This window comes from Centroberyx gerrardi, chromosome 1 (genome assembly GCF_048128805.1).
Source record: "Centroberyx gerrardi isolate f3 chromosome 1, fCenGer3.hap1.cur.20231027, whole genome shotgun sequence".
NCBI classification, from domain to species: Eukaryota; Metazoa; Chordata; class Actinopteri; order Beryciformes; family Berycidae; genus Centroberyx; species Centroberyx gerrardi.
The window spans coordinates 2,971,820-3,108,184 of NC_135997.1; the positions used below are offsets into that span (position 1 = coordinate 2,971,820).

General features: G+C 42.0%; 10 protein-coding genes across 15 annotated transcripts; 4 read left to right on the forward strand and 6 right to left on the reverse strand.

Moving 5' to 3' along the window:
- The first annotated feature begins 3,464 nt into the window (after window positions 1–3,464).
- On the forward strand, window positions 3,465–5,156 carry c1qtnf4 (C1q and TNF related 4). Its single transcript, XM_071921178.2, has 2 exons — window positions 3,465–3,824; window positions 4,335–5,156. The coding sequence occupies exons 1-2, from the start codon at window positions 3,465–3,467 to the stop codon at window positions 5,154–5,156; spliced, it is 1,182 nt and encodes a 393-aa protein (XP_071777279.2).
- A 4,044-nt stretch (window positions 5,157–9,200) lies between these two features.
- Window positions 9,201–16,798, reverse strand: ndufs3 (NADH:ubiquinone oxidoreductase core subunit S3). Its single transcript, XM_071921174.2, has 7 exons — window positions 16,720–16,798; window positions 16,306–16,368; window positions 15,925–16,022; window positions 14,533–14,682; window positions 11,995–12,120; window positions 10,212–10,331; window positions 9,201–9,519 (listed from the first exon to the last, which is right to left on the reverse strand). The coding sequence occupies exons 1-7, from the start codon at window positions 16,772–16,774 to the stop codon at window positions 9,349–9,351; spliced, it is 783 nt and encodes a 260-aa protein (XP_071777275.1). The 5' UTR covers window positions 16,775–16,798; the 3' UTR covers window positions 9,201–9,348.
- Window positions 16,799–17,533: 735 nt separating this feature from the next.
- On the reverse strand, window positions 17,534–23,617 carry ptpmt1 (protein tyrosine phosphatase mitochondrial 1). The gene is made up of 4 exons (XM_071921176.2): window positions 23,351–23,617; window positions 19,829–19,909; window positions 19,219–19,410; window positions 17,534–18,324 (listed from the first exon to the last, which is right to left on the reverse strand). The coding sequence occupies exons 1-4, from the start codon at window positions 23,495–23,497 to the stop codon at window positions 18,193–18,195; spliced, it is 552 nt and encodes a 183-aa protein (XP_071777277.1). The 5' UTR covers window positions 23,498–23,617; the 3' UTR covers window positions 17,534–18,192.
- A 1,786-nt stretch (window positions 23,618–25,403) lies between these two features.
- prc1b (protein regulator of cytokinesis 1b) lies at window positions 25,404–34,460 on the reverse strand. 4 transcript variants are annotated; one of them, XM_071921143.2, is made up of 15 exons: window positions 34,360–34,460; window positions 33,913–34,045; window positions 33,220–33,342; window positions 32,614–32,847; window positions 31,885–32,055; window positions 31,293–31,442; window positions 31,027–31,174; window positions 30,778–30,914; window positions 30,239–30,334; window positions 29,994–30,140; window positions 29,796–29,906; window positions 29,509–29,622; window positions 27,661–27,763; window positions 27,412–27,446; window positions 25,404–26,346 (listed from the first exon to the last, which is right to left on the reverse strand). In XM_071921143.2, the coding sequence occupies exons 1-15, from the start codon at window positions 34,368–34,370 to the stop codon at window positions 26,275–26,277; spliced, it is 1,785 nt and encodes a 594-aa protein (XP_071777244.2). In that variant the 5' UTR covers window positions 34,371–34,460; the 3' UTR covers window positions 25,404–26,274. The 4 variants fall into 4 exon arrangements, with proteins under 4 accessions (XP_071777244.2, XP_071777240.2, XP_071777245.2 ...); XM_071921139.2 differs by having other exon boundaries at window positions 27,584–27,763; XM_071921144.2 differs by lacking the exon at window positions 27,412–27,446.
- A 321-nt stretch (window positions 34,461–34,781) lies between these two features.
- Window positions 34,782–44,972, reverse strand: vps33b (VPS33B late endosome and lysosome associated). Of its 3 annotated transcripts, none has more exons than XM_071921134.2 (24): window positions 44,953–44,972; window positions 43,049–43,162; window positions 42,266–42,346; window positions 42,104–42,165; window positions 41,969–42,018; window positions 41,395–41,462; window positions 41,242–41,287; window positions 41,049–41,143; window positions 39,976–40,080; window positions 39,727–39,817; window positions 39,570–39,647; window positions 38,839–38,912; window positions 38,660–38,746; window positions 38,474–38,564; window positions 38,312–38,386; window positions 38,044–38,108; window positions 37,885–37,939; window positions 37,747–37,793; window positions 37,224–37,356; window positions 36,699–36,772; window positions 36,320–36,421; window positions 36,100–36,175; window positions 35,801–35,920; window positions 34,782–35,024 (listed from the first exon to the last, which is right to left on the reverse strand). In XM_071921134.2, exons 2-24 carry the CDS (start codon window positions 43,142–43,144, stop codon window positions 34,945–34,947), a joined length of 1,851 nt encoding a protein of 616 aa, XP_071777235.1. In that variant the 5' UTR covers window positions 43,145–43,162; window positions 44,953–44,972; the 3' UTR covers window positions 34,782–34,944. The 3 variants fall into 3 exon arrangements, with proteins under 3 accessions (XP_071777235.1, XP_071777233.1, XP_071777234.1); XM_071921132.2 differs by lacking the exon at window positions 44,953–44,972 and adding an exon at window positions 43,823–43,909 and having other exon boundaries at window positions 43,049–43,166; XM_071921133.2 differs by lacking the exon at window positions 44,953–44,972 and adding an exon at window positions 43,641–43,680 and having other exon boundaries at window positions 43,049–43,166.
- On the forward strand, window positions 43,876–46,240 carry hddc3 (HD domain containing 3). Its single transcript, XM_071921135.2, has 4 exons — window positions 43,876–44,107; window positions 44,820–44,875; window positions 44,988–45,228; window positions 46,027–46,240. The coding sequence occupies exons 1-4, from the start codon at window positions 43,996–43,998 to the stop codon at window positions 46,155–46,157; spliced, it is 540 nt and encodes a 179-aa protein (XP_071777236.1). The 5' UTR covers window positions 43,876–43,995; the 3' UTR covers window positions 46,158–46,240.
- Window positions 46,241–47,586: 1,346 nt separating this feature from the next.
- Window positions 47,587–55,076, forward strand: mfap1 (microfibril associated protein 1). Its single transcript, XM_071921128.2, has 8 exons — window positions 47,587–47,771; window positions 49,344–49,560; window positions 49,731–49,869; window positions 49,997–50,184; window positions 50,638–50,907; window positions 51,162–51,321; window positions 51,878–51,967; window positions 53,769–55,076. Exons 1-8 carry the CDS (start codon window positions 47,690–47,692, stop codon window positions 53,946–53,948), a joined length of 1,326 nt encoding a protein of 441 aa, XP_071777229.1. The 5' UTR covers window positions 47,587–47,689; the 3' UTR covers window positions 53,949–55,076.
- An 82-nt stretch (window positions 55,077–55,158) lies between these two features.
- Window positions 55,159–57,244, reverse strand: hypk (huntingtin interacting protein K). Its single transcript, XM_071921130.2, has 4 exons — window positions 57,043–57,244; window positions 56,682–56,737; window positions 55,845–55,896; window positions 55,159–55,424 (listed from the first exon to the last, which is right to left on the reverse strand). Exons 1-4 carry the CDS (start codon window positions 57,202–57,204, stop codon window positions 55,329–55,331), a joined length of 366 nt encoding a protein of 121 aa, XP_071777231.1. The 5' UTR covers window positions 57,205–57,244; the 3' UTR covers window positions 55,159–55,328.
- Window positions 57,245–64,847: 7,603 nt separating this feature from the next.
- serinc4 (serine incorporator 4) lies at window positions 64,848–83,741 on the forward strand. The gene is made up of 11 exons (XM_071921177.1): window positions 64,848–64,916; window positions 71,199–71,366; window positions 72,191–72,369; window positions 74,265–74,344; window positions 74,789–74,882; window positions 76,712–76,923; window positions 77,259–77,354; window positions 81,619–81,745; window positions 82,056–82,168; window positions 83,236–83,389; window positions 83,540–83,741. The coding sequence occupies exons 1-11, from the start codon at window positions 64,848–64,850 to the stop codon at window positions 83,739–83,741; spliced, it is 1,494 nt and encodes a 497-aa protein (XP_071777278.1).
- Window positions 83,742–85,960: 2,219 nt separating this feature from the next.
- adamtsl5 (ADAMTS like 5) lies at window positions 85,961–119,675 on the reverse strand. Its single transcript, XM_071921111.2, has 14 exons — window positions 119,567–119,675; window positions 118,573–119,504; window positions 110,159–110,234; window positions 104,540–104,712; window positions 103,718–103,778; window positions 103,050–103,155; window positions 102,150–102,277; window positions 99,584–99,707; window positions 96,655–96,741; window positions 95,876–96,039; window positions 94,445–94,643; window positions 91,323–91,451; window positions 88,982–89,053; window positions 85,961–88,611 (listed from the first exon to the last, which is right to left on the reverse strand). Exons 2-14 carry the CDS (start codon window positions 118,743–118,745, stop codon window positions 88,271–88,273), a joined length of 1,833 nt encoding a protein of 610 aa, XP_071777212.1. The 5' UTR covers window positions 118,746–119,504; window positions 119,567–119,675; the 3' UTR covers window positions 85,961–88,270.
- Between the last annotated feature and the right edge of the window lie 16,690 nt (window positions 119,676–136,365).

Below are 136,365 nucleotides of genomic sequence, written 5' to 3' on the forward strand. Positions count from 1 at the left end.
GACTAATATACTGTATATGCAACGTGAAGTTAAACAGACATTGTATTCAAATTTCTAGATTGGAATTTGACTAGCATAACTATCATCGGGTGGTGGTGGCATTAGGGTGACATAACCTGTTGTGTGACTAGATAGTTGCTGGTGCCCATTCCTGAACCAGAAGGCAATATCTTGTCAGGGAAAGTGAATGTGTAATATTCTGCCCTCCTTGAACAACTGTTGTCAACGGCCTTCAGCGAGGCTTAACTTGCACTTGCTGCTCAGCGGCCAACAGTAAAAGGCTGTGGTTGTACTGAGCCCTCAGGTATGAATGTGTGAATGTCTAGAGTTCTCAGCAAATATTCATTGGATATGTTAAAGTTAAGCAAAACAAAGTCATCATCCAGAAACACAATGAAACATCAGCTGCATTTGTATATATAACCATGCAATGAAAATGTCTTTTTGCCCTTTCTTTTAATCCAACAAGTAATTACCTGTCTCTGTCAAATGAATCTCTAATCTGATTATTCTCTTTCTCTATAATGGATTACTGTTAGTATTTTCTGTAATCAAATTACCACACACACACACACACACACACACACACACACACACACACACACAGTTGCATGGACAATAATCACATTTAATGGAGGAAGCATACATTTGTATACCATACCAATACACACAACACACACACAACATTTGCTTCAGCAAATGTGCAATAAATACACACAGCACACACACACAAACACGTAAACCTTCTATGTTCTGCTTTGTTCAAGTCATTCAAGCAGATTGCCCTCAGTAGAGGAGATATTAATGTGTCTTTTATTAGCAGAGACAAGCTCTCTCATTGTCTCATTGTCCTGCTCTAATGAAGCAACATGAAGCAGACACGCAGGTGGAGCTGTCGCCGCTCTCACTGCAGCCGCAACACAAAAGGATACAGCTTATCATGTATAGAGCTACCAGACCCAGAGGAGTACAGCATTACAGCATGCCGGCCCTGTTTTCTCTGCAGTTTATCAGCTTAGATCAGGGAAATATGTCCCATATGAAATATATGATATATGGAAATGTGATCCCGCTTCCATCCTGCTTCCCCTTCCCCTATTTTATAGATCATTTTTTATTGCTTTTCTGCTGACAGTACAGTTGACATAGACAGGAAAGGGGGACGAGAGAGAGGGATGACCTCTCTCTCAAAGCCTCACCTTTGCTAGTCTGAATAGAGGAAGTAATAATAGTTATTATGTACTCGTTGTAAGGGGTATGAATGGCTGCTTGTCATACCAAGCTCTATTCTAATGGGAGTCTCTGCACCACTGAACAAGTACTTGATGGATGTAATGTGTTGAATGGATAAATAGATAATACATTTCAGCTGATCTGCTGATATGAAATGTTTTGTCTATTTTTGATGGATTTGTCTTTATTGTGAGCTGCATCAAGACTATTCCCGTATAGCAATATATCACTGCTGTGGCTTTAAAGTATTGAATGTTGAATCTAAGTGTTCTACTTGGCTGTTACTACATCGACCACTTTCAGTGGATGCTAATTACAGCAGTAGTTAATTGTAATTAAGGTGCTGAGGCACAACCGATCATTGAGGTCTGATTGTGCTTACTTGTCCCTTCTCTGCAGAGAGAAATCCATTCTTCTGAAAAAGCAGAAATGGTGCAGTACCAATTGCAAATACTATAATTATTTTTCTGTGGAGCAGTACAGACTTTTTAGTATAGCCTTAAATTAAAAAAGCCACAAAATCGACAATGTACCAGTTAGGCTTGTTCATGTAATGGCAGCTTGCGCTAAGAAATAGTTGTTGTTTGTCTGTGTAATGGCAGCAGTTTGACTCAGTGATGTTGATAGACTGTAATCCTTGGAGAGTCTGGCACTGCAGGTTCAAACAGCAATGAAAGAATAGATAAAACAATCCTCTTCCATAATGAGCACCCATGGGATCTAATCACAGAGATGAGCAACTGAACAGAGCAGAAGAGAACAGAATAGAATAGAATAGAATAGAATAGAATAGAATAGAATAGAATTAGCCTATTCAAGCATCACAAGTACATCATAGCATGCATTTTCTGATTTGACTAATCAATCAGCTACTTGTTTTTTATTTTTGATTCCATGGTTTCACTGCATGTTTAGATGCATTATTTTTACTGATTGATAGGCTGTTTATTTTACTTTAGCTTTCTCACTTTTCAGTGCAATAGGTAGGATATAGTTTTAATTTAGACCTAGCTTGGAATGGCTTGCATGATTTATAGAAACAGGACGGACAAACCCCGTCTTTATTGGTCACATGCAACCATTTACATCACATACACACGCCGGCTGATCTTAGAAATTAGGTTGAAGCTGTGTGTGTGTGTGTGTGTGTGTGTGTGTGTGTGTGTGTGCTTTTGTCCTCATTTGCTCAGACTGGATGCCTTTCTCACATTCAGAAACTGGTCTACTTGTGGTTTCATCTTCAAACTCATGCGCATGAACTGGTTTAGAACCACATTCAAGATTTGAAGCCTTGTCTGAGACGTTCATGCCCACATTTCTCTCAGATGAGGCATTCCTGTGGTCCTGAGATGAGATGTTTGGCTTGACAAGTCGGAAGCCAAACCAGTTAGGAAACCCACACTCAGCAAAAAGGATTGGAGAAACTCTGTGGCGTAAAAATGTGGCGCTGTTTGACTGCGGAAATGATGATATGTTATGACTAGAGATGAGCTGTGAAGCATGAAATGATGTGAAGAAACAGTGATTCTTTATCCTGGAGATGGGGGAAAAAGATTAGACTTATTATAGAAATAGTCATTGTTGTAATGCATGAGCAACAGAATGAATCACAACAGTCCTCGGGCGACTACAGGAGCTTGGTGTTTATATTATGTTTCATCAAGATGGTGAGACCAACTACAGAATGAGACAGTCAGGTGGATTTATGTTCATGTTTTGGAGTCATTTAAATGTTTGTCACTGTATTGGCACATTAAAGGAAAAATCCAAGCGAAAACACTTGAACACTGTTAAAAAACAGTCGTTGGCAATGGACCTTGCTTTTCTCGACCCATTTTGTTGTTTGGTGTATTTTTCTTTCCCACTGATAACTGGCCAAATGTAGCCGACCTGACAAGATATTTCCAGCAGCTACAATGAAGTTCAATTGCAGAAAAATTTCAGCTACCTAAAGCATCAATGGTAAACGTCAGGTTTTGGTGTCAGTCCCTCAGAAGGGCTCAGAAGGGGTGCGAGGGCTTCTTTCTAGAGCCGCCATTTTGCACTGAAGTTTAACAATCATACAGGGAGGAATCCATCGTAGAAGAGGAGAGAGACCAATTTCTCAACCGACGGCAGCCTCAATAGATCAGAATGCAATGCAACAAATGAAAATGATGACAAGTGTGTGAGCTCCAAACCAACTTTACAGATAAATAATGATGTTTCCCATTTTCTGTCCCTCTACAGATATGATGCTGTTCCCAGTGAGTCTGCTGATCGGCCTGCTGTGCCTGAGCCATGCCGGAGGCGTGTGGGGTTTCGCCCGTCTGCTGGAAGACGTGGAGCTCCGCTCGGCTTTCTCGGTTGCACGCACCAACAGCATGGAGGGTGGGCCCAAGATGACGGTGACCTTTGACACGGTTTATGTCAACATCGGCAGTGATTTTGACCCCAAGACTGGCTTGTTCCGCTGTCGTATCCCCGGGGCCTATTACTTCTCCTTCACGGTGGGAAAGTTCCCGCACAAGGACCTGTCTGTCATGCTGATGAAGAACAGAAATGAGGTGCAGGCCATCGTGTACGAGGAAAACTCCGGAGAGGAGAGGAAGGTAGGTGGGGGAAGAGAAAAGGATCTGTGGAAGAAAGGTTGCTGTTTCCAGCCTGAAACAGATCTTGGACAGTTCAGTTTAAATAGCGAACACGTCTCTCCCCAATTTAACAATAAGAGTATCAAGACTCCTTGTGTCAAAGAGAAAAATTCTGGATCTTCACTGACAATGAACCAGAGACTGATTTGATTGAGGGATCTGTCTAAAATCATAGAAGTAATGTGTGAATTCTGTTTCAGGGTGGATTTTACAAAGGTCTTCTATTGCATTATTTAGCAAAGCACTCCAATTATCTTACACTGCAATATGGCTCTCGTCACTGAGGGTGTGTATGTGTTTGGGGGTGGGGAATGAAAGCAGAACAGAGGGGATTACATATTCCCACAATGCCTGAATAAAGAGCTGCGTGAGGTAGATGATCGGATTATGTGTTGGTTTCAGTGCTTGGATGTAAAACAGTCCTAGATATTACTCCGTAACCAGGGTAATAAAGTCAGTGTTAATCCTCAGGTGCAGAGCCAGAGTGCCATGCTGCAGCTGGAGTTCGGTGACACCGTCTGGCTTCGTCTCCATGGTGACCCTCGCTACGCGCTCTACAGCAACACGGGACACTACACCACCTTCAACGGGTACCTGGTCTACCCCGACACCTACGACTACCAGACGCACCACCACCAACACCCGGCCTATAACTCCCAGCAGCCCCAGCAGGAAAACCTCTCACCCTTAAATAGTAACCAGGCTATAGATCACACCCTGCCAGAGCAGACTGGAGCCAGGGACACGACAGAGGAGAAGGAGCTGGAGCAGAGGGAGGAGAACGAGGAGGAGGAGGACGACGACGACGACGAAGAGGACGAAGAGGACGACCAGCGCTCCGCCTTCTCGGTGGGCCGCACCCAGAGCATCGTGGGAGTGGACCAGGGTGGCATGCCCCAGCACCAGCCGGTCAGCTTCGACACAGCGTTTGTCAACATCGGAGAGGACTTCAACGTGACGGAGGGGGTGTTCACCTGCCGCGTTCCCGGGGCCTACTACTTCTCCTTCAACGTGGGCAAGCTGCCCCACAAGACGCTGTCGGTCAAACTGATGAAGAACCGGCTAGAAGTGCAGGCTATGATCTACGACGACAGCCAGGGGGAGAAGGCGCTGCAGAGTCAGAGCTTGATGCTTTCCCTGAAACCCGGAGACACCGTCTGGCTCTACTCCCACCAGAGAGATGGTTTTGGAGCCTACAGCAACCACGCCAAGTACATCACCTTCACTGGCTTCCTGGTTTACCCCGACCTCCCCGCCACCACCAGCCAATCACAGGCAGACAAGAAACCCTAGCTGCTGCGAGTGGGGTGGGGATCGAACATTATGGGAGAGGAGGTTAAAGCCAGGAACTCATACAAGACGGAATAGTCTGTGAATCCACAAGCTGGGTGGAGTTGGGGAGTTGTGAGCTGAACCGGTTTGATTTATATGAGTAGGTCCCAGTGTGGCAGCAGGTTTGGTGATGAATATTGCTTTGTGGTTGACTTTGACGTTTCCTCTTTGTATGAATTCCTTGGCGAGGTCACAGGGACTTTGGACCGGGTGCAGGGCTTTGGACCGCATGAATGAATGAACGTCTCCTCAACAGCCAGCTGAAGGCTACCCAGGATTTGACTTCATCACACTCAAATGTAGAACCTTGAATGACAGTAATGTGAATATTAATTGAGTAGTACACCACAAAATGAAAATTCAGTCAATATCTACTCACCCCCATATCAGTTCAAACTCCACTGAAGTTTGTATGATCACCAAACCCACAGCCAGTTAGTTGCTGTAGTTCCATCTCAGCCTTCTCCCAGACTATTGAAGTTAATGGGGCCATCTTTTAAAAGCTCCAAAAAACGCATGAAAAGTCAATAATATTTCTCCAAACAGCTTGTGCAGCTTAATCCAAATGTTTGAAGCTAAACAATTGCAGTGTGTGTCCAAAAGTTCAATATTTACCTCGTTATCTCCTATAATTTCCTCACTGACAACGCTCACAGCACTGGATTGGATTCTGCTGCAAGAGCTGTTTGCAGAAATTTTATGGACATTTTAATAGTTTTTTGGAGCTGTAAAAAGATGGCCCCATTAACTTCAATAGTTTAGGAGAACGCTGAAATGGAACTACAGGAGCCAACTCGCTGTGTGTCTGGTGCTCCTACAAACTTCAATGGAGTTTCTGCTGATGGGGGGGGGGGGGGCGAGTAGATAATGACGGAAATTTCCTTTTGAGGTGAACTATTCCTTTAAGTGCATTTCTCATCCTTTTCAGCAGTGCGGCGTTTCTGTGTGTGTACTTAGAAATCACCTTTCTTTATGTCTTTAAAGGCATGTGAAAGTGATATGGACAGTTTGTTTTGTGTCAAAATGAGTTTTTCTTTTCTTCACTGTGGAGTCTCTCGCCCCAGTACTTGGCCACAGCAGGAGCGGACAACAGGACGAAACTGACTCTGAGTTTTGGAAAACTGCAGACTCCATATCATCCTGCACCCACTGTTGACCACATGCCACCTCCAGGCCTGCGGGGATATGGACCATAATTTGATTTCTAATTCTAGCAGCGTTTAATTCATTTCTTCAGATGGCGACCACTGTGGAGAAAATTGAATTGCTTCTCCCAGGCCACTGTAATAAGCAGGTCTGTTTAATTTCACACTGCCGGGAGACAGATGATGCTGTTCAAATTGTAATGAACCTTGACTTTATGAAATCACCTTCTCTCTTTGAGAGACATCATTTGAAGTGATACTTTGATAGAACATTTGAATTTTTTTATTACACATAACTTGATATGGATTTGAGAAGTCAAGCTCTGACATTAGCTGCACCGACTGTCTAAAGCCATCAGTGTGTTGCAAGCAGGCAAACTTGTTGAAAAACTCGACACCGAACAAACACACACACAAAAAGATCTCAGTTGGATCATTGTATTTAGTTTATGAATTCAAAATGGAGTTAAGTGAGTGTCATCATTAAACTCTATGCACACAGTATAGGTGATGAGATAGTTCATGAAACCCATATGGGGACATGCATGCTAAAAAGTTCAAATGTTCCATTAAAATTAACTATAAGCTAGTGTAAAATGATATTGTAGCCTTGTCAATACATGATTCCATGCAAGCACTGCATTCAGACTCATTCACTATGCACTACTATGGCAACGCACAAAATTAAAATTAGGTTTCTCCTGGTATATTTAATCCTCCCTAAAATTACAATGAAATATCAAAAGCCACACAAAGGTAAAATCAGATCACATCAACTTAAACCAGAAACACGGTACAGCTGCAACGAGAAAAGGTGAATTTTTCCATGTCAGAGACGTCTCCCCCCTGACAGTGATCCCATTGGCACTGGGGAAATGCCCCGGCACCTTCTCCGAAAACTAATAAGAGGGAGCGAGCGTCTGGCATCACACGCTCGCCACGTCTCCCGGCCGCCGCAGTGTTACTAATGGACAATTTCCTGTCCTTTACGGCTGGAATGACTTCTAAGAAAGAGACAAAACTTTTGACAATGAAATGCAATTTTTTCACTTTATGAAAATATACTGTGAGAGTCTGCCACAGTTCATCTGCTAATATACTGTCTGTCACAGTATAATCCCCTGTGGTTTTTCCATTTCAGCCTCAGCAGCTGAATTGTGCGTATAGTGGTGGACTGGCACACGGCCATAAAGTGGACCCAGTGGATCTGTGATTGCTTTAGTTCCGCTGTAAGGTGGAACCGAACTGACCCAATTCACTAAATAGCGGTCAGTCGGTAGAGCTGATCACTATTTAAAAAATGGTGAAAAACCCGGACAGAGGAACTCATGATGTGTGGAGTGATTTGAGCGTAATTCATCTGACACTCGCAAGCACTTGTGTCATGCATGCATATCATCGAGAAAACAACAAAATAAAAAAGAACAGTTGCTTTCTCACATGATCGTTGAACAGCTTTACAGGCCCAGTCAATGCCTGTTGCTATTGTATTTCGATTGATAAGTGAATATCTGTACAGTAATTGATAATATGTTGGATGTTTCTGCTCTGTGCTTCTTTCTCTCTGATAATTCTGATGAAAGGATGATCATTGTATATTAGATACCACTTTGTCAGACAGACGTGGGTCAAAATGTGGCGTAAAGTTTCAGCTACTTCCCTGTAATCGATTGTATTGGCTTTGGCACAACGGAGTGTCAGATTGTATATTGTGTGAAACCAGGGATGATCTGTCCCAAAAGCACAAACCCAACTCAGATACATCCTGGTCGGCATGATCGAATGCCAAAAATAATAATAATAAGAATATCAAAAAACAATTTGACCCAGGTCTGTTTTTAGTAGTCTGGTTCATGTTGACTCTTTGAAATGTTTTGAGTATTTCTTACATGTAAAATGAATGCTTCAATGAAATGTTTGGCAAAATAAAAACAAAGAAATGCATGTGCATGTGTATTTTATTGCTATGAAAGCACATCCATATCAGGTTATGTCTATACAGAGGTACTCTTTGTCAGAACTGATGAAAAAAGAGATGAAAGCAACAACTCTCATGCGGCAATTTCCAGCAACATGTTTTCAATTTGGATTTCGTTCTTTGCTGCCAGCCATAGAGACACAGCACCACCTTCTGGACAAGTCTGGTATGGCAGATTTATACAGCAGCTGAGAAGGGGATACAGCAGCAGCATGTAAACATTTTTGGAAAACTACTTAAAGTCACAATGAAACAGCATTTCGATAGCATAATTTGACGCGTTTCCTCTTGAGACAGGATGTTGGCTCGGGACATTATGCAGGGAGGGGATCTTTTAATAGTGTAAACCAATGGGACATCCTTTAGGGAGAGAAAGGCAGTTTTATATGATGGGAAAAGTGGAGCGGTGGGATTGTTCAAAAACGTGATGATTTTATTGGCTGGAATTTTTGCCTACTGGTACATGATGAGGTAATCACTAAAGATAGAGTTTCTCAGGAAGTAGAACTAATGGGATTTGGACTATAAAAACAAAATAATTGTACACTTTTTTAGCATTTATTGTTAATTAAGTGTATGACACGCAAAATTAGCTACCAAGGTGAATAAGTCACCCTAACCCTAACGCTAACCTTTTAATTTCATTGTCACTTTAAATCATTCATTGTGGGTTGTTCATACAACCTGCTAAAAAAATAGCAAACATAAGAATCTCTATATTCTGATTTACTGTAATGGTTCTGCATAATTGTTCTAGTGAAAATTGTTGAAACGGATACTACATATATAAGCATAGATATTTAAACAAGTTGATAAATTCTGCAGTCCTGCTTCATGAACACGCCCCCGTGTTCGCCGACAAGAACCACAACACCACAGCCATCAGTTAAAGACCATTTTATTAGTATTTTTATTTACATAAATATTTCAGATGGGTTTGAAGAACTTTGAAGAAGGGCTAGGAGTCCCTGAATGCTACAGACAGACAGAGGACGGTGATGGGGTGTGTGTGTGTGTGTGTATCTGCAGGTCATTTGTTCTCGGGGGCCTTGTCGCCGGCCTCCAGTTTGGGCGCGGCGTCCTTGGGCTCTCGGTAGGCGGGGAAAACCTCCCAGGGGGTGCTGAGGTCAAACTTCCTGAACTCCTGCGTCAGCTCCACAGGCTCCGCCACCACGCGCTTCACCTCGTCGTCGTAACGCACCTGCCGAGGGAAAACACGCTTCGGTCAGCCGTGTGTTGGTTGTTGGGGATTCACATGTTGAACTTTAGATTAACTGGGCTCCTACACTCAGCTGCACATCTAATTCAAGGAGTTTTCAATGATGTTTAAGGTCTCAAAACTGTATTGTTTTGGGGTAAGACATTGGTCAAATGAGACACCATAGAGGCCTCTTTTTTTTTTTTACGCATTATCTATAAGTCAACAAGTCTCGGTGAAATGGTTTTAAAACTGCTGCTGTAGCAACACAAACCTCCATCACTTTTCCTCAGGATGTGAAGTGATGCTAGAATGGAGAGAGCTGTGGCATATTAATGAATTTCGGTGCTATATTTTAATTTTAAAAAAATCAAGTACTTTCAAGGCCATCCATTCATTTTTACAAAACTTTTAAAAGGCCTTATCTTATTTTTCTCAAACCCACAAACTTTCACGGATTTCCAAGGCCCGTGGGAACCCTGGATTGACTATAATCAGCTAAGAGAAAAACAAATAATGAACCACGGGATTCAGCTGAGTCCCAGATCTGAAGCATCTGGGCACAGCTCCCATCCTGTCTGTCTTGTTGACATACTGCCAATACTATTACACTTATCTGGTGGAGCAAAAAAAAAAAATGAGTCAGCAGCGTGGAGATTCCCTCACTGAAAGCACGTGGCGCTGGCAGGACTCACCTCCACGTATCCTGAGAGAGGGAAGTCCTTCCTGAAGGGGTGGCCCTCGAAGCCGTAGTCGGTCAGAATGCGCCTCAGGTCTGGGTGGTTGGCGAAGAACACACCGAACATGTCCCACACCTGTATGAAAACAAACACACTGTGTCATTGCGTAAATGTAAACACTAGAACACTTTGAATGAAAGACAAAACAGAAAGTAATTTGTCGTCTGGGTGACTGAGCATTTTGAATGCGGCAACGTGTCTTCACTCCACCCAACCTGGACTTTTCTCCTACTTGGCTCCCTGATCACAGAAAAACCTTCAAAGTAAAAAAAACCCTTTAAAAAACAGCTATCTCAATACAGCTATGCATTTCAGGGTGCATTTTGTTTGGCAGTAGATTCTTCTTCTTCCCGTGGATAACTGGCCAATCGCAGACAACATGATGTCATATTGATTTATTACCAGCAGCTACAATGGAGTTTGATATCAGAAAATGTTTCAGGATGTAAAACATCAGCGGTAAACGTCAGGTTTTGGTGTCAGTCCCTCAGAATCAAAGAGCGAGGGCTTCTTTCTAGAGCCGCCATTTTGCACCAAGAGACGTTCAACAATCATACAGGGAGAAATCCATCGTAGAAGAGGAGAGAGACCAATTTCTCCACCACAGGAGCAGGAGAGAGACGAGGCAGGTTGAGGGAAAGTGGGTTCACCGAAAAAGTAATTGTAACTTATAATAGGTTGTTGTAGTAATTACTAGGGCTGTCCCGAATACCATTTTTGGGGCTTCGAAGCTTCAGTGAGAATTACCTGCGAATATTCGAAGCTTCGACAGGGGGGGCAGCATAGGAAAGCCCTGTGTTCCACGGACTTTTCTGGCAAATATACATTGATGTTGACGGAGATCGGCCTTTTCCGGACGTGTTTGGACATGTGTTAAGGTGGAAAACTGACTTTTCCGGACATATTTGGACCATGTGTACAGGTGCACAGAGATTCCCGGTGAGTGTACAGTGATATCTGGTAATTTGCGACAGTATACAGGAGTGAGCTGACATTTAACGAGGCGTGTACAGTGACAGAAATCTCCGGTACACAAAGCGTTCTCGGGGAATTACGGAAGTGTGGCGGCCCGGATATCTCCCGGCACGTCGGCAGACATGTCCGGATACAGAGCGTTTCCGTACGCGGGTACAGAGATGTACAGGATGGAAACGTAACTTTTCGTCCAATGAATAAAAAAAACAAAACAACACAAAAAAACGCAACATTCGAATACTGATTTGGACGTCGATTACCATGGCAACAGTCGAAGCTTCAAAGCATTCGGGTCAGCCCTAGTAATTACAACACTTCATCAAATAATAACTCCTGGAACACACTGAACATCACAGATTAATGATATTAGTATTGCAGGGTGGATTTTTCCTTTAATCCTGCAGTAAGGTGGTAGCCGCTCTGCACGCCTCCTCTACCTGCAGCTCCTCTTGCTCTTGACAGGTTTAGAAAAAAAAAATATGCCTGGCTTATTTCTTTACCTCGCACCTTTCCGTTAGAAATAAACATTCCGGACACAGAGGAATACTTGTCACATCTGTTATTTAGGCGCTGTGTGCTTTGACCCAAGCTCTCCTTTCTCTTGATTGCTTATAATGTCTGTAATTGAGGAATTTAAGCTATTCTGCTGTTGCCTTTATTGCAAATTGCTCTGGAACAAAGTGTCAGGGAAAATGGCTAAAATGCAGCTCTTAAGGTAGGTATGTTTTGTGTGTTTGTAGTGAGCGTGCAGGCTGTGACTCACCTCCCTCTCGTACCAGTTGGCGGCCTTGTGGACGGTAACCGCGGAGTCCACTGGCGTTAGCTCATCTGTGTACGTCTTGACGCGGATACGAGAGTTATAGCGCAGGGACAGCAGGCTGTACACGATCTGGAAACCATGACACAAACAGTGGAAACATGTTATACCTGAAAATCATCACATGACACTCCAGGATGATTTCGTTGGAATACCACACTAACTGTGTAAGGCAAAGACGTCACCTACACGTTTTAATTCTAACCATAAAACATTTGGTTTTAGAGGAGAGTGTGTGACGCCTGTTCATCTACATGGACTTGGTTGGAGTGTGGCGATTATTGACCCATGTCTATCATGTGCAGAAATGCCTATTGCTCTTGTCAGTGAAGGTAGGAGCTGATGCATCGGACTAAATGCATAAAGATATGTTAACATGTTAAATGTTTTCTCAGTGTAATCTAGATTGACTGTATTGAGGGGAAATGTGAATCAAGTGAAAAATAATTCAGTGGAAATATGACAAAATACTTACAAAATTATACAAAATATAGGCTTAGTCTGTAACATTACTGGTCTCTTTGTCATATGCCCTCCTTGTTAAGTTTTTCTGTAAGCCAACACAGGTTGTTTATCACAGATTATCACTTTATTATTGATCAGGCTAAATCCTTGATAATGATTTATGAGGAGACATAACTAATACATCAGATACCATTATGAAGAAACAGCCTGTTTCCTCATACATCCCTGTCCCAAGATTTAATGGAATCTGTCTCCTAAATAGTGTTAACCGTTGTCACCTGTATTCAGATTCCCTGTGTGTATTAAAGTGTCAACAATCGCCTTTTCTTGTCACTTGTTCCATCCACACAACTGAAATGTCATGTTTTTAACTCTACCAATTCTTTAGCTAATGTTAGTAGTGGGCTGAACAGGCACAACAACACGTTTTTTTTGGCAAAGTACTTAACTTCAGTCAGCCAATGTTTGCCATCTGCACTGAGCAAAGCTGGTGCAAGCTACTGCTTTCAAAACAAAGCAAATGGTGATATGCAATTAATGAAGTGCTTTATTTCACATGTAAATATGTGCAGTGAGGAGGAATAAGGAGGAGTGAGTGGAAAGGGTAGAAGGAAGGGCCAGGCCTCATCTGTTCTGGTTGGTGACAGGAAATTGTCAATCATCCTTACTTTGTAGGTTGAGAGGAGATACAAGACCAGACCATTCAAATCTGTTCGCAAAAAAGGTGCTCAGTGGAGTCAACGGTGAAGGAATACTTGAATAAAGAAAGCCAAGGGACTCTTCGTTATATGGGCAGCCATATAAAAAAAGGTTGTTTTTTTTAACTTGTGCACAAAAAAGTGCTTGGCTTCCTTTATTCAAGCATCCCTGCTTTGTACCTGGACCCACATACACACCCACACAGGCCCAGGACTGAATCCTGCCGGAGCTTCATCTCCTTTGTCTTCTCTACTCTGCTTCCCTCTCTACTTTCCTTTAGCTAATTAAAGAACGAAAATGTGAAATGTGTTCGCTCCTTTAAAAAAACAAACAAAAAAAACCCCTGAATGTGCATTTTATATAACAATGCACACCGGCGTACTCTGAACTCAAAATGCGTACAGGTTGGCAGGTAAGATAAAACTCTTCATGACAAATTGCCTCCATATTGTTCTGCTCCATTCTGCGGCGAGTGTGTCTGAGATGAGAGTGTTTGTGGATTAGTGTTCCCACTTTAAAGCCATTCTGACGTGGTTGTGTATGTGTGAGAGTGTGTTTGCTTAAGCTTGGTTTATACTCTGCTCTGAGAGGGTTTCAGAAGTGTTATGAAGGTTGGACGGGGCTTCTGTTTGGGCGGGGTGGGGGTGGGGGTGCAGTTCGGGGCTGGGAGTTGGAGGGAGCTGCAAATTTCTGCCTATACCTTCTACTTAGAACAACTTCCAGGAGTTTCATATATGGTCTTATTTTCAATACATCACGGAACAGGGGCAATATGCCAGTATTTGCATTGCACTCATGTTAATTTTCTATCTGAGTGTTGGGCAGTTTCACACATCTGATTACTTTTTACACACACAGTTACAAACACATGCGAGTTAGGAGCAAACTGCAGAATTTTAAGTTCACTTTTGTTTTCACTGTCAGATTGAGTGCAAAGCTACAGGTCTGCTGGTGTTTCTCACACAGGCAGATAAGGAAGGCGTGTGTGTGTGTGTGCGGTGAGTTTACAGCGTTACAGAATGCTTTACATCAATTTCTATATACTGACCAACTTTTGATTTTGTGGTGGGCCATGACGATATTGTGGCGGCGTGCCACATATAATGACTAGTTAGTTCCTGTTTACTACCCCGCCCCCTTGTTTAACGGACCGCCCGCAGCACCTCCTACACATCGTAATGTTCTGAAAAACCCTGAAGGTTCAGGGCTTTCAGAAGTTTGTCTCCGGCGGTTCTCAGAAATCAGTTCTGACAAAGCACATCCAAGCCTTTACTCTGTGTGTGTGTGTGTGTGTGTGTGTGTGTGGGGTCCGGTCCCTACCTCAAAGCGGTTCTGCCGTGTGGGGATGTCGACAGCAGTGAGGTCAATCATGTTCCTGAACTGGCCGTTGGTGTGGTCCCTCAGGAAGGTCAGCACAGGGATCACACCGTCAGGATGGATCATCACCTCCAGCTCATTGTAGCAGGTCACCTACACACACACACACCAGGTATTTCAGGGTATAATTTAAAAATCTAAATACAGAAACAAAGCTGGTAAAACTCTCCTATTTCTGATCGGACATAACTAATGCAAGTTGTGAAACTGCAAAATGAGCAGAATAGGAAAAAGGACACCAGGAAATTAGCTGATTAAGTCTAGTTGTGTTTAGTAAAGCAGACAGGATGCATATTGTGCTACTAACCCTGTTATGGACTAATCTAAGAGTGGGCATGCAGCATTAAGACGCCTGTCATTAATTTTTCACCATGTCATTGCATGGTGAAAAATTAAGACCTCTAATAACTGGTTCGAAGACATTTTAATACTTTTTAGAGACCTGAAATGTAATAGCACAATGCCACACTAAGGCCCTATGTTTTCCGTTTTGCAGAAACTGTGGAAAGAATCACAAAATCTGGGTTCGGAAATGTAATTTTGACATGAGCGTGGAATATAACAAAACTGGGAGACTTTGAGGAAATTGTGATGACTTTCATGACAAGAAACAACAGAGAAAGGTGTGTGTCTTTGCAACGTGTCTGGAGAACAAAATGTGTTTGCCGGATGCCTGTACATGGCAGAAAATCCACATCATCAATGGTACAGGCCTACAAGTCAACAGTCCAAGGTATTAAAAATCTAAATTATCAGTTATATTCACACTAATGCAATCAACCATACTAACGAAAAAACAAGAAATATCTACTGCAGTTTGTTTATGGTTGATTTTAAATTCAGAAATACAAATGATTTTGGATATGGGCGTTAATACACAGTAAAACACATACAGAAGGCTTTCAAGCTAAAGCAACTAAATCCTAATATGACCTGAATGCAGCAGAAAACCAGCGGCCAGCAAAGTAAACAAGGAACACTAAATATCTAAACTAAATATCAAACGGCCTATGATAAATTAAACATCATTATAATTGCTGTGTGTGTATTGAACAGCAGTGCTCCTGGTGATCTGGAGGCATTAAAGCTCCACAGTGAAGTAAGTGACAACATTTTAAACACAATTTTCATGATGGCAAAAACTAGGCAAATAAGGCCCAGGTTGAAAATAACTGGAGTTATCCTTTAACCAGGTTTCTCAAGAGAGTTTCTCAATAATCAAGAGAGTATGAGCTTACCCAGGTTACTCTAACCCAGGTACTATTATGTTGTTTACGTGAGTCGATCCCAACACCAGTTCAGTGCCCTTCATTCCAGTACTGAATATGGACTGACCTGGACCTGCTGGATATATTTGGGCATCATCTCAGCCACATACTCCCCAAACGCTGCCAGCTGGTTGTGAGTAACAGCATCCTTGGGCCGGACTGTGGCTGCAGGGAGGAACAGAGAAACACCAATCTGTTATCATGGCCGCAATGTTTTCTGTCATCGCATCTGCAGTAGGGTCTTGGACATCTTGATCCCAAGCCAAATCATTGAGCCTCTAATTGCAGTTCACTCAGTTGTGTAGTAAAAGCGCTTAGTATATATTCTGTTACTACTCATTGAGACAGGACTGAAGGGTAGTCCAGCAATCCTGTATTAATGCTAGTTAGCTATCAACTGAAGGTGAAAACACCCATCCTTTATCCACAAGCATCTCTCTCTACTCACGTTTGGTTTCAGTGCTTTCCAGCCTCGCCTGCTGCTGGAGAAGACATGAACTCCGACTTGCAACTGGAAAACAAGAGGAGGGATTGACAGCATGTTACCTAATGAGAATCAACAGCAGTGCACATCATTTAACAGCCCAACATCCTCTCCGCACTTTCAAATGTCTGTTTATGTTGGCTAACTACATACACCTGTCACAAATTGGCAAAACAGCCACCGATGACAATCCTCCATGCCAATCAACTCTGCACAAGCTAACGTTAGCATTAGCTAGCTCGAAGGTCAACCGTGAGACATTTGACCGTTGTAAATGGCACAATAGGTTATTCAGTAATACACATATGCATGCCGTCCTTCTTAAATCACTACAGCAAACACTACGTTAATCCACAGATATATTTTAAGTCAGCTTACGGTTCAAACTCCTTCCAAGACCTCCGCGGACAAACCGCATCAACGACGCCGCCATGTTTGCTCTGTAATGGTTTTTCTTCGCGTCTTCCGACAAAAGTGACAAACAATCTTTAGCGCTCTTTCGCCACCTACTGTGTTGGAGGAGAAATCTGTTTTTCACTTTTACACAACACAAACGCTTGTCTGATTTGATAAAATAGAATATAATTTCCCTTTGAACACCTGGGAACCTGAAGTTAGGTGGATCCAGAAGTATAAAGCAAGCTACATGTTTGTTTTTGTTTGTTTACTTATTTGTTGTTAGTCATAGGGTTAAAACTCCAACTAATCTAATTATAATCACAATCAGAATCACTCCAGAGTTTCACTGTCCATTCATGACCCTTTTCAACAAAACAATGAATTTCCCTTTTGAGGCTGTTTTACTTGATTCATTATGCAGAGGCTGACAACTATTCAGTATTTCAGCAGGGACAAAAAGCAACAATTCCACAAAAATCAGAAAAAATAGACATGATAATACATTTTTTATAGTAGAAATATGCTTTTTCTTATCCCATAAATCATCTAACAACCCCCCAGGTTGAGAACCACTGCAGTGGAAGACTGAGAGAGCGTTTATGTATGTTAACAATGATTGTCTATTTTTTTTTTAGAGCATATATGTATGGTTCAATAACCAAATGCATGTCTTTCCTTCTACTGCAGGACTGCACTTTGTCACTATGTAACTTGTTATGTTTTTCTGCCTAAACATCATATTACCAAGACAAAATCCTCGTACATGACAATGAGATTCTGATTCTGATTTCACAAGATTTTTATTAAACATGGATTGTCAGTACTTGAAGTTATAACGAGGCATCATATGAAAGATGTAACATGTAAATAAAAAGTGTAAACTGTAAAGGCTGCACTGATAAAATATGCACTAACATGTGCTCTTCTTGTGCCGCTGCAATCCAAAGGCAATGAGATCAGGGGCAACAATCCTGTCAAGTGGAGTGTGTTTATTATTAAAGTCACAGGAAAATGGTACTCTGATGGCATCTTGCTTCTATTTGTTAAAAAAACATCTTTGATGCCATTATTGGTTTGAATTTTTATGCTTGCCTACTGGTACACCATGAAGTAACCACTAAAAATACACTGTTTTCCAGAAAGTAAAACTAATGGGATTTTGATATAAAATTCTGAGAAAAACAATGCTAAGTTTTTGGGCTTTATTCTTAAATATGTGTGTGTTATGATATTGAGATTTAGCTGACGAGGTGAAGAAGTCATTTTTCCATTTCATTGTGACTTTAACAAGCTCTTAGGCCAGTCTTCACAGCTCCTGCAGGAATATACCAAGCTCCAGTCCTTCCCTCTGGACCCTCAGCTGGACTCTCAGCTGGACCCTCAGCTGGACCCTCAGCTGGACCCTCAGCTGGACGCTCAGCTGGACGCTCAGCTGGACCCTCAGCTGGACCCTCAGCTGGACTCCTCTCCACAGACTTGCTGGTGGTATCTCCTCAGCATCTCCAGCTGAGCGGAGCGTACCAATATGTGCGGTCGAACGGACGCCAGCATCTGACAGGCTTCTTCTGGAGTCCAGCAGTGGAGCTGTCAATGGAAAAGCACAATGTCAAAATCACACGCAAACTACTGACTGACTGACTGACTGACTTAACAGACACACACAAACGCACACACACACACACACAGCTCCTCCCCCCCTCAGAATCTCTATCCACGGCTTGCCATGTTGACTCCCAACACAAACGCTCAGTTAGCGAGAGAAAGTGCCTATCAAAGCTATTTTATTAAATAATGCACTGTATTCACTGAGTACCAATTAAAACGGCCGTCATATGTTGTGTCATCGGTTGTAATATTGGTGTCAGGATGGAGGGGGGAAATTTCTGCTTTTGCCCGCTGATAAAGAGAGATGACACATACTACAACAGTCTATAAAGGTAACGTTATCTCTCTGGCCCGGTAATCAGGAACAACTTTTTCTCTTGAAGATGAAGGATTTTTGGATAGTTTCACCCATCCTGAAGTGAAACACTGAAATGCATCGGTACTTTTGTACGCCTTAAAGTAAGAATCCACAACTTTTTCATATAAATAAATGTCTGTTTTGTTACTCTCTATCACTGATCGATACCATACAAAACATGTGCTGTTCTCAACAGCTATCGGGGGGTTCCTATTTCCTGGGACCAGTCCTCTGCTGCACAGGAAGGAAAAACAGCGGTCTGTTTGGAATAAACAGGGTTGTGGTTGTATAGATCTCATGAAACGACAGATCAGGGGGTTTATCTACAGACTGAAGTGATGTCAGCCATGTTGGAGGCAGAGAGGAAGGCTCACATCCTCTGTTTTAAAAAGCTTTCATTTTCTTCTGAAGTCAGGTGAGATGCTTGCTGTATGGTCTGTGGTTCTAACTGCAAGCTGTTTGGGAGTCAATATGACGGTGTCAACACAGTGGATGGATGGATGATGTCGACTGACCCGTATGAGGTACGCAGCAGCCAGCGTGGCGCTGCGGGAACGCCCGGCCTTACAGTGCACGTACACACTGGACCCCTCCTCTCTGAGCCGCAGGGCGAACTCCACCCCTCTGTGGAGGTTCTCCAGGCTGGGAACCCCGGTCAGGTCCACCGTGCTCAGCCTCAGCTGCTCCACCCCTGCAGCCTGCCACTCCTGCGGCACAGCACAGCATATCGAATCAAACACACCTAAAATCACTCTGTCATGTACAACGTAATATTTAAAGGAAAAATCTACTCTCTAGCAGCTGGAAATATCTGGACATGATCATTTAGCAGCGGTGCTCCACAGCAAGGAAGTTACCACCAACACTAGAGAAAATGTTACATTAAAACTGCCAGTTGTAATTTAGTCTTACTGTCATCTAAAACTAAGATAAGTATAGTCCAAATGTTTTACAAGTAATGATTTTATTCAGATTAAAAAAATTTTTTAGCACTACAACCTCAACAAACAGTGACAGATAGGGGACAAAACTAGAATTAGCAATTGCAATGCTGCTGGATCACGTCTCTACACACAGCAGAAGTTGCCTGTCAGGAACATACTGCAACAAACATCATGAACTCACCTCAGATGAGTTGCAGAAATATTTGGTTTCATACTCTTCATTCATGGTTATAACCCCTCGCACATTTTCTGTGTCCACCAGCTGGATGGAAAACAAAGAATGACAACGACAGCTTAGTTCTCAGACCTTTTAAGTTGTTCAGCTCATATTGTAAGATATAGAGATGGGACAATATGCTTATTTCACAATACAATTTGATATGTGATATGGGGGTCACGATTCAATAAAACCACGATACGATGTAATAAATAAAAGTTCAGTCACAACAAAGTCTGACTGTGCAGAATTCTGTTTATTTCTGAGCCACAAATCTTTCTAGCGACGGCATTGGCTGCAGGGAATGTAAACAACAATTTTCAAATTTCATTACAAAGTGACAATAATATAATTTGGATGGAGAGCTTGTGAAACTGTGATGGTCAAGCGTCTCATTTGTGATTACTACAGCAGAATAACATGGAGCTAATATCACCATTCATTTTTCTGCTCCATGATACGTATTTTCACATTTTTCTATTCTATGGAAGTACCCAAAGATTTAACACGTGAACACTCCATCCAAATCCTATTGCCACAAGGACAACAAAACTGAAATGCATTTTCTATGTACATGCCCCAAATACAAAGCCAGTAGCACAAAATATTTCCAAATTTTGAAAAAGTTATTTCAGGCTTCATGACCCTACCATATGAAAATAAGCTTCCTTTTCTGTTGTGGGAAGAACAATGTGTAACTTTATATTACATAATTATTAAAAACTATTCCTATGTGGTTTAATATTATATAGTGTATACTGTATGTTCAAATAGTATGCAACATGGATGGTTTGTATATATTAACTATCTGTACAACTTATCTACAGGACAGTAGGACAGACTGGGTACTTAAACAACTTCTTGATAATTTTATGACAATCTTATGTCACTTTAGGTGTTTTACTCTTTTTGTTTCTATGTTTATTTTTGTATTTCTTTGTTTTGTTTTCCCTTAAATCTATTTACTGCAGCAGAGATGGGGACTCGAGTCACATGACTTGGACTCCAAGAGAAGACTTGAGACTTGACTTGACTTGGGTTCTGGTGACTTGGGACTCGACTTTGACTTCTACTTTGATGACTTGAAAACGTTTCTAAAGTCCCCACAGTATCTGAACAGCCTGTCAAAAGCCTCGGAAGGTGCTACGATGCAAGCCTGAAGGACAGAGACCAGGTGAAACAACTGCGCAAGGACATCAGCGCTGGCCTACAATCCATTGACAACACCCAACTACCTGGGAAGCTAAAGACCTGGTGCCTCCAATTTGGACTCCTACCCCGGGTGTTGTGGCCCCTTGCAGTCTATGAGGTCCCCATCTCGACAGTAGAGAAGCTGGAAAGAGGAGTCACAGCATTCATCAAAAAGTGGCTCGGACTTCCACGATGCCTCACCACCATAGGCCTCTACGGAGATGGTGTCCTCAAATTGCCCCTCACCAGTCTCACGGAGGAGTTCAAGTGCGCAAAAACGCGACTCCAGATGACACTGAACGAATCCCAAGACATAGTGGTGAGGAACAACGCACCAACCTTGGCTACTGGACGCAAATGGACACCAGCAACAGCAGTGGAGGAGGCAACATCAGCGCTCAGACATGCTGACATTGTGGGGATTGTTCAGCACGGAAGAGGAGGCCTTGGTCTAACAACTAACCGCCCAGCTTGGAGGAAGGCCACTGCACCAGCACGGAGGAAGATGGTGGTGGAGGAAGTACGCCGTCAGGAGGAGGCTGCAAGGTGGGCCAAGGCGGTCTCCCTTGGCAAACAGGCACAGTGGACACGGTGGGACAGTGTGGAGAGGAGGAGGTTCAGTTGGAGGGATGTGTGGGCCATGGAAGCACGAAGTTTGAGCTTTACCATCAGAGCTACTTACGACGTCCTTCCAACACCAACCAATTGCCATCAGTGGTTTGGCGATGATCCAGGCTGTACCCTTTGCTCCAGACCAGCCTCTCTCCGGCACATACTAACAGGGTGTAAGACCAGTCTCACCCAAGGGCGGTACACTTGGCGCCACAACCAAGTTCTAAAGAGCCTTGCGGCCACCCTGGAGGACAAGCGAACTTCCATCAACTCCCTACCACCTCCAGTATCCAACCCCCCATGGAGAACTGCCTTTGTCTGTGAAGGGGCTAAAGCAACCAGGAGCAGCTCCACACCATCGGAGAGTGGTCAGCTGTGCTTAGCACGTGACTGGAAACTGCTCGCGGATATTGGCAAACAACTGGTGTTTCCTCCAGAGATCACCACCACCACCTTAAGACCTGATCTGGTGCTCTGGTCCCCTTCCCTAAAGAAGGTCTATATAATCGAGCTCACCGTACCCTGGGAGGATTCCGTGGACGAGGCCTATGAGCGAAAACACCTGCGCTATGCTGGTGAAGTGATGTTCTGCTGAAGCACAACATCACGGCTGGAACACGGAAGTCCGCCCAGTGGAGGTTGGATGCAGAGGGTTTGTGGCAACATCTACCACCAAACTGCTGAGAGACCTGGGAATCAGGGGCCAGAGCCTGCGCACAGCCATCAAAACTGCATCAGAGGCAGCAGAGAGAAGCAGCCAGTGGCTCTGGATGAAGAGGAAGGACCCCTGCTGGGCCCACAAGTAGTAAACCAGGAGGTATGCGGTCAGCTTAGGCTTGACTCAGGGAACAGGACGACCCTGCCATGCATAGTCCCATGAGATGTCTGCCACTTAACAACAAGGTGACTCTCATGAATAATTGGGCATGGGACGCAGGCTCAGGACTGATCACCCTGCAGCCGGCCGCCTCTGGTGAGGGTGTATAGTGTGAAAGGCCGAAACTCCCTAGGATCCGGAGGAGCACTACTGATGATGCGTCCCAAAATTCAAACTACCCCCCCAGTCTTCTTATACAGGTCAACCAACCACCAATGAACTTTGTACGTGCTTGCACAAAGGATAACAACACCCTTTCCTGTGTTTTGGAATCTTTGACAAAAGATCTTGTGTTTGTGTAAATGACTTAGATTGAAAGTGATGAGATTTGTTGAGGCAGACGACTGAATTTAAATTCTGTTTTCTGAATTTGTATGGAATGATTTAATTTATTGAAGTTGAAACAAAGTTTTTATCCTATTAAAACCATATTGCATTGAAAAGTCCTAGATATTTAGTTTTCTTTAAGATATTAAATACCGGACTCTTGATTTGTTCTGACTTGACTTGCTGTTCTACATTTAGACTTGAGACTTGACTTGAGACTTGTGCCTCAAGACTTGAGACTGACTTGGGACCCGAGCAAAGTTGACTTGGTCACACCTCTGCTGTACTGTCTTTCATATATTTATATACACAGGAATGTAGCTACTCGTCATGCCAGTAAAGCAAGTTGAGAGAGAGAGAGTGAGAGAGAGAGAGAGAGAGAGAGAGAGAGAGAGAGAGAGAGAGAGAGAGAGAGATGCAGGCAGATAGATGTGTATATATGGTATTATGTAGGTAGTTGAGACTTGACCATATCTTACCTCATGTGTCATGGACCTGAAGGGCAGGGCTCCCAGGATCACAGTCTGGTCCACTCGGTTGAACCAGTGTCTCGAGGACACCTTCTCCATGACAACATTGTAAGCTAAAGTCGGGTAGAACAGCAGCCTTGCTAACGCTCCAGACATGACTGCGCTGTTTAAACAAACCTAGCACCAAAAAAACTCGACTATCCAAGTTAGTTAACGTTAGATGTTCATTACTTCACACTTGGTTGTAAAGCGTACGGACTGTCTGACCTCCTCATTTCAGCCCGTGACATGCCTCCAGCACAGCAGGGACGAGAGTACAACTTCCGGTCTGTCTCGACTAACCAGTGTCAAGATCGCAGCAATGAAGAAATACTTCCGGTATGCATTTTCAAAATAAAAGCCATCGTGATAATATTACGAAGTTTTCGCCGTTTATTCCCTAAAATGGCACTTATATTTATTTTTGAGCCACAAGTTACTATTATACAGGTTAGTCGCGATGGTTGCCATATAATAGATGTAATTTAATAGGTACTGGTGATTCATTTGGTTTTTACTAGTCACTTTTCTGCTCACTGTGGTTTTTTAACAATCAATTTAAGTCCACTGAAGTGTCCTCAGATCAATGGTGTTGATGTTAACAGTTTTGAGGTGCTTTTATTTAGAACTGATTGTATCAACCATAGACTGTAAAAAAAAAGAAGAGAGGTATCAACGCTTTGTTTGCTGCATTGTTATCTATTGCCCCCTAAACCGAATGGTAACCTTTTATCTGGGTTTTCTGATTTTATCTCCTCTATTGTTCTTAAACATAATAGAGTAATAATGGTGGGTGATTGCTTTCACTCTCTGGCCATATCTCTGAATTCCATGGAGGATTTTATATCTGATCATAAATGCATTCAGTTCTCCAGACAGCTGCCTCTCCACAGAAACGTACAATATGCTCTCATATATTTAATAAGGAATCAGCAGCAAACTTCTCCTCTATATTTAAAGATTTGAGTCAGAGCTTGTCCCAGTTTTCTCTCATTGACGACCTTGTTAATTGTTTCAATGCCTATCAACCCTTTGAAGACTGGATCTGTTTCTACTGTCAGCTCTACACCTTGGACACATGAGAATACCCGCAGTCTGAAGAGAGTTGGAAAAGCTCTGGACTAAAGTGAACCAGCCAAATGATCATTCAGGAGTGTAGATTTGAATGAGAATGACCGTTCTATCAATTTACATTCTATGGTTACTAATTTCATTTTTAAAATTTTTGTTAGTCACTTTTATGTTCTTCCTAGTAAAAAAAAACAGCAGTTTTTAAATTGCATCCTATGAAGCTATACATTACAGATTAAACTTTTCATTACTCACTATTTACTATAATAATAGTGGTAGTAATTAGTGCTAGTCTCTAATCCAGTTCTACTAGTTACTGTGCATTACTTACTAGTAACTATCACTTTTCCAACCTTGGCTTGTCACTAGTCTGCTGTTACTAGTTGCTATTCAATAGTAACTACTAGTATTTTGACAACTTTTAGTTTTTATACCAAATGAAGACATTAACATTTTTGTTATTAGAGGACATATTTTTTTAAATCCTTGATCAAATGATGGTAGGTTTTACTAGTCAAACTGAAAATGTTGACAGTATTAAATCAAATAAAAATAGTCATCACTAAAAAACATACTAGTCCCTAATAGGATTGTGTGCAAAGTAAAATTGTAACTGCGCCATCTTGAAAATACATATATTGAGTTTTTTTATTTCTGAAAATAATTCCTGTGAAAACACCTCCCACAAACAAGAATAATGTGTCTGTAATGTGGCTTCTGTGATTCTGTATACCCCTATAGAACAGTTTTATTATAAAAGTGACACTTTGCACTTTTACTTTGAAGGTGAAAACTTCCAACCGGAAGGAAAGTCTTGTCTGATCTTGGCTGAGTGATGACAGAGCTGCTGGAAGAACTACATGGAGCATTATGAGGAACTACACACACATAAAAAAAAACCCCGACAACATTGACTTTAGCGGATATCGGTCCGTGTTTAATGAGTCCGACAGACCGAGAGAAAGAGAAAGTGCATTTACATTCATTTTTGGACACCAAGCTTTGCTGAATCAGCCATGTTATTAAACGGAGTCCATATGATTCAATGACTTATAAATGCGTTCAAACTGTTATTTAACACCAATACATGACAAAATCATATTTTACAAACTGTCATATCAGCCCGTTTAAACAAATATAACAGCTTGGTCAAACAGTGGTGACGCTATGAAGAGAACAGATGATATAACAATATCTACACAAATACATACATGTATATAAAAATATTTGAGGAGAGTGTGGATGGAACATAGCGTGAGTGTGTGTAAAATTACACTATGCACTACAATAAAATTCCTAGAAAGTGCAAAACATTCATAATACATTTGGCCTGTGACCCTACATTGCATAAGTTCAGAAAGCTAACCTTTCTTTTGCTTTTCTTTACAATAGTGTGCAGCACAAGATGCAGACAATACTTGCATCTTTCACATACCTACTAATTTGCACCATTTGAGAGCCAAAATAGTGTTAGTTAACATATGATACAAACATATTTCCCCCCTTAAGGAAAGTGATACATCAGGCAATTTTCGCCTTTTTCTTTTTTCGCCAATGCAGACGGACAATATGTCCAGCAACTGGCAACGAGGAGCGACGAGATGTTCCCGTGTGAGTGGACTGTTGCCCAAAGTTGCCACAAAAGTTTCTGTTTATCACCGTCTTAACACTTGTTATTATAATATATTATAATATTATTACCTTCATTTACATATAAAAAGCAGAAAGCAGTAAAAGGTAGTGATCCATTTCAGAAGTGTTCAGAACCTGATTGGAAGGACTGTGATATCGAAGCCAATCCAGTCTTCATCAGAGAGGAAAGGTCAAAGGTTAGTGATGGTGGAGTTCAGGATGTTGGGCTGGACCTTGGTGTTAGAGGCCTTGGACAGGTCTCGCTGTGGAAAAGGAAAAAGACGGGCGTAAGTAAGATTCCTCCAACACAACAAGACAGGAGCTGATATTTATAAGCAATCTGTAACGCGCCATAAACAAATAGGCACTCGTTTTTTTCTTCTAATAAATAAAAAAAAATGACAGGTTGAAGTTGTTAGTGGTCATCAGTGAAAAAGAGGAAAGAAAACAAACAGCATCACACAGTCTGGCTAATGAGGTTTCTAACCCTGATTGATCTGTGAAACATTAGATTTTTACACAAATTAAAAAGGAAGAATCCACCCTCAGATTCTCTCTTCAACAGTATCATCAAACTGATGTTCAGTGCATTCCAGGAGATATTTTGTGATCAAGTGTTTAGTTTTGGTGAACCCACTTTCCCTCAACCTGCCTCGTCTACTTCTACTTCAGTTAGTGATTTCCTAGATTTCCCAGAATGCCTTTCAACGACACCCAGAGAACGGGTGTGAACTTGTTGCTTTCATTATGCGTAGGTGGAGAGAGCGATAGCGAAAACATAGTAACAACAAGAAAGTGGGTTTTTCCAGTCAAGAAAAAGCGCGTCACGCCCCTTACTAAAAACTCAACCTGTCTTGTGGCTGCATTGCTTTCTGGTCTCTCTCCTGCTCCTGTGGGTGGAGAAATTGGTCTCTCTCCTCTTCTACGATGGATTTCTCCCTGTATGATTGTTGAACGTCTCTTGGTGCAAAATGGCGGCTCTAGAAAGAAGCCCTCGCTCTTTGATTCTGAGGGACTGACACCAAAACCTGACGTTTACCGCTGATGTTTTACATCCTGAAACATTTTCTCATATCAAACTCCATTGTAGCTGCTGGAAATATCTGGAGGTGACATCACCTCGTCTACGATTGACCAGTTATCAGCAGGAATAAGAAAATACACCAAACAACAAAATGGGCCCAGAAATGCAAGGAACATCACCAATAGCTGTTTTTTTTAAACACTGTTTAAGTGTTTTAGGGTGGATTTTCCTTCAATTAATAGCATGCAATTTAGTTAAATGGCATTAGTCAGCATCACAGCAGGTGTTAGAAATCCAAACACACCTTGACTGAACAGATTCGGTGTTGATCAACTCCTTCTAAAACATAAATTTATATCATTAGCATTTTGTATAGCGACATCAAAAACCTCTACAATATACTCAACTGTGTGTTGCTGTGCATGAATAAGAAAATACAAAGAAAAAAAAAAAATAGAAACTAAAATAAAAATTACCACAAACTCTGAATATGTGCTGGCAACAGAGGTTATGCTGAAGTTACGCTGTGGACTAGCGGGGGTCAGCAACGCACCGCTCAGAGGGGCGGCCTTCACCTGGGCCTGGTTCTCCTTGTTGCAGCCCTGCAGCGCTGGGTGGGGCGGTTTACCGTGAGCCGGCGTCCGCGCTGCTGGAGCCTGGAAGACGCACAGCAGGAGAGACGCAGCGGAAATCAGACAACTGGGACCAATTCATCCTCTTCATAACATTTGCAGGGCTTAAAGCAAAAAAAAATTCTGAGCCTGAAATGTTCCTGACTGAAGGGGGGGGGGGGGGGGGGTAGTCAGCATCCCGCACCATTTATTTCTCTATAAAACAAGTCCAATAACAAGAACTAAAACAACTGACACATTTCTGTGCTGAATGAATGAATATTCAACATACAGCATTATTAATCTATAAACCTAGTGCAATAAGGAGAACTGTGGAGCCCCCCAGGGGTCACCTGGTACAAAAAAAAAAAAAAAATCAGTGGGCACGGTTTTCTTACTATTTACTCCTAAACCGTGCCCACAGATCAGTAAACCATGCGCACGGATTTGTAATATCTACTTTGGTAACATCAAAGAGGGACTTTTAGGCCTATATACAGTGAGCCATAGCCATTACACACAGCTTGGCATACATATAGTGAGCTGTAATAGCCATTAGGCACCTAGGCCTATATGTGAACCATAACCATTGATTGATCACACCAGTAGGTCTAATTTATGATCCAATGTGTGTTTTGGTGACAATATGAAACTTATTTATCCCTATAAATCACACTTGTGGAAAAAGTATGTTAATGTATACATCTATAAATTTTATATGCAACTCTGTGGGCCGCTGTGGTGTCGCTGTTTGACGTTATCAATGCACATATTACAAATCCGTGTGCACAGTCTACTAATCCACGGACATCGTTTAGGACTCTGTGCGCACTGATTACTAATTCGAGGGCACGGTTTACTAATCCATGCGCACGGTTTACTATTCCGTGCGCGGTTTACCAATCGGTGCCCCTATGGATTTCCACATCAATTATTTTTTTCTTACCAGATGACCCCTGGGGAGCTCCGTAGAGAACAGTCAAAGCAATGCCACATTTTTATGCTGAATGACGACTGTAAATCAGCTGTAAATTGTCAAAGACAGATCATGTTCCGGTCTGTCATTGCTGCTGGAGCGGAGTGGCAGCTGTAACTGTCGCTCCCGGCAATGTGGTCAGATATCGGAGTGCGCGCACAGCGGCGTTGTGTCTGGGATTTACCTCATGTCAAAAGAGCACTTTCTTTCTGCTGGTGCCGTACAGCATCTTTGAGCACACGGTGCAGAACAAACACCCGGTTCCCTTAATTTGATGCACCAAGTGTCAAACGATTTTCCGTCTACACCCGTTTATTCAATCCATGCCTATCGCTGTTTGTTTTTTACTCCTCTCTCAGTGACGCGTGTATCTTCACCAGCTTTCATAAACTGCGTTTCCATATTTCAGCTGTGCTACACCACGGAATCGGTGCTACATGGTGATAGAAAGTAGCTCGCTGTTATAATTGTAAAATATTGCTTTGCTTCATTAAACATGATTGGATAAAACGCATAAAAAACAAAAACACACAAGGAGTGAGTTTTTTTTTCTTTTTTTTCCCCGAGAATAGTTTCGAGAATAGTTTGTGAATCTAAAACGTCCATACGCTGGAAATCCGGCACATTGCCGGAGGTCTTTGAGCCCTGCATTTGAATGTTTGGTGGTCACTGGTCTGATTATAATGGAACTTGGAGGAATGATGCATCTTGTTAGATGCATACTGGCCGAAGGGGCGCCTGCATCATTTTTGGGGGACGACATGTTTACATTCAGTAGATGCAGAATGGCTAAAGGACTGAAAAGAAAACAAACCTTATTTGCTGAGAGTGGGGGGCGGGACACAGGTGAGCGACAGACAGCTCCACCATAGGCTGAGCGCATGGTGCTGTTAGAGTTGGCACTAGAGATGCTGGAGGTGGCGTTAAGCTGGTAAAAGATGGAGGGACAGATAGAGGGAGGATTAGTGCTAACACAGCCTGCATACACTCAGTCCAGATACTTAAGAAGAGACTGGCATTTAGGCAAAGAACTGATATTATTAGCATAAAAGTAAGCCATGCTTTGGGTTTATGCTACGACAGGAAACGTAATTGTACAACCTTTCTTGACTTATTGGGCGTAGTAGTGCCGAGGAATCTGCGTTTGGTGGGCGTCCGTACTGCTGTCCCATACAGCATGTCCTCCTCGGTCTGTTTGCTCTTCTTGAGATGCTGTTGGGATTTGTAAAAAGAGGCTGCATCACATTTCTCAGCAAATATACAGGCCCAGTTTGAATAAGAACAAGACAACTTGCTTACCCTCTCTAGTTTCTCCTTTTCCTTCTCTATGCGATGCAGCTCCCACTGTTCCTCCACGTACTGCAGAAACATCTGACCGTTCACTAGAAACTCCCGTCCCTGCTCACTTTCCCACGCATCTATCTGGGCTTTCAGTTTCTTTTCGAGCTAAAGAAAAAAAAAAACATACATGCAATTAATGTGTATTATAGGTTTTTAATGAATGAATGAAAATGAATAAATCATAGGTGACCATCACATCGTACCTTGGGCAGGCTTTTATGCAGGTCAGACCTCTGTTTCTCCTCTTTGAGAAGATTCCCTCCTCTGTTAGTGAATCTCGTTGGATCTGTAGCTTTTTTCTGGGAATGAGAAAGACGGGTGAGACAGATCAAGACCTTGGTTAAACACTTTTTCCTAACATGCACTAATTTAAGCAGATTAAATAAAAGACTGACATAACTCTTAATTAGCCTTTCCTGTTGTGACTCAATGAGCACACTGAGCGAACCAAATAAGACATCTTATTTTGTCTCTATTCTGTTAAGTTTTCATGGGCATGCCCAGTCTCATGTTTTTCCAGTTCATTCCATTTGCAATTTCCAGTATTTTTGATTACGCAAATTGAGAAGGGCTATATATGTTATACTCTGCCATCTCCTGTCTAATTTAATTGGCTCTAGTGCCACTGCAACTTCAGATGGATTGGGTAAGTTCAGGACAGTTTCTTGCATGGTCTCGCCTTGACTTTGTTAGAGATGGGTGTTAGGGAAAAGCTTCCTTTTCTCCTGGAAAGAGTGCTCACCTCCAGCTCCTGGAAGAGTCTCCAGCTGTCCTCCCATTGGTGAACCCCTTCAAAAAGCTCCTTGTGCTCTTCATAATGCTGCTTCAGACGCTGGATCTCAGCATCATGCAGACCCAACAGCTCCTCAGTAAAATCCTCTGAAATAATAAAATACAGCTGCCGTCTTAGTCTTTTTTTTTTTTTTTTAAATACATACACCAATATTATTCTGACTTAAGATGGCCAAAATCTCAAAAATATTGAACCTACCGCTAAAATATGGCACAAAAGCCTGCCGCTGGTTAGTGCTAAAGAAGCACTTTTCCCAAAACACAGCTATCTCGGAGCGGATGGCGTCGATAACGTTGCGGATGTTCAGCAGTTTGAGCTCCTCCAGATGCTGGACCTCTGCTTGTAACTGATGGAGGGAATATGAAGAGTAAACTGAGCTACAAACAGCAACCACAGTAATGACAGCCAGGAATAATAAATAGAACTAAATTGCCGTTATACAGGGCACTGGGGTTTTCACTTACCGCCTCCAGGTTCTTCTTCTTGGACGTGACCATGTGTTCAGAAAAGGCCTCTCTCTCCTCCTGGGGAACCTGCAGTCTGTCCCACAGCTGCTGGATCCTCTCTCGCTGACTCTCACACGTCGCCTCATTCTCTGCCTTGCGTTCCTCCAGCTGCAGCACCAACATGGCAGACAGTGGCACCAGTTAGCACATTACACTCATCATCATACACCGTGATTACACATCATGTCTGTCCAGGGGTTTTAATTTGATTTGTTAAGCCTTTGACCAAAGTGAAATGCAGTGGTTACAGCACTGTAATGTTCTAATATTTCACCCAGTGCACATATCAGGGTTCCCACACTTACTTGGACAAATTCAAGGACTCAAAATTGTCATGTTTTGGGTAAGACATGACAGTGGTCAGAAGACATCATAGAGGCTTATTTATTTACTTATTATCTTGTCTTTCAAGGTCTCATTTTATTTTTCTCAAATCCTCAAACTTCAAGGATTTTCCATGGCCCATAAGAACCCTGATATACATTTCCCAATTTCCTCACAGGGATCATTAGAGTTTAATTTAATCAAATATGTTGTAAAACCACTTTACCTGGCAGAGGAGCAGTTTGAGTGATGTAATATTGTCTCTGGAAAGGCAGAAAGACTCCTCGTCCTCACAGACGATGTCCTTCTCAAAGCTGGTCTCAGGGATCTGGTCCAGGTCTTCCATGCACAAGATGATCTGCCTTTTGACGTCCACAAACTCAGCGTACCGCCTCCCCTGCACAGATGGAGAGCAGCATACCATTCAGTATGTGAATCTACCTTTTCAGCATTTCCCATGAACAGACGCATTTGTGGCAACTGACCCAAATATCACCAAATATCCAAATATCAGACAGCTCTACCACAAATCTAATCCCTGGAATGATTTAATGTATCACTATTGTCGGATGAAAACCTCCAAAATGTCAACTTTTCAGGAATTAAGGAAATCAGCCTTGCTTTTAGACTGCCACCCATGCGTTTTTCAGTTTATCTAGTTGGTTTTAAAAGGTTTCATAAACCCAAGGGCTGCAGAATTTTCTCAGCCTATAAAGAAGCAAGTGGATCCCTCAATTGAGGTTTAAACATGCTCGCTGTCGGGTCTTCACCCAACAGCGACGATATTAAATGACATGGGGCTGAAGAAACAAGATGACCGTGTTGCACGTGCAGAGTTCTTTCCACTACTCTCCGTCTGCCACCACCACCTATAACCTGTAAACCTGGGGGAAACGTTGCTTTCCTACTCATCTAGTCAAAATAAACTACATGTTCTAATACACCCGGCTCCCACCTTCTCTGCGGTCTGGCTGGCGATGTGCTGGCGGAAGTTTTCCAGCTGTTCCAGGGAAGGGACAGAGTCTGGAGCGATGCCATACGGCATGGAGCACAAGATGTCACACAGGTCCTGGTCCTGCTCCACCAGCTCCTTCAGCCGCTGCATCCGCTGGGTCTTCTCCTTCACCAGAACCTCCACTCGTGTGCGGATGTCCTTCTCTTGCTGCAGCATGCTGATACTGTCCTCCTCCTGGATATACAGAAAGGAAACAACAAAAACAAGAAACTGTCAATTTTCAAGACGTGGTGTTTCTCAAGCCAGTTCCATCACACATTCATTAATGTCAGAGGCTGTTAGTCTTCAGCCAATAACTATAGTGATTGGGATTGTTTGTTAACAAACTTATTTCGTTATATATCAGGTTTTTTTTAATATATTTGTTTTTTGTGAACTCATATTGTGGATAATCAGAAAAAGTAGTATTTAAGATATAAGCTAATAAATTGAGCTATCAGCCGATCGTCAACAGTTTCTAGCAGTAAGTATGGGCAGTGTTAACAGAAACAGGTTATTCGTCAATGCGCATTATGTTAGCACTGAAACTGTTCCAGTAGTGGTTACCTCAAACGTGGGCAGCTGAAGTTCCAGGCAGAGTTTCTCCATTTCTTTCCGGCATGCCTGAATGCTGATTATTAGTCTCTTCTTCAGAGATTCCTCTTCTGCAATCATCATATCCAGTAAGCCCTGGTAGAGGTATAAATCAGATCAGTGTATTCAGAAGGATGATGCCACAGACAAAACAAAGAGAGGAATTGGAGAAAAAACAGAATAGCCTGTAAAACTGGGTTTCCTCACAGGTAGCTCACTTTTTTTTAGGACAATCTGAACTTAAAGATGTCATGCAAAACAATTTGCACCTCACTGCATGTGGCTTCTGAGTATTCTAATAATGTTTCCTCACATTAGGGCTTTGAATGAGTTCCAATAGCCTTAGTTTCACTCATAAGGGTTGTTGTGTTCTTGTAGAAAGTCCCTCCCCCATTCCTCCCTCTCCCTCTCTCTCTCTCTCTCTCTCACACACACACACCTGACTGTGTAAAACTCACTCCAATGGTAACCTATCCATATAGGCTGAAACTTTTTCAAAAGCCAGGGAAAAGTTATAACGTTACACAGATTATAATAAAAAGCCCTGATCCTGATAGAAGCGATGCAAACAACAAAAGAGCAGCACCAGCAGGTGCAGACGGCAGGCGTAACGTTACAGGTGTATGGAAGTGAAGCAGCAGGAGGATTTAACATATGATGCCTCACCTTAATGTGGTTCTTGACCACATTTGTCCTCTGTAGTCTCTGGTCCTCTGGGATACCAATCTCTTCCCATATGTCCTTCAGATGGCACAGAGCTTTATTCAAGCATGCCACAGACTCGGCTGCGAGCACCTCACTGCATGAACGGAGAGCAACGGGGCATTTTGAGCAAATAATTCATTCAAAAAGACGATTTGCAGGCACTATAAAGTAGCTAACAAAACACCGAAATACAAATGTAATGTTAATGTGTTAGTTAACGTTAAGTTCCCGTAAGTTAATGTTACCTAACGTTAACGTTAACCGCAACAACTTAACTTAGCCATAGTAACGTTAGTTGGCAAGGGAGTTTCATTAACGCTAGCTCCTGGCTAAGCGAACAGCTAACGTTAATTTTACACCGTTTAAAAATTCAAAGTCGCGAAAATGTATTATTAGTAAAAGCGTTACCTCTTTCTCATGGTTGAATTCCAGGCTTAGTTTTTGGTTAGTTTTGAACAAGCTAACATCCAGAGACACGGTGCGGAGTGTCACCTCTGCCTGCGCCGTCCAATCCGTTTGTACACAATTCAAAATACGCTTACAAGACCAGTCTGCTCTCTGATTGGCTAGTTCTTTGGGTGCGCGTACGTAGGGACACGACGCCTGCCGGTGGGAGTTTCAGCCGTGTGCCCAAACAGAAACCGCCCATCGCCAGAAGACTCATGAATAAAATCGAGCACGCCAGTATTATGTTGGTCGGGTGTGGCGCGGCGTTCTGTCACTCTAAGCGACAACGGTGCTATTGTTGGCAGGCTGGAGAATTCATATCATTCTGACATACATTAGTCATATTAAAACATAACATTTCCATGGAGGAAGAAAAAACAAAATGTGTTAAAAACATTTATTCATTTATACATCTTTTTACACTTCATTTGCTGTCATACATGGATAACTGAACATTTTCCATTTGGTAATGCAAGGGACGTTAAAAGTGACTGCAGGAATGTCTCGAATGTCTGTCCATCATGAGGCTGTAGGCTGTCCTGGAATTCATACATGGTTGTCCAGCAAAGCTTCTAGGAGTCTTGCACTGTTTGTAATCGCAGTTGTCACCACTATGAATTTGTAACCTAGAAAAAGAAAACAGAATAAAGTTTATTAAGACACATTTTTGCATTTATTTCTTAGCTTTCAGGTCATGTAGTCGAAGCAAACATTAGATCTAATGTATATTAAGTTATGGGCTATGTTTTCATTCCTAATCTCTCGTAAAAGCAATAATTTCTCCACACATCAGTTGCAAAAGCTGTAGATACAGTTTCTGACAACTAAACACGTTAAAAGGAGGATACTGGTGTCATTTAGAGTTATAGCCCATTTACTACTGTCTTAGTTTACATTTCCCCTAATCGTTTTATAATGCATGTCCTTTGTATGTACATTTTGTTTTTTTAAATGCACTTTTTTGTTGTTTTTAAAATACAAACTTTATGGTGTCAAAGCTGGGTTGAAATTAACTGTTATCCCGCCTAACAAAGACGCCCCAAATGAGAGGACATGGATGTTACAATAAAGTTTGTAAGGCAACATGTTTTTGAGGGATTATTTCCTGGCAGATACTTGTTTCTGATACTTGGTGTAGTCCTTTAAGGCTTCATGTTTACTGTGATGGATTCTCTCGCTCTGTGGAAGTTGTTTTTTATACTGGACAAGAATGAATGGCAGCAAATGGCTTCTTCTGAAGGGAGGAAAACGAGCGAGTGATGATATCTGCAACTATGCTGACTGTGTGCAGACACCACAGAGGAACCTGGACCTTTGGTACTGACTTAAAAAAACACTGTTAGTCTATTATCCTTTAATATCAAAAGTCCCCACCAACAATCTTAAGTCAGGTCACTTTTACCTCTCTCTCTGCCCAGGAAACGTAAAGCTGAAATCTCAGAGAAGGTGCAGCCGCCGAGGAACATGACCAGGATGACGCGCTGAGCGTCACTCTTTGCTCTTAAATCAGCTCCGTTGCTGCCTGATGAGACACAGAGAACCTTCAACACTCAGCAGTTCAAAACAGAGAGGTAACACAGAAACTACACATGGATGTGGTTTTGCACTCGCTGCACTGAAAAAAAACAGTGAATATTACCAGTAGTCTCAAATGCTTAAGGCCATTGTGTAACTTCATATTGAAGAGTCATAGTGTCTGACCTGTGACAGCAAATTCATGCCCATTGAGCAACCTGGTGACTTCTTCAAGCCCGGTCCAGCCGTCTCGCTCCAACACCTACAGATGACACACATCAAGAAGAACAAAAAGCTTTGTAATGGTACTAATCATCTTTCATTTTTACTTGTCTCCCTCCATTGTGAACAAGAGAATCAGACCCTATGTAATAAATGAATCTTGGGTTGATGCTGATTTGCCCACCTGTTCGATGAGTTTGCAGCTGAGAGGAACATAGGCCCCGCTGAAGATGTAAGCCATGTCCCGCGGGACACGCAGATCATATTCTTCATCTGACTTAGGCACCTTTACAGAAAATAATAAGACAATACAGTTACTGATGTTGTTCAGCATTTCCATCTAGATATGTCATGCCAGTTTTTTAAAACAATATTAGGTGCTCAGGGAATATACTGTATGCATTATTGGAATGTCATAGAGTAAATACACACATGCTCGCACATCCAATTTCAACACCATCTAGCGTTTCATCGGGGCCAATCCTGTCCGCACATCCTCACAGACACACAGACACACCACAGTCCTGTTTTAGAACAAAACAGTAATGTTATCAATCACTTACCAGGTTCAGTCTTCTGCTCAAGGCTCTGAAATTGCTCTTCTTTGCCAGGGAAGAAAAGGCATCAGTCAGCTTTCCTAGAAAAAAGCAGTAAGTGGGAGGATCAAGACAGTCATCTGCATTTCATAAATTGTCTTTCAAAGACAAGATATGGAGGAGAATTAAGGATCTAAGGCAAGATAAGGGCAAGGCAAACTTTATTTATACAGCACATTTCATACACAAGGCAATTTCTATGTGCTTCACATAAAACACGAAAAATACATAATTTGTCAGGTAAAATTACATTATCAATTCATAAAATGGCATTAGAAAGAAAGAAAAAAAGATAAAATAGGCAAGTAAGGATAATAATAAAACATAAATCAATAAAATAAATAATAATAAAAATAACACCTGTTACATCTACATACAGATGATTTAGCAAAAGGCCACAGAGAAAAGGAATGTTTTGAGCCTACTTTAAAAAGAGGTGACAGTGGGACATAAGAACATAAAAGTACATAAATCACATCAAGGCTATCTCACCTGCAGTTTTGTCGTTGACCAGTTTTCCCACTTTGCTCTCCATGACAGTCAGTGTTTCCCCCGGCTGCTGCTCCACCAGCAGGCCCAGCTGCCTCAGGTTGGCAAATGTGAGCAGGTGGTCCACTCCATAACTCTGACCAGGCCAAGCAGAGTCAAGGTTATGCATCAGACCAGTGGTTCACTAAGTGGGGTCCGGAGACCACCAGGGGTCCTTCAGGGGCCCCAAGGGGTCCACAGCAAAATGTGGACTAGTTTAATCTCCCTGTTATTTTACTCACTAGATATTATTACAATGAAAGAATGTATAAGGTATCACTGTTATCTAGGTTGTACTACTTCTACTAAGTCATATCTAACAACAAACGTCTTCTCATATATGGTTTCTCAGGAAAAATCGTATCAAAAGGGGACCTGTGGTTTCATGTCTATCTATTTGGGCATCCTTGACATGAAAAGGTTTGGGGACCCCTGCATTAGAAGCCACAATTTCAAAAACCAGAACCAGACGCATGTTAAGGCTCACCTGAAGATATTGTGCTTTTAATGATCGGTAATCTTTTGGCAGGAGTCCTGTGAGAAAATACAAACACATAGCTGTTATTATTACAGCGTGAGATCAATTTTGATTCTGTCTCTGGTATTAAATATCAAGACGACTCACCGTTTTCCGTGAGAGACAGGAGACAAAGGAGTCTGAGACTTTCTATCATGGAAACCTGCAGGAAATAAAACAGAATAACAGAACACAGCCAACACATCAGAGCAGAGTTTTCTATCATAGAGTTATTATCATCCACATTTCCATATTTGATTGACTTACCTGTCTGTTGATGTGCTCCTCTATGAAGGAAATGCATTCACGGATTTCAAACCCTTCAAGTAAGGCTGGCAGAGTAGGAGAAAACAAGATTAGTATCCCAAGCAATGTCATGTAATATACTACAAAGACTTTCAAAAGTTTAAGCTATCCAGTCTTTCCACTCGAGACTGAAATAGCACAGGCTCAAAATATCTGGCAAACACCATGACATAAATTAAGAAGACACACATTTCAGTAAAATCAGAACAGTGTAGTGAAGCAATCTTACAATGTTCAGTCTTCAGCAGCTCCTGGAAGTCCTGCTTTGTTTTCTTCTTCATCATCGATTCACTGGCACCAATATCTGAAAGAGAATCAGCAATTCAATGATACAAATATATGAAAAATCTGATTCACATCAATCTCACGTATATATCACTGTGACACTCACGTAAACTCAGGAGCCGATGTTCTTGTTTTAATCCCTTTAGTTCCTCTGACACAAATGTCTTCATCTGTTGAATGTCCATCCCACGACGTTTCTGTGGAATTAAAGAAAACAGTGTCAGTGAAGTCAGTCAGCTTAAGACTCTGATGAGCTCTGAGTGTTATTCATACTCTTCTCATGTTCACTCACATCATATGCAGTCTGGAGATTCCTGGCTTTCTGACTGAGAAAGCCAAAGACGTTGGAGAAATGCTCATTTCTGATTTCATTGAAGACCTAAGAGACATGTAGAAGTTAAAGACAGGCAGTTCACTTGAAATCAATGATGAAATAAAACAACAGATGCGTATTTCTAGCGTCTCTCCTACCTTATCTTGAGAGTTCAGCATCACTTTTATGCTTTTGTCAGAGGAGGTAACTTCAGGTCCAAACTCCACACATCCTACACAACAATGATGTGATGAGAATACACATCTACACAGAGGCGTGTACAAAATAGTCTGCACCCAAAATATCATTTTGCAAAAAGTCTAATTCTAGGGCTGCAACTAACGATTATTTTAATTCTTGATTAATCTAGCGACTGTTTTTTCGATTAATAATTTAGTCTATGACATCTAATCTAATGACAAATGCCCATCACAACTTACCAGAGCCCAAAGTGATTCTTAAAATTGCTTACTTAGTCTGACCAGCAGCCAAAAAAAACCAAAGTATTCATTTTATAATGATATGAAACTGAGAAAAGCAGCAAATCGTGGCATTTTTGAAGCTGTATCCAGTAAATGTTAGGCATTTCAACTTGATAATTGACTAAAATGATTAATCGATTAATTTTCTGTCGAATGACTAATCGATTTATCGACTAATCGTTTCAGCACTATCTAAATCTACAGAAAAACAATGCAGTCAGAGCGCTCTGACGTCCCACATGTCCACTGACACCTGAGGCCTTCCAGGTCAACGAAAAGATATATTTTGTCCCCCGACCCCATTGTTTCAGTTGAGAAGATATCTTGGTGGATGAAAACACACACACACACACACACACTGAACATAATAACTCTTTGCATTCACATGTTGCTATTACAACACCTACCACATTTGATCTTAAATATGTCATCCACTAGTCCTTCATAGACAACTTGCGAGCACAGAGGAGAAACAAAGTCCACATCTGCAACGATAATGATAAACTGTTAGGGAGAAAAAGTGCAAAACGGCATCTACCAATAGAAGAACACACGGCTTCATACCTCTATCAATAAGAAAAACATTTCCGATTTCAGCTTGTCGAGCTTTTTGTTCTCCCTCCTCTACCTGCTCCCTCCACGATTCATATGCCATCTGGTAGCAGCCACAAGGAAGAGAGAGACAGGATTAATAGAAGCTAAATCCATTATCGTGTACATCTTAAAAAAACAAATAAACAGTAGCTTTGTTGAAGTCGAGCTTATCAAAACTGTGGATGAGCAAATTACGTCCCATAGCATCTCTGATCCTACCTTGGAACATCGTCCGATCCCGTAGACCTTGGAGAACGGGCCGTACAGGGAGTGAAGGAGATGCAGCGCGCTGCCGGCCGTCCTCACCCAGCGCTGATCCCCTTCCTGGGAAAACACAAGTTATATGTGCTAGCTTTGAGTACAAGTAGACACTTAAAGGGGCCGTATTATAGGAATTTACATTTTCCTCTATTTATCTTCATACTAGTGCAGTGCTCGTTGGCGCCGCTGCTGCACAGAGCGCTGGCCGCTTGTTTATTCAAAGTTTAGTAATATTGAACGTGTCGTGTGTCCAAATTGCACCAAATCCGACACTGCACGTCCTTGGGTCCCCAGCAATACACCCGCCAAGTGTGAAGTAGATTGGACGAACGGTTCTCGAGATATGCGAAGGACACACACACACACTCACTCACTCACTCACTCACTCATTCACTCACAGACAGAGATTCCTCGCTTTATAGTTAGATGATATGATCAAAGATGTTTAGTGAAGAAATTGTTAAAATTTGATTTGGTTGAGTAGTTAAATTTAAAGTTATCATGTTTTCAAAAATCAATCCTTTCTGTTTGGGACTAACTCCAGTAAACGCACCACAGTCGGACTTGATCCTGATTGGCTCCCTCACTAAAGAATTAATGATATCCGTCCAATCAGGCCAGTTTGCACCTGGAAAGCCTCCACTCAGCAGGTTTTCCTCATTTGAATTAGAGGAGCTGCTGTTGTTGGCCAATCAGGATCCAGTATTTTGAGGAAATAAGTCTTCAAATTCATTCAATAAATCCCCTTTTAAATAAACTATTTGCAAAACATAATGAAGAATAGTATTCTTCCGCTGAGCCATAGTATATTTGAAAACAAAATCAGTAAAACTGAATAATACGGCACCTTTAAGAAAACAGTTCTTGTGTAATGGAGTGGATGATGTTGGTTTAATATCCCTGCCTTGTTAGAACTGATATTCTCTAGTCAGTGTGACAGGTGAACTGGATCGATTTATCCACCAAGGACAAATTTTACAGGCATCTGGCGCTGGGCAAGTGTTAGTTTCAGACCCTGTGTGCATCATTACCAGATAGTTGTCTCGAAAGAATTCTGGGAGCTCCAGACTGATGATGTCATCGTCCAGTGGAAGCAGATAGAAAGCCCATTCGTCAGTGGTCACATCTGTGGAAAGGGAAAAACAAGGTTAATGATTACCTTCACTAACACAGACGCCGCTCATCTATTCTAAAATGAAAGGTAAAAACACCAAGAATGCCTACCACCAAAGATTCCCTGCTCCTCCAGCACCGCCTCACACGCGTAGAACTGGATGTCAGAGAGAATGACAGAGCAGAGTCAGGAGTTAAAGCTCAGGAATTTGACACAAACCAAGGCAAAGTAAAGTGAGTAAAACCCTGCAAAGAAGCCGCCACCTTCTGAGGGGTAAATATGATCTTGTATCTTCTGAATTTTCCAGCTGCCTTGTCTGCGTTGGCAACATCTGTGGAAAGAGGGGACAGTATTTACAAGTATTCGCCTTTTTGCCTTTATTATTTAGTAGGCTGATAGTATTTAAAAGCATATTGGAACAACATAATAACTGCCTAACTATGTTGTGAAACTATTAATTTGACAACTCTGTGACAAGCTGAAGCTAATCAGCACTGTGATGAAAATAGGGACAATATGGACTAAATTAATATCACAATAATCGGGTCTATATAAGAAATTATTTTGACGTTAATATATATAATATCTGCTAACATATGCAAAATGACATGTTAAATAATCACACTGATGTTCATTGCACTGAACTGCATGGTAATATAAAGTATGACTAAACTGTATTTTTGTTTTGTTTATTTGTTTCAGATCTCATTTTGTGAGAGATTTGAATTAGTATTTGCTTTATATCATTAATTAACAACAGAATCGTGTATCACGATAACTCAATATCATTATGTCATATGATTCTATTGAAATTCTATTCTATTCTACTGTATTTACCACATATCCACTTCACAGTTTGGATTCTTGGACGGATCAGGAAGCACAGCCTATGATAGAGAAATGCCAAATTATCAGGCAGTCAATCAGGTGTGTCTATAATGTATCTATATATAAATGTATCTGGGTGCTTACTGGTCTGAAGTGCTGACTATAGGTTTATATTCCACTTTGTACAGTTTGTCGACCTCATGTTGCTGTAAGGAAAGGGGGAAAAACGTTGGAAAACAATATTTGAATTGTAACTTCACTTCACTTCTGGAGTCAGTTAGGAAAATAACAGCTAATGAAGTTTACCTTTAGTGTCGAGACGTTAGCAATACGATCCAGAGGACTCATCAAGTCCGCCTCGATGAACAGGTCCTTCCTCCCAGGCAGCTACGAGACAAAGAACATGACAGACACCCTCATGACATATAAGGTCTAAGACTGATATTAGTCTGCCAGTATATTGAGACGATATTTCATCAGTCTGGGTTTCAATGGAGAGTTTTAGTGTCCCATGATGGTCTAAATGCTGTTTGAGAAGCTGTTCCACCCTGATATGAATAAAATTTTGCCGTTTTCAGCATGAAAACAGAAAAAGGTTGAATATTGGCACAAAATATCAGCTATCGGCAGCTTCAGTACAAAAACAGCTATCAATATCGGCTTTCAAAATCACATATGGGTTGAACGCTAGCATCCTATCCTTCTATAAACCATTTCTGTTCCATTACTCTCAAATCTTAGAAAAGACAAAGACAACTGAGATAGAGAGAGATAAGCTCTAAAAGCAATGATAGTGTGATGCTCCTTTTTTCCTTTCTTTTTTACACTATTCATTTCATTTATTTTACTGTTATTGTCTCCCCTATACTCTTCTTCCTATAAATGTATATTTTGCAATCTGTAAATGTATATTTTCAAGTCATGTATAATGTGGGTTAGGGTTAGTTAGTTAGTGTTAATTGTGGGTAATTATTTTACAATTCTGGCATTAGACGAGTCATGTAAATTGATCTGTTTTCCATAATAAAAACACTTTAATGTCCCTGGACATGCAGCATCCAGGTGAGCCAGACATCAGCCGGCTCCTACCTGTTCCAGCAGGTAGATGAGCTGGTCTCTGGCCAGCCTCTTCAGCAAGGAGAAGTCTGGCAGCTCCGGGGAATCTCTCCTGGCACTGTGAGCCATGCTGGGTCAACACTCCCCCTCACTACATACACACAAAACACACTTAGACATCACTGCAGAAACAGAACATGTCACGACAGAGCCAACAATCAAGAGAAATACAGAGAAGGGACTCCAATCTGTGCTGTAGCTCAATGGTTCTCAACGTGGGGTCCAGGGACCACCAGGGGTCCTTGAGAGGGTTCCGGGGGGTCCCCAGGAAAATGATGAATTGTTAAACTTCAACATTATTTCATTTACAATAAATTAACACAATTAGATAATGTAGAAGAATGACTATTTTCATCATAGTTTCACTGTTATCTCTCCACCTACAATACATGAAATTCAGGACAAAATCATATCTAACAATAAAAAAATATTCTCAGATTTGGATCCAAGAGACAAAATCCCATCAAATGGGGGTCCTACTGTGGCCCAAATGTGGACTAAATTAGGGGTACGTTGAGAATCACTGCTGTAGCTAACATCAACTGTCATCACGGCTAACGCTAACCTAGCTTGTTGGCTAAAAACAGCTCCTTCACATGCATGTCCGTGACTACATCTAGCTTCAAAACGCTTGCATCAACAAGAAAATATATTCACAATGGTATTCAAGAAATGGTAGCGTTTAATCAAAACATCAACTGGCTAAACAACAACACAGGAAGGTGTGGTTTTAATATTTCCAGCTACCTGCTTCCGTAGCAAAATAAGCAGAATGGATCCCATCAGCCGAGATTGTTTCCCTCCGGACAGCATACGGAACGGACCACTAGGATTTTAGAGGAGCAAGTTGCAAGTTTAGAGCTAGAGTAGCCTACAAATCTGACGCTGTTTTTGTCACTTTTGGTATTTAACTTCCCGCAATGAATTCGGACGCGATTATATTATTGGAGACTGTTAATTTTGCCGCAGAAAAACATCGCAACCAACGACGTAAAGACCCCGAAGGAACTCCATACATTAATCACCCTATAGGTAACTCCAGGCTGCTGTTTGGTTTCTTATGGTGCCTTCAAGTGCTCTCCGTAAACTCTTTTAACTTACCGTACTTTTAATTATTTGAACCTCCCCTATTCACCATCTCTTATCCTACGTCTTAGGACTGAAGTAAGAAATGATATGGGGGGTAGAATATTATCAAAATAGTGTCATAAATAAATAAATATATACAAGTATAATCCACAAATCTGTGTACAGTGTGTAAATAGTAATTGCGATATATTGAATTTCGATATATCGTCCCATCCCTACTTTCCATCATCACCTCATAATAGTGGTATTTCCGACAGCACTTGAAGGCAGGGTTGGCTTTAATATTATTGTTTATCATTTATCTTTCAGTGGAATCATATTGTGATGATATGGTGATTTTGGGATACTGTGACACACGATTCTGCTGTTTAAATTCATGATAACAAGCACATTTTATTTAAAATTGTGTCAGTTTTGTTTGACATCCCACCTAACATTCAGTTCAGTGGGATGAATATTAATTTGGTTATTTAACATGTGATTTTGTGAGTAATATCGTGATATATATCGATTTCAAAATAAATACTTATGATGGATTTTCAACCATATTGCTCAGCCCTAACTTGAAGGCAGGGTTACGCTCTTGATGACTCATATACTCTTATGAGTAGATCTGATATTCACAGCTGTGTGTGTGTGTGTGTGTGTGTTTAAGGAGTAGCAAGAATCTTAAGCCATGAAGGCGGCATCACAGACATTGAGGTTTTGCAGGTGAGTTGTCAGTTGTGATTGTCAGTAATTTCTGTGTCTCCTGCAGTGTATTATCTGTTACTCTGTAGTTGAAGAACAATCCTCATCCTGTGTTTGTGTCCCATCACTGCAGGCGGCTCTGCTCCACGACACAGTGGAGGACACGGACACCAGCCCGGCAGAGCTGGAAGCAAAGTTTGGAGCGACTGTGGCGCGGATCGTCCAGGAAGTGACGGATGACAAGAGCCTGTCCAAGCAGGAGAGGAAGCGTCTGCAGGTGGAACACGCTCCGCACCGCAGCTTCCAGGCCAAGCTGGTCAAACTGGCTGACAAACTGTACAACCTGAGGGACCTGAACCGCTGCACGCCGTCCGGTAATCCTCTGTCACACCGACTCCAGCAACAGCTCTGTTTTAGTCCCTCCCCTCTACTGTGTTTTGGTGCTGATTTTATTTTTTCAGGATTTCAGTTTTTCAGATGCTCAACTCCCATTCATTTCCCATAAAGATTCCCATTTTTCTGCTTTTCCACCCTTTATTTCCAGCAGCCATTCATGAGTTGAACTGAGAATGCATGGTAAATTCCAATTCAATTCCTGCAGTGTGAATGTGAAAGTCTCCCAGCTGTAAGGAAACAGCATGTGAATTGAATTGGAATGACAGGAAACAGAATTGAATTCCATTAAAAAGAGAGTTTGTCTCGACTCGCTAAACATTATAAATCAAACAAAAGCCAGTTCAACAAATCAAACACATTCAATCATAATGTATGGATTACCATTACATGTTCTGCATCAAATACCAGCTGAAAGGTTCCTTTAACATTTTATGATATTCAGTAGTGATAATATATAACACACTATGTATAATCTCAGATATGTGGTAAGAAAAAACAAAAAAAACTTGGAATTTTACAGAATTTCATTGAATTGAATTCAACTTCCTTAAATTCCAAATCAATTCCAATTCTGTTTCCTGTAGGTTTTTTTTTTTCCAAATTCCAATTCCAATTCCTCAGTTGAATTGGAATTGATGAGTTCATTCATGAATTGATCTCAACCCTGATTTCCAGCTTGTTGTAGCACCTTGATCACATCCACAATTTTCTTATTTAGTGTCTCATGTTGCCTATGTTGTTAATGCTGTGTGTGTGTGTGTGTGTGTGTGCGTCAGGTTGGACAGCTGAGCGGGTGCAGGAGTATTTTGTGTGGGCGTCCCAGGTGGTGAAAGGCCTGCGGGGGACCAACCAGGCTCTGGAGGACAGACTGGAGGAGCTGTTCAAGCAGCGGGGCGTGGAGCTCTGAGACACTTTACAGAAACATACTGAACCAAGAGTTAGGAACAGACTTTTTTTTTCTTCTTTTTTTTTAACTCCAAATAAATTATATTTCTATTTATTCGTTGTTTGGTTTGAATTTATTTGAGGTTTATAATGATTTTCTTGTTTTACGTTATATTTCGGTGGTGTAGGTAGATCCTAAAGGCACACTGAAGCCGTCTAGTGTTTTACATCAGTTATATTACTGTAGAAGAGAATGTACTAAAGGATCTGATGCTGGTAAGCAGAGGTGGAGACTTGAGTCACATGACTTGGACTTGAGTCCGTTTTATTTGCTTGAGACTTGACTTGACTTGGGTTCTGCTGACTTGGGATTTGACTCTGACTTGTACTTTGATGACTTGAAAAGGTTTCTAAAGTCTTGACTTGAGATCTTGTGTTTGTGTAAATGACTTCGATTGAAAGTGATGAGATTTGTTCCAGCAGACGACTGAATTTAAATTCTGTTTTCTGAATTTGTATGGAATGATTGAATTTATTGAAGTTGAAACTGATTATAGAAATCAAACTCATGATGCTCTTACCAAGTTTTTATCCTATTAAAACCATATTGCATTGAAAAGTCCAAGATATTTAGTTTTCTTTAAGATATTAAATTGATACTGGACTCTTGATTTGTTCTGACTTGACTTGCTGTTCTACATGTAGACTTGAGACTTGACATTAATGACATGGACCTGACTTGGTAATCTACATACTTGAGACTTGTGCCTCAAGACTTGAGACTGACTTGGGACTCGACAAAAGTTGACTTGGTCACACCTCTGCTGGTGAGTTAGTTGTGATCTCTGTAGGAAGAAACACAAAGCTTAAATCACTCTTAAATGTACACTGATTCTTTATCTAAGTTAGAGATGCGGTTCTGAAAGGAATCAACAAATATAAATATATTTGCCAATATATAATCTGTAACCAAGGATGACCATTATCTTATGATGATTTAAATGTGCCTAACATGTTATGATAAACATTCTACAACGTTCTAATGGGATTAACATTAATGAATAAAGAGCAAATGGGTAATGTGGTCGGGCTCTAGATCATATCGTTAAACTGGGACAAATATAGCAGTAATATCATAGCAGGTAATTCCAAGCATGACCACTAGATGGCGGTCATGCATTGCTGAACTGCAGTGTAGAATGTAGCTAGAGCCTCCATTCTAATTATCATATTTACACTTTAACTACCGGTATGTTCATTTCTGAGATAATGTGTCTAATAATATATAACCAATTGATTTGCGTCATTGTTGTACAATGTAGGTTAGATATTAACTTTAAGTGAAGCTGTACATCACGTCACGCCAGCACAGTGGAACGTTACAGTACAGAAACTGCTTGGTGAGTTTCCTGTCGGAACAAATCCATTTCCTGTCCGCTCACTCCTCAGTGTTGATTGAATTTCCGTTGGAGTGAGAAGACGTCGAGCGCGTTTTGTTCACTAAATATTTCTTTAAATTAGCTGTGTTGATATAGCTCAGTTGACCGGGCAGCCATGTCTGGACGCGAAGCCCTCAACATGAAGCTCCCGCCGATCCAGTCCACGGCCGGAGCCGTGCCGATCAGGAATGAGAAAGGTGAGATGTAGCGTTTAGCTAGCAAGCGGCTAGCAGCATGCTAGTCAGCTAATGCTAATTACCACAGTCTAAACATCTCACAGACAAACATTAGCCAGGTTCCTATTAAAGCGGGGGTGTAGTGGAGGATAAACCCACCTAAACTCAGTTTACTCACATTTTCATTTAAGGAATAAGCTGACATAATAACGTTAAATATACAATATTTACATAGTAATGTTACAGTATTGACGTTAAACAGGCTTCCTACACAGGCGTGGAAAGTTTGAAATTGTATGGGAAAAGGATTTAGTAATTTATAGTTGCACAAAAAGGGCAAATTTTTAGGACAAATATGGAAAAAATATTGTACTGTCCTGATATCCACAAGACTACACATCGTTTGTGGTTATAGACCCAAGTAATTTCACATATCCTGATATTTGTCGATGTGAAGATTAATCTTCATCTCTATAGTGATGTGGCAGAGTTAGTCTGTGTACTATCTGTGGAAATCACACTGGACACCGAAATCTTCAAATCAGGAAATTTGGAAAAAGTCTGGAATTTTTAAATCCAAACTGTGTAGGAACCCTGGTTACATGGTGTCAAATGTAAGGTATATGAGGGTTGGGCAGTCTTTCATGGTGAAAAACATAACTTAATGTTTTTCAGAAAGGATAGTTGACTTGTTGTTTACAGTGGTTACTTGCCATCTAATGATCACTGACTGTCATCAAATCATAGTTTACCCTCCTTTTTATTTACAACTACATCAATGCAAAAGAGAAACGCTTTATTGCGAGTTTACTCATCTTTATGTCATTTGTTGAATAACAGATCTAGCTGCAGCAGCACAAATTAATACTGATATTTGTGGTCCCATACTGGCTTGATTCAATTTCAAATTGTAGATATTTTTTGTGATGAAGAACTAAATTTGTTTCCTATTTCATAAACTAAACTATAAATAAACTAAACTAACAAAAGCATACCTTTTCCTCTATATGGCAAAATCTCTGAAATACTGTGTATTATAATCTATGCTATGAAGTTCCCTGATATATAGAACATCTAGATTAGACTGTTGCATCAAAAAGAATAATTATCAATATTTACATGTAAAATGTGGCAGTTTTTTCTTACATATCTGTCAAATTAATACTAATAACTAAGAGTGTTACAGTCCATAATCCCTATGAGCTGCTCAGTGTCATCAAATGTCCGTGTTTCCCCCTCCTGCTGCTTAATTTACCTTACCAGATGACTGATGGGAATTTCTAAAATTTCATGGTAGATGAAGGCCAAGAAACCAATTCAGGGTTTTCACTGCTGATCAATCTAAGCTCACATGTGCTTGATTGTGTTTTACCACCTAAAGGAATTTGTGAATGTGAAATTGAATGAAGAATGGTTCAGTTGTTTCTTGCCGAAGGTTTCTCAAAGAAAACTTTGCTGCTCTGACTGTGGTGAGAGGTTCAGGATGATATTTTAACATTCAACAATGGGGATGTATCAACGGTTTCACTCTCACCCGTCAAGAACCTAATAAGTTTAACTAATTGCTTAATGGCTCGTCCTTGTGTTTCCCAGGTGAGATCTCCATGGAGAAAGTGAAGGTGAAGAGGTACGTGTCGGGGAAGCGTCCGGACTACGCTCCCATGGAGTCTTCAGACGAGGAAGAGGAAGACTTCCAGTTTGTGAAGAAGGGAAAGGACATGGAGCCAGAGATGGAGTTGGAGGAAGAGGAGATCTCCGACCCGCGTCTCAAACGTCTGCTCAACCGAGTCTCTGAGGACGTGGAGGAGAGGTATATATCTCTAATATACATCTCTTATACTGTATATCTCTAATCACAAATCAGTTTGTTTGATTTGGCCTAAGAGGTTTTGGGATGACAGGCTCTGATAAAACACTAACTTTTTGTTCCCAGTGGAAATGCTGATCTGATCTGACTGCTTCCCGTTTCTTCTTCCTCAGGCTTGCGAGGCACAGACAGATTGCAGAGCCTGAACTGGTGGTGGAGAGCAGTGAGGACTCAGACGAAGGAACCTGGCACCCAGAACGAGAGGAGAGCAGTGAGGAGGAGGAGGAGGAAGAGGAAGAAGTGGATGATGAGGTTTCTATTAATTCTGTTTATTTTTATAATGACCCAGACTTTTCAGGACTGGAATCAGTTCATTCGTTTGCTCTGAGTGTCCCGCCGAAAGTAAGTCTTTAAACGTGGACTTTCTTCCTCTGTGCAGGAAATTGAGAGGCGGCGGGCGATGATGCGCCAGAGAGCTCAGGAGCGAAAGAACGAGGACATGGAGATCATGGAGGTGGAGGAGGAAGGGAAGTCGGGGGAGGAGTCGGAGTCGGAGTCTGAATACGAGGAATACACAGACAGCGAGGATGAAGCAGAGCCGCGACTCAAACCAGTCTTCATTCGCAAGTAAGAACCGACGCCACCGAAATGGTTTCTAAAACAAGTGCAGTTTCAGTGCTTCAGTTTGATGTTTAGAATTTTAGTCTATTGATTTTTGTCACTGGGTATTGCAGCTTGCCACATTGTGGAGAAAAACCCATAATTTTCCATCTTACTGATTGATTCAGACCAAAATCTCCATTCAATTGCTTCACTATAAAGTTACTCACATCTTGTTTGCCTGGGTGCAGCTCTCCAGTCCTCATGGGCCAATAGACTCTCAAAAAAATCAACCTCAAAAGCACACAAAGCTTGTCTTTTTCTATATATCACTCTGTCATGAGACATCTATGTGTTTAATTTTCAGTTTATCTATGACCATAACAACTGTGACTATTTCTTTTCAATTTATTTTGCATTACTTTACACAGCGCCGCATGTAGACAGGCAAGTTAACCCTCTGTCCATTTTGCACCACAGGAAGGACAGAGTGACGGTGGCGGAGCGCGAGGCAGAGGAGCAGAAGCAGAGAGAGCTGGAGGCGGAGGTGAAGAAGCAGGCGGAGGAGCGCCGGCGCTACACCCTGAAGATAGTGGAGGAGGAGGCCAAGAAGGAGTTTGAGGAGAACCGCCGCACGCTGGCCGCTCTGGACGCCCTGGACACGGACGGAGAGAATGAGGAGGAGGAGTATGAAGCCTGGAAAGTCCGTGAGCTGAAACGCATCAAGAGGGACAGAGAGGCGCGAGAAGCGTGAGTACACATGGATTCCACCGATTCCCTAACATCAAACTTTATTTCTGGCTGAGATTGATGCTTTGAGAAAAGATTGTGATTGTTGTGTTGTATGTGCAGACAGTGTAGGGCCATTTCCTGTTAATTTTGTTCTGGGGGAGGACTTCATCAGTACTTTATGATGCAAGGCACTTTGCGTATTTAGTTAACTTCCAGTAATGACAATGGCAGTGTTGTTGCTGAAGACGGTGTGTTGTGGTGTTTGTTGGTAGCTTGGAGAAGGAGAAGGCGGAGATCGAGAGGTTCCACAACCTGACGGAGGAGGAGCGCCGGGCGGAGCTGCGCAACAACGGCAAGGTCATCACCAACAAAGCCTCCAAGGGCAAATACAAGTTCCTCCAGAAGTACTACCACAGAGGAGCTTTCTTCATGGTAAGTCACTTACAAAGGGGAATTCTTACTATGGCTGCTGTTCCACTTGACTCACAACATCTTTTTTTACAGGTATAATGACATTTAATCATGGGTAGAGACTGCAGACTGATTATGGGTAGAGATATGAAAACCTGCAGACTGATTATCTTGAGCACGAGGCCACAGCCGTGCTGATATACAGTACAACAGCACTCCCTCTCTTGTGATATTGCTTAAAAATCTTTCACACACAACATAGAGACATGCAAGAGGAGTGTAAGGCCGCTGTTATTTTGACTCTGACATATTTGTTGCTTGTATTGTTGGTGTCTGTTGTTGCACTTAGAAGGTCTGGATAAGAATGGCTGTCAAATGCCAAAAATATAAATGTAAGGTATTTCCTAGTAAATTTCTAGAGCAACAAGATGTGTAGAACCTTGCAGAACTGAAGAGTCTGTGGTGCCAAAAAATGAGCAGGAAATCACTGACTCAGCTGTGGCTCAGTGACGGGTGCTGGCACCTCAGTCTGCCACCAACACCCTGCATCGATGCTGAATGTGATTTTCTGTTGTAGGACGACGAGCAGGACGTCTTCAAGAGAGACTTCAGCGCACCCACTCTGGAGGACCACTTCAACAAAACCATCTTACCCAAAGTCATGCAGGTCAGCTGGATTTCTTTGTGTCGTGTCACCTGTTGGTTGATGTAGCCTAGTCTGTTCAATAAGGTGTTAGTCATGACAGTAACATTGTTCATCTGTGGCTAATTCGTACAAACACTTGTAGGTCCAGTGTTTCCCACAGAATTCGAATGTACTTGTGGTGGTAGGTGGGTTGGCAAGGGGGTGGTGGGGGGGTGGGGGGGTGGTGAGTGTATTCTCTTATATTGTCAACATATAGGCTAATATCAATAAAGGATCCCACTACCTGGATGGCTGAAAAATTATCTAATGTACTCCATTTTAAATAGTTCCATTTGTCAAACAAATAACTAACCTGTATATATCTAAAGTACTTTGTGTCAAAGATAACATAACTTATAAAAATATAAAATATAAACAGTGCTACACTGTTCTGTTTGTTGCTTGCTTTTGTCTACAAGGTGAAGAATAGAAATGAGACTCCTTTTACAGAGAAATCAGCTGTTCTGTCCCTCTGCCCTGCTGCATCTCTCTGCTCTGTCTCTCCTGTATCTTTACATCGTTACATTACTGCGTTTGATATTATCTGCTCTGTTTTACTGCTCAGCAGCTCCTCTGGTCCAGACTGTCCTGCTCCTCCTCAGGACCAGTCCTTTTCCTTCTTTGAAAATATTTTTCAATATTTATCTGGATTGAGGGCACAAACATTCAGAGTCAGAGTTAAAAAGTTAATATTAATGTTATCAGTCCACTCGGTGGATACTGACTAGCAGCTAGGCTATACAGCGTGCTAATCTCGGAAACTCAGCTGTATTCCGAGTAACGTTAACGGTTAGTTCTTCTTTTCGGGAATTCAGTCGGCCGTCTTCTTGGCATGGAAAAAAAATCTCCCTCACGCGTGTGCAGTGGGAGGCAAACAGACGGGTCCGGTGAGAGAGCGAGTGAGCGAGAGAGAGACAGAGCGAGAGAGAGAGGTCGCGTGGAGCAATTAGGGGCTGAGCGAATCAATGCGCTACACGCAGTTTTACGATTATATAGTTTCATATAAAGTTTTCTATGTGTGGGAAACCCTGGAGGGGCAGAGCGAGGGGAGATTGTCCACTAGTTAATCGATCGCGGATGGCGTCGTTCTCTCGGACGGATAAAAAAATGAAAATAAAAAATGCTAAAATGGGTCGCCAAATATACTTTGGCGGCCGTTAATATACCTGGGCGGCCCGCCCAATTAAAGTCTATGTGTGGGAAACACTAAGGTCTAATCTTATTGAGAGAGAAATATAATCCGGCACACTGTCTGCACTCGCATCGTACTTTATTGGGACGTTTCGGTCACAGGACCTTCATCAGGCATTTTGGTGATGGTCCTATGACCGAAACATCTCAGTATTGACCATTTTTGGTCCTACGCACCTGCCACTTAAAGACTTTTACGCGTGCAAAAATTATTTTTCTTTATTTAGGTCTAATCTTAAATGGATCATGTGGATTTGGCTGCTTTTTGCTGTAAAAATGCTAAAATGTTATGATGGTTATTCCAGCTAACTACAAATGTGTAATAAAGGTTTGTGTTTTCTTACCGTGGACTGACACAAAACTTAATTTTTTCTGCCTTGTTGAGAAGGTTAAAGGTTATCGTTGCATCAGAATTTGGAACTCGAGCAGCAAAATTTTGACTTTCCCACTTCATCATCCGACTTTGAATGGCGTTCATGTGAAACTTCCAAGTAGGAGATTCGTTTTCCCGATATATCCGATAGCAGGTGAATGCAGGGTCAGACATTAAATTCTCTGAGTTGACCTCTTGTGGTTTGTTTTCCCTCATAAGGTCAAGAACTTCGGTCGCTCCGGGCGCACCAAGTACACCCATCTGGTGGACCAGGACACCACGTCGTTCGACTCGGCCTGGGCCCAGGAGAGCGCTCAGAACAGCAAGTTCTTCAAGCAGAAGGCAGCGGGGGTGAGGGACGTGTTCGACCGGCCCACACTGAAGAAGAGGAAGACCTAGGTGTGAGGAGCTGGCGCTTCAGAGACTGTTCTGACAGACATTGGGGTGGATCTGCTCCATTCTTCTGTGTCCCAGGATGCTTCTCTAAACTTTTCTTATATGGAATAAGGTGCGGAGAAATGAGGCAAATCGACTCGTTGACTCTCGCTTTGATGATCTGAACGAGATCGGTCAAAAGACTGAACGGCATGATCGCTTTTTTAAGATGCAATTAGAGCGCAGTGGTTCTCAACTATTTTTTTTAGTAGCGATATACTTTTGCAAAATACAAAATTCTGTTTATTCTAATTCTTAATGATTGCTCAGAAATGTCTCATAACCTGTAAATTAGCAAGGAAGCAATTACATTTCTGCAAAATCTTAAAGAGAAAACCACCCTAAAACAGAATTCACTTGTATTTATTTTTAGGAAGAGTTTAGATTTGTCAATGTTAATATCCCTCACCGAAGTCAGTAACAAGAGAGCCAAGACTTTGATGTCAAGACTGTTAGGAACAATTTTGTGAATGTTGTGACGGGACTCAAGTGTTTTACTGGCACATTCTCCAGTTCAGAACTGTTGGTTTACAATGACATAAATCTATGTTGGTCATTAAAGCTCAAAGTGAGTATTCTCAGTAACAGCCAGCCTGAGCCTTGATGTGCCTGTTTACAGCTTTTGGAGACACTTCCTCATGCTCCTCAGTGTTCGAATGAGTAAATTCTTTGCAATAATGGGTGAATTCTGATTTACGGTGAATTTTCTCTTCATGCAGTTAAACTTAACTCCATGACACAGCTGCTGAGAGTCACTGCATCTGGAGAAGTGAGCAGAGGAGATGCAGGGAATATATTGATCCTGGGCCGACTATAAATACAACATTACTGAATCTAAACAGAAGATTTTTCTACATGTTGACAGGCTTGGGGCTTTTGCACCATTATCACACACCCAGATGTTTTGCCTCAGTTGTCAAAACTCATGAGGGCTTAATAGTGGTGTGTGATGTAATTTTGTACATACCACCTTATAACAATATTTAGTACGGAAATCCTTTGTTGTATTGATTGCCCACTATACCTCTGTATTTGTGACAGTAAGGTTATTGTAACTTGGAATTGTTTGTGAATAAAAGACTTACATTTTCATCCATGGTCTTTAATCTATCGTCACTGAGAGCAAAACGCAAATATTGAAATCATTTAACATTTTTGAAGTAGTGGCAAAAAGTAGGCAAGCCAAATGTCAAGTTTTATTAAAAAAAAAACCCAAAGGTTTGGGGTAAGGAATAAATCACGACAGTTTAACCGCTCGGTTCAGTTCAGCCGTTTCAGCACGTTGTGTGTGAAACTGAAGCAGTCCAGTGTGTCCATGCTGCTGCTGCAGGCCTCCAGCTCTGTTCAGTTGGTCAGAGCCACCAGAGCTTCCACCACGTTCCCCATGTGTTCCCGCAGGCTGCGCTCCGCCACGCCCCGCGAAATCTCCATCTCCGACATCTAGAGCAGAAGAACTGGCATTAGAGGCTGAACCGGACCAAACTTGATGTAAAAATCAAATACTGGGAATCAGGTAGTTATTATTGTTAACTAAGACGAAAACTAGGTTTTCAAATATTTTGTTATAAACAAATGGAAATAAAAAGACTGAAAAAACAAATTGTACTAAAACTATTGTGAAACTAAAATAAAAAATATCAAATGTTTTAAGTTTGGATTTTTTTGTGTGTGTTTATGTGAAGGTAAATAAGAATGAATTTTGGATAGAATTTTGAAGTGGTCCGAACTTTAAAATAAAATTAATGTATAATTAATTATTAATTAATAAATTAAAAATGTATTGTTTTCTGAAGATAGAAACATAATCGTAATGTTACAGTGTTTGTAAAGCAATGTCAAAAACATCCCAGAATGACTTACAATTAGTTCGACATCCTCTTTCTTGATGGTGACTTTGGCCAACTCTTTTTCTCTGAAACGACCGAGGAGCAGACAGTAAGAAGCACAGTCAACAGGTTATAACTGAGTTTTGTGTATGAGAGCTCAGACTGCATTTTCCCTTCAGTGTAGTTAGGGCTGGGCGATAATTCAATATTATTGGTCTTTCAGTGGAATCGTATCGTGATGACATGGTGATTTTGTGATATCGTGACACACAATTCTGCTGTCTGAATTGATAACAAGCAAATTCTATTTCAAAAAATGAAAATGAGGTATGGAACATTTTAAGGATTATTTGAAAATGTCAGTTTTGTTTGACATCACACCAAACATTACCATTCGGTTCAATGGGATGAACATTAACTTGATTATTAAACATGTGATCTTGCTTGTGATCCATATCGGGATGTGTATCAATATAGAAAAAAATCCTTATGATTATGGTGATATTGATTTCAACCATGTCGCCCAGCCCTAATTTAGGATGATAAATCAATAATTTACTGATTCAGCGAACAAACCCACCACAGAAAAAAGTCTGCAATTCAGTGTGAGGCATTCAATAAACTTTGTAAATTGCAGTTTAGAGACTTTGTATGGACTGTGAGTCTCATGCTGCTCTGACATACAGCAGATGGTCACACTGCCTGGTGTTTAGTTGCCATTTTCAGGCAGAAAGAAATATACTACTTGAAATGTAACACCAGTAAAATGAGCCAGTAAAAACATCTCATAAGGAAACAGTTGACATTACAATCTACGCACTACACAGTTTATGTATTCATGTAAAGGCTGGTGGGTCAACATTCATCCTACCTCTCCTGTTTGGCTTTCTGTTCTCGCGATCTTCTGTCTCCAATCACTGACATGGCCTGAAACAGGAAATATCGTAAACGTTAGTGTGTGGCTAGCATGATGGCTAGCTGGATTACTAGTGCAGAGTATCAGGAGTTATCTAGTATTAGTGGCTAATACGTGCTAAGCTAATTGCCTAATTTGCATGGAATGATCAAACAAACTCAAGTCAACTGTTATGACAAATGACAGAAGTCCTTAGCACACAAAACAGCTCACATGGTTTGATAGCAGCGGTAATCTAGTTCTACACAGAGAGAACTACCGTTACCGTGAAGCAGCATCGGCCGCATGTTTCCTAGCTAACGTTAGCCAGTCTCACCGTTTCTAAGTCGGAGCTGGAGATTTCCTTCTCCTCCGCATAGTCGGTGACTCTCTCCAGATCAGCGGCTCCGCTGTCATGTTTCCGAGGCTTTTCCACCGGTTTTCCAGTGCAGTTTTCCTCGGCTTCCAGGTCCAAATCGACGTCTCCCTCTGCCGCCATGTTTGCTCCCGTAAGGCCGGAACAAAGAGAAAGTATTATTCCCCCCCTCTCGAACGTCGGAAGGAAAATTGTGTAGCACCGGAAGCGCACGGATTTTAAAGGGGAAATCCACTTAAACAGAGGTCGCATAAAATTCCTGTGATTTTGGACAGTTTATTACAAATTTGTGAAGAACAGATCGTCTCTGAAAAAGCTGGAAAAAGACTCTCTGGAAACTGCACTACTATACGTACTTTATATTTACATGAATTTGATATATTATTTTACAAAAAGATATAATTTTCTAATATAATAATATAGATTCTGTTACCTTTGAACTTGATTCACTTTTGTATCCTCATTGGAAAGTTTTATATCCACAAATACAATTCTCCTCTTGTAAACTTAAATATAATATTTTTTTCTGAGGTGAACTACCTGATTAAATCTTTCAGACAAAAAAAAAACAGATTTCTCCAACATTATGACCAGATACTCAACCACTCCTAGAATCCTTAATTAGGCCTATATGTGTTTTTTTCTTTCTCTTAAGATTTTGATTAATATTTTTAGCATCTATTATAATAACTTTAGTATTATTTAACTCTCTTTTTCCCCAATGTGTTGATATCTTGCAATATCCACGATTGTCTCGTTTCTCTGACTGAGAATCTGAGAATATTACTGTAATCTTTTTTCTTCAATAAAAAAAAATAGCACTACTACACTTTAGTCAAGCAAAAACACTCATTAATTCCAATATTATAACTTCATTTACAGTGTAAAATATCACTTCAAGATTAAAATTAATCAAATCCAAAATTTTCTAATTATTATGGTCTGTGACCCAGCAGGTGGCCTCGCGGGTTAAGGGATGAAGGCAAAACAACACCAGTTCCAGGTCTGTCTAGCAGTCTGTGACCTCAGCCAAACCTGACTGAGTGTTGACAGCCCGCTCCTACAGGCGGCATTTCAGCTCTCTTGAAGTGACTCAGTCCACCAGTGTAATTCAGGGTCAGAGTATCTCTGCCATGCTCTTTACCCCAAGTCACCAGCCGGCTCCAAGGTTTCACCTCACTGTGACAAGTGACACTTAATGGAATGGGTTTCTGCTTCTGCTTCTGCTTACCTATTAAAATCAGAATCACTTTAATCGCCCGGCACAGTGGGTGTAGCCTACATGAAGGTGTTTTGCACAGTTAAAACTGACATGCATGGTGGTACAACAGGACCTCACACAGACTGCAAAGGAGAAATACAAAACAGTGGACAGTTACACTGTGCAGATCCATCCACCTCCATCATTAGGTCTTTCAATATATTTGTAGTTATTCACACTAAAATCTGTATTCAAAATGTAAACACACAGCATGATGAGCTGATCCACACTGCAGGAGCTCTTGATGGTGTTACATTCACTCTGATTTGACAAATACATGCTGGTCAGTGTGATTCAACTGTATTTATATCTCATCAGTTTGTACACAGGAAACTTAAATGCTCAGTATGGTCAGCAGTGCAGGTGAACAAATGATTGGTGACCAATGGAGTTTATAGACTTCATGTATTTACAAATCTAGAAACTCTATTGAAATCCTAAATTACTCAGTATAAGATGGTCAGCTGCAGTATAAAATGCATTATTTTCGATGAGGTCAACATTCAGAAGTGGTTTCTATGTAAAAAAAAAACCTGTCTGTCCACACATTTCCCCAGAAAATTACATTTTCCGCTTTGAGCTCCATGAGGGAATTGGAGAAAAAATACCAAAGTTGCTTATCTCAATTTTAAAGCTCTACTGCAGGAGCAGGACGGTTCAAAGCTCAACTGATGGCTCCCTTTTATCTTCATGACTTAACTAGTTAACAAAACAAGGCTTTTTTTTAGTATGCAATAAGTATCATTCTGACAGATTTCCCACAGCTGCAGCGTATCTGCGATGTTACGCAACACTTGTTGGAGCAAAGCCATCAAATCCATCGAAATCCATGAAGGACAGTGGGACAAAAGGGATTTTCTGGGGATGTGGGGACATTTTGTTGTTGAGGACTGTAATCACAACTATGAATCAGTGATCATGTTGGTCTAAAAGCTCAACAGCTACACAGTTTCCTATTTATCATCAATGGAGCCGGCCCAGGGGAAAGCCTCTTGATGATTTCTTTATTTTCTGGATTCTAGTTTTGATGTGAAATTGACTGTTTAAGACGATATGTGTAGCACGGTGGTTCTGTTTCATGGTGCGTTGTCTTTGTTTTGTCTGAGAGCCTGAATAAGACAATAACTAGATTATGTGGACTTTTAACTGTCCGGATTACTAAATCACCGCACGCTCCTCCTAGTTCTATTCCTGCAGTTATAAGAGGTTTACTCCTCCTTTAATACAAGCCACTGGAACAGAGATTTCCTGTGTCTCCCAGACTTTTCCAGCCTCTTTACGTGTCCATGAGCCTCTTCAGTCCACCTGCCGTAATCAGATTAAGGCGAGAGAAACCTGCTTGTGGCTTCACTCCTGACTGCTGACCAGGTCTGAAGTCACGGCGGTGCTCTCTGATCCTGCTGGTTGGCGGTGCGAGGGGATGTGTGCGGCCCAGAGCGCCCGGGGAGATGGCGGCGGGGCCTGTGAGGCGCCGCTGTCCTCACACCAACCCCCTCATCCTGCTGGACGACCCGCCGACCGCTGACTGGCTGGGAGCGTCTGGGAGGTGATGTCGCCGTGCTGCCTCCGGGCCCAGGTCAGACTCACTTGCTGTTAATTTTTTATTTTATTAATTAATGTACATAAATTATATAATGTCATTTATTGTTTGTGTTACACAATATGTGTTGCAAATATATACAAACAAAAAACTGTTATGAACTTGTATTATACCTTTAAACAATACCACTCCAACCAAAAATACTAAAACCAGAACTGACACCAAAAAAACAACACTAAAACATTTGTAAAATAAATAAATAAATAAAAATGTTTACCTTAAAGAAAACCTAAACTAAAACAACTTAACCCACACTGAAAACTAAAACTAAACTGAGCTAACTTAGCAGGCCAAACACAGATGTGTGTAAACACGTATTTCCAGCAGCTACAATGGAGTTTGATATGAGAAAATGTTTCAGGATGTAAAACATCAGCGGTAAACGTCAGGTTTTGGTGTCAGTCCCTCAGAATCAAAGAGCGAGGGCTTCTTTCTAGAGCCGCCATTTTGCACCAAGAGACGTTCAACAATCAATATCTGTGTTTGGGATTGTGGCACAGATTTAATATCTGTGTGGTTTCCATTAATAATCTGCCCTCAATGTAATTCCAAAGATTATAGGAGCAGGGTGTGCACTCAGTCATGTCACAGTTAATGAATGGGTACATTGTGTTGCTATGGGAATGTCAGTGTTTGTTGCTTGTAGCTTTGTGAATCATTTACAAAGCCTACTTTTCATTTGACTTGCGCTACTCTTTATTGATCTAATTCTAAAAGTATTTCAAAATAATCTCAGTCAAAAACAGTTTTCCCAATGCTCAAAGAAAGTCTTAGGTGAATAATGAATGGATTATTTTTCTTTTCCTTTTTTTTTCTAAACCAGGCTTGGATTGGCTCCAACTGTTATTGCACAAGCCTATTGAAACCATAGATTGAATGCTTTCATTCAGGCGGTGATTTGCATCCTCTAATTTGCTTTTGTTTGCCCTCTTTGGCACTGCCTCCTCTCCCACAAGGCAGCAGCAATTATGGGTGAGTGAGCGGGCCCCCAGGAATGCTGGGCAGCGTCTGGCTGGTGGACCGGACCGCTGGGAGCAACACGTGTTTATCACAGGGACTAATTGGTTTAGAAACGTTGATGTTGGACAGAATAATCCAAAGTGAGATTAAGGGTATTACATCCAATTGGTGTTTCCTCCATCAGTCCTGAAACAACATTTATTTAAGGCCAGAGTGGATGTTGTTGGTCCGAGGTATTTTTAAAATAGATATGGACTTTATCTTTAAAGTCCATATCTGTAATAGTTTTTGAATACATCAGTTGTAAAGTAGGATTTGTTGATGAAAAAAATATCTCTTTTTTCAGTTTCTGATTCCATTATAATTAAATATACAGGTCCAATTTATTCCAATGTGTGTAAACAAAATGAAGATAAACAAACTTTTTACAGTTTATAAAATTATAAAAAGCATGTTTATCTGTCACATACTATCAGCCCCGTGTCCAGAGCTCAGAGTAAAAAGCTGTCTTCTCCTGGGCTGCAGAGCGACAGGAATACTCTGATTCTAAACTATGCATCTAACTAGCTGGCTGCCCTGACACTTTCAGTGTAATTAAATTCCCTGCTTCACTAATTCATAGACACAGACACTAGGAAAGTCAGTAATTATCTCAAAAGTACAGAAAATCTTAAGTTTGATGTGTCTCTGATAGTGTGATGTTGTGCTAGTGGAAATATATTTGCCAGGCCAGTTGTTCTTTTTTTGCAGCTTTATTCATTTTCTGTAGGAATTTAAATTATTTAATTCAAATACATACATTAATTTGAAATTAGACATTCCAGTTTTGCATAAATTCACAATGAAAAACAACTTCTGCCAGGCGCTAATGGTCACTGACAGGGGTGCTGCAAAAATATAAAATGTCTGGACTAAAATTAAGATTAAGATTAAGATGCACTTAATTGATCCCCCAGGGGAAATTCAGTTGCCTTTTGTGATCCTCAATCATAGATTTATAAATATGTTATACTTTTAATTCACACTGCTTTGGTTTGTTTGAAATCTACGGTATAAAACTACAAACAAACAAAACTTTCTCAAAAATCTGATACAGCAAATGTTAATAAAATCTGGCTCATTTTTTTCCTGTGCAGACTAAAGCAAAACTGTCCTCCCTCAACAGATTTTGAACAGGTGACAATACAGGTGCTGGTGAAAGTTTTGTTATGACAGCTGATTTGCTATCAGAGCAGCAACCAAAACCCAGAATTTCAATCAGGGACGTGTCTGATAATGGATCAGTAAATGAATGAGTGGAGGAGTGTGAGAATGAGAGGAAAGTGGGGGGTGGGGGGGGGGGGGGTGGGGGGGGGGGGGGGGGGGGGGGTGGAGTCACCTCCTGTGCACAGGACCCATAATTCCTTGCTACACCCTTGGCCACTCTTCTCCTCAAACTATTTTTGGCAATAATCCTACAACTGTTGATTTGCTAGAAGGATTCCTGGAGCCTGTGGGAGCGTTCATTCACTGGGTTTGCAAGTCCAAGCCTCTTAGCTGATTCTGAACCAAGCTCTGCCGATTCCTGTTACTCAGCATATTGTTTGTCACTCAGTCCTGAGAAAGTAACTCCGGACAGACAGCGGGCATTGATCATGCTATTCTGAGGAATTAGAAGATACTGGCACAGATGGCCCTTTTCCATGAAGCCTGTAAATAGGCCCAGTCTCACACTCCTAACACATCAGTAATTACACTGCAGACAAGCCTGAAAGCTGCCAAGTGTAACGCATGTAACTCTTCTTAAGTGCTTTTCACATAGCACATTCTTAGCCTAGGTTTATCTTAACCCTGGGCTAACAGCTGTCCCAGGTTTAGCTTAACCCTGTTCACACACAGACATTTACCCCATGGCTAACTCTTAGCCCAGGTTTTACGATTCACACAGCATTCTTGTTAGCCCAGGGCTTACATGCATAGAGATATAACAGTGTTATATCTCTATGCTTACATGTCTGAGTATTCTATGGTAATAAAAACACTTGAGCCTAAGAGTTCCATGCATCGTTGCTTAGCAACGTTGTGAAGGAGAAGTTTGATTTGATTGGACAACACACAAGTGACCCAGGGCTAAATAGTCATGTCTGTGGTCACTTTAACAGTCCAGCTGTATTTCTTATGTCACTTCCATGATTGGAAATAGGTCGGTGATGAAGAGGCAGTTTCTGTGGGTTAAATCTTGTGGATCACCTGCTATTTTCTGGAATAAACGATCCCTTCCCATTTAATCATCTGTTCCTAAATGCAGCATGTTCAGGTCAGGCCAGGATGGGGCTGTATGAAGGGAACACCGGGCCTTTATCATTCCATTTGGCAGAAGCGTAATTTGTAAATGGTTTATGAAGGATAATGTGTGTTACCAGGTCAAATGCGGTCCAGTCACAAGCCACAGCAGTTTAATTTCCCAGTCTTGGCGCAGCCCTCTGTGGCGACCGAGAGGAGACCCGGAGCAGGACGGGGTGTGGCTAGTAATGTCCCGTCCGGGCTAGCAAGAGAGTCGGGAGTGAAGGTCACCCCGGCTGAGAGGAGGGATTATCCAGACGCACCGCCCCGCACCGCTAACCCAAATCTAATCTGACTCTCTCTTCATGCACCCAGCCGCACAACACAGAGCTGCTGAAGACATCATGTCATTCCTTTATCCCACCTCTGCTGTGCTTTAAAGTAATAATCCGCAACATTTTCTTTTACATAAATGTCCGTTGTGCTACTTTCTATCACCAATTGATACCATAAAATAATGATTCATCCTAGCTCAGTGTTGACTTTTAGAATTGAAGTATCTCAGCTTTCAAAATGACCCACTTTCACTGTTCAAACCAGTTTTGTTTGATTTTTAAAGTCATGTGAAAAAATATTAGCTATAACAATATTTAAACCCCTCAGTTGACAACCTGTTGGCCCTTTATTAGACTGCCAAAATCCATTGTCCTGTATTATGTTAAGCTGTAAGCAAATTTCCAAATGCTTCCTCCCTGTGCTGATTCCATCACAAACATCCAGTCCATCCCACTTCCATGTTTCTGGGTCGTAATGCAGTGATACATGATGGGATTATGGACATGGCCTCTTTCTCTGAGTAGCAAACAGGGAGTCGCTCAGAGCCGGACGAGACATGGCTGGTGGGAGAGGGTGAGGTGTCAGGTGTCATCTAGAAATCACCGTGGTGTAATTATTTAATTTTGTAAGGCTGGATTAAACCGGAGTATTGCCCAATCCCATTGTACTGCAGGGTTTGTGTGTTGCTGGTGCAGCAGAGAGAGGGAGGGACGGTGCTGGGGGGAAGGGAGGGACAGATGGGACGGACACATGGTCCCTGTCGTCCTCCTCCTCCCTCCTCGTCACCCCCCCCCCACACACACACACACACACACACACACCTCCCTCCTCCCTCCTCCCTCACAGACTCTGCCTAATCTGACTGGGGAGAGCCGGGGAGGATGGGGGAGGGCATTGGGCATTCACCACCACCTCTCCCTCTTTTCTGGCAGCGCCCAACACCGCCGCAGAGCCAAAGCACACAGGATATGGACAAAAAAACAACTTCTTCTCCAGACTGAGAATTGCAGCAGTTGAACCGGTGCTCATGCTGGGATTGCGGGTCACAGGAGCTCCAGTCGGTCGAGCTTTACTGGTAATCCAGCTGACGGCGTAAGGAGCACAAGAACGATCTGCTGGACTGAGCGCTTGCCACTAGGATTGGACTCACACCAGGTTGTGCTTTTTTCTAGCAGGAACATCAGGCCTGTTGCTGCAAGAGGCTTCACTGCAGAAGTTGTGTTCTGGTGTCTTTGAGGATGTGAGGATGCCATCTTTGCAGGCGCTTTGATAAAAAACGTTTCGGGCTGGAAGTTCCTGGACAAATGTAGCGGCATGGTAGTGAGGGACAAGCAGTTTAGCGGCACAATGTCGGCCTCTCAGGCGATAAACCACAGTGGAGTCTACAACTACTTCCTCAACATGGTGGCCTATCAGGTGAGGCTGGGTGACCATCAGCTCAGGCAGCTGGATGAACCAATGTGACTGTCTAAGGAGTGGAGTTGGAGTCATGCAGTGTGTTTTTGAGTTTGATTTTATATTTTAAGTTTTCTGGGTTAGTTCAGTGTAAGTTTGATACTGATTGTTGTGCATATCTATAAAACAATATAGCTGTTGTTTTATGTCATTGTCTCAGTTTCTCCTTGAATAGAATTTGTTTTACCATGCAACTGTTCTTTGGAGTCAATGGTACTTTTTTCTTGACAGATGATGATGAAGTCCAAAGCAATACGTCTAATAATCACTATGGGATTACATTAGTAATTTCATTGTGATAGAGGCACTAGTTAGTTGAAGTGCTTCTGAAATAATCATAAATGTTTTCCCTGGAGGTGTTTGTATGAGATTCAGCACTGACAGATGTTGATGTCTGCTGATGAATCCCATGCAATGTAAAGATCTTCTATAAACCTTGTAACTCCAATTTTGCTGATTTTTTTATGTTTTACCTTTTCAAAATCATTTAGTTAAACTCCAAAATGCATGGTGTTCAATCTAAAAACAAGGCTGTTTTTCTTCATGAAAAGTTGACATTTTGGAGATACAAGGTTTTTACCTGACAACACTGATATATGGGCTGGAGTGTACCAAGACATGCGTTGTTTTGTTAAAGAATTCACATCCAGTATTCCTATGACCAAGGAATGTTCAGTCCACATTTTGTTAAATAAGGAATTCTCCCAAAGATACAGAGAGAGAAAATAATCTGGGATGTTAGGCCCTGACACACCAAACCGACGTCAAAGAACCAGCGGCGACGAAGGCCGACTGTTGCGTCGCCTCACGTCGCCTGCGTCTGGTCCAAAAAGTTGCATTTGAACACACCGCAAAGACTACAGCCGACGGCCAACTAGCACGTACGTTCTGCGCCTGCGTGAGGGGAAATAACCATATGTCTGATAAGAAGTTGCAAATGGCACTGGCGTTGTCAGCCCTTGGTCTTTTGGTTGTGGAAGAAGAAAGGAAGAGGCGGAGGCGAAAAACAAATAATACCGCACTAAATGGGTGAAATCATGAATAACGTTAATCCAGCTGTCGCTGGAGTAACGTTATTCATGATTTCACCCATTTTCAAGGGGCTTTCCCGAACCTGTGTCGAGAGCTGGAGATAAATGAAACTCTCCGATTTTAAAAATTTCGCTCGGCTCTTTCCTGTTCTGTTCCACATGTTGAAGGAATTTATCAGTCCAATCATCCAGAGGCAAAACAACGAACTATCAATCAGAGTGATCTCTCTCACCGACGGGCTCCGACGCCGATTCAACATGCTCAATCGGCCGAAAAGACGCCGACAGGGTCCGACTAGTGCCGACGGTGCGGGACACACCGCAAAAACTAGGGACACCGACGCTTACCGACGGCCCGACATTGGCCGACGGCCGACCGTCGGTTTGGTGTGTCAGGGCCTTAGATAAAATACAACCCCCCTAGAAAATGTATTACTTGTCACACAGTTTTCCACCTCTGCCCACTGGGTCTCATTATAGCTACACAATACATTTTACAGTGTTCATAAGTGTTGATTTTTCAGTGACAGTTATTTGGAGTTGTCAAGTGTTGATTAGAGAGTTGTTTGTCCACTCATAGAGCTGATCTGGCTCTGGAGTGGCTGTTCAAAACTATCTAAAGTGTTAATTTACTCTGATGGCTGTGGGCTGATAGAAACACTGGCATAGTGGTGATTTTTACATTCTCAGAGTTAAACTAACACTGATGATTTTGCTGTGTACAAGAGACAGCAGTGTACGTTCACAAATATGAATTGAACAATATACATTACAGGCTGTGAGCTAGCTGGAGGCTGTTCAGTGAATCTCCCAGTATATTTGAAATATGAAGAAACTTTACAGAAAGTATGAAGTGTAAGTGAAGAGAGCACAGGCCTTGCAGACAACAATACATTTCCCATAGGGCAAAGAGTGGCGGCAGCATGTGAATCTGTACTATTGATCAGCTGATCATACTAAGTAGTTGACAGTGTCAGTGGAGGTTGCAATGTACCAGTTGGCCCAATAACAAAATACATCAGAAGTTATGACCTTCATTGACCACCATGTGTTTTATAACTCCTCTACAGCAGATATGAGATTGATTATGAGGCCCATTACCAACCTGACTGGCTGGTTGGTAATGTGAATGGAGGTTCTAGTGTAAAAAAAAAAAATGTGACTGATTTATGAACACAATGGAAGTCTACTCCATTAGTTAAGGCAAGGCAAGGCAAATTTATTTATATAGCACATTTCATACCCAAAGGCAACCCAAAGTGCTTTACAGAGCACACAGGCAAAAGCACAAGAAACAAATGATTAAAACAATAAAAGCAAGCAAGCAAAAGCACATAGAATAAAAACAATAAAAGCAAACAGGCAAAAGCACACAGAGTAAAAACAATAAAAACAATAAAACAAACAATCAAAAGCACACAGAATAAAAAAAAACAATAAAACAAACCAACAAATAAATTTGATTTAAAAGAAATTTAATTAAAAGCAATGGTAAACAGGTAGGTCTTTAGCTTGGATTTGGAAGTAGTCAGCATTGTCTCAAGTCTTAGCTCAATTTGTTCCACATTAGCTGCCATTACAGCTAAGAGAGAAAACATGGAGGCAGAATGTGTTTGTTATGCTGTTGCTATTGTGAAAAGCTTGCAGGAAAATCAATTTGCTGACACTTCAATAATTCAAAAAATAGAAATTATATCCAAAAGAAATTTGCAAGCAGGAAGTAGCTCCCATAGAGTACAATATAAAGTATGTTGGATCGTTGGTACCTGAAGCATGCAAGGCCTGCATGATTAGCTTTCAGATTAGCTTTGTGAATTCTTAGAAACATATATCAGTTCTTATCATGACATTCACATAGAACTGAGTCCTGTTGGGCATCTCTCCTGTTTCCTATAACTAACTCACAGGTACTCCTCAAAGGTCAGTCTTCACACTGTCATTCTCCATACCAGATCTCTCAGGAGCATCATACATCGCTGTTTTACCTGAATATAAAAGATTTTGACTGCAGGACACTTCAGGCTAGACTTTATCAAAGAGATAATTCTGTGTTCATGTTTTTTTTTTCTTGCCAATTGTCATCTCCCTTGCATGCTGCAACACTTATTAGAGTTTCACTTTAGTCTGTGGCTCTATTAATCCTATTAAGGGCCTTAAACTGGGCCAGAGGACAGACAGATAGGACAGATAGACAGATTGAAGGCTAGGGGTGTTTTCCCTGAATGCAGAGGTTAGCACAATAATAAAAGCAAGATTTATTATATTTCAAAACAGCAAAGCATGACAAATAATTCCCTGTAACGTATTTTAGGAATAGACTCCATTCCTCATTGTCTTATTGGCCACTGGCTGAAGTCCCAAGGCACAGAAGGCACCTGTACAGCATAGAAAAGCTATTTCCACCATTATTTTGGTCTAAACTAAAAAGGCTGTTTGGTTCAAATCTTATTAAACAAACTACAGAATCAAATGATCTTTACAACTCAAATTTACTCAGATTTTCTGAGTGTAAATTCTGGCAACTGGAGGGATTGTAAATTAGAGATTGGTAAAAAACTAAAAGAAAAGAAAAGAAAAAAGAAAAATACATGCCTATACTAAATCATGTTTGAGTTTAGTCCTTTGAATTAAGGAGGGCATCTTTAAATCTTGAAATTGAAAGGATGAATAACTAATAATTTGTTTTAGGTTGGAAAAATACAACTAAAGGAGGTCTGGTCTAGAAGTAATGCATCTAAGGAATCCTCATGTCTTTAATCTATTTTAAGTCCTGCATGTTGAATGAAGCTGGCAGAGGTCCTGTCTTGAAAGGCACTTTTATAAGTTCAGAAAGTAGGTTGCTTTCTGACTCACAGGGGGTTTGTGGGGCTGGCAGGCGATGCTGTCTCCGGTCAGAAACTAGCAAATGACATTTCTTCTTTGTATTGTGTGTCTCATACTTTCGTTGTAAAGTCTGAATGATTTCTTAAAAACCTGACTTGCAGAAGATGCTGAATGATCTGTTGTGCATTTCAACAGTGTGAGCAGCAAGATACTGGAATCAAAGGAAAACCACATTTCTGGAATCTAATTTGTCTTTGTAATACTTCAAGTCATCAAACAATGGAGAGAAATGTCACCTTGGCAATGGAAAACTATCCCTTTAATTAAGTTGAGCTGCAGATAAAACCATTTATGAGATAATAAACTTAAATTGTTTTTTTTTTATTATTATAAATTTTTCCCATCAATGAGAGGATGTGGGATATTCTTCTCTGGATTACGCCGGGATTATGACGTGATGCACATGATGAGTAATGATATCGCTGGATTGCACCAGCATTCAATGTGTGCATTAATAAATCACAGCAGTACAGTATATATAGGGCAATGACTCTCAGCCTTTTTGGTTTGTGACTCTTTAAAACGAACCGATACCTCCTCACAACTCCTGTCACAGACTGAATTCAACCAAAGAATGATTTCCCCTTTTCAGGTTGTTTTATTTAAGTACCAAAGTAGGCCTAGAGGTTGAAAACTATTTAGTATTTCACAAGAAAAAAGCAAAAATTTGAGAAAAATCTGAAAAAATAAATATGATAATACATTTGTATAGCAGAAATATGTTTTTTCCCATCCCATAAATCATCTTGTGACCACCCAGAAATGATCTTGCAACTCCCTGGTTGAGAACCACTGGCATGGAGGACAGACCTCCATGCTGTAATCTGCTGAATTTGCTGTCACATCAGGCGAATGGTTTAGCCCGCTCGGCTCTGGGTCCTTAGATTTAGTGCAGGATAAGAGGCGGCTGGCTGACGTCCAGCCCACCACAGCCTGATTTATCAGAATCAGAACCAGCCAGATGCTTTTGGGCTCGGTAGATTAATCTGCTAACCCCCCAATCCTTCTCCTTCCCTCTCCCTGCCTTCTAAACTGTGTCGTACCACACACTCAGGCATCCAAGTTGTCTGGTACAGTGCCTTCCAACAGTGTTCAGACTCCTTGACTTTATAGGCCCATTTCTATTTCCTTTTAAACCTCAACAACTGGAGTTGGATGTCATCCATAAATTATCCATATATCCCATATTGTGCTTAAGTATTCTCATGGAGAGTCCAGCCTGCACCCTAAAATCCCATAAATTCCCATTAACAGAGGGAGCTGGTCTAAGCTTTGTTAGCAAGAAAGACAAATAAAAGAACCTTGCTGAATTCAATCTGAATATGACATCTAAATAACAGATGATAAGAAATGTAGAACAAATTTTTACTAGTGTGGCAATTTAGCCGAAACAAAGCAAAGGGGTTGAATACTTATGCAAACTGTATTTCTCTGCAATTTTAATTTATACTTTCACATAAATTTCTCCTGAATAAATGCAGTTTGAAATAACTTAATTGCACAACAATCTGCAAAAGGTCACGGTCTGCATACTTTTGCAAGGTGCTTTATATGAAACCAGTTCCCTGCTTCAGATCTGTCTCACTCCCTTGTCTGAACAAACAAGTAGATAAAGGACATACTTCTGTCTGACTCACCTTATTTGTTACTGTTGCAGAGACACTAGACTGTGACATCAATTAAATTCAATCAATTCAATACAACTTTAGATGGGGCAATTAAAAGGACGCAGTTAAAGGTACAAACAAACATTAAAAACAAGACAGAGAAAATACACATCACATAACAAAAAGAGATGGACAGAGACGACAGGTTACCAGCTTTGCAGTTGTAGCCAGAAATGGTTGCTAGGGTGTTACAAGGAGGTCGCTAAGTGATTACTAGTGGTTGCTAAGGTGTTACTAGTAGGTTGCTAGGTGATTTCTAGTGGTTGTTAGGGTATTACTGGGTACTAGGTGGTCGCTAAGTAATTAACAGTGGTTGCTAGGGTGTTACCTGGTGGCCGCTACATGATTACCAGTGGTTGCTGATTAGCTACTAGTTGGTTGCTAGATGGTTTCTAATGGTTGTTAGAGTGTTACTGGGTGGTCCCTAAATAATTAACAGTAGCCTAGTTGTTAGGATGTTACCAGGTGGCCGCTAAGTGATTGGTTGCTAGGTGAATAGTTAGTTGCTAGGGTATTATTTGGTTAACTTAGTGAGTGCAGATCATCCCTCAGATATAATAAGACCGTCACTGTTTTCTTTTCTTTTTTTGGGTGAATTTCCTCTTCGGTTCCCAGACGTTATGTTTGCTCGGACACTGAGCTCCTCCCTCTCTCCTCCCCAGGTCTGCTGCTGCTGCGGCCCGGCCCCATGCTCGCTCTGCTGCGCCTTCTGTCCGCCGGTCAAATCGTCGTCCAGCACGCGGGTCATGTACACCCTCTTCCACATCATGGCCTGCGCCGTCTCCTGCCTCATGCTGTCCCGCACCGTCTCCGAGCTCGTCAGGGAAAATGTGAGTGCTGGATCAGACGAACTGACCTCCATGACACCTGCTGAGAGAGTCAGTTAAAGTGGGGCAGTATGCAACGCTGATGGATTAACTGTCACTAGTACTTAAGTCACACAAATTGTTGCACAGAGGAGATGCGATTATTGGCAGGGGCTGATGGGCCGGTGAGCCTGAGGGCCTGTATGTCTGATACTGTCTCTATGAATCCAATGATAACATGCACCAGAGAGATGCTGCCTTCATGTGCTGTTGGAAATATGAAACTGACAAGTGGAATGCACATGAATGAGCCAACAAAGTGGTAAATGTGACTGGGAGAACTGGGAGTTTCTATGAGACCTGAGTTGCCAAAATGAGACGTTTAGGGGACGGAGAGCATAGAAGCCATCTCAACAACAGATAGAATTTTATTTTTTTATTATTATCTGGTAGTGTTTGGTATGCTATGTAAATAATTGTTATTGGTAAATAATTGGCATTGGTATTGTGCTATTATTTAAGACCAAAAACCCTTGAACGCACAATAAATTGTATTTACGACAGATAAACTCAGAAGTCAGAGCTTACGCGGAGCACTTGAAAGCAGCAAGAGTGCTGTTCTTTTAAATCACATTCAGTAAATGTCCAGATAATCCCTGTGCCTCGGATCCATGCATACAGGATAATCCGCACAGGGTTTTTTTTTTCTAGAGGAATACCTAGGCATCCTCTTAATCACTCAACCAGACAGACAGACAGACACACACACACACACACACACACACACACACACACACAGGTACACACATGGATGCTGTTGTGGATAAAACAATCTGTGTGTGTTTCAGGTGCCTTTCTTCAACATGGTGTGTGACCAGGCGCATGGCGGAGGCCACTGTGAGATGCTGGTGGGATACTCAGCGGTCTACAGAGTCTGCTTCGGTACTGCCTGCTTCTACCTGATGATGGCGCTCTTCCTCATAGATGTGAAATCCAGCCAGGACTTCAGAGCGCTCATACACAACGGGTCAGTGTCGCAGATTCTGATAAATACTCAATGAAGCCTGGCAATCTGGAATCAAGAGACTGATGGCAGAGAAAAGGAGAAGGAGATGGTGGAGAAAAGAGCAGCTGTGATGCGATTACCTGCTGTCTTGCTAAAGTCAGCTGGTGTTAAGTTCAGAGAGATGATGGTTTTGTTTTTGTCCATATTTTAGTATTATTTTATTTGTGCCATGCATGTTTTGGTGATCGAGAATGGTTCACAAGACACTCGCACTATTGATAGGCAGTGTCTAAAGATGGTGATGGTACTGACACTGTGGAATCATCTGAGGAATTGAGCTGATGTTATTATCCAGAGCAAGCTACAGTGAGTGCAAAAGTAACTTGGTACAGCGCAAACCTCTGCCAACACTGAGTAATTCTGCAACTTGCAAAGCTGCAGCCTCCCTTAACGGTTTAAATTTGTTTAAATTTGTCTTCCGGGTTTGATTTTCCAACAAAATAGCATGTGAATGCAACACTGTTTAGCAGCTGACTTGAAAGTCCAGACTTACCCACAAGTACATGAACGCAGCACAATAGTTATGGCAAAAAACGAAATCGTCTAATGGCAGAAATCCCAGATCTGGAAAATTACCAAAATCTAATCAATTGATTGTTGGGCCAGTGGTGACTTGTCCACCAAATTTCAGCCAAATCTGCTTGTAACCTTTTGGAGAAATCTTACTGACAGACAGGCAGCAGTGAAAACATAACCTCCTTCCAACTTCATTAGCAGAGGCAATCATGAATTTAAATCCCTAGATCTCCAACATTACAAGCAACTATGAGAAGGGACTTCAAACTGTCATCAGGTTGTTGCTTGTGGGTACGAGCCCTGCACACTTTCACCACCTCTCTGCTCACCCGACCTGGCCCGGTTGTCTATTTTAAGCTCCTTATTGTCACACTTTCCATTGCAGCAGTGTCGATTAGAGCGGTGACGTGGCTGGGATTAGGATTTGACAGGCTGGATTGCTGGTCCTCATTGGCATTAATCTACTCATTATTAGGGTGAAGTCTTTGGCAAAGGTTACAATACACAAGGGTCAGTAGGGGCCAGGGAACGTTGCTTTCCCCCGCTGACATCTAGTGTGTTTGTCCAACAAGAGCTGTCTTAATAACTGCCAAACACAGATTCATATGAACAAGCAGCTAGAGAATTAAAAAGCTGTTTGGTATGAGATTAAGAGAAAATGTGCTTATTGTATTGCTGTTGTGTGAAAACCTCCTAAATCCAATTTTGTGATTTTCATGTTTCCACTTCAGCTGAAGGATTACATGGTTCCTCTGTGGGTTGGGACAATTCTCTGACCTCTTGCGCTTATGAAACCCTCCCATGAGCCAAAACGCATTGGTTTTTACTAAGAAATATTTGTTCTCTCTGCAAATGTTGCTGGAATTTATTCTTTTCCAGTGTCACTTGGCAGTGGGTGAGGTTGTGCCAGAATACTACTTCATCTTAAACCCCACTGGATTGACTCAAAAATGCATTTAATCAAGCTGAAAACAAGGCTCTATTTCTTAGTTCCTTAAAAGCTGACATTTTGGAGATATGAGGTACTGTAGGCCTCCATACTGTGTGTAGTTTGATTTTATTGTGCTATACTGTGTAAATCAACCAAGTGGTCTAAATGTTGCTTTTTACAAGAATCGTTCGCAGCAAGTTTTCCAGTGATTAATAAAAGTTATAATGGTAAAATGTAGATTTTTCACTGATAATTATTTGGAGTTAACAAGAGAGTTTGTCCACTCATTCAGCTGATACGGCTCTCTGTTCAAAACTATCTAAAGTGTTATATTAAGTTATATTAAGTGTAGTGTTGATTTTTACACTTTTAATCTAACACTGACTATTTTTGCTGTGTTGCGATGCAGGTTCTGGTTTCTGAAGTTCATCACTCTTCTTGGGATGTGCACTGCTGCCTTCTTCATCCCAACTGAGTCCTTCCTGCATGGTGAGCAGCTGTTGTTTGTTCTTAGTCTGTGGGGTCAGGAGCTGAAAATGAATCTGTCCTGAAAATCAATCTCGTCGATGCTGTTAATGCACCTCCCTCTGAAACCTGCTAGAGGGCAGCGGAGAATCAATTATGAAAACTCTCTGAAGGTTTGATTCCCTGCAGTGAATTATTACACCATAAATCTCTGCAGCTGGATTTCAGTTTGTTTGGCAACAGTAAATCTCATTGTGATACAAGATATCAGATCTGTTATGATTTATAGATTGCTTTCTCTGTCTGCCTGCCTCTCTCTCTCTCCATCTCTCTCTCTCTCTCTCTCTCTCTCTCTAATCTGAGCCTATGTTACCCTGAAATGGATCAAACAATATGGATGATGGTTCTGTTTTATCTCTCTCTCTCTCTCTCTCTCTCTCTCTCTCTCTCTCTCTCTTCCCCTCCCAGCTTGGCATTACGTTGGTGTGGTGGGAGGATTTGCCTTCATCCTCATCCAACTCATCCTCATCACAGCTTTCGCACACACCTGGAACAAGAACTGGTGAGTGTGTGTGTGTGTGTGGAAGAGGTGGGGGGAGGGGTGTACATGTTGAATGGGGTGGTGTTGAGTTTTTGAAGCGCTTATTTGACTTTCGGTCTGGGAGAGAAATGTCTTTACGCAGTGGCAGAAGAAGTTCCATCACTGAGTCCCGGGACATGTGGATTTAACAGCCTGTATCTGCTGCTATAGGTTACCATGTACATGCAGAGTACAGTTAAAAATGTGCCCGACTTCACAGCCTTGACAGCCTTTCACATACAGACACCAGCCTTCCCTCACATCTGGAGAAGTGAGGCTCTCTTTCAGTAATGCTGCGTGGTGTAAATCATACAGACCTGCTTCAGCAACATCTGTCCGAGAGAGAGAGAGAGAGAGAGGAAGAGAGAGAGAGAGAGAGAGAGAGAGAGAGACTCTAAGCTTATTTCTTACCAGTTTTCTCTCTTTCCTTGTTTCTTTATTTGCTTGCTTGCTTGTTTTTTTATTTGCTCAATTGTTTGTTTATTAGTTTACTTTTTAGTTTTCTTTCTTCTTTCTTTCTTTCTTTCTTTCACCTTATCAATCACAATCAGCTATTTTCATACTCCCCCCCTTCCTCTCTGTTGATATGTCTTGTCCTCATTCATTCAGACAGACTCCTGCTCTGACAGCCAGCTTGTTCCCAGATGTTATTTACTGTCTCTCCAGCTGTTGCTTTCGCTGCTGTGCTGTGAGACGTTGTCAGTCGCCTCTGAACTCAGCTTTGACATGGCAGAATTGTAGCTACGACAACTAAGAGGCTTTACTCAGTCTGGAGCTTTTCCAAGGCAAACGCACAGCAGTAAAAATCCTCTTATTCCCACCACAGCGGCCCGGGGTTGTAATTCCTTTCCCCCAAAACCCTACTTTCTCTCCATTCTGGGTTTGCAGGTCAGAAGAGAACCTGGGTGGGGTATTAAAGGAATTATTCGCCCCAAAATGAACACAAAATGTCCATCACATTTCTCCAAACAGCTTGTGCAGCATAATCCAAGTGTTTTGTAGCCAAACAATCCCAGTGTGGGTCAAACAGTCCAATATTTACCTCATTATGTCCTAGTTTCCTCAGTGACAATGGACTCACAATGCAATCGTTTTCCTACAAAACACTTGAATTATTCTGCATGAGCTGTTTGGAGGAATTTAACGGAAATTTTGAGGGATTTTCTGCTGTTTTTGAGCTGTAAAAAAGATGGTCCCATTAACTTCAATAGTTTGGGAGAAGGCTGAGATGGAGCTAACTTGCTGTGTGTTTGGTGGTCATACGAACTTCAATGGAGTTTCGACTGACATGGGGGTGAGGAGATAAAGACCGAAATTTCATTTTGGGATGAACTACTCCTTTAAGATTTAGAGGAGGAGTAGACACACACACATACACTCTTTTTTTTTTCGTTTGTTTGTCCCGGTTATCTTTAGTTAGTATAATTAACAACCTTTTTAGTTAAGTTATATAAGTGAGTATAGGTATATCCGTATGCGTGTATGAAGCTATGTATGTACATATAAATATTTGTGTGCATACATGTGTGTATATATGTATGTATGTGTATATATGGATGAATATGTAATTACTCTTTTTTTTTTCTTTCTTTCTTTCCTTCTGTTTGTATAAAATACAAAAAATGAAAAAAAAAAAAAATAATAATAATTGCAAGGACATGGAAATATACTGGACATTTTGTGGTTGTACTGATTTATGAATTAATTGCAATAAAAGTATGAAAAAATGACAATTAACAAATGAACATTCAGAATGGATTGGAGCATAATGTGAAGCTGAAATTCATCTGTGTCCACTGTGTTGTCGTCAGGCTGACGGGAGCAGCAGAGAACAAGCGTTGGTACCTGGCGGTGATGTGCGCCACCCTGTTCTTCTACACCATCGCCACCATGGCCTTCACCTTCATGTACAAGTACTACACACACCCCATCGCCTGCCAGTTCAACAAGGCCCTGCTCTGGATCAACCTGGGACTCTGCGGCATCATGTCCTTCATTGCTGTCACACCATGCGTGCGGCAGAGTGAGTTGCTGAAACACACACACACACACACACACACACACTGATGCGTCTTTATGTCTGTCATCTACACTCAGCAGTGAAATAACACTTAGTCCATCTCCAGCTAAGCAAACATCCCTGTGTTGAAACCGGCACTGGCACGGATAATAATAATTAGATGTAAGCTAATATTATCTGGTTCTCCCTTTAAAAACCAGCGGCTGTCTGCAGGCCTTTGTCTGTACATGTCAGGGTTTTATGATCAACATATACAGTGAGTGTGTGGGGGGGATTACAGTACTGACTCTCTCTCTCTCTCTCTCTCTCTCTCTCTCTCTCTCTCTCTCTCTGTGCAGAACAGCCTCGCTCGGGGCTCCTCCAGGCCTCCATCATCAGTTGTTACGTCATGTACCTCACTTTCTCAGCGCTGTCCAGCCGCCCGCCAGAGAAAGGTACAGAACCACACAGACATACAGGAACACCGCTGTTATAAGTCTATATATACGCTACCAGTAAAGTTTGGACACAACCACATTTTTCTTTATTTTTTCTATTTTTCACATTTTAGAATAACAGTAAAGACATCAAAACTATGAAATAACACAGATGGAATTATGCAGTGACCAAAAAAGTGTTAAACAAATCAAAACTATCTTATATTTTAGATTCTTTGAAGTAGCCGCCCTTTGCCTTGAAGGAAAGGCAAAGGCTTTGGAAAGAAATTCATACATAGGATCAACTTCACTATTTATATTTGTCTAAGAAACTAATTTCAAGCATTTAAGCAGAAGCCTTTAGATCAAAATGGCTTTAAGAGAATGAAAAACACAGTACATTCAATCAGGTGTGTCCAAACTTTTGACTGGTAGTGTGTCTCTACTGAGATATACTGTATATCCAACCAGTGATGCCCTGTTAAAATTGGCACAGAAAGATGTAACATGAGTACACATTAGTACATGCTTATGGGTGATTTTTAACACACTCATATTCTCTGTTTTTGAGTAAAAAATATTGTGAAGCCTAGTTGATATACATAGGTCTGCATATTGGCAATAGAGAGAACTATGATGATGACTTATGTGAGGTAAATCTTAGTTTTAAGAGCCTTCTGTCCAACCTGTTGTCATAGTTACGTTTCAAAGGCCAAATTTGAAAGACAATTTTTCAAGGAGATTTATATGTTTCACCTCACCACAGAAAAAAACAGCTCTTTGTGTGAAATCTATCAAAATTGTATTAGTTTGACTCCCAGTACTGGACCAACAATCCTGTACCAGTCAGCCCTAACGCTGAGGTTTACCGCCACTTGTTGTGAAATCCGACACAATTTGCCTTTACTCTTCATCTGACACTCATACTGACTCACCTATTGGCTCCAGGTGAGACAAAGAGCCTCTGCATGACTGAGACATTAGTACAGAGGCTCCTGTCTTATCCAGGGTTTACATCTAGATGACACACGCATAAATAGACATGCAAACACACACACACAGACATACACACACACACACACACACACAGAGACAGACAGGGATATTGTGGCAGATAAAAGAACTAATCACACACACACACACACACACAGATAATCCAGGATGAGATGTGCTCTGACACGCTGCCTGCTGGGCCGGTGGCCTGTGGTGAGGGCAGACTGAGGGATATTTCACATTCCTGATGGATCCATTGACAACATAATAGCACAGGAATACAGCTTGGCAGTATCATTACATGCACTTAACACACCTCATCCTGCTGAGCTGGTAGTTCGCCCCGCAAGGTTCAGCTGTGCCAGTCAGAAGAGATCCGCCAGGCTGCATTTCACAGCTGAGATCAGGTCGGCTAACTCGCTAGGTTAAAGGAAAAATCCACTTTTAACACTTAAAAAGCAGCTATTGGCGATGTGCCTTCCGTTTCTGGGTCCATTTTGTTGTTTGTTGGTGTATTTTTCTTATTCGCGTCCAGATATCTCCAGCAGCTACAATGGAGTTTGATATCAGAAAATGTTTCAGGATGTAAAACATCAGCGGTAAACGTCAGGTTTTGGTGTCAGTCCCTCAGAATCAAAGAGCGAGGGCTTCTTTCTAGAGCCGCCATTTTGCACCAAGAGACGTTCAACAATCATACAGGGAGAAATCCATCGTAGAAGAGGAGAGAGACCAATTTCTCCTCCCAGATAGACCAGAATGCAATGCAGCATCAAGACAGGTTGCGTTTTGAGTGAGGGGCGCAGCCGCAGTCATAGACACGCCCCAAAGTTCACTAGCTAGTTGGCTATAGTTAGATATATTTCTATGCCCATATGCCCACCTTTGATTCAAAGCAACAACTTCCTGCCCCTTCTCTGGGGGTTGTCGAAAGGCATTCTGGGAAATGTAGGAAATCACCAACTCAGGTAGAAGCAGATGTGACAGATTGGGTGACAGATGTGACAGAACTGGGTTCACCAAAAAAAGTAAATGACAACACTTCATCACAAAATAACTCCTGAAATGCCTTGAACATCACAGATTGATGAGATGTAACAGTGTAAAAGGATCTGAGGTGGAATTTTCCTTTAATATCAGAGACATCAGATGTGATCCTGCTATTTCTATCTCTCTCTGCCTCTGCCTATCTTAACTCCCATTGGGAGCTGAAGTGTTGTCATGTCTGGGTCTAAACTTCAGTGTTTGGTATTTAGGAGAAGTGAGAAAGGCTGGGAAAATGCGCAAATGAGGTGTCTGATAATAACATCTAGTACTAAAGCTGCATACTCATACATCGCATACATCGATACAGAATAATGCTTCACTATTACCGAGTACTGCCTGTTCTCCAGGGTTACTATGTCATTTTTTGTTGAAATGACCATTAGTTTAAAGCACTCTATGAAATTTCTGCTGTATTTTTTCTGATTATTTTTCTATTTAACATGCTAACATCCATATGTGTGTGTGTGTGTGTGTGTGTGTGTGTGTGTGTGTGTGTGTGTGTACAGTAGGTGTGTGAGAGTCCTGGGGCAGCACAGGACATTGCAGCAACTTGTTGAGAAAATATGCGCTCTCAGCCCGCTATAAAAACAGCTTTTCAACGCACACTCTCCATCGCACACAAAGACACAGTGTGCAGTCACACACCTTCACACAGTCCGCTGCTCCAAAATGTTTAATGCTCACCTACTGTTGGTGTGTGTGTGTGTGTGTGCGTGTGTGTGTGTGTTCCCTTCCTCTGCTACTTTAATTTAGGGGTTGTTCACCTGTCATGGCAACATCCCTGCAGGAGACACTGTGACTGTGTGTGTGTGCGTGTGTGTGTGTGTGAGTGTGTGTATTAGACAAAGCGATCCATCCTCGTTACTGTCCTCTTAGGCCTTTGTTTGCCTGCTCCATCCCCGGAAGGCTTATTCTGCTCCGTGACCTCACCATGACAAACACACACACACACACAGACACACACACACACACACACACACGCACACACACAGAGAGTAATCCTTATGTTTCTGAGAGGAGGAATTAGTCTCGAGTGCGACTGAAAACACACAACTCAAAGAGCAGGACATGCTCTCTCTGCCTTGAGGACTCTTGACCCGTGTGTGTGTGCGCACGCGTGTGTTTGTGTGTGTGTGTGTGTGTGTGTGTGTGCGCACTCAATATGGTCTGAGTCCTGTAATTAGCCAGTGTTTTCAGTGAGCTCAGGTTCCCTTTTCCCCACAACACACAAACACAATACTCCTCTCTGGAATCCACAGCCGGCTGAAACGACCCTCTGGAGGTTGGGGTGGATTTGTGTGTGTGTGTCTGTATGTGTGTGTGTGTGTGTGAGAGTTTGAGAAAGCATGTGCATGTGTGTGCATACAGTACATATTTGTGAGTGTGTTATGTTCCTGTCCCCTGGCCCTAGAGAGCGGCCAGAGGGAGAGTCTATAAGAGAAAGTCCCGGAAGGGAAAGTGCAGCAGCGAGGCCCCTTTTACAAGAAAGAAAGGAATTTCCCAGGAAATGAAACGAAGGAGAAAGAATGAAGAAACTCACTGACAATGAGCTTGATGTGCATGTGGCATGTTTTTACTATGGTGCTGATGTAGACAGTAACAGACAAAGTGACGTTACATGGTACATTACAAAAACAACATTTTTGCTTGATGATTCCTCTTCTGGCTGAAAGCTGTGGAAAGAGATTAGTGTCAGTGAGACTGTTGAATTTGTCATACTAATGAAACAAAGAATTTTAAAAATTGATGTTCTTGAAATTGAATGTGATTGCTATTGAAGTTTAGTTGTAATTCCAAATTTGGATTTCAGGAATTCAGGAGGTGGCAGCCTTCTTCAGGGAATCAAAGTCCCCTGTGTCTGGATGTGTGTTTCTCGGGAATATGAATATGAATATGAAAAACTAAATTTGAATTAGTAAAACTGTATTTGAAATCATATCTAAAATTTAAATTTAATAATAATCACATTTAATTTCAAGTCATTGCATTCAGTTTCTAATTGTGTCTTGCAAATTCAGTTATTGAATTATTTTATTCAGCAAATCCATTTTTGGTTCAATATGAGCATGACAAATTCAAATTGATGCACTTTAATCCAATCTCTGCTGGCTCTAATCTCTTTCCATAGAGAGGAGGCATTGCATAACCAGCAGCAAACCACAGAGGACAGTTTTAGTTTCTACTGTGATAAGAGGTAATCCTACTGATGATACTAACTTACTCCCTGTGCTCCTCTCTGCTCCAGTGGTTTACCAGGGCAAGAACATGACCGTCTGTTACCCCAATGTGGGCCGAGACGGCATCCAGAACGAGGGCAACGCTGTGGCCATCATCGGTGCTGCCATCATGTACTGCTGCGTTCTCTTTGCATGGTAAGTACACAGTATGTATTCAATGACTGGATGCAAAAGTTTGCTCTGTTAAATGTGTGCTTTGGGTACAGCAAAATTCATTACCATGCAATGATATAACATGATAAAATACATGAAATCTACAGCAAACATAGATTACAAAAATATCACTCATTTGTATGAATTTTGGATCCAATCTGCGAGAGTGAAACGGGAGATTTACTTTCTTAAAGATCGCCTCACCTGCCAAAAAGTAAAAATATTAAACAGATTTCCCTAATTCTGTGGGGATCATTCTACCTTAATATGTTCAAACATCATTTGTCCTCAGTAACGAAGCTTCCTACCTGGCCGAGGTGTTCGGTCCGTTTTGGATGATCAAAGTTTATCGCTACGAGTTCCAGAAAGCAACATGCTGCTTCTGCTGCCCCGAGGAGGAGGAAGGTTTGTACCGGTGCTGTCAACACTAAATCATTGTTCTCCTAAAGGTGCCAAGTGTAGCATTTTAACATCAGTAAATCATCAAAATTAAATTTGAGACATTAGTACAATTATGGTAAACAAAAAAGATCATCGCCAAGACGACTGGCAGCCTCCACTGGCTGCTACACTGAACTTTACATTGGCGGAGTCCCAATATCCAGATTCAGGCAGTCCTCATGCACTTCAGCTGCATAGTCTGTTACCTGAAGGGCTCAGTGTGTTTACATGAGTTCACAAGAACGCAGGGGTAATGCTAATGTAATAGCTAACAGGCTGCATTAATCGTACGTAATTATTGTCATGTGTGATAACTTACACAGGAATACCTCCTTCTGCTGCTTCTCCGACTCCGACATATTGTTTACAGTCGTATCAGTAACACAATGAATTATGGGAAATTTCTCCACAAAAGTGTGCAACTTTGCAGACTCTAAAAGTTTGCATGAAAGCCGTCACGCACATGCTGGTTTTTGGCAGGAGTGAGCCCGAAAGTACAGAGATTGGGATTCAACAAATGTTTGCCACCAGGTCAAATTTGGCGGGAAATCTGCTGGATGCTTTATGGCACAAAAAAGGAATTGTTTTTACTTTGCAAGTAAAACACATCTTTATTCCAGTTCCACTAGTCCAACTGTTTAGTTTCAACTTGATGTTAGCTTACGTGGTCTGAATGCATATTAGTGGTTATCGGCTCTATTCCTTCTTCTTGTTCTTCAAAACAAACAGAGCGATGCCAGGGAAGGAGGGAGGGGGACGAGCAGCAACATCCTCCTCGCAATAGAGGGCAACAGGTTTTATGTGAAATGTGGTTTTAACTTTGAGAAACACAAAATGCTGCACCTATAGCACCTTTAACGATTTCATATTCAAGGTAGTGGAAACAGAACACCTCAAAACAGAATAGGATATGATGGGTGGGCAGTATATCTAAATATTCTACTTCACTATACATATATGTAAGCACACTGGTTTATCTCAGTGTCTTATTTCTCTGATCACAACCTGCATGCTTTGTTTTCTTTTTTCAGCAGAGGAAGAGTTTGTGATTGATGACGATATTAAAGGCTGTCAGAAGGTGATCCACAACGAGACCCAGAGAGTGGCTTACAGCTACTTCTTCTTCCATTTCGTCTTCTTCTTGGCTTCGCTGTATGTCATGATGACCCTCACTAACTGGTTCAGGTCAGTCAATGATTGACACCAAAGAACATTTCCTTGTTTTGCAGTCAGCATTCTTTATGGCTTCATTCAAACGCAGGCCTTGTTTTCACTCTGAGTCATGTTTTCGTATTTTTTTAAGCAATTTTTTTAAACTGTGCTCTCCTCCCGCAGCTATGAGTCGGCGGTGCTGGAGACCACCTTCACCCACGGCAGCTGGTCTACGTTCTGGGTGAAGATGTCGTCCTGCTGGGCCTGTGTGATCCTCTACCTGTGGCTGCTGCTGGGGCCGCTGTGCAGCTGTCAGGCCGACTCCAGACCGCGCCGCTCACGCATCAAACGCCGCGCCTCCCGCCACGTCACTGTCAGCGTCTGACCCTGAAGGGCCAGGGAGGAGGAGGGGGGTCGATGTGGACGAGAGGTCAGATGACTCCGACCCTCCCTGCGCTGCCCTGCAGGAGGTGATTTTCAGGAATGGATGTCACAAGGGTCAAGGGTCAAAGACTCACACTCCTGTGAGAGGGAAAGATGACTGGACCAGTCAGAAGGCTCAACTCGCAGTGACATCACCCTCGCAGTGACATCACCCTGTCTGCTGACACGATGTCACAGGCCTGAGACCATAGAATAGAACAAAACCACTAAGGAGGACTAGACGGTGGTTTGGAAACACACTTACGAATTGCCAAAGGGATAAGAAGCTGTGAGCTCTCACTGTGTGTGAGGTGGGAGCTACGTAGGAGTCTGGGTGGATGGATTTCTGAATTTTTACTTTTTAAGTTTAGAATTATTTTCCTTTTTGGCTGTAAAATGATTGTAGATTCGTAATGTAACAACATAATAACATAAGGCTAGATTTGGCAGTATAGGTATTGCTATTAAAGCAAACATTTTCTTTAATCCTCCCTAAAACACAAATCCCTGTTAGTCCTATGATCTCAGACAGGCAATCACTAGTTGTGAACATGAACAAATCTTTCCCAAAGTTGGGAACCAGAGAAGCAAATGTTAGTTGCATCAACCGTGCAAGTTCAAACATAACCTATAATGTAAGTGTCTGCTGTTCTGATTTACACACTTGCCATAATTAACTGAAATACAAGTGGTTGCACCATAAACACTGTTACAACACAGCCCAAGGGAGCAACTTAATATTTATGCAATTCCTCTCTGCAATTGCAAGGCAGTATATCAATGTAAATGACACAAAGCCACAGAATTGTACTCACTAAGTGAGCCGTTGTTCTGCCCACAGCATCATTTTTTTGGTAGTTTTATGCAAGTGTACACCTAAAAGATTTTGGATACCAACCTGAATTTATTTTCAATTTCCATCTAGAGGCCTGTGATATAGAGTGGCTTATGCCAGTCAGCAAGGTGTTTCCCACAGTTGCCATGGCAACAGAACTCAATATTTGATTGCTGATTGACTACTCACTGTGCAACCAAATTCAGGTACCACTAGTGACAAACCAACTAGTCGCTCCTAAACATCTAGTAAGGACTCGAAGATAGAGCTGCTCCACTGACACTGAATGGGACTCTGACACTGCGGATGCGCACAATAATCGTTTGAGCTTTATTTCATTCAGTGCTAACAGTTACAAGCCAGGAAATGTGCAGCTAGAACCATCAAAATTTACTGGATACTTTCATTGTGTTCACAAATTTGGTCTCCCATTCACTGTCAGTGGAGAACTGGTTCTTGTTCCCAGCTCAAAGCCAAAGAGAGACTTGTTTGTGTGCAAAAGTAAAGACTGAACTGTCCAAGATCATAGGAATAACAAATTCTCCTTTAGGATTTTCTCTTTAACGTCACTCTACTTTAAAACCAATAAAAGCGGAGGCTCTGCACATAAAATATCTCCCAAGACATCAGAGAAATATTTTAACACGCAAACTCATTGATAGGTCTGACAGAATGACGGAGAGGCAGCTAAATACAAGTTCATGATGTTCTTCAAAGGTCAGCAAAAGAGTTTTTTAATAACCTTGGGAGCAAGAAAACTTTGTATTCTGATTTACGAGGAACGAGTTGCATACTCGCATTTCACTGTCGTCCTGTACATCAGTCATTTCTATATTAATTAATGATTTACTGACAGGAGTTACTGATTGTGACTTTATTGTTTACATGAAGTTTTTTTTGCATTTGTGACTCAATTTTAAAACCTTTTGCTTTTTTAAATTAATTGATATCAGGGGTGCTCAAACAAGAAGGGATAGAAGCTCTCTGTCTCATGCCTTGGTATAAAGTAGCCGTGTCTGCAAGTATTTTTCGGAGACATTGTGGAGAAGAGTGTAGTGAATCTACAGTCCAACAGTAAGCCCGGTGTTGGTGGTTTCTGTTCTGAAGGGAAACCGAGCCGAGCGTCTGTGATGACTCCTCTGCTGTTGATGAGCAGCAATTTGGCTCAGTAAAAAAAACCAACCATTTAGCTGCAATAGCGGTTGTATTATTTGTAGTTTAGTGTTTTCCTTTATAGTAAATGTAAAGTTATTTTTGTAAATACATTGTTTTCTTATGAAGCACTGCCTTTCTCATGTCTGGTTTGTTCAACTGCATGCTGCACAATGAAGAGGAAGAAGCACCGATAAATGTTGAATCAGATTTAATTCCAAATTCAATTGCAAAATAACTTCTGCAGCCTTACATGTAAAAGGCTGGAAGTCTTTACCATCCATCCACTATGGACTGAGGTACACAGAAACCTTTTTGGCACAATTAGATGAGGTTTGTGAGAGAAAAGTTGATATTTCAGATACATTACACAAAGCATGATAGCTGTAGCAGACTACAGTTATTTTTTCAAAACAAGTCACATTAACTGTTTCTTATATTCGTAGCTAATCAGTGCCACACCGATATAAAATACTGAATATTTCATAATCTCTTCTTACAAAAAGTATGTTCATGTAAAGTATCACAAATCAGACCTGATTTATCACACTATAAAAATAAATGAATACCACAAGTGAGCAATGCAATATAGACATTGGGGGACAAAAAGTTAAACAAGTGAAACACATGTAGTGTGTTATGTTTTAAGCTTATTTCTTTTATACATAAATACATTATGAAGCAATATATTGTTGATATATCTTAAGTATGAAAACAAAGTGAAAGTTAAAGAAAAAATCCCCTCAGACACACTGACACTGTTACATATCATCAGTCTGTGATGTTCAATATATTCCAGGAGTTATTTTGTAAGTTTTGTTAAGTGTTTTAATTTACTTTTTTGGTGAACCCACTTTCCCTCAACCTGCCTTGTCTACTTCTACTTCAGTTAGTGATTTCCTGCATTTCCCAGAATGCCTTTCAACAATCCCCAGAGAAGGGGTGTGAAATTGTTGCATTCAGCTGAAGGTTGTAAGTGTTACTGGAGAGAGCGATAGAGATGGCATAGCGAGAGTTTTTCCAGTTGAGAAAAAGCGAGAGTTGCACTCTTTACTAAAGACACAACCTGTCTCTCTGCTGCATTGCATTCTGGTCTCTCTCCTGCTCCTGTGGGTGGAGAAATTGGTCTCTCTCCTCTTCTACGATGGATTTCTCCCTGTATGATTGTTGAACGTCTCTTGGTGCAAAATGGCGGCTCTAGAAAGAAGCCCTCGCTTTTTGATTCTGAGGGACTGACACCAAAACCTGACGTTTACCGCTGATGTTTTACATCCTGAAACATTTTCTCATATCAAACTCCATTATAGCTGCTGGAAATATCTGGACGGATATGAAAAATACACCAAACAACAAAATGGACCCAGGAATGCAAGGAACATCACCAATAGCTGTTTGTTAACAGTGTTAAAGTGTTTTATGGTGGATTTTTCCTTTAAGTTTAGAAGGCACACAAACATTTCAATAAAAAAAAAAACTCCAAAATGATAGTTGTGGAAAAACAGCAATAACACAAAGGCCATTTCAGTCAATGTTCTTCTCTTTGGTATCTGTTTAAAGGTGGGTGTAAACATCCACCTAAAGTGCTATATATGGTAAGCTGGTCGGCTTTTAAATAAACTTGGAGTCTTTTTGGTTTCTTAGTGTGGCGAGTTTCAAATGGATGAAATTCAAATGAAATTGAACACAGTCTCTCTGAGCTCCAGCTGTCACTTTCCTCCAGTGACGCCACTCTGGAGCTCATCGTGTCGTCTGGTCGCTCGGATGGATCAACTCTCACAGAGTCTGATGGACGTTTGAAGGTTCCAGAAACAAAAAGTCAGGAGGAGAGCAAGGCTTCAGTATGAGTTTCATTCTCTGGTACACACACACACACACACACACACACACACGTACACACCGGGGTTGGAGCCATTCATGAACTGATTTGAGAATGCATGGTAAATTCCAATTCAATTCCTGGAGTTGCAGTGTGAATATGAAAGTCACCCAGCTCTAACGAAACAGAATGTGAATTGAATTGGAATGACAGGAAACAGAATTCAATTCCATTAAATTCCATGAAATTTCATTTCTAAGAGAGTTTGTCTCGACACGCTAGATATTATAAATCAAACTATGAATCAAATAAAAGACAGTTAAACGAATCAATTTCATACATTCAATCATAATGTATGTAGGCCTATTACAATTACATGTTATGCACCTGAAAGGTAGCTTTAACATTTTATGATATTCAGTATTGATAATATATAACACTATGTGTAATCTCAGATATGTAGTGAGAAAAAAAAACATGGAATTTCACTGAATTAAATTAAACTTGCTGAAATTCCAGTTCAATTCCAAATCTGTTTCCTGTAGGTTTTTTCAAATTCCACCTCCAATTCCTCAGTTGAATTGGATTTGATGACTTCATTCACGAATTGACCCTAACCCTGGCGCACACACACATACACACACACACACACACACACGCAGCAGCCCGTAGTGATGATCATGTTGCTCTACTCGTATCCCCTCAGCTCGGCAGGTTGTTTCGGGCCTCTGTTGCTGCACAGCTCCTCCAGCGGCCGCAGCAGAGCGTCCTCTCTGGGTTTGTACGGAACCACGTAGCTGCCCTCCTCCAGCAGGATGCGGTTCAGCGTGTGCTCGTAATTGATGTGACGGCGCACCATCAGCACGTACTGGCGCCCCTCCTCCAGACGGGGGCAGTCGCACACATTTGGGACCCACAGGAACTCCCGGTGCTCCAGGCGGAAGCGGTTGCGGTAGGTGTGGATGATCTGGACGTCGTAACGCGTCTCCTCGCCTCTGTACAGCTTCCCCACCACTTTGGCCCGGAAAACTGACGGGAAAAAAAATATATTCTTATTTTTTTTATTGTGATAGGGTAAATAAGACGCGCACACTGCTAGAACTGATGCGTATAAGTATACTTCCAGAGGCAAAATTAGAAGAATGTTTATTTTAATTAGCTTTGATGATGCTTACACAGTGCAAAAAAGTGCTCAAGATTTGTAAGCATCATGTAAAATAAAATAAATAAATAATAAAATGAAAATAGTTATCTACAGTGGCTTATGCTTGGCGTGACTGTGCTCTACCAGTTTTGATGCTTATTGTTTTTATTTAAATGTTAAGGTTAGCGTTCTGTCTGCATAACTGTGAAGCCTTGAGTCAATGAAAAACAGCGACGCTACAAGGTTCAGACTCACCGAAGTCCTTCTGACAGTACTGTCTCTGGCGCTCCCCTCGCCCCCGGGCCCGCCGACACTTCCCACAATGCCCTGCGGAACGAACAGGGCAGAAGTAAGCTCACAGGAATAGTCATTAAATAGAGACCTTGATGGTCAGATGATGTTGAGTCATAGACTGTGTTTACCAAACCTCACGAGATGGAGGTCGCGCACTATCGCACACACAAACCTTGCGCGGCCACGGTGGCTTCGCCAGGTTTGGTAATGCGGAAGTATGTGCAATGGCGATCGACTCGGATTTTCATGAAATAATGGATCAGACTACGTTTTTTTCGACTCATGGAGCGATCGTACGGAAGCCGAGAATGGCCGTGCTTGCAATTATTTTTTTTTAATGCCGTTAAACTCCAAAATGATAGTTGCTGAAAAACAGCAATAACACAAAAGCCATTTCAGTCAATGTTCTTCTCTTTGGTATCTATTTAAAGGTGGGTGCACATCCACCTAAAGTGCTATATATGGTAAGCTGGTCGGCTTTTAAATAAACTTGGAGTCTTTTTGGTTTCTTAATGTGGCGAGTTTCAAATGGATGAAATTCAAATGAAATTGAACACAGTCTCAGTCGCTTTGTTATCTCGAGATAACGAGATAATCAACCCGTTATCACGAGAAAACTCTTATTACTTATAATGTTTATCAGAGATCAGGAGTGCCATGCCAGCATGCATAGATGGCGTCTTGACAACTGTAGCAACTGATTTAAGCTGAAAATGTCAGATCAAGGAGTACCCATTATTGATCAATCAAGGTCTAACACAGGCAGAAATTGCATTGTGTCTTCCTGTTAGAGATAACATTCAGATCAGTCCTCGTCATTTAAGGAGAAGACTAGCAGTTATGAATCCTCCCCGACAGTCATGACAGTGATCTTGAAGGCTGAAATCAGGTGTGATCAAATGAACCAGACACTCATTTTCGAGTTCTCCATAATTATCCCGTGATCTCGAGAAAACAAAAGTCGTTTTCTCGTGATAAATTATCTCGTTATCTCGAGAAATCGGCCTTTTGTTTTCTCGAGATAACAAGATAAATGAACCCGTTATCTCGAGAAAACGAGCTTTGTTATCTCGAGATAATGAAATAATGAACTCGTGATCTCGAGATAACGGCATTAAAAAAAGAATTGCAAGCACGGCCGTTCTCAGCTTCCGTAGTACCTATTATTGATCAACGCATCAGACTGTACTTCAATCAAGGTCTAACACAGGCAGAAATTGCATTGTGTCTTTCTGTTAGAGATAACATTCAGATCAGTCTTTGTTTTCTCGAGATAACGAGATAAATTAACCCGTTATCTCGAGAAAACGAGCTTTGTTATCTCGAGATCACGAAATAATGAACTCGTGATCTCGAGATAACAGCATTAAAAAAAATAATTGCAAGCATGGCTGTTCTCGGCTTCCGTACGATTGTCAGGCGTCAGAAGACTTTGATTATACTACACGAGCTTTATGGACTAATTTTATGGACATTTATTGCCCTTTTTGAAGCAGAACGTCCGGCTCCCCATTCACTTCCCATTCACTGGAAGAAGCTCCTCCAGCAGCAAGCCTGGAGAACTCCAGGTAAGTTGTATGAAGAAAAAACACTCACCCGAGTTTGTACTGGCATGAGAATGAGTAGATAATGACCGAATTTTAATTTTTGGGTGAACTATTCCTTTAACCAGATTACGACAATAGTCTGAATAAAAAAATTGTCATCTAAACAGCTGATTCCCTTAACCTGAATAAAGTCATAGTTGGAGTAAGCAGAATCACATTAAGACGTGCAGTATTCTGATTTTATTATTATATTGAAATTGATTATTGAAGGGAATTTTAGACTGTAAACACCTTAATCCAACTAGGACTCTCTATATAGAGGATTTGCGGCTTTTTGCGACACAAGCAGCGATCCAACTGCTTGAAGACGCTCACTCTGCCTTCCAGCGGTTTGGAACTTGTTTCCAGAGGAAAAAGACGACTGACGGCAGAAAAAAGAAGACCCCACATTTTTGTAGTGGTGCTGAAACTGTCACCATGCTCAGGATTTTGAGGGAACTGGATATCATGAAGTTTTCATGAAAAGTTTTTATGAAAGTCTTAAACTGTCCGTGTCTCCAGTGATTCTCCTTTGTCCTGTTAATGAGACTTTGCTCCGCAGAATGTAAACAGGAATATGAATGGAATAGCTCTATCAGCAACACATGGAAACAGCTTAATTGTAATATTGTCTTATTTAGAATAAGGCCAATAGTCGGATTATTGCTGTCCATGTAAACATAGTCTTAGTTGGATGGAGAGCTGTGGTGAGGTACCTCCAGGTGAGGGCTGAGGCAGCAGGTTTCTGTGGTTCTCCTCTCTCTCCAGGCGGGGCAGGACCGGCTGGCGGGGGTGCGGGTTGGAGGGCTGGCGAGGAGGCTTCACAGGCCAGCCGCCAGGGAGAACTAGGAGGGAGGAATCACACATATTCAGCATTCTTCATGATGGGGCGTTGAAATGTCCATTAAAAAAAGAAACACACGCAAGTTGAAATAAGGCATCTGTGATGGATTACATGGTGTCGCAACACAAAGGAAATGAAATGTTAAGGTACACTAAATTATTTGTTGCTTGGAACAAGTTTCACAAAGTATTGACTTTGGAAATGCTGAAAAAAGCTCATGATCACAGGAATGTTAAGAGCAAACAGGCATGACCCAATTTGACCCATCTGAGGGAAAATTATCTTTTGAAGGCGAATTGTAATGAGGTGTTGTTTGATTTTGATCTTAACATAGTGTATGAGGAAAATGCAGGCACACCTCAGCTCACTACACAGTACATTAACTAAGAGCAAACAGAGGAAAATCCTTATTTGGATGTATTTATCTGAATAATTAAATAGCAGATTTCTCTCAAAATGTCCTTGGAATGCAAGCAGCTCAATTTCACACCAAATGTTAGCAGTAAACATTATGTGTGATAAATGGATAAAATATAAAACCCTACAATGATCCCTTATACAATCCCAACAATGTTACTTTCCCAGTGATCTATCTGTCTTGTCTCATATGCAGCTGAGGTAAAGACAGTCCAGTATTAACTGTACAGAACCGTCCTTGCTCAAAGCTCTTAGCTTTTCTTACGCCCATCTGTTTAACATCTTATTAGACTGCAGGATCAATACAATTTTCAATCTATTAAGCCTAACCTGTGGAACCCCAAACCATCTGTTTAAGAGTATAAGCTGTTTTTCTTCATGCACATGGTAGTGATCAGAGTATGGCAGTGCTACAATCTACTCTTAGCATGCTGTTTTTATAAGCAGCAAGGAAGGTAATAAGACAAGATAAAGATACAATACAATACAATATGATACGATACGATACGATATGACTTTTGAAATTTTGAACCATCAGACCATTCAGTGTAGTTTTTTTAAACGGCAGATCGAAAATGTATCATCCATCCAAGTATTGTCAAAATCGGACTTGAGATATCATGTTTGAGTTTAAAATTACAGCGTCCCCATTAGGCCAGTCAGTGTAATTTGTACAGCTAGGTGGATTTGTGTAGCTTTGTGTCAATCAGACTTATGGGCCTTTCAAAGTTAGAAATTTTGACCTTTAATTATAGTGCCTCCATCAGGCCAATCAGCGTAATTTCTTCATACACCAGAACACAGTGACAAAATGGGTTATCACTCCAAATTTCATCAAAATGGGACCAGTGATGTCTGCGATATCATGTTTGAGTAAACAATTTTGATCTTTGATTATAGCGTTGTCTTTGAAATGCTGGAACAAAGTGCAAAGATGCATAATCTCTCTAGTTTGGTCAAAATCAGACCAGTGGTGTCTGATTTCATTGCGCAGGTGACAAAAAACATTAACATATGCAGAATACAACAATGAGGGGGAAATGTGAAACCTGAAGCAGCGTGTTTGTGAATTTACAGTAATGAACATGGTGTGCAAATGTGCCTCACATTGGCATTAAGGTCTGATTCAGGTTGGGTCTAAAATGTTTGAACATTTTCTTCTGAGTCTGGACAGCCTGGTCTGAATTTGAAGAAGAAAGCCAGTTGAACCCAGCAGGAATCCCTGCATGGCTCCCCAGTGCCAGCAGGGTAAATTACAAGGTGCTGCTGTGTGCCGCTGTACAAGATCCTTAGATAATGTTCTGCTCCAAAATGAGAGATCATGTCCAAACTCTGGGATTGGAAAGCTTACCTTGTTACCTAATAAATAATCAACACAATGTTTCTGGCCACAACAAGAGGCAGTTTCTGTTTGGCTAGGATCCACCGGCTGGGAAATATTACAAGAAAGGCTACTTCTATGTACTGGAGATTTGGAGGGTAGAAATGTCCAAAGGCCGTGAGCCTACTCCATGTGAACCGGAGTACAGGAGGGGAAGGAGAGATACATGTGTACTGTGGTCTTATCATAAGAGATAAACCAGCTGCATTCCTCAGCAGCAGCAGCCAGATGTCAAAGCAGGTCAGCCTGGAGATATTCTCTTAAATCAAACCTTTACTCGAATAATGATTATGTTGTTTTGCTGTAATCTGACCAAGCTCAGCGTACGTGAAACAAAATGCTAGTTATAAACCGGTGATTCAGTTCTTACCCCAATAAAACCTTGAAGAAGTAAAATATTCTGGAAGACATTTACTGTGCTGCCATAGACTGGGTAGTCAAAGTCTGCACACGTACAGCCAATAAAAGCCGCTCATTAAGTTCTTAATCTTTGCTTTAATGTTCTCCTTTAAGGGAAGAGTTCACCTCAAAATGAAAATTCAGTCATTATCTACTCATTCCCATTGCAGTTGAAACTCCATTACTCCATTAGTGTGACCACCAAACACACAGCCAGTTAGCCCCCGTAATTCCATCTCAGCCTTCTCCCAAACTATTTAAGTTAACAAGGAACATCTTCTTAGAGCTCCAAAAAAGCATAAAATGTCCATTAAGTTTCTCTAAATGACTTGTGCAGCATAATCCAAGTGTTTTGTAGCCAAACAAGTCCACTGTGGGTCCAAACATCCAATATTTACAATTGACAAAACCCTAGTTGCGTGGAAGACTCTGCTTGCTACTGTAGGTGACTGTTGTTAGTGGTGAGTTTTGGAACAAAGCATTTTCAGTGAGGAAAATAAAGGAAATAATGGGGTAAATATTGTACTTTTGGACACAGAGTGCAATCATTTGTCTACAAAACACTTGGATTATGCTGCATGAGCAGTTGTTCCCATTAACTTCAATAGTTTGAGAGAAGACTGAGATGGAACCACAGGGGCCAACTGGCTGTGTGTTTGGATGGAGTTGGATGGAGTTGAGTAGAGGGCGAGTAGAAAATGACTAAATACTCATGCCTCATGCCTGTATCTGTTGCGCTGTACTCTCATCTTCAGACAGATAAACTAAGGATGAATCAGCCCAGAGGCAGGTCTTACCCCAGTAGGGTCGGGTGCTAGCTGTGGGGGGGCGGGTGGTGGTAGTGGTGGTTGTGGTGGTGGGTGGAGCCCAGGGGAGGTAGCTGGCGGTGTGGTGAGGCTGACGCAGCGGACTCCTCCTGCCGTGGTAGAGGGCGTAGCGGTCCGGCGGCAGCCAGTACTCGTACTCTATCCCTGGGTTTCTGTCAGTCGCCAGCACCTGAACACAAAGACCACATGGAAACTTCTAGACTGGCCTGGAAATGACTTTGAAAATCCTGTCCGTTTTTCCACTGCCTTTACATTTTACCACATAGTGAAGCCATTTTTGATTGCAGATATGAAGTGTTGCACCTCTATTGTTTCAGCACACTCTTGGCTAAATGGTCAGTACCACTAAGATTCCATATTCTGCACTCAAATAAACATTTAGACAGTAATGTTGTTGTTTTTTGGGATCTTTCACAGCTTTAGGGACAAGTAACTGTTTCCTCTATGCGATACAAAGCCTTTTTTGGGACCTTGTTCCTGGGTGTTTCTGCCCATAAACTGTCCTAATACCCATATGGTGTCTTTACAGTCATTTATCCATTCATTTGCCATTTGCTACACACTGATGCAGAGTGGGACCTGACACACACCCATCCTGACTTTGAGCATCTGATCTCCAAGTGCACTTCTAGAAGTCTGTATCCAGATGGACTCTGCCCTGTAGTGAAGTCAGCTGGGGGGAATCAGCAACCATGATTGGTCACAGAAAAAAACTATCTCTAAACACAAAGATGCAGTAGTCCAGTAGGGCAGTGGTTCTCAACGTGGGGTCCGGGGACCACCAGGGGTCCTTGAGGTGGTTACAGGGGGTCCACAGCAAATTGATGAATTGTTGTGAACTTCACCATTATTTCATTTACAAGTTAACACAATTAGAGAATGTAGAAGAATTATTATTTTGATCATAGTTTCACTGTTATCTCTCTTCCTACAATACAGATAGTCATGGAATTCTGGGCAAAATCATATCTAACAATAAAAATATCCTCTGATTTGGGTCCAAGAGACAAAATCTCATCAAGTGGAGGTCCGTGGCTCTAATATGGATTAAATTAGGGTCCTTGATATGAAAAAGGTTGAGAATCACTGCTGTAGGGAGTCAATCGGTGAAATGAAATGAAACTCCCACTACTTTTACTTCCTGGAAAACTATCTTTAATGGTGACATCATGCTGCACCAGGAGGCCTAAATTAAAACTCCAACCAATAAAGCCATCACAGAAAGACAAAAAGCGCTCCTCCTTGGTCCCGTCACGCTAAGAAGTGTAAACCTAGCGTGACGGGACCCAGGAGGAGTTAGAGTAAGGAGAACATCAACTATCCAGGACACCATGAGACCAGATGGTGACTAAACTATAGTCAGACGGCCTGTCCTGCTCTACTGTCCTGGGGGACTCTGACCATGACATGCAGGTCCTCCTGGGTGGGACCGGGGACCTCGAAGCTCTCCCAGGTGTCTGCTGAGCGCCGGTACAGCAGCTTGGTCCCGGCGATGCTGTACTCCCCGGGAACGCTGATCTTCCAGTTACCGTTGATCACAAACTGGGAGCGACCGTTCTGCAGGGCTGAGGGAGGGAAGGGGGTAGGTAGGAAGGAAGGAAGGAAGGAGGGAAGGAAGGAATGAGAGTCTCAGTGTTACTCAGAGTTATTCAGTGTTGAGTCAAATATTTCCAACAATCAGATCTCCGTATCAGTGGGTCATGTTTGGGCAATGGCAAACTGGCAGAAGCAGAAATATGCCAGCTGACTATATATGGAAGCCGTCTGTCTTCAGCACTGGGATACGGGTGGGAGAGGGATTTTCCATGACATGAGAGGGAAATAAGTAGTTTCACCTGTCTAGCCCCAGTGGCCAGATAAAGCCTTTACGAGCGTCCCGTTCAAGATCACAGAGTGTGCCATTGCAGGGTCTGCTTTATTTTGGTCTCATAAACATGGATGAGAATAGATGCCCTTGGTTATTATGTTGCCTGGAAAACACACAGCGGGTCCAGAGAGCAGATGGGACCGCTGAGACCGCTCCTGTTTCTGGGGGAGAGGGAGTCATGGCAAGTCTAACAGGAATTATTTAAAAGGGGCAGCTATGGAGGCAATGAAGTGATTTCATCCTCAAAGGGGCTGAAACTCGTAGGCAGCAGGTGGACTGTGTGTGTGTGTGTGTGTGACAGGCTGAATCTTACCCAGATAGTTCCTGCTGTTATCGGTGACTCGGATGTGAGTGGCTCCAGCTGGTATCATGGCCACTTCATTGTATCCAAAAGGCCCTCCTGACCGACAGAAACATTCATTTAGAGCCATGGTTCACATCCTTTTTAACTCAGTATAATAATAAGAAGAAGAAGGAGGAGGGGATGCCAGCTTGTGACTTTCCAACACGAATAACTTCAATTTTCCCTTTTCAGACATTTACATCATTAGTTACTGGAAGAAGCTTCATGGAAGATTGCTCTTTAGGGAAAGCTCTCTCTAGGGATTTTCCTTTAAAGAGAGTGATTCTTAAAGACCCTTAAAGAGAGTGAGTGAACTTACAGGTCGACTTTCAAAAGAGCGTAAAGTAAATCGTGGGCGTAAACGGAAAGCTCTGCTCATTCAGATGTGCAATCTCACTACTAAACTAACTAAACTAACTAACTAACTAAATCACGCTCTTCACTCCAGTCTTGTCCAGACACTTTTCTTTTAACCTTTCTCTCAGAAAAGCCTGGTGGGCATTTATTCATTGGAAATGTTACATGTTAAGATTATGAAAAACGCTATCAAAGTATTGTCTACACCTTCCAATATGTCACTCAGAGCCACTGAGTAACTGACTGCCCTTTCCAATTGTTTTACAGAACAAAAAAGCATTCTAGGCATCATTTTAAGACCTTTTGAGAGTTTCAGTAGCTGTGAAAAGCTGTTGGTACATTGGACAACAACGGTCATTTGACCTCTTTTGACTTCTCAACCCTTTTACTGTATCATGTTGTAGAGCTATCTTCAGTCATCTTAAAAGAGAAGGCGCAGGTCTGCTGTTTGTAGTGTGTACTGTATGTTCAGGGTTAATGTCACAATCTCTCACTCTATGTTCAGACTAAATCATCTTCCTTCAATTTCCAGCAATCAGTAACTAACAGGTAATCAGTAACTCATTATCAGGATACACTGTTTTGTGTAATCTGCCAATTATGTTCTTTCGAAAATATCCTGGTTGAGCCTGGTGCTACAATCCTCCTGCATTGTTTTGAAAGTCTGCCTTTAAAAGTCATTATAAAACAATCTATAATCTCTGACTCAAGTAATGACTAACTATGATTAATGACTTACATAAACCGTTTACGAGCATAGAGAGAGACAATTTATGAATGAGCCGAAATCTCAGCCATTCATTAGAGGGCGATATTTCACTGGTGAGCCAAAACAAAAGGCTGGGGACAGCTGTATGGTTCCCCTGCTGCTCTGCAGTGAAAAGGAACCCCAGGACCAACACCATTCATCTTGACTTCTGAACAGCGGAGAACTTTGGTTGCTCCTGCTTACCCATTTCTGAGAGAAACTATGCACAAGGTTCATCTGTAGGGCTTCAGCTATCAAGACGTAACTTTTAAACTGAAGACACGTGAACGCTGCAGACGCGCTTTGCAGTTACAGCCAGATGGGGATGAGCTCGAGGCTCTCGGAGAGGCACTTCTTCCCTCCACCAGTTCTCCCTCCGTTGGGAAATACAGCTGCAGGAGAGAAAACCTCCCAAGGCTGTCGAGTCGCCCAAACAAAGCGGCCATTATCAGCCTGTTTTCTCCTTGCTCAATCTGAGCCATTATGGCCGGCGCTCCATCTGTCAGCTCTGCTCTGCCTACACACTGAGCCGACTGAAGAGGCTACTGTTACCGAGCCGAGCGCCGGGCCAAGTCGCACGCCAGAGGTGTTGGGTACTTTCTGTGTGTGTGTGTGTGTGTGTGTGTTCATGCTGCATGTGTACACGTTCCATCGAACACTGAAGTGTGTACAGAGGCGCCTGCATGTTGCTTGTATGTGCATAATACTGTATGTATTTTTTGGGGGATGTTTGCTTCTAATCACACCTGCAGTTTCTTTTCTTTTCTTTGTTTTATTTGTTGCATTTTTGTATTTGGTTCATTTAGATTCACACTGTCCAATTACGGGCAAACCAGGACTTGTACACAAAAGTCACATGACTCACAAGAAGCTCATTTATTGGACAGTTTTGACAACCTGTCATCTTGTCAGAGATTTAGTTGGCAACAAGGGAGGATCAAAACAAATCTGACTCCAGTTCCTGTAACTTTAGCAAAGCATGATGGACTTGTCTGTCTCTTCTTCTCTGGTGTTCATACCAGTTAAGAACAATATGAGCATCAGTCCAGACTTCATTTTGTTATGCTAGGCTTTCCAAGCAAGAGGAACTGCTGGCTATCAGATGTCAACATCCTTCTCCTTCTACCCATAAACCCTTGTGTTCTGGTCGTGTGTCGTTTCCTGTGGTTGGTTTGGATTACGTTCTCTCTCCTAACAAACTGGAAGAGGAGCGACACAGACATATTTCTTACCTGCCCAAGCGAACCAAACTAAGAGACTAAACGCTCCACAGTTCGCTTGAACCGCTCCAAACATGCTCGGTGTGAACGTGCCCTAAACCAGCGTCCGTCCTGCAAGAACCACTTAGCTAGAGAATGTTTGGGTGGCGCGGAGCCAGAGTGTCGCTCGGTGGCTTGAAGAACACTCTGTACTTCTGCCTCCACCTTCCCTCCACATCACGCCCTCCAACTGAAAACATAATGACCGCAATTGTGGAGGACCTGTTGTTAGCTGAATTTCTTCCTGGAAGGCAGCCAGTGCTTTTGTTAGGTACAACTGTTACCATGGTTAATGCTCACTTTATCGGAGCACAATAACCTTTTAACTAAACATGAATGACTAATAACGCTTGGGAAGGAAAACGCAATTGGAATGGAATTGTCCACAGATTGTGTCGGTCTGAAACTGATAGAACGCAATTGATTCCTCATGGAGACAATATGATGAAGTGTGTGTGTGCGAGTGTGCGTGTGTGTTAGTGTGTGTGTGGGAGGGAGAGGGGGGGAGGGGGGGTGCAACATGTCACTGTCCTACCTGCTTCCTGACTGTTGCTCTGGTACACGCTCTTATGATGCATGCAGGTGGTGTTTTGTCCTCCACACACCATGCAGGCATCCTCCTGCTGTTGTGAACCCAGGATCAAGTCACAGCCAGGCTTCTGTATGACACACACGCACACACACACACACACACACACACACACACACGATTGTTTAGGAAATAACAGTTTGATCCGGTTGGATGTCTGTGTTGGAACTTGTTTCTCTGTCAGTGTTGAGAAGCAGCACTCCCACTGAGAGTCCCTGCCACTTCTAACCTTTCTCTTGGTTTTGTTTGTCTCTCCTTGTCATTTTCTCTTTCTCACATACATTTACTTCAGAATAAACGGTGGCTTTTAAGGCCTAAAGAGATGAGGATGGGCAGGAGAGCCGTCTGTTTAGACGTTAAAATGCCGACACGAAGGGCAGAGAGCTGAGATGAGCTGAGAGGTTTATGGTGTGTGGAGTCTCTTGTTGCTCGCTCCGCTCCAGATAGATTACAGTGCCTGCCTTCTCCTCCTGCTCTCACCTCCCGCACTGCAGAGCAAACCAATCAAGGGGGAGGTTCCCGGGCAAGAGAGCAACAATCTGGGGAACCTATAATCACCCCCCCACCCCCCACCCCCATCCCTCCACTCCCACCCCCAGACCCTTAAAAACACAAAAACACTCTAAGCATCTGTGTGTGCACAACAGGATATGAATCCTCAGTGACAAGGTAGCAGAGTGCACGAGGGCCCCACTGAGGGAGTCTCACTGGCCTGCAAAAATACAGAAAACACACCAGCACACAGGCGAAATCAACCAGTGTTAACTTAACTCAGAGTATAAAAATATTCTATTCGAGAAATTCTATCAGTCTAGACCCATTAGAGTTAATTTAACACTTTTATATGGTATTGAACAGCCGCCACAGTCATATCAGCTCTATGAACAAATCCAAATAACTGTCATTGAAAAATCAACACTTATTAAGACTGGAAAATCTGCTGTGCATGCACACAAACATCTACAGTCCTGAGCTTGTATGCATGCACTCGCACACACACATTTACACACACACACACACACACACAAGCTGTATCCAAACCAGCCATGTGTGTCGTGGTCTGATCTCAATTTGTGTCCTGCAGTCCTGCAGACCAGCTGCAAGCCGCATCTGCTTCCTGTTCCAGGCGCTGCGCTGCTCTGACCTCGGCCAGCTCAAGTCCACGGCTGAGCTCACGCCCCCATAAATCCACTTATTTACACCGCACGCCACACGTTAGCATGCACACCCACACGTACGGAGCATACGCAAACATACAGACCTATTAATCCTTTGTCACCGGTGTAAAAATAACTGTGCCTATGTATACCTTCACGCTGCAGGGGTTTATTCTGCATTTGATGGAGGAATATGCAGTGCAAAAACCTCCAACCCAAGGGACACAAATTCACTTCCAATCGTCCCCATCTGCTCAAGGGACGGGAGAAAAAAACTGACACAGAGAGAGAGAGAGAGAGAGAGAGAGAGACAGAGAGACTTTTGGTGTTCTTTAATAAAACATCTCACTTAAAAAACACCTGAAAACCAGCCACAGTATCCTAAAACCCTGCGCACTCAACCAACACTCTCGCTCCCTAAAAACCAACCCAGTCACTCACTCACACACAGTGAGACAGAGAGAGAGAGAGAGAGAGAGAGAGAGAGAGGGAGAGAGAGAGAGAGACAGAGAGAGGGGTGAGCAGGGGACAGAGGATGGATGGAGCGGCTCTGGACTCTGTGCTGGACGGAGAGCTGTAATAGCAGCTGAAGGCTCCAGTCCACACTGATGAGTGCACTCTGGTCCTAACGCACAGCATGGAGTTCACTTCTCCTGAGAGCACCGGTCAGACTGGTCAACATCACTTATACCAGAAAGAAGAGGGAGAAGAGGGAGAAAAGGGAGAGAGAGAAAGAGAGAGAGAGAGGGAGACCTGGCATTCTGGCATTTCTTTGAAAACTTCAGTTCGTGCCAGCCTCATTTTTAAAACTACTTCAAATTGCAAAGCAGTCAAATCACTTTCTGAATGTCCAGAGAGACGAGCAAGCGTTAGAGTTCCAGTGATCGGAAGGCCAATACGGATATTTGACCATTTTCATGCCAAAATCTTACAAATATTCAGTGGTTCCCTCAGATTTTTATTCTTGTCAGGGTGGAAAAGCCTCTGAAACAGCATTTAGAGCATCATGGGACACTAAAACTCTCCACTGAAACCCAGACTAATGAAATTATTTTAGCGTCAGCAGCTCTTTAAGGCAGAGTGACCCACCACACCTATTCAATGGTAGAGAAAATCTGGGGAACATTACTGCCTTTTAAAGAATCAATTTACAAAAAACATTACGGAACAATTAAACGAATAAATAAAATGTGCAAAGAAAATAACATTTCATTGCAGGCTTTTCTGACTGTTTTTCTATAGCTGTGGTCAGAGAGGAACCTCCATTATATCCAATATCTGATATTTAATAAAAGGTCAATATCAGCAACCTGAGCATGCACACACACACACACACGCACACACGCGTCACTCACCAGGCAGCGTCCGTTGACACACACCTCCCCGGGCTCCTTGCCGCAGGCCGTGCCGTCCAGCACCCGGCCAAAGTTGTAGTAGAAGTTGTGACCCAGGGCCAGACAGCTGAGCTCACAGGGGCTGGAGCCTGGAGGGGAGACCGGCCGTCAGTGGCTCGTTAGGTTATTATGGGAAAACAGTGGAGGCAGAGGGACAGGGCAGAGAAACAGGCCGGGGTGAAAGGGGACCTGAGGGGAGAGGAAGAAGTGGAGGGGGGAGTGGGGAGGGGGGGGGGAGCAGATGTCGCGGGGAAAACTCATAACAGGAGGGATTAAACACACGAGTGGCATGACAGCATGGAAATTTTGCCACATGAGCGCTACCAACACAATAACTGGAGTTATACAGAGAGGTGGGGCCAAGCGGAAAAAAAAACACACTCATCCCCAGATGGTATTTTCCTATTCTGTGCATGCGGTTACAGATCATCTGTGGACCAAAAGCAATTCAGAAGTTTGTTAGCCCATCATGTCATGGTGTTGTTTCAGGCATGCAGAAAGATCAGTGGCACTGCTAGGGAGTTAGCTGCAAGTACCTGAATGTGTGTCTGTAACGCTGTTGTCGAGTGAAAACCTTGTATCTCCAACTTTTCAGGTAGAAAAACAGCCTTGTTTATAGCTTGACCACTACGCATTTTTGAGCTTTTCTAATTGGTTTCATAAACCTGAGGGTTGTAAAGTTTTCTGAACCCACAGAGGAGCAGGCAATCCTTCAACTGAAGAAAATCACCAAATATGGAGTAACAAGGTTTTCACCTGACAGAGTGACAATATACCAATGCTCAGGAAGGGTGAGTAGTTTTGGTGTGTGTGTGTGTGTGTGTGTGGGTGGGAGAGGGGGTGGGTATAAGTTTCTCCAACCTCCATGGAAGGTGGTCCATCTGTAGGCATTTCCAGCCACCAGCGGTCTGTCGTTAAAGGCAGCACACTGCATCTCTCTGAAATCCTCTGAGCCGGGGGCGCACTCCTGCATACACACACACACACACACACACACACACACACAGACAAACACACACACACACACACACACTGGTTACTACCCATAAAGTGCAACAGAGGGAGAAGCCGGGGATTTGTGTCCATTCACTAAGAGAAATGAGCCAAACACACACAAACGGGCGACCGTACAAACCCGCACATGCTCACACATCCGAGCCAGCCTGGCTTGCTTCAACACGCCGCAACCCATTTGTGTGTTTTTCCTTTAATCAATATGGGCCACAGTGACTGGCTGTCCAAACACACCCACACACACCCCGACATGTCTGAGACTCCGCTGACCTCAGAATACACGGCTAATACAATGACAGTCTGATAGCTGGCTGCAGCAGAACGACATGAGCGGAGACGCAGGTTAATATGTCAGAGAAATTCCTGATCACACCCTGAACGCCCTCGGCCCTGAACACACCTGTCTTACCAACGTCTAGAGTCACCCTCAGTCATTGTTCTAAAATGTTTGCATTGAAAGTCAATCTCTCATACAGTGGGACTGATGTAAGGGAAAACCTTGAGGCTGTACTGACCTTGGTGTTGCAGATCTTGTACTGTCTGGGATCTCCTGCACACGGCCCACCGACCGGGTTCCTGCAACACAGAACGGGCTTTTACTGGACTCAGTGAGGTGTAAACAACAGGAGAAAGTATTCATACTCAACCATGAACTATGTACATATGATGCAAGTAGAACCCAAGCTCATCGAGGACATATATTCAATCTTTTTATTTACGCCATTTTCCTGTAATAATGAGTTAATTTTCTTTGTTTTCTTGAGATATTGAGTTATTATCATGTCATTATCTTGAGATAACATGTTTTGTTTTCCCAAGATAATGACATAATTTTCTCAATATCTCGAGATAACAAAGTAATGGTCATTGGGTAATTATCTCGTTATCTGGAGAAAACAAAACTTTGTTTTCCCAAGATGATTAATGAATTCATATTGTTCGTTGAGATTTCCAACTGCGCTGCATCACATGATGCCATGTTGACTGACTGAAGACGCCCTGAACACTAACAGGTTGCCGACTACAACATTTGGGTTTTGACTAATATGCTTTCCTTTAGGATAGTTAGTTAGTTCCAAGCAAAAATCTTATCTCATTATCTTGAGAAAACAATTTTTGTTATCCTGACATAATGAGAAAATTATCTCGAGATCTTGGGATAACAAAAAATGTTTTCCAGACATAATGAGATAAAACAAAATGTGTTATCTCAAGATAATGATAAAAATAACTCAGTATCTCAAGAAAATAAAGAAAATGGTATAAATATACTGATGTCCTCAATGGGTTTCTGTAGCATCACCTCTGCTCCAGAGCAGGACCTGGCTGTTCCTTACCTGGTGATGCAGGTGCGTGTGCGTACTGAGGCTCCGCCCCCACAGGTGCGTGAGCAGGCGGACCAGCCGCTCCAGGTGGCCCACTCGTTCCTGAAGTGCAGCTGCCTCCGGGCGCGAGCCGGACGCCCCGGCGAGGCCCCGCCCACAGGACCCCACGCCGAAACCCAGGAAGACTGAGACGCAGCGGGACAGAGAGAGGAGTCAAGTGATAAATTAAGCCAACTTGATCTGTTACTTTAAACACGAAGAGAACAGAACAAGATACAATCTAAACAGACAAAAAAAGCCAGGCACATCGCAAGCACCAAAGAGCAAAAGTAGTAGTAATTTAACATGTTAGTTTTGCGATTCTTGTGATCTGGTAGTTACTTTTTAAAATTAGAATGTCGTTACTTACATTTTTCTGTCGTATTGTTTCATTTTTCTTAGTGCAAATTTAAGAAAAGTAGAAAAAAGTCTTTGAAAACATGCAATCTCAGTCTGCTTGATTTAAATGAGATTGTCTTACTGTTTTAAACAGAGCAGAAGTCCTGCGTTGCATTTTAAAACAGTGATGGACAACAGAGAACACACCTGGCAGCATAAGCCATGTTGCTGCTTGTTTTAGAAGAGGATAACAGAAAAGTACTAGTTACTTGTAGTAAAGAGTAACTTTGTAATGTAACTAGTTACTTTTTAAGGTAAGTGATGAAGCAATATAACCTAATTACTTAAGTTACTTAACCCTACACAAGGTCAATTTCCCTTTAGTCAGTTTCATGAGGGGATTTACACATACTTGTACTTAAAACAGTCCAAAAGGAACGGATTCCTTCAGTGAGGGAACCAGCCATTTATTCTACATTGTTCTATACAGTCAGAGTTTTAGTTAGAATTTTAGTTGCTGTTAAAATTGATTAATGCCACCAAGAAGTGACGTCTGCAGGGAAACACGACTGTCCTGCTCTCCAGTCAGTCTGCAGCAGCATCACTCCACACTGCTGTCCTGCAGAGCCCAGGCTGTTAGGCAGCAACTGGCCACTGTCAGCAGCTCACAATCCCTGTGTGTGTGTGTGTGTGTGTGTGTGTGTGTGTGTGTGCGTGCGTGCGTGCGTGCGTGCTTGCAGAATTGGTTAGTACTAAAATACCTCTAAAGGCTTTATATTTTCTAAATTTAAAAAAAAGGTAATGTAACTGTATTCTATTACATTACCTGAAAAATAACAATGTATTCTGATTACAGATACTTGTGAAAAATTAGAGGATTACTTCTGGAAATACTTAAGAAGTGGAAGCGAGAAACTCAGAAGGCTGTTTGGCAGCTGTCTTCATAAAATGTGGCACAGAAGAAAATTTGTATTTGTGTGCAGTCCTTTTAATACATTTCCTGAACTTTGCAATTTTTTAATAATTTGTAACTTTTTCTTTTCTGTACCTTTATACTTCAAATATGCAAAAGTAAATCTGAAAGTAGGTGACAGTAATCAGAATACATTACTGAGTTTGGGTGATTCCTTGGATTACGCTACTGATTGCAATTTTGATGAAGTAACTGTAATGGAATATGTTTTTTAAGTAACCCATTCAACCCTGTGTGTGTGTGTGTGTGTCTGTGTGTGTGTGTGTGTGTGTGTGTGTGTGTGTGTCTGTGTGTGTGTGTGTGTGTGTGTGTGTGTACATGAGAGAGCAAATTAAGGAATACAGTATTGGCGGAGCAGTGGTGTCGTTTGTGACGCTGCAGATGTGTTTATGTGGGAGGGGAGTTATGTGCGATGCCTAACTAGACCGTATGATATTTATAGCCAGGAATACAACAGGCGCTCGCAGTTAAATCTATTTCCAGAGTAGCTGGTATGAAAACAGACAGCCTTGCGAGCCTGGTGGCTCAGGATCAACACAGCCAAACAATAAAAGTGATTAGAGAAATCTCAACGCCGCTTCTCAAACACATTCCAGAGTTTTTGCCCCGGAGGAGGATTGAAACTGGCAGCGTTCCCACAGGTCGCTCACACAGGAGCCGGCTCACACACACTTTTAACTCTTCACACTCACACATCACTTGAGGTGAGTTGGTTAAGGAAATCTTTAATGTCTCACAGAGAGAGAAATGCTGTGCAGTCAGGCATAAACACTCGAAAAGGCAAAGCACACATAAGCACTATACAAAACGGAACAGGAGGCACTTGAGCTGCCCAATGTCCCGCCATTTTCCCTCATTTATATGCAAATTTATGCAGCAAGGTGCTCCAGACAGACAGACAAACAGAAATCAACATTAAACTTTTCCTGACTGTGTAGAAATCATTGCACTGGATCTTTAAATGTCAACTTTTACGGAGCAAAGAAAAACAGCCTTGCCACCCTGCAGTTCTGAGTTTATCTAATTCTCAACCCATAGAAGAGCATGTCCTGCAACTGAAATTAAAACATGAAGATTGCCAAGTAGTTACAAGTTACAAGGTTTTCACATGATAACTCAGTTTGATTTTTCCTCAGTTTGAGGACTACTATCCAGATCTGAAATCTCAAAATATACTGTATGTATATTTGCACAGTTGACATTTATCTTGTGCTTCTCTTACTGCAGCTCAGCAAGCTGAATAAAGCCTGAGACTGAGAGAGGCTCTCTGACTTTGTGACTGATTGGTCAGACATGCACACATGCAAACACACGTGCACGCACACACACACACACACGCACACACATTTACACACACACACACACACACACACACGCACACACATTTACACACACACACACACACACACAGCTGAGAGTGGCCTGTACCACGGCTCTCCATCATTTTCCATGGCAGGGTCACCTGAGGTTGCCCTCATTAGTGCTACCGCCGGTCAAATTAGCGTTGATAACAGTTGGAGATGGGGAGGGCCGGCATTCTACATTAATGAAAACGACCTCTCACCTTTACAATACCCCCCTCCCCTTCACCTTCCCCCCAATCCCCCCATTCAGGGAAAAATTCTCTTCTTTTGAATCTAGAATTGTGTCCAGTGAGAGACAGAGAAACAGACAGAGAGCAGTGCGGACTCTTTCTCACAGAGCGAAGGTAAAGGTAATGAGTCTGAACTGGACTGAGCTGCCACACAGCATCTTCCCTGAACCATCCGACAGCTAGATGAACAAATTCCTGGAGTGTAATGTCTCTGTCTGGGAGTCACAGGGCTGATGGGTGATGGGTGACAGAGGAGGCTTAACTCTGCAGCCTCAGACCCTGAAGGCACCGCAGGGACGACTGACTGACTGGTGGAGAGAGTGGCCGCGTTTACATGCACATCAAAAATGTGATTATAATGTGATTGAACAAACACTGTACACTGATTATATTAAAGGAAAAATCCAAACTAAAACACTAACCCTAAAACACCCTAACCCACTGGACCAAAATGGCGGCGGCAGGAGTCAACACTTTTTGGAATTTGGAAGAGACAGAGTTTATGTTACAGGTGTTAGAAGACATGGATATCATGCGTTTTTAGACGGGTGTAAGCGTAAATGTAATGGTGACAGTGTCAGAAAACCGGTAGATTTGTCAAACCCATCAAACACACACACACACTCCCTCCCTTCAACCTCCTTCATGGAATTTAACTAATCTTTTTAGCAATAAAACCTCAGATTCCCACAGTTGTCTCTGGATAATCAAAATAAGTACTTCACTCATGTAAAGGGGATTATTATAGGGAGTTGTCAAGTTATGAATCATGTAAACAGCTTAATTGGACTGCTGGCTTTCTTGCAGTATTGGAAATAGTTACATTAATGTGCGTATGAAAACATAGCCAGTGGGGAAGAGAGACGAAGAGACAGAGGGAGGGAGGGAGGGAGGGAGGGAGGGAGGGAGGGAGTGACGGTGTGAACAACAGGTAAATCCACCTGAGCGTCTGCTGGCTGCATGTGACCCGAGTCTGTGAGCCGTGACCTCTGGGAGGGCAGACAGTCTGAGAGGAGGGTGAGTGATGAAGTGATGAAGGGGTGGGGGAGCAGGTGGAGGGGTGGGGTGGGGCTGGGGGGGGGGGGGGTTATGTGCAAAATCTTAAGTGAAAAAAGGTGGAATTAAAAAGGAAAGTTGCAGCCAGACTAATAAAAACCAATGTGTTTGGCGTATGTGTGTAAACTCTGTATTGTGTAAAATTTGCTTTCAGGATGGCATTATTTTATGTTTTATTTTCTTTTTTTGTTTGAATGACACCAGTCTAATACTGACTTACTTTAATGTATAATAGCAATTCAAATCAGAACAATATGCAGTATATTAGCTGCTTTTTCCTCAAATAAAAGCTTGAAAAAGTTGAGCAAATTGGTTTTAGGTGGGTTTACCCTTCACGTGTGTGTTTGTGTGTGTGTGTCTGATGTGAAAGAGAGGGCTGGGGGTATTTCAGTGTCTGGTTATTCCAGCCAGTTTTGGGGGGGGGGGGGGGGGCTGACAACAAGACAAACAGTGCTGAAAGATGGACGCTGTGCTTGGAGGAGAAAAGGTGCTGCAGCATGGAGAGACGCGGAGCGGCCGGCTGCCTGCAGGAACGCTGCCATTTCCAAGGCAAAATACCGTTAGAAGACAAACACTCTGCAAAAACAATCCAATCAGCACGCTCCCAGACCCCGGCGGCCTGCAGTCCGCTCACATCTGATGCTGCTCAAAGGCCTTTGATTGGTTTATTATCTAAATGAGCTGGATTTTCCTCTTTGCAACCCGAGAGCGGGGATTTTCTCTGCACAGATTAGCTGAACCACAACATTTAACTCTGTCAAATGTAAGAAAGAGAAGAAGTGAAGGTGGGAAAAGTGGGGAGGGTTGGAGGGAAAAGGCCTTGGGCGCTGACAGGTTTGGGCTAAAGGATCCTCAAACTTTAAAGTCCCATCTGTAAGTGCAGCACGGTGCCTCTTGTTGAAACAACGTCGCCCTCAGCCTGCTACTTTGGTTATTTGCTTTTAACATAAAGGCTCGGATTATGTGACCAGTTAAAGATTGGCCACATATGAGTCAGACTCCTCAAAAATTCTTAATATAGGAAATCAAATTTACCCCTATTTCTATACATGCTGTATACGATCAAAGATGTTTAATTCAGACATTGCTGAAATTTGATTTTGTTTGAGGGGTTAAATTTAATATTCAAAAATCCATCCTTTTTCCCAAGCGATTCCAGACTAACCACAGTAAACTCATCACAACTGGACTCGGTCCTGATTGGCTCCTTCACTAAAGAATTAATGAAATCCTTCCAATCAGTTTGTAGCATTTGAACTGACAAAGCTTGCAAGCCTTACCAGGTTTGCCTCGTTAATTAATTAGAGGAGCTTCTGCTGTCAGCCAATCAGGGTCCAGTATTATAAATAAATACCCTTTTAACCAAAACTACTATTTATTTCAAAACATCATGAAAACAGAGCCATAGTGTATTTGAAAACCAAGTAATGAAACTGAATAACATGAGACCTTTAAAAATACAGCTGAAAATACATAGAGAAATGAATTCTGGAAACACTGTGTGAACAGCCTCCAAACCCCCTATAAACCGTTATCACTAACTTTAAAATCTGAGCCCCCTAGACCCCACCCCCACCCCCCGTCCCGGGCCATGCAGTGACTTGTGTTGATGCGAGCGGGCCGGACTTACGCTCTGCGGGGAAGACAGGCAGACAGGAGAGAGCAGCAGCAACACAAAGGTCAGGGCCTGGCACAGAGTCAGCTTCCTGGAGACACGGAGAGAAACAAACACTGCCGGTCGGTGACATCACCCTCGCCGTTTTACACACATTACACACACGGGCATGCACAGAACGCCGACACGCGTGGAAGTAAAAGGTTGTTTCCGGCTCTGCGAGAGGTGAAACGAGGAAAGAGAAAGAGAGAGAGAGAGAGTATAGGGAGGAGAGGGGAGAGGAAACAGAGAGACAGAAACAGACGCGGGGCTGACACTTCAAACAGCAGCCCCGGCGCTCAGGTCTTTAGGTCACTGATAATATCCACAAATAAGCTGCCATGCTACTGCGAACCCCTGCAGGCAGGAGCCAAGGTCAGGAATGCCCCCCCATCCGCCCAGTATCATTAATTCCCCCCCCCCCCCCCCCCCCCCCCCCCAACAGCGCCTTATTAACTCCCACACAGCCTGAGAGGGAGGGACCGCCTGCCTGGACTCACCCCCCCACATACTACACACACACACACACACACACACACAAGCCAATTCTTAATCACCACTACATGAAAGGCCGTTAGAAACCCTGTAGGACCGTTTCTAAAGTAGCAACAGCAATATCAGATACTATTTTTATTTGGGTAACTTTTACTGTAAGATTATAATGTATTGAGTTTTTGTTTTGTGTAAACCTTACAGTATCATGCTGCTATGAAACTATTCACTGTATACTGTACATTAGTTATATGTAGACATTTTGAGTGAATTGTGTATGTTGTTGCAGCATTACTGTATTTGTTCCAATTCAGGGAATACAGTTAAAGATGAACAACAGAGTTTTCAATCTTTTACTTCTTCCTACTCCTTTTCGAATATTGTAATGTAATTGTAATATTGGCTACTTTATTTGTTTGTCAAGAATCTACCGTATGTTTCAGTTTTGTTGTTGTTTCTTTTTTGCCTATTTAATGGATTTTCTTGTTTTGTTTCTTATTTCTTATTTATTTTTTTGTTGTTGATACATGTTCGAAATAAACACATGTAACATAATCTCAATAACCGTGTCGGCAGAAGAAAGATACACAACTGAGTTTAGGAGAGCAAAGAAACGAAAACCTGATGTTATAAAGAAAACTCCTGGATTAAAGGACACACTGTATGAATACTGAAGAAGCTTTTGATCGGTGGAGAAAACTTAGAAAAAGTTAGACAAAACATTTTGTACCGATGCGGATGTAGCATTCTTCTTACTCGACTGGTAAGTTAGCTTGCTAGCTAGTCTTGTTACTTGTGTTACAATCCTATACTGAGTTCGAAATGCTAGTAAATGATGTACCGATGGGTGAAGTAGCAACTTAAGCCGTCAATCACATGAAGGGGCGGAGCTTCCTCTCCAAGCCGCTGCACTGAGATCAGGATGTAAACATTGCAGCTTTGTAGACATTAAAACTGAAGACTTTCCGACCGTCTTTGAAGGTAATAAATTTGTTCTCCATAGTTACTGGGGTGTAACAACATCAACTCTCTGTCTGTACGAATGAAATTATGAATGTAAACAAATCCACGGTGTTTATATGGAAAACTCTGCTGTTCATCTTTAATGTCAGTAGTCACCAAAATACCTCGTGGTTTGGTGTCTTTAGGAAGGCTGAAGCAGATCAGAGAATGTACATTAAATTGATGCTATGAGGTAAAATCACTGAATGTGTTTCATCTTTTTGTATTTTGGACACATGCAGTCTGCCTTTTGAATTTTGCCTTTACAATATTTATCACAGAAAATGCTTTGTGTACTCTCAGTGCCATTTGAAAAATCTTAATATTAGGAATATTGCATATGCTGTTTTGATGAGAATTATTTCTTGTTTGACAGGCTGATTTGATAAGAGCCATTTTATTTTAAAACGCAGCAAGGAATAAAATTCAACAAGGAACAAATCCGATGTTCTGATGCTAGGATAAACCTTTTTGCAGATGTACTGCCTCATTTGACAACATTGTTTTTATTTTGCATGCTGCGTGTGATTTTAAGGGCAAAATTAAGAGTGTTGTGAAAACTAAACAATCCTAAAAATCTATAATACCAAGATTGTGAGTCACTGCTGAGGTTCTACCAGAGAAGACAGCCGCTCAGCCCGGTGTGGGACGGGCAGGAGGAGTGTTTAAAGGTCGTGGTGTTTGCTCAGCCAGCTCCCATCCTCTCCGCTGTCCTGACTCACCTCCGAGAAAACACGATGAGGCAACACACCGAACGTACTCTCGGTCTTTCTCTCCCCCTGACTCATCAAAGGACAAGTGTGTTTTCTCAGAAGTGCCAGTGAATTCTTGGAAAGCCCCTCTCTTTAATTGCTTCCTGGCACTGCTCAGCTGACAGCCACACTGCATGTCACACACACTGCAGGGCAGAGCAGCAGATGTGCACACGGAGTGGTCCGTTTTGTGATCGGACACGCCGTTTTCGTTCGCGCTCCCTGGAGAAAAAGATGTGAGGAAGAGGTTATATTTGGAAAGTGAAGTCAACTCTCCCATACCTAATCTTCTTAATCTTCTCTATTTCTTGCCTCTCCCTCCTCTGTCTTTCTCCCACATCAACTCCCACCCTCCTTGTCATCTGCTATCTCTCTCAGCCCGTCGTCTCTCTCTCTTATCTCTCCTCAGACCATAAACACAGAGCCGGTCCAAAGCACTTGGAGTTGGGTTTTGGCTCGGTCCCAGGTCAGTAGTTGCCCTGTCCAATTAAACGATACACATCTCCCTCACACTCGGCTGAGCAGCCCTTCCCCTCCGAGCCTGCGCTCCTGTCCTGGCCTTACATGGGGGAATTCACATCAGTCGCTTTCAGAAGCTCCAAAGAAGGTCGTGTTGACCGAAAGCGATAATGAGTAGAAACATCAGACTGATCTGAGAAGCCTTCTAGTTTTCACTGGCTTCATTTTAGTTCCAGCATTTTAGCTGCATGTCTGTTAGACATACTACAGAAGATAATATTGTTTTACATTACAAATACTCATGCTGTTATATTTTTCGTTTTGGGCTTCATTAACACATGGATCAGACTACTTTTTTTTTACCTGTTTTGCTAAAAAGCGAGTGCACTCTACATTCTTAAGAGGAAAACTCTGCCATGCAATAAAGAACAGCAGTAATTGTTCGTTGTGTGTTTTCAACATCAGTGGTAATGAGCGGGGTTTAGATTTCATATCAGCAGAAATGATACCCATGAATGCTGCTGAACAATGTATAATCAACTCGTGTGCCAGCAATACTTTAGTTGGGACAGGAGATGAAAGATGAAGCAATTTTTCTCAGTTTCACTACTCATGCAGTCACTGTTCTTTGGCCTTGCTGGCGGAACAGGAGACATGAAAGCAGAGCATGGCTGGTCATTGGCTGGTCGGCCCCCTAACCACAGGGGCCCTGATGGAGGTGAGCAGGGGTCGCCCCCCCTCCCCTTGCTCTCATTAAGGCTATAGCAGCGCATTAGTGAATAGCTCCGGGGCAGGGAGAGGGAAATGGCTTTAATCAATACGAGACTAGTTGTTTATTTTGACTGACATTAGCCGCTCTCATGACGGAGGAAGAAAGAAAAACACCCCCAGCCCCACCCACCCCCAAACAACACCACCCAACCACTCTTATGACCAAAGACATTCAGAATTATAAAGAACTCATCAAGCTAATGTGCTTTTATCTGAACATGGCTGTATTCCATTATTATTGGCTTTTACAAATAGAGGAAATAGGAGCTAAGGGGTCAGTTCACTAACTTCTCAATTCACTAATTAACTAATTGAACTGTGCACCTGGTTTAGGATATAGGACAACTTAACTTCAATACTGTTTCTAATATTTGATACAATTTGATAAATAAATCCTGTTGGATGAAAGATCCCCTCCCACACGTGTGGCATTAGCACAGAGACCAGTTATGGGTCATGAAATCTGTTCAAAGACCAAAGAAAACTAGAAGTCACTCAGTATAGCGAAACCTCTGCCAACACTAAACAATTCTCCAACTGGCTGTTTATTGTTTGTCTTCTGGGTTTGATTTTCCAACAAAATAGCACGTGAATGCAACGCTGTTTAGGAGCCGACTTGGAAGTCCCAGATGTCGGACTTTCCCACCAACACATGAATGCAGCATAGTTATAGCATAGCAGGAATAGTTATGGCTACAAAACGAAAATCATCTAAAGTTGGAAATCCCAGATCAACTGATCCTTGGTCCAAGGGCGACCTGTCCACCAAATTTCAGGCAGACAGACAGACAGACAGACAGGCAGACAGACAGACAGACAGACAGACAGACAGGCAGACAGACAGGCAGACAGAGAGACAGAGAGACAGACAGACAGACAGACAGACAGACAGACAGGCAGACAGACAGACAGACAGGCAGACAGACAGACAGACAGACAGACAGGCAGGCAGGCAGACAGGCAGACAGACAGACAGACAGAGAGACAGACAGACAGGCAGACAGACAGACAGACAGAGAGACAGACAGACAGGCAGGCAGGCAGACAGACAGACAGGCAGACAGACAGACAGACAGACAGACAGGCAGACAGACAGGCAGACAGACAGACAGACAGGCAGACAGACAGACAGACAGACAGACAGACAGACAGACAGGCAGACAGACAGACAGACAGAGAGACAGACAGACAGGCAGACAGACAGACAGACAGACAGACAGGCAGACAGACAGACAGACAGAGAGACAGACAGACAGGCAGGCAGACAGACAGACAGGCAGACAGACAGACAGAGAGACAGACAGACAGACAGACAGACAGACAGACAGACAGACCAGCAGACAGACAGACAGACAGGCAGACAGGGGAGAAAACAAAACCTCCTCTAACTTCACTGGTGGAGGTAAAAGGCCGTATTCTCCGCACCCTCGCTCATAATCCCGCTGTAACGTGACTGAACTCACAAACCTTTGCTTTAAACGAACTGCAAACAGCCGGGCGGCTCTCACATTCCCACCCTGCACAAATAAACAACAGTTTCGTGCTGTTATCTCGCAATTAGATTACAGCTATAATGGCGCACCGGCTGGAGAGCATTGCAGGTGAGAATGTGTCCTTTGACCTCTGGGGAAGGTGTGAGTCATGTCAACAGTGAAGCCACCTGACTGAGGATCTGGGCCGGCCCATTAAGGACTGTGTGTGGGATCCTGGTCCGGTCTTAAAGTGACTATGTGCTTCTGTGCAGTGAAGAAAAGCAATACGTCTTCCAACCAGGGGCCGGTCTTAACCTTTGACCCCCGGAGATTTAGCTATGACCCGCCCAGCATTTGGGAAAATCCTGGTGAAGAGCCTGATGGATATACGGAGCATGCTGCTGAATGAATTGACCCAACCTCTAACAGATGTTCAGTTCCAACTAAGGCTCTGCGGCCAGCGGCTCCGACCCCTAAATCTGTATTGACTATGAATGAAGCTGCAACAATCGAAGACTCGGCGGCTTCGGTCAGCAGGCAGCGACAAAACAAGTTTCGTCAAACACTGCTGGATCTTTGTTCCTCGGCAGCTGCTTCACTTGGAGACATAGTAAACAAGAGAAATTAAATACCATGGTATGTACACAATACCCAAAGAGGGTTGTGGTGAATGACTTAAATGAGAAACAGACGTCTGTATCATGATGTTGTTTTTGTTGTTGTCAACAAAAACAAGACTCTTGCTCCACTATGGTCCCTTCCCTTCCCTTCCCTTCCCTTCCCTTCACTTTACTTCCCAAGCCCCTTCCAGGACAGCCAGAGCAAACCGGGTACAGTGTCATACCTCAGGGATTATAAGATTATCTTTTCACAACCACTTTGACTGAAGCAGAGCCTCATCTGCAGTCAAGCTCTCACAATATGAGATAGGCGCATAAGACACATGCATTGGATACGGCAAATAACTCTGGCGGTCAAAAACGCAGAACAGCAAACAATTTGGCATTTTAGCCAGTTAAGCAAAACTTTAAAATGTTAAACGCAGACACGATAAAGCACTAGACTTCAGAAATCACTTCTCCTACCAGGCGCAAGTCAACAATAAAGCTTGTGTAGAAATTGTGCAAAGTGAAAACTGAAACAAACCAGAAGACACCCAAAGACATCATTCCTTACACTAAATTTGAAGTTAAATTGATTTCTTGGCCCTGCAAACATGCCCTTAGGATTTGGAATCAAGTCTCTATCTCTGTTAGTTTCAAAATTATGGCTAAAAAACAGTAATCATCCAATAGGAAATCCCTGATCTGGATCACCACCAAAATCTAATCAGTCGTTCCTTGGCCCAAGGCCGATCTGTCCATCAAATTTCATGGAAATCCATTGATAGGTTTTGGAGAAATCCTGCTGACAGACAGACAAACTAACAGGCAAAACATAAGCTGCTTGGCAGAGGGAACAAACACTTTAAACAGTGCAGAAGTTGGCCAGGACAGATCAGGCCTTTATTAGCTCCATGCAGATAGGATGCACGCATTCAGACACAAACACCGAGCAGGAAATCCTTATCTGACTGAACTTTGTCACAAGACAGTGTCCACCAGTTAGAGTTCACTCCTTCACTTCATCCTTTCCTCTGACAGACAGGTGCCACTGAGCCAGAGCAAACCAACATTAGGAAACAGCATTGTGACACTGTCTTGTTTCCATAATTCAAAGTATTTCTGGTTGAAACATGATGTTGGGGTGAGACATAACGTGGGGAGGAACTGTTCAAAAGTGTTCAAAAGTTCAAAAATACTATACTCCAGCCATTGGGATGGTGTCACATGGTGTCTTAGGAAAAGGGAACAGGGTTTTTTGGGATGAACACCCAAAAATGTGCAAGCTGTGAAGTTGAAGTTTTATATGATGAAGAGGCGGCGGGGGGGTTGTGATGGTATTATTGGCTGGAATTTTTATGTACGCCTACTGGTACGCCATAAAGTAACCACTAAACATATGCTGTTTTCCAGGAAATAAAAGTCATGGGATTTTGATGTAAAAATACAAGAAAATAAACATTTGGTAGGGTTTTTCTTTTTTGCATTTGTTGTTAATTAGCGGTACATTATGAAACACAGAAATAGCTAAAAACGTGAAAAAGTTATTTGTCATTCCATTGTGACTTTAAATGTCATGTGTCCAAGTACTGATTGCCTCATCTAGTGTACACAGTGCATGTCCCAAAGGAAAGCGAAGGATTGAACTTCCCTCCCGGCGGAGAAGGAGAGTGACATCATTGCGTGTAACAGTAAATTAGAGTCCTCATTTTGAAGCTATATGCTCAGTGTTCCATGGTAAGTAGATTAAATCTGTTCACGGGGCTGATGGCTCCTTCCCAAACATACATTCCTCCAGAGAGGGTTATCAGAGAGACAGAACTGTTCCCCGAGGTCCAACTGTTTCTTTCTCCTCTCCTCTCTCTCTTCCACATGCAGACCAGTCAGGCTGACAGCGCTCCATCTGACAGACAGACAACCTGCACATTTCATCTGACACATTACACCAAATGCAGCCCATAAAAAGGGGAAATCACGTTAAAGCATCTTGGGCGCACAGTGCAGTAACTTCACCACACAGTGTTTCTAGTTAGAAGTGTGAGGGAAATTAAGCAGCCGGGGTAAATTTAGCTTTAGGATATTAAAAGACAGATTTAGGAGATTTAAGACAAATTGAGAGACTTTTAGGGTTCAGACTCTGCAGTCCCTTTATTTTCCAGAGAGCGTGTTCTCTGTTGCAGGGATGGGATTAGATAAAATATGAGCGGGGTATTTATAGCCCATGACATTTAGGAGATAAAGGTAGTGTAGCAGGATGGGTGGAATTTAGAGCCAGGGGTTACAATCTCAGAGATACGGCTGGAGGATTACCTCACCCACTGGCAGTAAGCAGCAGATTGGATCTGACTTCTAGCCTCGGAAAAAAAACATACACGCTGCACAAGAGACTAGAGGCAGCTGTCTGGCTTAGAGAGCTGCTTCACTTCAAGTTTATTCAATTCAAAAGTCAATCAGTGATGGAAGTTTAATGTCCAAACACAAGTGTGCTCCGTGGGTGCTAACATGCCTCCTAAAAGAAATGTAATTATTCTAATTGTGTATCCAAAACAACTTACTGTAAATATTTAAAACCATCACATAAATAACTTTTTTTCCCCTGCAGTGCATGTGATTAAAAAAAACACTCGACTTGTCCCTGGAATTTATCACCTCCCATCCTTCAATGTATTGGACAAAGGTTCAAGGCTTGGCAGTTCATATAAATCACTTTAATTGAATTCTCATGCAAGGACTGCCTGATAACTTCATCATTTGAGCACATCTACTATTGCTGCAACAATAAAGCTGCACTAGAGATTGCAGCATGTGTCGTAACCTATTTTTAAACCCCGGTGTCTTACCTCGTCAGTGGTGAGGACATAGTAGATCCTTGTGAAAAGGGATCAGATCTCTTAACATTCGCGGTCAGGTGCAGTTTGGGTCCTGGATCATGGTCTGGAGAGTCGCGCCTCAGCTGCAGAATGCGTCTCCACGGCAGGCTGCTCCGACGGGCTGCATTCAAACTCAACACCATCCATACTTTCTGGGATTTTTTTTTTTTTTCTTCTTTTCCTTCTTGTTTTGGGAGAGTTTGAAGTCACTTTGTCTCAGCTGCAGAGCGCGTCCATCCGAGTTACAAGCAGCTCGGTGTGTGTCGGCTGGTCCCAACACACATCACATGGGTTTTTGTTGGGACAGCGATTAGGAAAGAATAAAAAAGCATCTTCTGCCAGACGATCAGGTGCAAAAAAAAATTCTCTAAACAGAAAGTATGAGATGAGTTTCGTTCCTTTGTTAAATTAGAAAGCATGAACTGTATGTCTCAAAAGGCGCATGTGTAGTAGCCTAGGCTACACATTATTCCAAGTGGGAGAATTCAAAATCTGTCCTCAAAGTGTGTAAAACGGCTATTGCCTCCAGGCAGGTGATTTTCAGTCAAAACAGCAACTAAACGCCAGTGTTAACAGTCCTGCAAGGATAAGAAGATCCCAGCAGGTAGGTAGCGCGCTCTCTCTCTTTCTCTCTCTCTCTCTCTCTTTCTCTCTCTCTCTCTCTCTCTCTCTCTCTCTCTCTCTCTCTCTCTCTCTCTCTCTCTCTCTCTCTCTCAGTGCCTTTTTACCTGCTTCTCAGTCCCAACAGGTCCATGCAGGGACAGAAAAGCCTGTTAGGATCACATAAAGTAAACACCAGTCCTCCACCATCGCTGTCTGTCTGTGGTAGTGAGTGGGACCGGACCGGACCGGGCTGCTGTGTGTTCAGTTCAGTTGTCGGGTGTCTCTCTCTCTCTCTCTCTCTCTCTCTCTCTCTCTCTCTCTCTCTCTCTCTCTCTCTCTCTCTCTCTCTCTCTCTCTCCACCTGAGCCTGTCTGTCTGTCTGTCCGCCCTGCGCTGCATTCCTGCACTGAGCAGGATCTCAGGAACCCGCCCCGTCCGCTGCACTGCTAGACCACAACCCAGATCCTCACACCATGCTTCCTCTGCACACATCACACAAGGAAGAGCAGCTCCTTTTATCTGCCACGCTTAATTGGCTCGTCCAGAATGATGATAGCCTATTAATAAACTTTATTTCTATAACACAAAACAGAGTTACAAAGTGCTTTGCGGGCACGAAGCAAAATAAAAAACACAACACAATGAAAATAATAAAATGAAAATAATATATAATAGGCTACATAAAATAAGGAGGACAGAGTTAGAGTAGATATACAACACAATAAAATAAGCAGTACCAGAAGAAATCAAAATGCAAACAAAAATAAAAACATAAATCAAATATAATAAAATGATAAAATATAAAATCACGTAAAAGCTATTGTGAGTCTTAAAACATGACAGAGAAGAGGCAGACAGGTGATATGAAATCTTCCCTATAGCTACACCTGACCATATCACTATAATGTTCCTATAGGCCCTATAGGAATATTATAGGAACATTATAACACTGTAAGTCCTTATACTATAGGGACAATAGTAGTGCCATCCAATAGTGAGTTTATAGAGACCTAATAGTACTCTATCGTATTTTCAATCTACAATTGTGTCACTATACTAACTTATGTCAGAATCAGAATCAGAATCAGGTTTATTGCCAAGTAAGTTTTCACAATACAAGAAATTTGCCTTGGTATGTAGGTGCATACAATAAACATGGAGAAAAATAAGAAAGTAGGAGTAAAAAACACAAGTACTGCAAGTCAAAAAGTCAAGAACATAAATACAAAAAACAAAAATAGAGGTATTTACAATACAGAATATGAAAAAATATAATAAAAAATGTGCAATATATCTGCTTTTAAAGTGAAATGAAAAAGCTCTACAGTTTGTGCAGGAATGTGCAAAATATTGACCAGAGGAATATGCAAAGGTTAACAGTATGAAGTATAGAGAATATGTTCACTGTACAGAGATCAAAAGATGTCCAAAAAGATGTGCGTTAATGTAATGCATAAATGTAACGCATTGAGTCAGATGTGGAGACTGTACGTTAATGTAGTGTGTAGTGTCTATGGGGGGAGGGGGTAAGGGTCCGTGTCAGTGGGGGTCTTGTTGATGAGGCCAGCTGCAGACGGGAAGAAACTGTTCTTGTGGCGTGAGGTTTTGGTCCTGATGGACCGCAGCCTCCTGCCAGAGGGGAGTTTTTCAAAAAGTTTGTGTCCAGGGTGGGAGGGGTCGTCCACAATCTTTCCTATTTCCTATTCCTATGTCCCATTACCAGTATGACTAGAATATTCCTATAACATTCCTATAGGGGCTTATGGTGTGTTCATGTATTCAATAGTGAGTTAGTGGTTATGATTATGATCGCTTATTACTGATTTATGGCATCAATATATTATTCTTATCTCCTATAGTATCATTATAATATCCCTATAATATTCCTATAGGGACTTGTAGTGCGTCTCGGGTCAGTTGAGTGTATAGTGATCTGATTGAACTTCATGGTATTTTGAATCTCCTATGGTATCAATACAATAAATATTCCTATAACATTCCAACACTATATGAACTTGAAGAGCTGCTGTTCTTTCCCAGCTTCAGTGAACGTGACAGGAGCAAAGAACTTGAGTGGAGTGAGATTTCCTTTCAGTGAGTTATATACAATTTATATAATTTCACTGTTTTACTCCCTTAGGCCTTATTACACATCACCACCTCCCCCCTCCTTCCAGTAACCCCCCCCCCCTTCCTCCTCCAGCCTCCTCATCCTCCCTCCTCTCCCTTTCCACCTTTCCTCCTTCATCTTACCTTCCCCCCTTTCCACCTCATTCCCCTCTTCCTCCCCCTCCCATCTTCTTCCTCTGCATCACCCCCCCCCCCCCCCCCCCACCCCCACCCCCCTTCCTCCTCTTGCTGTGTGGCACCACTGTCTGACTGTGCAGCACCTTAGGGAGATGAACCTCATCTCCATCTGCATGTCAGGACACCTATCTGTGTTAATCACTTCATACCAGCTCTCCTTTTTCATGGGGAAATCTGCAATTCCCTCTTTTTTTTTTTCTTCTTTTTTTTTCCTGTTACCGTGTGTAACCGTATCCCTCAGGCATCTCTTTCTTGTCTCTCTCACTGTGCTTCATGTTTGACGTGCCAAGTCTCCTTTACGGGTTTTTGTTTTAAAGTTCAGGCACATTTTGTGATCGCTGCTGCTGCAGAGGCTTACATTACATTTGTAGAGCAGTGACACTACATCCAGCAGGCTTTGGTGCTGAAGACAGGTAATCTCCAATTTCCTCCTACAGCACCTGTCTGGTCCAGCAGCAAGAATGAGATGAGTAAGTGACGGTGAAGCAGCAACACAGCCTCACAGTGAACCCAGACCCAGAGAGCTGTCTCCTGTCACAGTCCCTTTAAGCATTGCCAAGGCAGAATTCATCTGAGCTACGCTACAGTTTCAGCATGTGACCTTGAACTATCATCTGGAGCTGTGCAGACATAACAGAGGAGAAGCCATTAGTTTCTGCACATAGTCAGGGGGAATGTAAGAGAAATCTTATCTGTCTCAGGGCCTTGGGATCTCCGTCTGTCGATTACCGTTAAACATTCGCAATTAGACGGTGGCTGTCGTTAGCTCGCTGGTGACCATGAGGGATCGTGTGTCCTGTGTAAACAGTATGTGGAGTGGAGTGAATGATAGCATCTATTTAAAAGGGCAACACTTTGGCGTCCAGAGCACTTATTGGAGTAAGTGGACACACACCCAAAAGTTAATGAGGTGCAGACTCACGGAAATACACAATACAGGAAAGAAAACGGCACGCTGTTTATCTCTTTAACCCCACCGTCCCACTGGTGGGTCCATCATTACTAACGCATGTTGCGTGGCCAAGCTTTGTTCAAACCCACAGAACGCCATTTTAAATTCTACTCAAAATCCCAAGCTTTCCAACGATACCAAACATGTCATGCTGAATCTGTGGAAATGTGTATAAACTGGTGTACAAGGCATCTAGATGTTTTCCATTTGGTGTTCCATAAAACATGGCATCTTGGGTTTGAATATTTCAGTCAATATAAGCAGCTAGAGCTTCAATTAAGCATTGGAGCAAGCAGATACAGAATATGCAAAACTGTTTTTTCTAACATTGAAGCTACTTAAGGGGAAATGTAAGGGGAAAATCAGAGTTCAAGGGGTTAATAAAGACAAACGCTTCGGTACGAATGCTGTCTTTCCTTGATTATGAGTCAGAGAATTTACAAATACACAGGATTTGATGTTGCAGTCCCTTGTGTCATACTCCAGGGTGAGCATTCATACAGAAGCCCAATTCAGATGTCAAAAGAATGATGCACTATAACACACAAATGGAGACTAGAGGATATTATAAATCTACAGGACCATCAGACAGGCAGCAGCATTCAGCAGCCACCTCATCTAAATGTTACAGGGTTGAGTGTTGTGGAGGAATTGTGAGTCACTGGTTTTATCAAGTGGTCTCCTCCCATCACAGATGTCTGGTTGAATTTGGCCCACCACACCTCCAGAAGGCTCAACAGTGATTTCTGGCGTCCCAGAACCCCCGACCCCAATATTAAATACAGCTGAAGTCACCTACACTGCTCTGTTCCCAACATGACTCAATCATTTCTATGTTTTTTTAAGATTATTTTCGGGGTATTCTTTGCTTTTTCCTTCACACTTGAAAGTAGATAGAGACAGGAAATAGTGTGAGAGAGTGGGGGATGACATGTGACAAAGGTCCCAGGCCGGATGCAAACGCACCTTAGGTTACGCACCTTAGACCACTGAGCCACCAGCTCGCCCCTGACTGAGTCGTTTCCAAACTCGCTATTGATTTCTAATGGGACGGCTGACACTGCAGGCTTGAAACAGAAACAGCCCGCTCAGCAGATCAGAAACCAAATTGTGTCAGCAAACGGTAATACCAAGAGCTGAGAGCAGCATCATATGAGTGCAGATAGTGTTGTGGAGAAAAAGAAATAATTCCAGCACAGAGTGCATCAGGGCTTCTAACAAACTGGTGTTTGTGGGTTGGGAGAAAACTATATTGAAGAACAGAATGAAAAATTTACCTCTGGTATGTGAAAGTAGAAAAATCCAGGTCCAGGCAGAAAATTATTTTATTTAGAGGACACAGAAGCTGTGTTCAGAATGGTTCACTCATTCACTCCCTCACCATTCCCTATGGAGTGTTTGTCATATAGTGAACTATATGGGCAACGAACCAACGAAGTTTCAGACACTACAGTAAACATTATTGCTTCAAAAAAATACGCCAGATGTTCATGTGACGCACCCCAGATGCGTCAAGTGCTGTCTCCTAACGGTAGCAAGCTGTTTTGGTTTGGCAAACAATAAGCTTGTGAGCTAACATTAGCTAGCTCACAAGCTAGCAACTAGCTAGCAACTAGCTAGCAACTTCTTCTTCTTCTTCTTCATCTTCATCTTCGGTAAGACACGATTGCATTGCATTTGGTATACAAGATAAATTGTAGGGTACATTGTCTGTTCACTACAGTTTGCAGTGCATTGTGGGTATTTTATAGAGAACTATATAGTGAATCAAATTAACTGTTGAGAATTCCGACACTAGTACAAAATGGCGGATACACAATAGTGCACTATTTCTGTAATAGGGAACAGTTTCAAACAGAGACAGAGAGATTAAAATAATACCAACGCATTTCAGCAGTATACCTTTTTTTCTCACGTGAAGCCGAAACGTGTCGCTGTTGTTTTACTCTCTCTGGCCTCTAAATAGAAGCATTTTGTGCCTCGACCTGGATTTTTCTTTCACATACCAGAAGTACATTTTTTCTTTCTACTTGTTTGTCCTTGAGTAGTGTTGTGGAGAAATTCTTCGCCATGAAGGTCAGGACTTTACAGATAGTCATGTCTGGTTGTAGCTTTTATCACTCTGCGGTCCTTTCAGTTAGACAAAACCACAGCGAGAGAACCGAGTGAAAGTTGACATTTTAAGGTGTTAGACTTAGTTTACCAGTAAATCATAGGTCACTCTGAAACAGCGGCGCTTTAACCTGACTATCAATTCATCAGAAGTAGGCCTACACAAATTCCTTACTCAAAAAATATTTACTCTAAAAATATACTCTGGTAAAAGTTGAAGTACCATTTCAAATCGTTTACTCAATTCAAAGTATAAAAGTACATGGTCTTAAATTTACTTCAAGTATAAAAGTAAAAGTAGTCGTCTAAAAAAGCCATTTCTAATGTTCTAAACTGGTTCTCTTGAGCGTTCCTCTGAATCCCAGATGAGAAAGAGTCTGCAGCTCAAATCACTTTAACGTTAATTCTAGCAGCTGAATTCACTAATGTTAATTCACTACTTTCTTGTTGCTCCTCTCTCTCTCTTTCTCTCTCCCTTTCCCTGCTTTTTGGTGTCACTTTGGTGAACAAGCAGCCAATCACATTTGGCTCTTGATCTGCTGCTTCTGAGATGGAAGCTGTCTGATGCGGGGAAAAAAAAAATCTGTTTTCTTGAGAGTAATGAGTCTGTTTTGAAAATGTAGTGAGCAGAGAGTATAGATTTTTATTTTGAATTGTAGTGAGTAAAAGTAAAAAGTCTTAAGTGAAAGAAAAACTAAAGTACAGATACTTGAAAATCTTACTTAAGTACAGTAATGAAGTATTTTTACTTTGTTACTTCCCACCTCTGCAATTCATATGTTACAGAAGCACATGTGAGAGCAGTGTGTGGCTCCTCAGTACCTGTACAGTATATAATGATTAGTGCAGTCCTCCTGGCCTCTGTGTGCTTGTCCTAGCTTGCAGAGAGATTTTCCAACTCCCTGCAGTTCCCCCATCATTACTGAACACACTTCAGCGTTTAGTCCTCCGCATGTTTACTGACAGACAGCAGCGGATAGCCAAGTGTGTACAGTAATCATCACATTCATGCACGTACTCTCTCTCTCTTTCTCTCTGTGTGTGTGTGTGTGTGTGTGTGGTGTGTATTTGGCAGCTTACAGCTCTGTAATAAAAGGCTTCTGAGCCGAAGAGCCACTTTACTGCTTCTCAAAGACATTAGGAGGATAGTTTGAGTGCTATACCCCCCCTCCTCCCATCTTTCTTTCTCTCTCTTTCAGGTTTTTACTGAGCTTGGCTGTCTGCCAGTGTGGCTGATAAGCAGACTGGGTTTCACAGACCAACGCTGATGAAAGACGGGTGGTGTTGGTGTGAAAAATCACATATCACATGCAGCCTTAACACAGATGGGGCCAGGAAGTTTCTGTATGTCTTTCATAAACCTATCAGCTAAATGCACGGCACACTTCTGCTTGGAAGGAGCGTTTTCGTTGCCGTCGGGTGAAAACCTTCAATTTAGCTTCAGTGTCGGTGATGTTCATGTTTTCACCTCAACAGAAGGATTACATGGTTCCTCTGAAGGTTGAGAAAATTCTCCGGGAGGGTTTCTTCCTTTGAAACTCTTTCAAAACCCATTGGATAAACTCTAAAAAGTATTCGTCAAGATAAAAACAAGGCAGTTTTTCATAGTTCAGAAGCTGATATCATGGAGATACAAGGTCCAAGGTCCAAGGTTTACCCAACCGTGACAACTTGTAACATTTGACATTTCTTTTTTTTAGATCATTATTTTTTGCCTTTATTGAAGAGTTTACAGTTAAAAAAATAAATAAATAAATACAGGGAATATTGGGGAGGATGACATGTGACGAGGGTCCCAGGACGGGTTCGAGCCCAGGGTGTCAACTGTATTGTCATTCCACTTTACATGGTTGCACAGTGAAACAAAAAAAACCTTTCTTAGGGTCACAGCACAATAAAAACACAAACAAGATCAGTATGAAGAACACAAAACAAATATGTGCAACAAGACAATGTAGAACAACAGTGTGATGGTAAATGGCTGTAAAATATCATATATTCAGGAAGTCAGAAGTGGGAATTCAAGTCCAGTAGTAGTACAAGGTATAAGGTAGTAAAGTGTAGGATTAGTATAGTGACTGAATCACACTGACTGAACTCATTCAAGTATTTCAACATTTGCAGAATCACAGCGTTCTACTGAAGTAACTGTGAAAAGGGAATTCAAGTATAACAACATAAATATAAAGTATAAAGTGACTGGTGCAAAGAATACAGAGAACGTCACATTATGTCCTGACTAGACTGCTATTGTTTGACATAAAGTTGTAAATGTTGGTAAAGATTTAATGTTATGTGAGCTTGTGTAAGTAAGTGCCTGTACACACACACACACACACACACAGAGACATGGTGAAAGTGGGTCAGTTTTCAGTAGGTATGGTAGTGAGTCCGGCGACAGCGGCATCTGAAGCTTTAATCCTCCTCACTCTCTGTCTACATGCAGGAATGTTTATGTCTGTTTCTGTGTGTGTACATTGTATGTGTGCACATGTATGTCAGTGTGTGTGTGCTTGCATGCGTGTGTGTGTGTGTGTGTGTGTGGGGGGGGGGGTTTGCATGTGTGTTTGTGCATTTTGTGAGTTTTCCCTCAACAAATGAAACGCTGTACATGTTGACATGCTTGTTCATTCATTCATTGTCTTGTTTTCAGGGTCAAATCAAATCAGATCAAATCAGATCAAATCAAATCAAATCAAATCAAATCAAATCAAATCAAATCAAATCAAATCAAATCAAATGTATTTATATAGAGGCTTTCTTGGTATTATTAAGTTTCCATGTTCTTGATGAAACAAAGGCATGGATACATTTTTCAAGATCTAGAAAGGAAAGGAAATGCCTGATTTTGAAGATATTTCTGAGGTGAAAATATGGATACACTTACAGGATATTTGGGTCACAGCTGGCCGGAGTCTGTCCCAGCATGCACTGGGTGAACGGTAGGGAGACACCTTGGACAGGTCGCCAGTCCATCACAGTGACGTGGTTGTACTTGGCAGTTATCAGAAGGCTAACTTGTACTGTTTTTGGGCATGTTTACCCAGCAGGCTGAAGCTGTATAACACAGGACGACACACAGGAAAAACAAAGCAAAAGCAAAATTTGGATGAGTGTCATAAAGCAGTGGGAAAAAAAAGAGTCTGGAACTGGAACTTGTGTGAGTTTCGTCAACACAAGGTCATGTGAGCTTCCTCCACGCTGCAGCAGCCATGCGTTAGATGAATAGAAAATAAAATAACTGACTAATTCATAAGCACTGAGACTGTACTGAGCGGACATCTTGATTCTCTGCATAATGACTAAATGGCAACATCCCAACTGCCATCCTGGGTGGTATCTGCGGTGAAGCGGAGGTTTATCTGTCCTGTAGGTGACATGACGAGCCTGGGAGTGTTCACACCCTGCAGGCACTCCTTGCTTTCATCTCAAGATGTCCTCCATCGCCAGGGCAACACGTTGCTCCACACCACGGATGTGATGTTATGACATGTTATGGGACGGGGCACTTGCTTAATGGCTGGCTGCAGCAGGATTATGCGGTGAGCAGGCGCTCTGCAGACACTGTTCAAAGGCCATGAAGGTTTGACGTATGGGGTTCATAAAGTTCATAAAATAAAGGAGGTGGAAAAAGAGAACAACAACTTTGATTTACTGCTGCCAGGAAGGAATGAGGGAATTACACAGTCCGTAACACACAGGTATGAAATCTTCCAAACAAAGATGCTTTCCAGACCCTCAGCATGAAGTCAGCTTGTCCATCAGGACCTGGGCAAGCTTTGATAGTATGTGTTGTCCCAACCCAACATCATAATAGGAGCTATTCATTACAGGCAACCACCATGGTAATTTTACCAGCCGCTTTCCCACAAGGAAAAAAAAAAACACATGAATGCCACTTAAAACCCCCAGTAAATACCAGTCAAGCATGCATTCACTGCATTTACTGGATTTGAATACTGTAAAACACGTTGAACATCTGGAGGATTTTATGTACAGAACCCAAATGGTAGAACAAGTAGATCAGTAGGCTATCATTTGTGCAAAATGTTTTCAACACAAACTGTGAAGGAGGAAAGCTTGTGACATGAAATTCTGTGCTACAAAAAATTTGACAAAATTTGTAAATGTTTACAATTTTGGCTGTGTTCTAATATCTAAGAAATGACATTCAGAAAAGTGTGTTCTCAGTCACACTGTATTTGGATTGTCCAGTACTGATACTCAACTTCCTATCAAGTGACTATAATGTGTCGAGTTTCAGGTGATACAATTGTGTAAAATTTTGTCTATACATATTCAATGTCTGGGTTAGGGTTAATTTTAGGGTTAGGATTAATCTTAAATTAGGAAGTAAAATCCAAAATTGTGCACGATCCTTCCTGATGACCACTACAACGTGACCCCCGGTCCAAGTCCTACAACATAACTCATTCAGTTCATGTAAAGAGGGGGCCAAAAATGACACCCCAATAAAACAATGAAACCAAAAAAAGACCAACACAAGGAGATGTTGAACCAGTAGACCAACGGTCGGCTATTTATTCTGTCAGTTATACAATCATCCACATTTTGGGATTGAAACATAGTCTACAATAAGACAGAAAAATAAAAACAGTTTTTAAATAATAAGGGTCAGTTCATAGACCGGAAACAAGATGGAAGGCTTAGTGGCTTACATTAGCCGTAGCACTATTTCCATTCCAAATTAGGCTGTCTTGGTCTAATAATCAACTTAAACAGCCAGCTAAAAAACGCTGCTGATAATATTCTGATCCAAACTGGAGGCCAATTGAAAAGGCAGTTGGAAAACAATGTCCAAAGGTGTATCCTCATCATCATCCAATAGGAAGACCAGGACTGGGGGTCGAGGCAAAGGATCGGGAGTCGTTTCCCGCGCCATCGATGGTGAAGGAGAGTCGTCCTCACCTGAGGAGCCAGAATCACACACCTCCAGTTGAGGCTCAGTTGTGGAGACAGACAGGATCAGGGGCCTGTACTGGGGGCTCAGCGTCTGAGCAGCGGCCAGCGCAGGTGTAGTAGGCCCTGGGTACATATTGTTTGTGAGGAGGGGCCCCATAGTTATGGTCTCCAGCCAGAGACTCCACATCCAGGGTCAGAAGAAGGACATCATCAACAGCCGTGTCCGGGTCCCTGTGAGACTCTCCTACGGCCAGTCCAGGATCCCGAGATGAATCCCACAGCGATGACAGAGGAGACGTCCAGGAGGGGAGGAGTTCCTGTCCGGGGTCTCCACTGGATTACTTCTCCCCACGGATCCATACTCCATCATGAAGTCAGGATAAATAATTCTTGGTTGTGGTTCCAAGCGGGTTCCACCATGGACAGCTCCTGTTGATTTCTCCATTGAGTGTAGAAACCCATCCTGTTCCACTAATATTTCAACTCCAAAATAGGGTGTGAATATTTCAGCTAGGAAAATAAAGCTCTAAAGCAAGGATAAACTGTAATACTCAACAGCTAGTGTTCTAAATTATCATTTAAGAAGCCACAAGTTATCCCAAAGACTGTTAGCAGGAATTGTAAGAGAGCCTTGCCTTCCAGGTGACACTGGCAACACACTGCATGTAAAACAACATCATAATATAAACTCCAGTCGTCGGTCAATGGTTAAATGTTGTGTTTGAGTCTTAAATCTGGTTTGAGAGGTGTAGCTGTTTCTCTTTACACTACTTTGCTTTGGTTTGTACTTTGGTTGTGCAGGTCGAGTTTTTTTTCTGGCTTATTTGGGGATGAAATTGGTCTTAAATTTTATTTGAACTGGCATTACAAAAAATGTTTTAAATGTAACTTACAGAAGCCTGTAGTCACCCTGTATATGCTTTGCACTTATGCTTTTTCCTCAGAAATAAAACGTTAAAATGCATAAGTTAAAATGAAAAGTTATAATTGTTTTCATTCAGATTTTGGTCAGAATATTGTGATAATATTGACCTGTGACCCCGGCCCATTAGCTGAACGTACGGGTACATCCCTAGAAGGAGCGATGTTTGAGCAGTCATGCACACTGAGGTAGTAAACGGTGTGGTTTCCCCACTAACTTCACACCCACCTGAAGCCTCGGTGTTCTGGTATAAACAGTCGTCTGGATGGGAAACATCTGCCTGCCTGACGCTGGTTCAGCCTGTTTCCTTTGCATGTGAGGTCCAGAGAAACACACACATCAGCCAGGCTGAGGTAGCACAGATGCAGCGGACAAGTTGTGTTTATGTGAATGGCACAGTAGTCTGAGAGAGAGAGAGAGAGAGAGAGAGAGAGAGGAAGAGAGAGAGGGGAAAAGAGAGAGAGAGAGAGGGAAGAATAAGGGATACTACTGGAGAGAGAGAGAGGGAGGGAGAGAGATTGATGGGAAGAGAGAGAGGGGAAGAGAGAGGAATAAGGTATGCGACTGAAGAGAGTGAGAAAGAGAGAGAGAGAGGAATAAGGTATGCGACTGAAGAGAGTGAGAAAGAGAGAGAGAGAGGAATAAGGGATGCTACTGAAGAGAGTGAGAAAGAGAGAGAGAGAGGAATAAGGGATGCTACTGAAGAGAGTGAGAAAGAGAGAGAGAGAGGAATAAGGGATGCTACTGAAGAGAGTGAGAAAGAGAGAGAGAGAGGAATAAGGGATGCTACTGAAGAGAGAGAGAAAGAGAGAGAGAGAGAGGGAGTGACCTCCTCTAGACACCTCAACATCTCAGTACAAACATCTATAGGCCAGTAAACACAGAACACAGCTGCAGGGTGAATCAACTCCAGGGCATGACCACTGTGTGTGTGTGTGTGTGTGTGTGTGTCTGTGTGTGTGTGTGTGTGTGTGTGTGTGTGTGTGTATGTGCGTGCATGCTTGCACATAACAATATTGTTGTAATATTTTCACATTTACCAAGTGATGGAACATCAGAAACGCACAGTAAACAAGGTCATCATCTCTCATCTTATTGCTGACAGATGTTCCCACTGTGTAGAAATGTGAGAATAACACAGTGAGTAAACAAAAGCATGAATCCATCCAGCCTGCACAACATGACATGCTGACGGTCCTCCTGTTCTGGGAACCGAGTTTATTCGGGGCCGTCCGGCTCTGATCCTGGTCTTGTTGTGGGATTAGTCTATTTCAGTCTCTAGCCACCTCAGCAGCCAGTGCAGCGCTGCGGTCCAAGTCCCTGCATGCTAACAATAGATTACAAGTATTTAAACGGGACGGTAACCGAGGAGTTTGTTTTGTTGACGCCGTGCCTCAGATGTTCCTCCCAACTTCATTTACTGAAGCAAATTGTGGTGTTTAGAGCGGGGCATTTCTGAGTTTATCCAGTGGGGTTTGAAAAGGTTTCATAAGACAGAGGGGCGGGAGAATATTCTCAACCCGTAGAGAAATATGTAATCTAGGGCTGCAACTAATGATTATCGATTAATCTATCGATTATTTTTTCGATTAATCATTTAGTCTATAAAATGTCAAAAATAATGACAAATGCCCATCAAAAGTTACAGAGCCCAAAGTGATTCAACTGACCAGCACCCAAAAAAAAACAAAGTATTAATTTTATAATGACATGAAACGGAGAAAAGCAGCAAATCTTAGTATTTGTGAAGCTGTAACCAGCAAATGTTTGGTATTTTTACTTGATAAATAAACGATTAATCTATTATCAAAATTAGAATCGATTAATTTTCTGTCGATCAACTAATCAATTAATCGACTAATTGTTTCAGCACTAATGTAATCCTTCAGTTGAAGGATTGTGTGCCTGTGTGGTCGGACCCTTTGTCTTGGGCCAAACTCAGTATTGTCAAGACGAGTTTTAAATAGTTCTAAATACAACTGATGCACATGGGCAGAGTACTAACAGCAGTATGAGTCCAGTATAATATCAAAATCTGAGTTGCATTGCCACTTGCAATACCAAGTGATGAGGATTGCAATGGACCTTTAGTCATGAAATTTGAAAAAGCTCCAACTGACCCATCTGTTCTTTTAGTATATCAATGAGTTGTATAGAAATACAAAAAGAGGACAAAGTGTAGGACAAAATAAAAGTTGAATGGAAGTTCTATAGTATAAAAATAAAAAATAGCAGATTGTGCAGTGGTAGATGGGCATTAACTTCAATTAAATAGATTATGATAGTTCCTGAATAATCAATACTTTCTGTGGCTGTGTTCCCTCTAGCATTTCATGTGTGCACAGTAACAGCAAAAACAGCAGGAACTTCAAATTACCCTGTATGGGAGGAAATTAATATTACTATTAGCAAATACATGTAATAACATAAATAAAATAGGAATGAATACTACAATCCACAAGTGTGCATGCAGATTGTTGAATGCAAAGAAACAGAAACACAAATATATCTCACCATCCACAAAAAAAGGTTTGTTTGTTGTGTTCTCTAAATCATCATCTAAATAAATGGAAAAAACCTACACATATTTGTTAATAAAATCGTTGTTTCCCTAAAGGTTTTCACAAAAGTTTCACAACATACAAACATATTTTCATACTTTTTAGCGCTAAAATAGTTTCAGAGCCTTAACAGTCAATTAAATAGTTGAATCTGCTTTTGTGAATTGAATTACAAGTGGAATGTCTTGCATTTTCATTATCCAGCATCTCTCTCTCTCTCTCTCTCACACACACACACACACACACACACACACACACACATGATTGATGCCACAAGAGTAAGAGTGTGACAGAGCATAAAATGACTTTATACTGTGTGACTCCAGCAGGAATGGTAAGCAACTTTGTGAGGCTTTTTTTCTGCAGTGAAAAAGCGAAAGTGTTGCCTGACTTTCATTCCATGCCAGCACATTGTGAAATCTGCCCAGCCTTTAAATGAAAACGGGCCGAAATGTTCAAAATGCATTTGTATCTGCTCTTTTATCAATATTGCAACCACCTGAAGAAACCCAGTCTGGAGACGTTTTCGGTCCCAAGAGCCGCGAGACAAAAGCAGCCTGATAAGAGTTTTTCTCTGTGGGGTCTGGCTGGAATTAGCTGCTGAGCAGAACAGCAGAGGGAGAGCAGGACACGCTCTGCCACATCAACATCAGCACAACATGTGGTGGAAACACCGACTCAGGGCAGCTGAAGTCAAGGATGCTTCTCCTTAATGCAAAACACTGAAAGAACGAAGACATGAGAACAATTAACGGCAAACAAACGAGAGAAAAGAGGAACGAAAAGGTAAAAAGTTGAAGCAAAAATCAGCAGAATGACCTAAAGGTCAGCGAGACGCTGGAAAGACAGCAGACAGGAAAGTAAGAGACAGTTAGGGTACGATATCAGGAACACATTCCAGCTCACTAATTAATGTTTAATTAACTAGTTACTTAATGCTTAGATAAGTTAATTAAGCATTATCTATGTTATGTTATGTGTTAACATGTTTTAACATTTGTTAACATGTTTGTTATTTGTTTGTTTGTTATTAATTATCCTTCAGTCATGGTTAATGAATATGCTGATTAATAATTCATGATTAGTTATAGTTATGGTAAGGTTTCAGTTATTTACATGCAGATGGTTGAAAAAGTTTGGCCATCGGCTCATGATGGAGGCTGAGTGAAGATGATCAGGTGGAATCTCCTCCCACAGAGGCTGAATACAGCAATAATAAAACATACTGTATATCCAGGTAGCCACTCAGAATTATGTATGACATAAGGACTAATTTATTACTGAAGATGTTAGTTATTAGTTTGTTCATGAGGTACTTTTTTTTTTTTTTTTACATTTAGCTATATATGATGACTCAATAACCACTGACATGTTCCCTTGTTAGTATTTTATTTTTTATCAATATTTATTATTATAGTTATTTGTGGTGGCTCCAGAGTTAATGAATAACTACAATGTCAACAAATAAATCAATAATTATTTTGTACATACACATTACTTTCAGCATATTAGTTGACAATGATTAAAGCATTATTAATAACTCATAGTTAGTTAATGCTTAATTACTAGTTAATTAAGCATCGATTAGTGAACCATAATGTAAATTGTTACAAGGTGTTACTATAGAATCAGTGAGCATTAAGAAAGATCAGAATCAGAATCTGTTTTATTGGCTGAGTAAGTTTGCATGTACAAGGAATTCATCCTGGTGGTTTGCTCCTGAAGGTCACATTAAATATAACAACACAAAACTATTAAAGAAGTAGTATGAAAAAGTAGAAGTAGAAAAGAGTGAGAGGTGGGTGTCCTGGTGGCCCAGTGGTGTTTACCATGAACACACAACCTCCCGGGTTTGAATCTGACCCAGGACCTTTGTCATGTCATCCCTTCTCTCTCCCGACCTTTCCTGTCTCGCTCTGTACTTTGAAAGAATAAAAAAAAATAGTGAGAGGCAGAGTGGAGGGGAGAGATGAACGCTGGAAACAACAGTCCATGTTACGTTCCTATTAGATCCTATTATTGTTATTAAATTAGCTCACCGTTACACACACACACCCCTCCTTCCCCTGTCTCCTCAGAGGCTCCCAGTGAGTGAACAAGCAGCCGGAGGAAACACCGGTCAGATTAGAGAGGGGAAGACGGAGAGAGGGGGCGGGTGAAGGAAGAAAAAGGGGTTCACGAAGTCTTCAAGTGATGACAAGAAGAAATGAAGAGAGTCAGAGGTTGTAAAAAGAAGAAGGGGGGAGAGGGGGGGGGGGCTCTCCACCTCAGGTCAGGAGATGTCAAGCTGTCCTCAGAGTGGAAATACGGGACAAGCAGCAGCTCTGAAACTCTGCTCACTGCTGCTAAACTGGACTCATGAAAAAAGGAAAAGGTGGCACTCTGCTTCCAACGTTCCCACAGGATTTTACAACGTTCTGCACTGGAAACAGCGAGCGGCGTTCTCCTTTTTCATGATTTCTTGTAGCTTCTACAGTCAAACTCCTGCTAAAACATTAAACATTACACTGGGATGTGTGTGTGTCTCCTCTTTGAACTGGGCCTTGTGAAGGGTGTGTGTGTGGCTGCATGTGTTGCTGTGTGTGTGGATGTGTGTGTGGCTGTGTGTGTGGCTGTGTGTTGCTGTGTGTGGCTGAGTGTGTGGATCTGTGTGTGGCTGCGTGTGTCGCTGTGTGTGCAGCTGTGTGTGTCACTGTGTGTGTGGCTGTGTGTGTCACTGTGTGTGTTGCTCTGTGTGTGGCTACGTGTGTTGCTGTGTGTGTGGCTGTGTGTTTGTCACTCTGTGTGTGGCTGTGTGTGTTGCTGTGTGTGTGGCTGTGTGTGTGGATGTGTGTGTGGCTGTGTGTTTGTCACTCTGTGTGTGGCTGTGTGTGTTGCTGTGTGTGTGGCTGTGTGTTTGTCACTCTGTGTGTGGCTGTGTGTGTTGCTGTGTGTGTGGCTGTGTGTGTGTGTGTGGATGTGTGTGTGGCTGTGTGTTGCTGTGTGTGTGGCTGTGTGTGTGGATGCGTGTGTGGCTGTGTGTGTGTGTGTGTGTGTGGATGTGTGTGTGGCTGTGTGTTGCTGTGTGTGTTGGTTGTAGGCCTGCTTACTACTGAAGTAGTAAGCAGACATTACTGAGCTGCTTTTACTGCTGTCCTTGTCTTTATTGGGTTTCTGCAAACTAGCAGCCTTCTTATCTTATCTTATCTTATCTCTCTGTTTATTGTTCCTTCTGCCAAGGAGGTTTTGTTTTCGTCCTGTTAGTTATTTTGTCTGTCAGCAGCATATCTCAAAAACATATGGATGAATTTCCCTGAAAACTGGTGGACAGATCAAACTTGGACCAAGGAGCAACTGAGTGGATTTTGATCCAGTGATTTTGGTGATCCAGAGACCAAATCCAT

What these genes read in the sequence shown, in the direction of transcription:
- c1qtnf4 (XM_071921178.2), top strand. Translation starts at nt 3,465, where the DNA reads ATGATGCTGTTCCCAGTGAGTCTGCTGATCGGCCTGCTGTGCCTGAGC. An exon ending in ACTCCGGAGAGGAGAGGAAG is followed by an intron (nt 3,825 to 4,334) that starts GTAGGTGGGGGA and finishes GTTAATCCTCAG; the next exon opens with GTGCAGAGCCAGAGTGCCAT.
- ndufs3 (XM_071921174.2), bottom strand. Translation starts at nt 16,774, where the DNA reads ATGGCGGCGTCGTTGATGCGGTTTGTCCGCGGAGGTCTTGGAAGGAGT. An exon ending in AATATATCCAGCAGGTCCAG is followed by an intron (nt 14,683 to 15,924) that starts GTCAGTCCATAT and finishes GTGTGTGTGTAG; the next exon opens with GTGACCTGCTACAATGAGCT. An exon ending in CCAACTGGTACGAGAGGGAG is followed by an intron (nt 10,332 to 11,994) that starts GTGAGTCACAGC and finishes GTTTTCATACAG; the next exon opens with GTGTGGGACATGTTCGGTGT.
- ptpmt1 (XM_071921176.2), bottom strand. Translation starts at nt 23,497, where the DNA reads ATGTCTGGAGCGTTAGCAAGGCTGCTGTTCTACCCGACTTTAGCTTAC. An exon ending in TCAGGTCCATGACACATGAG is followed by an intron (nt 19,910 to 23,350) that starts GTAAGATATGGT and finishes TTTTCCATCCAG; the next exon opens with CTGGTGGACACAGAAAATGT. An exon ending in ATTTCTGCAACTCATCTGAG is followed by an intron (nt 19,411 to 19,828) that starts GTGAGTTCATGA and finishes GCTGTGCCGCAG; the next exon opens with GAGTGGCAGGCTGCAGGGGT.
- prc1b (XM_071921139.2), bottom strand. An exon ending in TTTTGTGCCATATTTTAGCG is followed by an intron (nt 30,915 to 31,026) that starts GTAGGTTCAATA and finishes TTATTATTTCAG; the next exon opens with AGGATTTTACTGAGGAGCTG. An exon ending in GACTCTTCCAGGAGCTGGAG is followed by an intron (nt 30,335 to 30,777) that starts GTGAGCACTCTT and finishes TCTCATTCCCAG; the next exon opens with AAAAAAGCTACAGATCCAAC.
- vps33b (XM_071921134.2), bottom strand. Translation starts at nt 43,144, where the DNA reads ATGGCTCACAGTGCCAGGAGAGATTCCCCGGAGCTGCCAGACTTCTCC. An exon ending in TGCTGAACTCTCAAGATAAG is followed by an intron (nt 38,747 to 38,838) that starts GTAGGAGAGACG and finishes CATGTCTCTTAG; the next exon opens with GTCTTCAATGAAATCAGAAA. An exon ending in TGAGCAGAAGACTGAACCTG is followed by an intron (nt 36,422 to 36,698) that starts GTAAGTGATTGA and finishes TTTTCTGTAAAG; the next exon opens with GTGCCTAAGTCAGATGAAGA.
- hddc3 (XM_071921135.2), top strand. Translation starts at nt 43,996, where the DNA reads ATGAATTCGGACGCGATTATATTATTGGAGACTGTTAATTTTGCCGCA. An exon ending in ATACATTAATCACCCTATAG is followed by an intron (nt 44,108 to 44,819) that starts GTAACTCCAGGC and finishes TGTGTGTTTAAG; the next exon opens with GAGTAGCAAGAATCTTAAGC. An exon ending in CAGACATTGAGGTTTTGCAG is followed by an intron (nt 44,876 to 44,987) that starts GTGAGTTGTCAG and finishes CCATCACTGCAG; the next exon opens with GCGGCTCTGCTCCACGACAC.
- mfap1 (XM_071921128.2), top strand. Translation starts at nt 47,690, where the DNA reads ATGTCTGGACGCGAAGCCCTCAACATGAAGCTCCCGCCGATCCAGTCC. An exon ending in GCCGATCAGGAATGAGAAAG is followed by an intron (nt 47,772 to 49,343) that starts GTGAGATGTAGC and finishes TGTGTTTCCCAG; the next exon opens with GTGAGATCTCCATGGAGAAA. An exon ending in TCTGAGGACGTGGAGGAGAG is followed by an intron (nt 49,561 to 49,730) that starts GTATATATCTCT and finishes CTTCTTCCTCAG; the next exon opens with GCTTGCGAGGCACAGACAGA.
- hypk (XM_071921130.2), bottom strand. Translation starts at nt 57,204, where the DNA reads ATGGCGGCAGAGGGAGACGTCGATTTGGACCTGGAAGCCGAGGAAAAC. An exon ending in CCAGCTCCGACTTAGAAACG is followed by an intron (nt 56,738 to 57,042) that starts GTGAGACTGGCT and finishes TTCCTGTTTCAG; the next exon opens with GCCATGTCAGTGATTGGAGA. An exon ending in AAGAGGATGTCGAACTAATT is followed by an intron (nt 55,425 to 55,844) that starts GTAAGTCATTCT and finishes CTTCTGCTCTAG; the next exon opens with ATGTCGGAGATGGAGATTTC.
- serinc4 (XM_071921177.1), top strand. Translation starts at nt 64,848, where the DNA reads ATGTCGGCCTCTCAGGCGATAAACCACAGTGGAGTCTACAACTACTTC. An exon ending in AGAGCGCTCATACACAACGG is followed by an intron (nt 72,370 to 74,264) that starts GTCAGTGTCGCA and finishes GTTGCGATGCAG; the next exon opens with GTTCTGGTTTCTGAAGTTCA. An exon ending in CACACCATGCGTGCGGCAGA is followed by an intron (nt 76,924 to 77,258) that starts GTGAGTTGCTGA and finishes CTCTCTGTGCAG; the next exon opens with AACAGCCTCGCTCGGGGCTC.
- adamtsl5 (XM_071921111.2), bottom strand. Translation starts at nt 118,745, where the DNA reads ATGGTGTTGAGTTTGAATGCAGCCCGTCGGAGCAGCCTGCCGTGGAGA. An exon ending in ACACGCACCTGCATCACCAG is followed by an intron (nt 103,779 to 104,539) that starts GTAAGGAACAGC and finishes TCTGTGTTGCAG; the next exon opens with GAACCCGGTCGGTGGGCCGT. An exon ending in TAACAGCAGGAACTATCTGG is followed by an intron (nt 96,040 to 96,654) that starts GTAAGATTCAGC and finishes TCCCTCCCTCAG; the next exon opens with CCCTGCAGAACGGTCGCTCC.